Source organism: Poecilia reticulata, chromosome 21 (assembly GCF_904066995.2).
Source record: "Poecilia reticulata chromosome 21, P_reticulata-male-v2, whole genome shotgun sequence".
Taxonomy (NCBI): Eukaryota; Metazoa; Chordata; class Actinopteri; order Cyprinodontiformes; family Poeciliidae; genus Poecilia; species Poecilia reticulata.
The window spans coordinates 12659201-12773834 of record NC_088850.1 but is presented as its reverse complement, the minus strand read 5'-3'; the positions used below and the strand labels follow the sequence as shown (position 1 = coordinate 12773834).

The following is a 114634-nucleotide window of genomic DNA, read 5'->3' as shown; positions in this document are numbered from 1 at the left end:
TACGGTGGACCATGACTGTTTCGTGAAGCATGCATGGGAACGTCACAAAAGGGAACGTCACAAAAAATCTAGTATCATGAATTATTATAAAATATCAATAACACCTTCTTAAAGAGGCTACTCGGGTACTGACTGATTATAACATTTGATTTATTTTTGAACATTATATAACCATTCTATTAAAGAGTTTTTTTAAAAAAAAGACGAAATATGAATATTTTGCACTGATGTTGTTTAGTAACTATTATTATTTAGAAAGGTATCTTTTCACAACATAAAGGATGGTAACCAATACTAATAGAAGATAATGTATGTTAGAACAGTGTAAATTACTTCCAGTGATAATATGCAATGTTAACTGCATATTCAGTTTACCTACAAATGGCCGAACAGTCACAGCAGATAAAAAGTAACAGAACAAGAAACAGGTGTATCAACAAGTCTCACGATTACATTAACTGTAGATGTCCAGCTTGGTTTGTCACTAGACTAAATGCATTATACACTTCTCCCACTAGGTGGAGACATTTACATGGATATTCAAAAGACTATTTTGATAACGCTCACACCAGTATTACACAGGAGGATTATAATTACTGCCGGCGAATTAAACACTAAATAAACACTAAATCTATATAATACAAGTAATTTAAACCCAAATATCTAATTGCTGGTAACTGAGCTGATTTCCTAAAATTATTAAATGCTTGCTAAAAGTATTTCTTTCTCATAATTGGTCCAAGAAATAAAATATACAAAGAGTGCTGTTTTTGAAGTTGTGTCTGTTGTCAATACAAATTTCTTTCTCTGCCTAATTACCAATGTTTTGGGTAGTTCAGCCAGTGACCTTAATGGTCATAATTTGTGGTTGTTGTGTGGATTATAAGCTTAAAAGTTTGGGATCTGCACTGATGTGAAATAACATGCAACTGCTCTGTAAAACTGTAAAACTAAATCACATATGAATAACCTAAAACATACAACCAGGGTAGTCAATGCAAACGTATAAACTGTGGAGTACTATGGTGTACTAATACCTCTTGCCCCAATAAAAAAAAATTTAAAAAAACTACTGTTAAAGTACATGAAAAAAAGGCAATAAGGAATACCAATTTCAAACTGCCATACTGTCTGGGGTAAAGTTTAGTCAAATACCTAAAGATCGGCTTAAAAAGTTCACATAGCCTACAAAGTCGTTTTGTTTATCAAAAGAGTCAGAGTGGTGGGAGGTAAAAGACCACTGACTTTTGGTTGCCCTTGAGGCCTGATACACATAAAATAATTTTCCTTAACATCACCAGTAAATCTGTTTTAATTTTGACCAGAACCACTTTAAAAGAACCGTTAAAGCGGATTAATCAAGCCGGTCCTGTTTAATGTCTCCCGTTAATTAGTTTGTCAGCAGTGTTTTAATATTGCCTAATGACTTCATATTTCACCAATGACATTCAAGGGGTGTTAAAAGAGGAGAAATGGTCCATTCAGGCCTCAGTTCTTTCACTTAAGGCGCCCTCAGTGAATAAGACAAGGTCAGGGAGGCCTAGCCTTTAGGGAGAGATAGATTATCAGGGGAAGGGGGAAGGAGAAATCCCATAGAGGAAGCTTTCTCCTCTCTAAAACAGCATGACGGGCACAATGTGATACAGTTAGAACAATACACTGCTCAAGGGATTCATGATACAGCTTAAGGCAGCCACACTGTATAGGATAACTTCACAGTACACAAAAATACTAAGACCAGGGATTCATGCTTCCTTGCTTCGACAGTTTTCATTTACTCTCCTGTAATCTGTTGTAGCAACAATTATAAAACAAAAATCAGGCTGGTTATTGTACTTTAAACGCAATGGAAGTTGGGTCCTTTTGATCACAATCAGCACTTTCTAAAGGTTTCTGAGCAAGAGCAAAGAAATCAGCAATCGCAAAGTTGCGGCTCACAATATTGAGGACACGGCGTTTCCTCTGTGATGAAAATCCTATGTTAAACAAAATGCTCAATGGAGGCTAATAGATCCCCCAACAACTCCATGCACTGCTTCTAAAATGCTTTGTTTGGCAAATCAATTTTCCCATAACCCGGTGAGGAGAAAAGTGATGCGGATTGATCGCACCCCCCTCGACTTTGTTTCCAGAAAATTGTTTGATGGCTGGATAGATTAATTGGTATGACATTTCAAAGCCCTCTCTTGGCTGTCAGCATCTAAGCCTCAGCGTGGCAATCGAACCACGGTCTAATTGTCTCCTATGTAATACCTCAATTCTTAAATTAGAGATGGTTCCTCTATGAACTATTCCTTGTATAAAAGCTAATGCAATCACTGTGCTCAATCAGAAATGGGTTAGCAGAGTGGGGGGATGAAGGGCTGATAAGGCAGGGTGCATAAAAGGACATCACCCAAACTGCTGCGCCAGCACTCTCTTCACTTTAGATGTGGAATATACAAATCAGATAAAGGCAGTCAACAGGCATCCATTGTGGCTCAAATGTGAATCAGCGTTAGGAGGCTTGTTTACATCACTAAAGCTGGTGAGAAAGTAAAGGGGAAAAACGTTCCACTCAAGTCAGTGCTTAATAACGGCTGGTTGAGTATACATGAACTACTGGACTCTGACTCTGACTTGATACCACAATGTCAAACTTTAGCAGTGCATCCAACCAGAACAGACGAGTAAATCAAAGGTTTCAAATTAATATTTTTTGGTATTGCACTTAAAAAAGAAATGCTGTCAGATTTTACGTTGAGCCACACATGACTCAACAATTAAAGTGCAAAAACGTTGATGAGGTTTGATATTAGTTTTCTCTGCTATTAGAAGGCATAAAGTAAAAAACACATAATAGACAATTTTGGTTTCTTTGAACTGAAGTAACAGAAAGATTATTTTCTTATTGCTGTTATTTTAATGGTGTTATGGCCTTCATAACACCACATTTCTACCATTTTTTTCTCTGAATAATCGATCTAGAAGTGTAAATTTCAGAAGGCCAGATGTTTGAGTTAACACAGAAAACTGATTCTAAAATACCAGAGGGAAAAGTTATTTAATAAAATAAGCTAATGATAATGTGTTTCTTTACTTTGGGTCAGTGTTCTTTCAAACAATGACCCAAAATGGTTACAAAAGTAGGTTGTATTCAATTTTTATCCATTGAATAATTATTCAGAAGTGCTAATAAACTTATTTTTACTGTTTTAAATACAGTGCAGGGATATTGGATTTTGAGGCTGTTAATAAAGCGGAGCACTTATTTCATTTCTCGAATTAGACCTGATTATTTTTGTTGCGAAAAAACAACAACTGACATTTGGTTTCTATGGCTAAAAATTTTGATATTCCATTATTTTTTTCTTCATAAAGCAATACAACATTTTTTGTTTCCAAACAAGTCAGAGTAACGGTGCAGCTTTCGCCCTCCACATTTCATCGTTTGTTTACCATTCAAAATGACTAATTGCCCTCTCTTGATTTCCACATTGTGGGCCGGTCTCCTCACGGAGAAAGCTGCTCAGAAGCCATCCTCCCTTCATTTGCCGCGCCTCCCTATCACCCCAACACACCCACTTGCCTTTGAAAACTGTAATTGAATGGGTTTGTATGTCGTCAAATTGATTAATCATATTAATTTGGACTTGTTAGTGGGACGGTTGAGAGCGATGACAATTAGATTAATGAAATTAGTTAATTCTTCTTCTCATGCCATACTCACATTTTTTTTAAAATGAATAAAAAAAAAGGAGTCTGTTATGACAAAATCAGCAATCAAGATTTCGCTGCTAATTGAATGTCTTCCTTTATTAATGATAGGTTTATAAAAAAGACCTTGAGGACGGACTATTAATTGATTAATCAAAATTCTTCAAATTATGCAGAGTATACAAATAAGGAGTTGGAAAACTTGGTTATGAAGAATACACTGCCAAATTTTTTGTTATTTGCTTTATATGAAAGACAAGTCTTGCGCTGGAAAAATATGACCATAATCTCAAGAAACTGCATATTTTTAGTACTTATATATATATATATATATATATATATATATATATATATATATATATATATATATATATATATATAAATTTATTTAATCTTGCATTTTGTATATTGCAGTGCATAACAAAAACAGCAGTGATGTCAGTTAGTGAACACTGCAGAAGACAAAGACATTAAAAGGACTGTTGATTGTGTTGCAATACTGAGACTCACCAAAGTTGGAGAAGTCCTGATTACAGATCAGCTCTGTGTAGAGTAGCATGTCCCAGCAGAACCTCAACCACACATTCATCATGCCTGTTACCGCAGCGAAACAACAAAGGCCCACATAAATATATGTAAATACAGGTAAACGGAATGTGAGATCCTTCAAAACGATAGAGCTTTGAATTCCATTATGCAACAAGCTGTCTGTTTATTATTAACGATCCCCACGAAAAAGGAGTGATTGTTTGATACGATAAAGATGAAATGCTATAGTTTATGCCACCGTGAATCTGATTGGAACGTCCCCACTATTAGAAAGGCCGATAAGAGCATTTATGACTATTTGCTTTATGTCATAAAAGGAAGTGGGCTGTAAGATTAATATGAGCAGCTGCCTGGGTCCGGGTGGATTGGTTTGCTCCCTATAGCTTACAGGTGTGGTAATAGGTTGGTTTATCCTCTCAAATGTGCTCTGTCACACAAATAAGATAAGTAGAGTTATGACTAGCACGTTCTGCATTCACAAAGTGTTATATTCGATATGCACGCTGTGTAAATGTGGGTGAATAATGCTTTTGTTTTCTCTATAAATTTACCTAGACGACAAGATGCTATCTGGTAATGTGCCCTATAGAAAAGTGCTAAAAACGGTGGGTTTCCACATTTAAAAAAACATATAAATCTTGATCATACTGATGCTGCAGGAATGAATTACACCAAGACTTCACCTATTCAGTCGATGTATTGGGTCAGCATTTTTATGTAGCTCAGTTTATTCCTTCTGGGAATTGTTGCAAGTGAAACACACCCATAAAAAGGCAACACCATAGATTCTTCTGTGAATAGTCTGTCTTGGGGATTCTTGCTGTATATGTAAAAAAATGTTCGATATAGAAAAAAAAATTCAAGATGACTGATTAATTCTTAATATTTTTGTGATTCAGTTGAGGAAATTCTTGATTTAGTGGGAGAAGAACAAACTCCATGAATGTTTACAAGTGTTAAACTTTAGGGTCAAGATTTCTTACATACTGTATCCTATCTTGTATCTATCAAATGCCTTACATCCCTTATTCTTTTTTAAACCTTTTGGATGTTTCTGTTTCAAGATGAAACCTGGTAAGTTTTTCAGTTTTTCTGTCATCAGCAAAATCTCCCCAGTCATTTTGTGAAGCCTGAGTCTGTTTCTTAATTGACAGATGTATTGAAACAACTTCATCCCTCAGATGAAGTCCATTACATTTTTTTAAGCAGTGCATCTTGATAATTGTGTTTATTGTTTAAGGTTATTTTTAATTAATGTTTTCTACCTGAGGTTTAAGAAAACATTCCAGTTTCAAATTGGAATGAAAGCTCTAACCAAATCTAAATCTGGTTCAAAATAATATAGACCTGTAACTATTTGAATAACCTTCAAGGTTGGAGTTGGGAAACTAAATATAGCTCATTCTGAACTGTAAACCATTGTATTCTTGAGTCTAATAAGATGAAAAGACATGTCTTACAATGTTTTAAGTCTTTTTTACACAAGGGATAAGAGACAAAATAAATAGATGTTATTTGGCTGTAATCTGGAGTTCCTCAAGGGTCCTTTCTAAACCCTGTTATTTATTTCACATGTATGCAGATGCCCTTAGCAATAAAAGTAAAAAATCAACCAAAAAAAACAAAAAACGTTTGCTTTTGTTAAATTGGTGAATTAAAAATTATTTTAAACTGATTTTAAATAAATATGATCTGAATCTGTGACTTTGCCCCGTTAAAACTTGCCCCCCGAGTTTTGTGTGTCTTTATGGAGACATACAAAACTCCATAAAGAGTTTTGTATGTCTTTTAACAGTTTTAACAAAGTTTAAAAAAAAACATCACTATATTAAACGAGTTTCAGACTAAAAATACAGTGAAATAATTATTTCGATTAAGTGGTCGTTTTAACATTATCAACAGAAATATGTATTTGTGCAATTATTGAACAGTTTTTGTCTGAAAAAATGGAGGCCCAAAGTCGCCACCTTCGTTAACACTACAAAGAAAATGTTGAGTATTTGTCACAGTTTTGTTGCCCCATATTTAGGTCCTCCTGAGTAGCCACTTGATTTTAGACTTGATCAAATGCTGCTGCTGCTGCTGCAGCTGCAGCTGGAGGCTGGCTGTGGTCAAGCCATCCTCATCTGCAGGATCCATCGTCTCTATTTACACAGTCTATCCTTTTTAAACTGCGTTATTGATCTTGACCCAGGTCACGCAGGTTTGGCATCAATGCGGGGGACAGGGATTGAGGTTTTGCAAATGTGAGAGAAAGGGCAGAGAAACTAAACCCAGAGGAAGAGGAAGCAGCGTAGAGTCATGTTTTTCTTACTCAGCATTTCCCTCAGATTCATCAGTTTTATATCAGCAAGAAAGCTCATATTTGAGATTTAAAACTAAAAAAAAACTTTGAAGAAGTCATTATTATTTTTCTTAGAATTAGAAACTTTTTTTTTTGCTACGTTTCACATCTAACAAGTCAAACTTCCATGTTTTGTTTTAGTAGCCTGTTGCCGTAGCTATTTCAATCTCCACATACTGTGTAACTACTTCAGCCGAAACAGTAAACCAAATGAAATGAAAAAAAAAAAAAAGTAAAAGCAATTGATGCAAAATTAGCACATCAAATCCAGGAATTTTTAATACGTCTTAGTTGAATAAATGAGTAAGAGTTATACCACATGAGCTACACACAACTCTTCCTGTTGCTCTGTGTTTCACACATTGTTGCCATGACCTCCCCTCACTCTCTTGTCTTTGAGCTGTAATTCAAACTTCCCACTGAAGCAGCAGCAGCAGCAGCAGCAGCATCTCTAGAGCATTCGGAAAACAAAACATGTCCTTTCTGGCTTAAATGAGATTGAGGGGGACTTTAAGATTGGGCTTAATTGTTGTCTTTTCCACTGTTTAATTATAAAAACACCAAAGCGCTGCCATTGTGGCTCTCTAATTCCTCCGCGTTACGCTAATTATGTGGCGCTAATGGAGGTTTTACTGTTGCAGCGTCACACTCATTAACTTAGCGGTGACACTGCCCTTAATTGGGTAAGAGGCCAATGAGACAAACTTCTGAGATTAAAATTTTCACTTGTTTATGTAAAGACTAGCGGAAAAGAGTATTACATTTTTTTTTCTTCGCACAATCCATAGTGTGCCTTTCTCAATGGTAAATTTTCACAACAGTGCTTTCTTCTATAAACAAGAAGTCTCAACAGCAACTTCAAGAAGCCGGGTACCTGAAGATCACTGCGAGACCATTATAAGGGCCCAGTGTCCAATTGGTGTTGTTCGAATGGCATGTTCTCTTGTGATTCCCATTTTAAAGACCAGCAAAGAAGGTACAGGGTACAGTCCCGATTAGTTGCCAGTCCATCACAGAGAACTCAAAGTAGAGCTAAAAACAGAGCTAGATTTATTGGCGACAGACATGCACACAGACTGGATCGGAAAAGAGCATCTGATACCAGCTTTGTTGTTCAGATGCAAAGAAGCAGAGAGGAGCATCACTTGAATCAATGCTTAAAGTATACAAAACCAATTAAAACTGAAATCTGCTGTACTTTCTTGAATTTGTTTACATTTTATTTTGCAACAACAACCATTTTGTTTTAGTCTATGCTTCAGACGATGGGAGGAACAGAGCTCTGTGAGATGTTAAGTGTTGGGGATTGCTTTAAACTTTACACATACATGCCACAATTTTCTATTTTTGTCTGTGAAGAAATTTCAAAAGCACATAACCTTTTCATTCCACTTCACATTATTTATTATTTTGCATCAGCATGTTACAAAAATCCCCTGACGTTTGATATTGTGTGAAAAGTAAAACTTCAACGGTTATACAGATATTTCTTCAAGGCACTGTAAGTATATGTAAGTATTCTGGCAACAGAAATTTTTTTTTGTCACACACAAAAAACAAAGCTCTAAATCAAATTCATTTTAGGCTCGAACAAACTAGAATTATGTCTTTTGCAGTTCCTGCATTGAATGTGTATTGTGAAGAAAATAAAAAATAATTAATATTTTGGAAAATCCAGCAGTCTTTTTTCAGGTTTAACGATATTAACATTAAATCAACCTCCACTTAGCATAAGCAAAGAGAGAAAACAGACCACCACTGTTTTCCAATCTCCAGTATTCCCGCTCCCATATACCCACACATGCCCTCAATTACCCTACGAGCACCGCATGTGCAACATCATTAATAAGATCCACTAATAATGGTGGCGAGCTCCATTGGCCGTGAGTGAGATTTGACTAATTACTGTAATTGTATTGGAGTCATGCTCATTAAATATGAAAATTGTGTTCTGTGAAATGAAAGTAGCTTCATGATCACTCTTGTACAGGCGAGAAATAAATTAGAGAACAGTTTCTTGCTGTGCAATTAACCACAGCTACCTGCCACGCCCGCCAATCTGCTAACGCAGTGTTTGTGTGTGTGTGCGTGTGTGTGTGTCATGTTTTAGGATACATTTTCCGTGGATATTTGCCCTTACTTGTTGATTGTATTTGCTCACGCCGAATGCATAATCTGCTCACCCATAAAATGTGAAAATATTTTTTTGTAGAGCACATAATTGCAGTTGAAATGATTTCCCCCCAGCTTGCTTCTGCTTCACAACCAGCACAACAAATTATTTACAATATAATTATTTTGTATCACGTCCGAGAACGTGGAAGTGCTTTCATTTCGGTTTGCTCAAGTGTGCAATTAGTGAACCCACAATTTCTTCCTTTCGCATAATAAGATGAATAACCTTTGTTCATTTTTCTCTTTATCATCCCAGGGGATTTTTTTTGAGTAGCTGAAGGGACTGCAGTGTGCCGATGACAGTATCCAGAAAGAGATAAGTCCCGCTACATGACTGAGCTCCTATGGCCTTGGCTTGCTTCTGTTCACTAAAGTAAAAAAAAACAAAAAATCTTGCAATGCAAATGTGGTGTTTAGCTTTGGCGCACAATAACAAAACTGTGTCACAGTTGAGATGCTTCAGTGAAAAAGCCCTGATTTTGTCTGAGGAGATATAGAGGTGAGCAAAGGCAGGTAAACAAAGCATAATGTGGAGGTCAAATGCTAATGAGCGCTCCATTTGCGGCGTCCGCTCACTCTGAAGGCAGAGGAAGACTATCGGAGGTGCCCAGATGCAATAAATCATACAAATAAATAATATATTTTAAGTTTAAGGGAAGACTTTGTTGTGTTTATTGGCCTTCTGAAATGAATTCATGGCTAAGTGCTAATTTCTCCTCGTGTGGCCTTATTAAAATGTCCCATTTTCAACCTATTTACATATTTTGCATGTAAAAGCTGCAGACTTTAACTTCTGAAATCTCAATCTTCTAAGATAGTTTTAAATAACAAAGCAACGCACAAGTTTGACAATTATTATAATGAAATGAATAAGCAGATAAATAAATGAATATGGAATCTGAAAACAAAGCAAAAACAAAAAAAAAGAACCTGAACCTAAGTGAAGTAAGGACACAAGGAAAGAAAGATGAAATAAAGTAATATAGGAAGAAATGACAACGAAGTAAAGTCAGAAAATAAGGAATAACGCATAAAACAAAAGAATGAAAGACAGAAAAGTAGGAAGAAAATAAGGCAAAAAGGGAGGAAAGGCTGTGAGGAAAAAAAAAAGTGAATTCATATTCCACATAACTGTATGCTATTACAGATTGCATACGAACCCTGCAAGGAGGAAAGTCCGTTCTTTTCAGTCCTGTAACATCGTACCGTAACTCACCATCTGCTCAACGGTCAATAGACCATTCAGAACCCTGTTAAGTACTGTAACTTGCTGTAGCAGAGATACAGGCTGTGTGATTTGAACAGATGCGATGCCTTTGGGGGGTTTGCAGCTGTTCAAGGGTCTTAGATACCCACAGCTGCCTCCTCTATGTCTGAGACCCCAGCGACAGAAGAGAATGACTGATGAGGTGAGGAAAAATAGGGGGAAAAAAAAAAGGTTGAACACACTGCTATCTGATCATCTACGCTTCCCCCTCAGTTATTATTGCCGCCTATAGATGGTGCTCAACTCCTTTAAGAAAAAGCAGCAGCTGTTCGCAGGGACGTTCATCAGCAAGTGCCACAGGCTGCGCAGCGGTGGGGTTAGGGATGAGCTGTGGAAAAAGGGAACGCTTACCTGTCCTTGAGCCGGACTAGAGCAGGGAGAAAAAAAAAAAAAAAAAGAGTAGATTCAGCATGTATGCACCCTGCAGCCAGGAGCCATAAATCATGACCTTCTTCAATTTACACAGTGAGCATATTGATGGTTTCCTATCTCCTTCAGTCACTTTCACCTGGTTACATCGTCTAAGACAACACCACTCCGAATAACCATGACTGACACTTTAAGGCCTATTCTCAGGGGACTCACACCTCGGCCGATGAATAATCCTCGTGTGAGCCAAAGGATGAAATGTGAGTATACGGAAAGAGTGTCTGAAGCCGGTTGGCCCGGCACAAGGTTGCATTTAGGAGTGCGATAATAGATTTACTGTGTGTGGCATCAGGAATGGGTGATTAACAGACCAGAGCTTGCCAACGGGCCTGACAGTAAGCTGCATTTTAAAGAGAATGAAACTGGGTTTTATGAGATGGAAAGTCAGTAGGAGGACAGTGGGCCATGCCCTAATTCCCCTCTGTGTGACAGAAGAAAAGAGGAAAATCATCTTGTCTCACAAGTTAAAGAGCCTTTTTTTTATCAAGTGCTTTTGATTTAGTAGTTTTGGGCTTTTTGTGCCAAATGTTGTTTTTTGAAGGGTAGGGAGGATGAAATAATGCTATCTACTGCACTTTAACAACTAATGATTTTAATTTAGTTTCAAGATCCTGTGACATCGAAGAGATGAAATCTTCCATATTGTTGTAATTAAGGCAATGCACATAAAAAGACACCGGCAATTTTAGTGGAGCACTTTATTCTTTAATTTTATTTGCTATGGCAGCAATCATTACAATTGTCATTATTAATATGGAGTCCCATTCTACCACGATTGTCTCTAAAAGATAAAAAATTGGCAAAGTTTTTGTTTATGTCAATTTTCTATTGAGTGTTTTTTTTTTTTTCAATCCGGACATCGTGACTGATTTTGTTTAGGGGAATGCTTTGTGGCAGGCTGATTAAACACAGACTTGCTCACCCAGCCACCCCCTCTCCCGCTCACCCCTTATATTGGCTGGAGTTGAAAGGCCAGTAAATGAAATGACTTCCACAGGATTGCACCACAAAGGACGGGAGTGTGTCAGATGTGCATTCAGCCAGCGTTGTAGCCAACGGAAGGTCAATCGGGACACGGAGTAGACAGCCACCCAACCGTCGGTCTGGGGCAGGAGGATGCCGTTACACCCTGAGGCACCATCTTGCCAACCGCACAGGCGAACACAGATGCCTGTTCATGAATGTGAAAATAATTGGTCACCTTTCAGAATGTTTGAGATGACAACAAAGTGTGAAATCCACAAATTTGTTCACACTGGTGGGTACTTCCTTTAAAATCCACTGACTGCATTATTAAGAGCAATTTTCCTCATATGAAAGCTGCTGTCACAGAGGTGTGTGTCTTACTGTAATTTATTACACCTGCTGCAGTTTATTTAAAATGTTTATTGTAAAAGTACACTCTTTTCACTTCACTATTTTGGTCCCAACAGTATTTAAAAGACCTGTATACACAGCAGAAAACACTGACCTGTGACAGATCATGTTCACTTCTAACATGTTCGGACACATGGACATTACAATTTGTAATTTATGGAAAGGAATAAATTAGGATCCTCCCAGATTGCGCAACAATTGAGCACACGGTGACATCAATCAGCCTTTCTGGGAAAGTTTGAAATACTTAAATCTCAGAAATTCAGTTGGTGTGGTTCTGCGTGTTGAAGTGAAAAGCTGTGGTAAGAACTCTGAGAGTGTCAAAATGAACACCAGAGCACAAAATGTAAAAAAAAAAAAAAAGTACAAAAAAATCTAACATATCACAAACGTAAATAAGTTTTTTGCTACAATTGATATGAAAGGTGTGTAAGGACAATTTTCATTCAGTGGGAGATGTGCAAAAAATAAATCATTGCTGTGTAAGAAAAACATTGAAGCCAGACGGAAGATTAAGAGAGACAGCGTAGACGAAGACCATGACTTCTGGAGTATCATTCTTTTTAACAGATGAGTCTAAAGCTTTGCTATTTGGAAACCAGAACAGAGAAGATGAGCAGAGCTAGAAATGTCCGAGTTCAGGAATGTCTTCCTCCAGCAGAACCTGGCTAGCTAACCATCATATACCCTCCATTAATGCCTGGATTAATCCCAGGGTGCTTGAGGGAAATGTGAGACACTTTGAAAAACAAAACAAAACATGATAGCTGATAGTAATTATTTCTGTGCAATTTCTCTTGAGTACGTATAACTTGATTTCTGGACCAATTTGAGTGGACTACTTTGTGGTTACAGACGTATATGTCCGATCCATTTCTTTTCTCATGTTGTTCTCAGTGGCTTTGTTGCTTATAAAAAATGTAAGCAATCAACAACCAGTTTGATAAAAACATGCGTCTGTGGAGGATCCTCAATTTTATAAAATGAAATTCTTCCTGTACAGGTGAATTCATGTTTATCCCTATTCTTTAAATGAAAAGATCACATTGCCAAGATTTCATAAATTGTGTTTTTTATTGTCACTGTACATTCAGTGCATTGTTAGATCTGGCTGCCCTACTCCCCCACAAAAGCATTTATTTACACATGGATACAGTAGGCATAAATACAACAAACAAAACATGAAAATGCCACACAGTCCTGTCCAGTGAATCCCAGCTGTGTTTTGGCTTATTTCCATTTCCCCCCCCCATTTTCTTTTCTTCACAGAACAGTGCACATAGTTAGCCTGCCCCCCCCTTCAAGCATGAAGAAAGTTTGTAATTACAATGAACCAAAGCTCCCTTTTAACTTGATTCATATATCACAAATGCAAACATATTGCTTTTGAAGAGGGAGAGAAACCTCTTGGGTAATCACTAGTCTGTGGTGCGCACACCTAGCAGGTTCCTCTTTACACCGTGGAACAGATCGGCCGGGGAGGTTCCTCCATGTTTTATGTAAATCTCGTCATCTCGGAGTGCATGGAGATGAGGTAAGTCCGCAAATGGAGCAACGAATAAGTAGCTTTCCTCCGAGGAATGTGCGCCTCCTCCCCCCACCACCAATTGCGGTAACTTCATCTACATTTTTTTTAATACCCAGCCGGTGATGTCACTTTATTTCTGTGCCACTGACTCCCAGGAGAATCCCATGGCCCGCTTCCAAGCCCAGTGTAATTTTCAAAATATGAATTGAGGTATAGGGTCTAGACGACTTTAGTCGCCGCTCGTCCTGCTTTGCTGATAACCAAAAACACACGGAGAAACCGAGAGACAAAAAAAAAAACATACAGAAAAAAACAAAATCGTCTTAAAACAAACACAATGAACTCGTCCATTATTCACTTGAAACAGAGACTTGTATAATACACTGGGCTGTAAATATGTTCCTAATCCTCATGAGAATACATTAAAGTGGCAAACCGAACACGTGATCTTAGTCACATCAATGCACAGCAGATACAGTATAATACAGTGAATTGCACGTAGCAGTTATACAGTATGTTCAAGTTGTAAACAAAGCACAACTACAAGTCAGTCTGATGCTCCAAACATAAGGAGCACAGGTGGCCGTACTGCCTTGCATAGCCCAGTGATCGCTGCTGCTCTGTTAGGAAACTACTGTAGACACCCATGAAATCGCCTTTTGGAGAGACTTAGACGAAAAAGCCTCGCCACCATCAGCTAAAATCAAACGCCTCTCGTCCCCAGAGTAGAGCCAAAGCAGAAATTTAATTGCTCCGTTTCTTTTGAGAATTTCAAGCTTAGGACACAATTAGAATTAATTGGATATTGTAGAACCGTTTTAGATGTCTGAACATAAATTAGGCATTTAAAAAAAAAAAAAAAAAAAAATTATCACATTAATTTGTGAGTGGGGAAAATTTAAAATGACCTTTTTTTCTGTCACAACAGGTTTAAAGGTTCTCCTTACAACAAAAACAACAGGAACTGGGGAGGGAGGGGGGTGTAATTTATGCCGTTAGCATTAAAAAGAAAAATAATTATACTCTCATGTCCCAATTACACTTCAGTTTTCTCTTATGTTAACCAAGATGTGCGCCTTCTTCGCTATCACAAACTTAAGAGTAAATGAACACAACAGAATTGAACTATTACCCATGATTATTATGTTGTGAATAAAATATTTACATGAAAACAGCTCATCATTTCATAAACGCAGTTGTGTGAGTTGTGTTTCTGCTTTGGTTTGATACTAATCAGAGGTAATAAATCCCTTGTTTCACTTGGGGATGGATTAGCTGGCTAACAATTGGGGAGATGCACCATGGAAACAATTCTCATCAGCGCACGGTTAAAATTATCTATGCATTATATTCTAGTTAATTAATATGGTCTCTCTGGTAGAGCCTCTGAGTTTCTAGTTGCTTATGCTTCCATCGCTTTTGGGCGAAGCTAATGGCACTTGACTTTTTAAAAGACACCACTTGTATAGCCTTTGTGTGGAATTTATATTTTTCTCACTAAATCCCTAAAAGCTACTGAGTAACCTGTCCTCTTATTATTGACACATGTTGGTTAAATGTTCCTTCTTACCTGCTTAGATCAACAAACCTGTAAGAAATATGTCATCATCTGAGACAATATTATGATATGCTTGGTACTGTCTTTAAATAATTTAGAGTCAACTCATGTCAGTTTGCCCCTTCACCAGTTCATATTTCCATTTAACAACCTCTTACCATTTCCTTTCACCCTACCGATACTCTCTACCTGTGGTCTTATGTATGTAACCAGTGCATATCATTTCATTTCTCTTTGTAGATAAGTAGCTGAATGTTAAGTAGACGAATTTGGGACATAAATAAAGTTGAAATAAAAATAGACATATCATAAATCAGCAAGAACAATAGTTAAATGCATTTTATTTATTTTATGCTGACTTAAAATGATTTTTTTTTTTCATTTTAATCTCTTCCAATTCAATTTAACTTTATCTAATGATTAAAGTCTAATAACTATGATCCCCATTTTAGTTTATTGGAGTCACTCCAAATTTATTTAGAGTATATGCAAAATTACTTTGAATCCTTTATTTTCTACGTTTATCCAAAGCATCCACTAGTCGGTTGTTACAAGATATTTTCTCTTCAGATCCAAAAAAGTCATATATTCAAATAACAAAACTGTAAAACTGGTGAAGACGCAAAATGAACAGTATCCTTTGGTAACTAGTTTGCATCTGGCAGATCCTACGTTCTTAAAACCTATGATTAATTGTGGATTATACTCATGTTTCACTTTAAGTGTTGGTTCTGAATGTTTAGCACCGCCATTAAAAAACAAATATGCTAAATGTCAGTGAGCTGTAATGACGCACACTACATTGTTACAGTTGTAATGAGGTACCATATCTTGTGTTATCCAAAATGATGAAAAATATTCAAACTTAGATGTGACTTAAAAAATTACAAGAAAGTGTAAGTCTCTTCAAAGTTTAAGCTGAGCTTCAACATTTTACCCTGTGACCCACATTTGGAGAGAAAATAAGTTTTATATTGTAACAATAGTCAAAAAATTACTTCGGTTGTTAAAAATCCCTTCAACCAAAAAGTAGAGTATCAAGTATTAATGCTGCTGATAATTTATTCTTATTTAGTTATGAATCTGCAAGAATTTCATGAGCAGTCTGATTTCCGTTGGGATTCAAGGAGCACATTATAAGCTAAATAAAATCCCCAAGACCACTGGTTATGGTAAAATTGAAAAAACAAAAACAAAAAACAAAACAAGAACAAAAAAAACAACAAAACAAACCAAAAAAACTGTTAAACCACGCTCCCAGAAAAGTCAAGAAGTCTAGCCGCTGAATGTTTTACTTGGATGCTAATTGCAGGATTTAATAAACAAAATGTGACTTTCCTTGAATTCGCCATATTATCTAAGCTAAAAAACAATTCAGATTAATAGGTGTTCGCATGAGAACGCACTTTCACCTCAAAGAATCAAAAAGTGTTGAAGTAAAACAATTACTTGCACAGAAGACCAAATGTCATAAGTTTGCCATCTTGATGTTTGGTAGCTTCTCTGATAGCTTCTGCAAAATATTAGCCTCATTAGATGATGGCTAAAGAGCTTCAAGGCAAAATCAATATCAGTGAGACCAAGTTTCAGAGTTAAACAAATACAGATGGAACTTTAAATACAAAACTTCTATAAATAAATGGGACCAATTACAATGCTGTCTAAAATTAAAAACCTTAAAAACTAGCATAGCGTCAAACAAGCACCTAAAAACCTAAAATCCTCACAAAGTTGGTATCTATAGCATGACCTTCCTGTTGTATCGGTTGATAATTACATGATTTAAAAAAAAACAAAAAAAAAAAACACTTTCATCAGTACAAGATATAGCTTATCATTGTTGAGTTGGTTTCACAGCATGTTTAGTTTCCAGTGTCAGCACAGAAAGAACGGGGAAGAAGTGCAGTTTCCTAAAAATAACTAAACAATAGCCAGTACCCATTTTGTGTCACATAAGTGCAAACATTTCTGCTGTGAATGAAATGTTCACTCGTTCTGTCACTAATTTTGTGGTGTCAACTAGTGATTATGAGAATACAGTGTGCATTTTGGAATATTTCCACAACACTGACAGGTTGCTCAAACATAGACTATTAACAGTTAACAGTAGCTTCAGTACACAAGTTATATTATTCATTAAAAGCTATGTGGTTATCATTGGTTTTCACGTACACTTATGCAACTTTTTTCAGATTTGTAAGAAATATACAGTTTGGAAACTTTCCATTGGAAAGTTATGCTTGGATGAAATGCAGCTGGGTTTTATGAGTTTTAAATAATAATAAGTCTTTTGTGTAGATTTTGCAAGAAAAGTTTCACATTTACCTTACAAAAATGACTTCACAAACCTCCAAGCATTTTGGGCATATGTTGATATTTTTTCGATATATAAAAAAACACAAAACTAATGAGGATTTAGAGTATATGAGCTTGAAGTTTTCAAAAAACTCGGGAATTCAGGACAATTTACAAAAGAGGAGCACGGAATGCCTTTGTGTTGTCTTTCCACTGCAGCGAACTTCAAAAATAGTACGTAGTCTCCTACTAGAGCGGTCTGCTTGCTGACCAATTCCACTGTCTGCTCTCCAAACTCATAATAAAAAGCAAATTATTGATTCAAGTTCATGGCTATTTTTAATCTCTCATATCCACAAACTTGTGTGCAATAACTACATTTGGAAAATCTAGTTATTGCAGTTATTAGGTGTGGATGTTAGCATTAGAATGCTAGTATTGCCATTTGGACGAGTAATAAGCATGCTCTGTCAACTCAGGGCACAGTACACTAACATCAGCTTAGTGAAGAGTTTAGTGTTGAACTACATAATAAGCCTGTTGCATGTTCCTAATTCCCACTGCAATACAAAGTGGACGAAATTCCAGTTTGAACATTTAAAATTTATTGCTAAATGTTGAACTCTCACTCTGAAGTTGATAGGAATTTGAACGAGTGAACAATTCAGACACACGTTTAGTTGAAATGATAGCTGACTGACCTCTGTCATTTGACCAACCGATTGGATTAAAATACCAAGACAATGAAGCAACTATGAGGTAATTACGTGGAAGTGACCGTCTTTGATGATAAGTTCAGAAAGGATCTTAAACAATTCTCCCTTCCACCCAGTGAGGCTTCACAAAATGTACAGTACGTGTAAATAACGACCAGTTCGAGTCTATTGCTGGAACAAGTGAGATAAGAAAAGAGGAGAAACTGGAACACAAAGTATGGCTACGCTGCTGTACAGTTCTTTATATTATCACTTTCTCATTTTGAGATTAAAACAAAAATAAGAAACAAATTCACAGAAGACTCAAGTGATATAGAGCAATGGGTCTCTGGTTATAACAAGACCGCAGTTGCCTGATTTCTGTACACCTCTATATACATTATCATCATCCTGCTTGTGTCAAATTTAAAGTCACCCTCTTTAAAACTATTCCAAGTCTTTTTTTATTTTTTTTTTATTTTTCAAGTTTTGCTATTATTTTAATAGGTAAAATGACTTCAGAGCCCAAGTGTCATCCTTTGGCTGTTAATTGGCACTTCACCTTTATTTCTCATGGGCCGTTGCTCGTCTCTGACTGAATGATGCAGCTGCTCCAGGTGTCAAGCTTTGGCCTCCAACATCTCGAGGAATAGTTTGTGCATGGGAACTTTGCCCTGCATTTTAATGCTGTAGAAGTGCTGAACAGCCTTTGTGGCGGTTTGACGGAGCAGAGGCAGGGTCATCAGCAGCTTGCCTGCCCGTCGGGGGTCCTCTGGGTGCTGGGATCCCTCGTAGTCCTGCAGAGCCTCATGCAGAGAGTCTTGGAGCCTTTGGACGGCTTCGACGCTCTCTATGTGCATGGAGTCTGGAGCAAGAGGAGGGGCGTGGAGAGAAAAGATGAAGAAAGAGGTACATGTGATGTGAGGAAGAGACTAAACTTCATTAGAACATTTAGAGCAGCAGAATATTTGGGGGTTTAATTTGCTGAAATGTGCAACATTAAAGTTTCATTACAGTTCTGTAACTAAAGAAATCGTAAGTGTAATTTTATAATATAGCGCTCCTCGTGTTTTGTCATATTTTCAAGCTGTCATGTACACAAACACACCAACTTTAACCTTTCACACGTTTAGCTACTTGATCACACTTTTTAAAAATGCCAGTCATTACAAAATCTGATTTTTGTAATGACTTCAAATCAGGTCAAAATAACGTCTTCTTTATAAATTGCATCATATACTCTTCCAGATATAGATGATTTTAAGACCTTACTATGCTGCTCAGATTAAAAGCTCTTTGGATGACTAAAAATATTTCAAAGTCTCCTTCAAATGGCTGTTTGATTACCCTTTAACTAAAGAGTCAGAAGTCAGCTTAGCCAGTTAATTTGCATTTGATATTCTTTTGGTTTCAGATCCAAAGTGAGGAATAATAATCAAATCATACAACAACCCAGGGCAAACCCCCAGCCCCCCAAAAAACAAAAAACAAAACAGTAAATCTCTTTGCAGCCTTGGGAGAGAGAGTTAGGGGCCAGTAGGAAGCAGAAACACTTGTTGTTTCAGGGGAAGTAAACAGCCTCTTCCTACCCAAAGTTATTCACTTTTCCTATAGTGCTAACTCTTGTGATCTCTCGTGTTCTGGTTCTGGCAAAAGAAATCCCGGCATTCTTTGAATTCCTCAGAAAAATACTTCTAGGTGTAAAAGCAAAGTTACACTGTAAAAATACTCTTCATACACAGAGGGAACAGTATACTTTTGCAATACAATTTAGACTTTTAATTAGCTTTGACAATAATTTGAATTTGTATTTCCTATTCCAATTTCTTTCCTCTTTACCCTGTAACAGTCTGTAAAATTACTTAGTGTCTGTCGAACCTTGTTTCTTTTTACTTAATCAAATCATTAGGAAATACACCTTGCGCGAATACTAATAATATATAGTTCTAAGTTGAATAAAATTGCAATAAATATACAAAACCTATTCCTTTCTTCTTCAAAGCATATGACAAACCTACTCCCTAATTAGGAAAGAGATTGAGACTGATCAGATTTTGATACATTGATATAAATTAGCGTAGCCCCTCATTGCTACAAAGCTATTTAAAAATGGATTCAGTAACAATAAAGTATCCTTTTGTCGTGTGCAACGCAACACAAATATGCAGCTGCGCCTACCTGTTTTGCAGCTGGTTTTACATTCCACAGCTTGTAAATGCAGACATGCAATTTTGGAGAGAGCTTTTCTCTTGTTAGTAGTTAATGATGCTCCTTAAATAAATGCCTGTGCGTGGCCGAGGCTCAGGGGAGAGAGACGTGCACCGCAGGTCGGAATAAATATACAGTGGTAAAGGAGAAAGATTCATTTCTTTTTGGTAGCACGGAGTACGGTGTGCATCCCCCCATTTTGCTAATGAATTCAGATGGCTGCATTACAAGGATATCGTTCATCTGAATGATGGTGGCAGATGGCCTTCATTTCCATAAGAAAGAGCAGTTGGCCCCCTTATGTATAGGCTCTAAAATAAAACCAGTTGAGACTTTTTTTTTAAATTCCTCTCTATGTATAACTCTAGACGATGGAATTAAAAAAAAAGCATAGTCGTCCTTAAAAAGGACGAGCTGACGCAGGGTTTTAGTAGACAAGCGTAGTATGTCGGGTCTAGCCTGTTTGCCTATCCATAGACAGAAAAAGCAGTTTTCCTCAGTGTTATATCATCCCAAAAGCGAAGCCGAACATGTCGGCTAGATGACGAGTGAGGGAATTGGATCAGCTATGTGTCATGAATTTAGGGAGTGAAGTTAAGACCGTGTATAAACATGTAAATGAGGAAGAAAAAAGGGAAAGTACAAGGCTAATTATGTTCCTAACTGACTGATTAAGTCTCTTTTACCAGTCGCCTTCTGTGTAAATTGCATTTCTATCTTGGGAAATTAACTAGGCTATGTGGACCGCACATGTGTTCCAGCAGTCTTTGTTTGAAACCTTCATGTTAATACTGATCTGATCCTGATTTGGCGGCATGGTAAGACGTTTGCGTGTGAAGCAATTGAAAATGTGTTCAAATGTGTTTATATGTGGAGTTATTTAAGGCGGTACGGGCTGGCATGCAAAACTAACTTTGAAGAAACAATTTCCGTGTAATCCGTCAGCAGCCTGGCGTCAATCTCGTCGATACTTTGCTAATTACAAAATCAATGGCCATGAATTTCCACAGCTGTCACACCCTCCGGACCAGCGAAGCCGAAGCTCTGCGGGACTTTGTTCAAACGAGCCAAAGTTGCCCTATTGCCCTCGCTGAGCCTCCCGCTCAACCCCAGGCCTTTCCTCTCCCACACTTCTCCCTTACGTTTCCAATCCCTGCCTTTCCAGCCACCCCCCCCCACCCCCTCTTTTGCTCCCGTGGAGTGTTTGCAATCAGATGAGCAAAGCTCTGGGCTCAGCATCTTTTTTCATTTTTCAGTCAGGCAGGAGAAAAGACTCCTAACAGTCATTGATTAGCGGGGGACAGGCCCAGCCTCATGAAAAGCAAACTGTCGATACGGGCGCAGCATCTTCACATTGGAACAAACGAGGCCCGTCGCTCCCCGACGCTCATTCCACTCCACTTAACACATTTTATTGACAGCCCCTGTTTTTCTAATGAAATGCTAAATATATCTCCCTCGGCTGAGCCGCGCTGGCAGCCACTGTGATGGAGATGGAGGGAATGAGAGCGCAGCGACAGTCACACACACATGTATCTGTGCACAAAATGAACATGAAGCTGCACATGCACACTTGCGATAAATGGGGAAAAAAAAACTCTGACCTTTACTCTTATCAGGGAGCCGTTATCTTGAAACTGATGGATTCACAAGACATACATCAGCTCTTGACATTTTTTTTATTTTTGCTGAAATTCTTTGTTTAATTAAATGTCAACTTTCTTAATTTGTTTTAGATCTCGTGTGTGGATTCAAGACCTCTAATGTAAAGATGAACGAAGAATCTTATGAACTTAAATAGTTTAAGATCCAGAGTTTCTACAATTTTATTTTATTTGAATTAAATTCTTTTCCAGGCTTAGATTTTTGTGGCCATCATTTGTCATGGACAGACCCTTGTAAAATGAATAATACCAATTAAACTTTTTAACATTTTTAAATGTTGTAGCCACAAATCTGAATGTATATCTGAATGCAACTAAATCAGTGTCTTAATAAGCTTATGTGGCAAAAAATCTTCTTAGAAGTCAATCCATTTCCAGTTTAGAGCAAAATCTAGCGCCCCTGACACGAAGAGGTTCGGCAAGACAAACAAAAGATTTAGCAAAATATTATGAAACACTTTAAATTACTGATAAAAAAATCTCCATAAAAGCTGGTTTTAAAATTAAAATAAACTTTTTTAAGTCTACTTTTCCACCAGTGGCAAACAATTAGCATTGGTACCAATAGATGAGCAGAGTGCAAGACTTTTTGTTTGATTGTTTTGCTATTTTATTTTGTCTGTCTTATAAAATGCACTTATATGTTTTTTCTTTGGTTGCATTGCAGTTTTGTGTGATTTCATACTCCTTAAAAAAAAACCTAATCGCCTTTCTCCATAATTAATTTTGCAATAATAAGTTCCTTTAGGGCTAGAAAGATTGAACCTTACCAGAGTTGGCAAGCGCGATAGCTTTGAGCGTGACAAACTCCTCCTTCTCCATGCGCAGCTTCTTGTAGCGTCGCACCAGCGGCAGGATGGCGACGTGAAGATCCAGCAGGCCCGAGATCCTCGCCTGCTCCTCGTCTACCACATAGTCCTCTGCGTATACAATCTCGTCCTCGCAGGGCAGCGAGCGAAACACAATGCTCAGCACCAGGATCTCCATCCAGGCGCTCTGCAGGAGACTCATCTGATCTGCCAGGGACAGTGTAGAAAAACCTATTGGAAAAAAAAAGAAAAAGATTTGTAACACTTAGGTTTTCTTTCCAGGCTTGTTAACTTCAGGTTTCAGCCAAACTTGAGACCTCTGTACGTTTTATGGACTATAATCACTGTACAATCCCCAGAGGAGAACAACTTGAAACAGGCCGATTGCTATATGTGTTGGCTTAAGGCTGGAATATAAATCTGTCAAATGTAAAGGCCTTTGAAACATGAGCCAGAGCTATTCAGCCATCATCAGCCAGACCTTTAGTGCATAAGGACGGGAGAGCCGATAAGTCAGAGCAAACTCTCCTGCAAAGAACCGTAAAGAAGAGAGGAGGTTATAGTTTCCAATAACGACCAAATCACTGGTCCAAAAGAGAAGGAGTTTTGTGGTTTGTGTCTCCACCGCTACATACAGGGGGATCTTAATAAATTAAGAGTATCACCAAAAAGTACATTTGTTTCAATAATTCCAGTAAAAAGTGAGAATTATTAAAGTAATTATTATTGTGTACACTGAATCAAAATCTTGAATGATGTTTCTCAGAAAGTTTAAATAACATAAAACAAAGTAATAATAATAATAAAAAAAAAGGTTATTAAAAAAATTCCAGCCAGTAGCTCTGCTGAGGTGTTAAAGTCTCCCTCGAAAAAGAGATTTTATATATTTTATATCAAGTGAATTATTGGTAAAAATAATGGTTAAAATTTAAATGTAAAACATATAAAACTGCTAGTAAAGGAAATGTTAAAAAGAGTGTGACAATGAAAATATTCAGGGATATTAATAATTATTATGGAGGAAATATAAATATGCCAACATGGAATAGAAAAGTTTTCCCCATTGCATCTGTTGGTGTTATCCTAGTTGCCATAACAACGCAATAAGCGAGATGCACTAAATTGTGGACACACAAAATGCATTCAAGTGAATTTGTTGAACTTGAATTAACTGCCTTAGAAACAAATTTAGTCATTAACTTCATAATTTATACAGAGTTTATAACAATCAAAATGTTATTAGGGCCGGGTTAGTCCTCGCAGTAAACCACAATAAAACAATCCTTTGTTCACCAAGTGTTCGACCTTCTGAACTCAAAGCGGCGATTCAGGTCGACGTCGAGGTCAACCCGTCAACTCTCTCCTCCGGCTTTCACGCTCACCTCGTCACAAGGGCAGACAGACAGACGGACAGACAGCTGAAAAGGCTCCCGGAGTCACAATGCCATTCACCATACTTGAAGGAAAATAGGGAAGTGATTACAGGCCATTGAAGCAACAACGCTGCTTACCTAAATCTGAACTGGTATGGATCAGAGTCCGTCAGGCTGACTAAAAAGAGGCCCTCCCAACGGCTCTTATCAAGCAAATAGAGGGACGATGGAAAGAGGCAGAATGAGGTGGAGAGAAAAGAGTGCTGGGGGTGCCATTGATTAGTAGATTGTAATCAGTCCACCAAATGCGAAAGGGCCATCGATCCAAGCCTCAGATCTGACAAACAGACAGCTGATGGAGGACATCCGGTACATGTTTTAGTGGGGGGAGGGGAGAACTACAGTGCCTTGCAAAAGTACTGCTTAACTACTTTACATTTTGCCGTGTTACAACCACAAACTTTGAGGTATTTTGTTAAGATTTCTCGTGCTACGTATGGAATTGTGAAAAACATGAAAAGGAAGGAAAATTGTACATTAATGTCACATTTTTTCCTAAAAGAAAAGGTGAAAAGGTTCACCTCGATCCCCGAAGATCTAGCTTCGTGCAACTACATTTTGCTGCAGTTACAGCTTCATGTCATCTGAGGGAGACGGATTCTTCTTTGTTAACTTGACACAGAACATCTCTGGATATCAAGTTTCCAACCCAGGCCTTTGACTAGGCCACTCAAACACATTATACACTATTTATCTAAAACATTCCACTGTATCTGTGGATGGGCATCTGATTTTAGTCCTGACCCTTCGTCTCAGCCTCAAGCCTTATCCAGCTTTTGACATTCCTGGACTGCCATCTATCTTTTCTTTAAATCTGAGCAGCTTCTTCGACCCTGCTGAGGAAAAACATCCCCCCAGATGGATGCTGCCGCCACCGTGCTTTTAACTGGACATGTAGTGCTTTTGGGGTGAGGTGAAGTGCTTAGCATGTAGGCCACAAAACGTTAGATTTGCACTTAACTGATCATAGCAACCTCTTCCTCTACATGGTTTCTGTGATTAGTATTCTCTTTTCATGTTTTGTCAGTTTAGGTGCTTGGGCCTCTTAGTAGGATTGTAGATGGGACTTACAAGTCTCAGTTAATGGATTTTATTCAGCAATCTCAGGGTAAAATGGAGCGGAACAAAGATCCAGGTGAAAACAAAAGAGAAATTATGTTTTTTTTTTTTTACAAGTAAAGATTCTTTTGTATAAATATGTACGTATTAATTTAGAGTTTTAAGTTGATGGTTTGCTTTGAAAAATTAATTCCACCGATTTCTAGTTTATTTAAGCAAGGTAGGGTAAAACTCAGCACATACAAAATGTAAAAAAAAACAAAAAAAAAAACAAAACAAGCAACTTATATGACTGAGAAAGTAATGACTTAAAAATGCACATGTGAATCTTTTAGTGTCTAGAGATTCGATTTGATTCTGATTTCTAGGGTCACAATACGATTCAGAAACAATTTTTGAGTCAAAATTGATTTTTGATTCAGAAGCCAATTTTTCTATTCATACTGCTTAAAGATTCTGTTTAAATTATGTGACTGAAAAAAGGAAAATACAGTGTAAAGAAATTTAAAACAATTCTATAAGGTTCTGTATGAGATTGCATCAGTTTATATCAAAGCATCAAATTTTGTAACTTACATTACCAGTTTAAGGATAGCTTAGTTGCCTAGCTTTTTCATAATTAAAAAAAACATATCAAAGAATTATTCACAATATAAAATTACAAAAAATTAAGCAGAGTAAAATCAATTTTTGAGTGTTTTAAATTGATCCAGAGTTCCCAGGACTGGAATTTTCTTCTCCTGCACCTCTACTTAAAAATGGTCAACAATCTCTGCCATCACCCATTCCTTCTGAAGAAAGCCGACTCTCTTTTCAGCAATCTTTTCATCTTCTCCATCATTCCTCGCCGTTCATTGTATCCAGTCAATTTACCAAAGACACGGAAAGACTTCCTGACTCTGTCTGGGTCACCCTGGAGCTTCAGGTGTGGGCAGAGTTAAGTGTTGCTGTGGTGGGTGAATCCCCTGATGAAATATCAATATTCCAAGCTACTGATTTACTGCCGTTTGACTAAACATGACACAATATTGAGCAAACAGGGAAATGTCAATGTCCCTGCATGTGTCTGCACTCTCGCTGTGTGATGGCAGAGGCAAGAAGGAAATTGTTTTTTTTTTATGTTTGACAACGCAGCAGAGGGAGGGGAAAGGCTTGGTTTTATATGTTTTTGGGTTAATTGTTGTCAGTTTCTTTATCAAAAATAAAAACAAACTCTGCATTGATAAAAAGTTGCTCAGTGTACACTCAGCAAAATAAATAAATAAAAGATTAGACTGAATTTATTAGGGAAAAGAAACATGTAAATGGGCATGTTTACTCTGGAGTTACCAGATACTTCCTAAAAAAAATGATGCATTCTGCGGCTATAAATGCACCTCAAAATGAAATCTTTCTCAAATGACAGAGAACCACAGAGAGATCGATGGTTTGGTCTGCTTCAGGCTGGGATTGGGAGACCTAGACAGGCTGCGCTGCAGACACTTTCTGCTGCGCAACGCTCCAGGAAAAACTACAGAGGTATCCTGGTTCAGTCAGCAAGCATTTCTCAGGATCCACAAAATCATTTTGAGCTTACCATGCACCATAAAAGGCCCCTACAAGATTTCGTACAACCGTGCCAGGCATTTATTTTGAAATAGTACAATAAATTTTTTTCACGTCAACCAAAAGATATTTTGATATGTTCTCACTGAATAGGTGTGATTCTCAAACCTATGAGTTTTGTTTTTTACACTTTAGGGAACAATACTGCAGGACACATTCAGAGCTTTGATCAAGGACTCAATGACGTCTGAGCGTCTGAGAAAACATTTTGTTTAAGCGAACTTGTACATTTGAAGAAGCGTGTTTTCCATGTGCAACAAAAGCTGCAGCCTACAGAAAAATACTTGGCATCAAAGCCGAGCAGCAGATTTACAGTTCAAAACGAAAAGGAAACTTCAAAAAGCCCACAGATCTCTCCCTGAGTAATCAGAGCAGAGCTGAATCAGCTCTTATCCCTCTCTTTGTGGGAAATGTTTTAGTCGAGCAAAAAAATAGTTTCAGGACTTCCAGACTATTTTTAAGTCAGAATTTCAGACTCTCTTCGACTCTAATTTATCTACTCCTCCTTAAATTCAGTTTTCAAGTATTAGCATTCAATTTTACGGTTAAGTCATGGTGTTTAACTTCAAAGTGGTTGGCTTTAATTTTGGAACCAGGAAAAATCTGAAACTGAAAAGACGGATTGATAGGTCACTGATTATAATTATTCAAAAAAGCAAAAAAACAATTGCTACTTGTTAATACACTATATACTGGTTATTTTCACAGTTTTACGGCTTATCGGTTTGCAAATTGCATACTTTTGATTAACAGTCAACTCAATTGGTGACAGCAGGCATTTGGCCTCAAACCTGAAGTTGTGTTCAACATATTCACTCCAACATAAATCTCCATAAAACCACAGCATTGTGAAATCTGCCGGCTGCAAAGTGCCACAAATAGCGTACTACTTTCTAAAGTACTACAAGAATCCTCAACGTGCCAGAAGCAAGTGTTTGTAGAAAAGAAAAGGGCTCTGATGAGGTGGCAGCACAGTCCAAGTACAGATCAGATAAGAAATTGAAACCCTATTCAGCACGGTGAAGAGAGTGAGTGGTTGGCAGCGAAGCTTGAAGCTGTCATTGAGAGCTGGGTCTAAAACAGACAGCAGTTCACTCTCTATTCATTTAGCATCATTACAGGCCTCCTAAGAGCCCTAATGGGCCTAATAAAAAGACAGAGGTAATAATGAGACTAGAGGGCTCTATATGAGCGAAGAAGAGTGGGAGGAGGGGGAAGAGTCAGGGGAACTGGAGAACAAGGAAGTCTGGCTGCATGCGTGTGTGTGTGTGTGTGTGTGTGTGCGTGTGCGTGTGTGTGTGTGGGCTAACATAGGGGGGAAAGGGTTTGGAGGAAGACCAACCAGAGAAAAAAAACAAGAGGACTAGGAAAGTGATGGTTTGCATTGAGTGAGGTCTTATAGCATCAGGCTTTAGCATACATTTAGAATTGTTTTGCACATGTACACAGCAATGTCTGGCAAATTAGCAGTCCTCTCCAGATCGTAACAACTCTATTATCATTAATCTGGGGGCATGTCTAGAGGCGACCGAGCAACAACAGTGAGCCGTTGTGTTAAAAAAATCAAAACCTTCACACATAAAATCATTTCAATATAATCTGTAAACTAAGTTGTTAGCTGCAAAATATGCATAAAATAAAATCAGAGTTGCGTGTTTCTCTCTCAGTTCTGTGCATCTGAATGTTGAAGGACTTCCACATTAATGGAGCAATCTGCACTAATGACTCTTATTACCTCATCGTTAGGGCCATTTGCTCAGTGAGCTATGAGTGTAATGGTAGGCGTGGACTGTTAAACTGTAGGGACCCCTTTTTGTCTTAATTATTACTTGGTGACACTCTGACCTGGTGGCCCGGGGTAAAGTGTCCCAAGAGGGCCACGTGCCCCTTTAATATCACTGTCAGTTCTGGATTTAGATGGTCGCAGCATAAAAGATCAATAACTCTACACAGGTAACGTAACACAGAGCATCTCTCAAAAGCTTTATACCAAACCCATGAATAAACCTGGAAATGTATTTTTAGATTTGGTGGTGGTGGTGATTATTCACAGAAAACAGCAAACTGGCTGAGAGAAGGGGGGAGAGAATATGTATCGAAGGTCCCAAGTGGTATCCAAGTATCCTCCATAGGCTCTGATGCTGCTCCACGTGCCACCAATAAATCTGAAATTTAAACTAATACCAGCAATGTCAGCGATACGTTGTTGTTGATCTGTTAAGAGAGGTCGTAAGAGAAACAAAGTTTTTTTCAGGGTTGCTTCATAATTTTCTTTCTTTTTCTTTCCTACTTTCCTATGCTTGTGCCACATCTGCATGGGAAACAATATTTTGAAGGTGCCATTGTTCTTTTCTGGCAATCTGTAAATGCAAAACAGAGGTGCCTCAATGCAGCATGAGTGTGTATTTATGCCAAAGCAGCGAGCGTTACGAAATCAGCTATGTGGCAAAACTATGAGTGACAACTAGGTACAACCCAAAGTTCCTGGGATAACAAACACTGAACTGCAGAATTATTTATACCAATTGAACTTTTCTCACATTTTGTCATGCTACAACCAACAAAATGTATTTATGGTTTACGAATAAACACCTGAAAAGTGTGACATGCTTTTATATTTAGTCTGGAAGTGAAAATAAGTACAACCGCTTTCCTTCACTCAACTTATTAATATTACAACCACAAAAGTTGTTGTGATAGTGAATTATAGTATTAACGAGTGGAGCATGAACGCGCTTTTATTTTGAAAACCCCAATCACCTGGTTGCTTCTGTCAGCATCAGTCAAAGCGAAGAATGGAGTATCTGACGGAAAGTGGCTTCTGTTGTGGTCTAATTGTATGTTTTAAATTTACTTTGCTTCCTTGCAGAAATTAGATTCAAGATTCCAAAAAGTAAATTGAATTAAAATTTAGACAAGTAAAGATTGATGTTGCATTTTATTTTTGCTGTTTTGGCAAATTTTAGGTCTTACTTGATACTTTTCTTATTTTAAAAACCCAATACAAAGAGTAACTTTTTTTTAACAGAACAGGTATTTTATATATTTTTTGGATTTGCCATGAAAACTTTTAAAACAATGCTCCAATCAGAAGTTTATAATCATTTTAGTCCAAGTCATTTCTGTCAGGTGAGCATCGGCCAACGATGTAAAATGTTGTTTGAAATGCGGTGAAGACTTTGCACCCAGGCACCGGCATCTCATAATTACTGTGGCAGCAGTGAAAACTTGTACCACCACTTAGCTAAAAATTTATGTTCTTGCTTAAAGTGTCAAACATAAATCTAATGACAAAACGGCGATTAGGGAAAACCCCTGAACAGAAAGAGCAGCTGTTCAACATTTTATTTATTACATCACCCCCAAGAGGCATGTCTCTATCACCTTTACACAAATAAAGAGTTTTGCCTTTTTTATGTTAAAGGGGCAGTGTTATGTAAAATTTATTTATTTTTTTAGCTTTGTTATCATGCTATAATGTTCTTCCCTCGTGAAAAATATACCCGGAGTGTTGCCTTGATTCTTTCCTGCCTACTGCCATCGTCATCTGCAATAACTCTTCAATTAAATGAGTTACAACAACATTTAATTTCCCTTTGGGATCAGTAAAGTGTTTTTGAATTCGAATAGTTCTGAAAAGCATTGTAACATTCAGACAGAAACAATGGGGAAGTGTCTTGGTATTTTACAACAAGATCAGTTATGTGTACAAAATGCATTTTCATTGGGATTTCAGTTTCATCTTTTGTGGTTTCAAGTTATCACATCAGACAGTTTTGTTTATTAGGAGTCATTTGCTTGGGGTTTTAATAATGTACACATTTTGCGATGTAAGCCTGTAATATTATAATAATTGTTTAGTATCGCAGATCGATACACATCTTTTCAATTTAAACAAAAAACATGAAAGTATCACTTGCTTTTATAAAATGATGAGCAAATTAAAAGCAAAGCTTAATTATTCATTTCTAACCTGCTCTTAAAAAAACTCTTGTTCAAATTGTCGGTTTTAAATGACAAAAAAAAGGGGAAAAACAGAAAATCCCAAATTTGCATAACATGTCTTATTTAAGAATTAGTCAGCAAGCGGAAAGAGGGCCCATCCGTTTTTCCTCCAAATAAATCAATTCCTCCACAGGCTCTGTGTGGTGTCCTTAAGTAAGTAAGAGGATTGCTTTCTTTAAGTGTGGGATTGAAATGGAATACATTGACATGGGGCGGATCCCGGCCCCCAGACTTCCCCACCCCACCCAGTCAAAATCAAAGGTTTCAGCTGCTCTTTATTGATTAGATTTTAGAATATGGGACTGGCTTCTCCCTGAGGTGCAGATGAGTAGCAGATGTTAATTATCCTGTGTCTGTGCGTGTCTGTGAGTGGGTAGGTGGTGGGGGGGTAAACTACCTTAGTGATCTCACACCCAAAGGTTGCAACAGAAACCTACACTACTCCTCTTCTTTCATCCTCTAGATTTGAATATAGATTTTTTTTTCAATTGGTTTGCAGCAAATCTATGCCACGTCTTGTGGTACGCTCTATTTGAAATCGGGAAGAGTACGATCCAAACAACGTCGCTGCTCACCTGGGATATGTTTGGCCCAGCCGATGATGACCACAAGCTCGCGGTCAGCCAGGTCGCACAGGGTGGTCAAGGCCTTGATGTCGCCGTCGGGCATGGTCGGGTCCGGCATGGCGTAGATCTTCTCCGGCTCCACCACCAAGAGATGCGAAACAATCTTTGTCACTGAGAGAGGAAAAAAACAGGGATTTGAACTAATTCGGGCTGGATTCTAAATCGAAACAAGAATTAGATTGGTGGTTGAAAAGTAAGAAGAAATACTTCAGAATCTTAATACTTACAGGGCTTTTTGGCTGGGGGAGGGAGGGTGAGGCCGAGGTAGGATCCATTCTCAGCATCCAACCTCCGTTTATACTTCTGTCTCCCGCCTCTCACCCGGTCCAGACGAACGCCTGCATGACAGAAAGTAAAAATCCCATTTCAGTAAGCCGAAGCCAAGCAAAACAAGGTACAAATTTTGAGTCTTACACCTGTTGGTATGATAAAGTGCTACATTTTACTGATTTATGCCTGCTCCAATTTAGCTCGATTCAAAATTTTCAAACTATGAACTATAAATAGAATAGAATAGAATAGAAATAGCCTTTATTAATCCATAGAGGGGGAAAATCAGGCGTAACAATAGCATCAGAAATATAGGATCACACAAAAATGTCCAGAAGTGTTAAAAACATCAAATGATAACATTTTGTTCCAAGTCCAGAAATGACTTTTAAATTTCTGCCGTTAAGTTCCTTTGGTTTAAAGTTTTCAAAATGGGAGAACGTGTCGAGTGATTCAAGTTTCCTTATAGCACAAAGAGATAACCAGCACCAGATTGTTTGAAAATCCAGTTCTTTTGAGGTCTGAAGAAGACTTGTCCTTCGGAGGTTTCAGCATACACATGTGACACGTCAAGGATTATCTCCAAAGCCGTCACAAAGGACAAAAGGCTCAATGCACCTTACGTGCTGAATTTACAATCTCGCATTAAAACTTGTTTGAGCACTGAGGGAGAGCAAACAGATTTTACATGGTCAAGCAGAATTGAGTCGTGTGAGATTTCCCAGCGTCGCACATAAATTCCTTTGATTCCCCTGGAAACAAAAGAATCCGATTAGGATGGTCTTTCAATTTCCTGACACCGACTATCCACTAACCTAATTACCCGGTGTGCCCGAAGGGAGCTCATTCTTCCCAGCAAACACAGTGAGATCATTTTATGCCTGGCAGATTGAAGCTAAATCGAGAGCCCCTCTCCTAACACAGCTTTCCATTTGTACGCCTTAAAGTAATCAATAAGGCTTGCAAATAGACTTCTTGTTCTTTGAACACATGTGGATGTGGTTTTAATTAGTCAGTTAGGCAGCCAGGAGCATGGTTTGCAGTAGATGGAGCTTTTCTGCTGTTTTTAACATTTGCGTTAGGGATGATTAACGACGCACAATGTTTAACATTATTTAAACAGTTCTTCATCCCTTTTTGGGGATAGATGGAGAATATAGATATTTCAAATCAAATTCCTTATTAACTCCACATATTTGCATGTGTAAGAAATGTTTAGCTCTTCCATCCATCCATGAACTGTCAATACCAGCTTCTCCTTCTGGGGGTCATAGAGTGGCTGGTACCCATTTTATTTAGGCAGGTTATATGCACATCAGGTCGTAGTCAGTCATAAAGGCATACAGACATCTTCTTCAATCACGACATAAATGTAAAACCTGAATAGTTTTTATACACATACACTTTTTTTTTCTAGCTGTGTTCCTGTACAATTTTTAGTAGCCTGATCACCCTATTAGAATTTTCTGGGGGCTCCAATGATGTACATGTCCCTTTTAACTAAATAAACCTCAACTTTTACAGACTGTGTAGGATCAGCGTGATATTTAGCAGGTATAAGCTATAAATGTATGACACAGAGGCAGGCTGCTGCTTAGTTTGAGTTGCGTCAACCACTTTAAATACACACGTGCATGCATGCACGCACACACACACGCACACTGGTTTCCCCACTGCGAGCTGCAACAAACGACAAGTGACCAAGCAGCCAGGGTTTGAATTCCAGGATCCACAGGGTCTGTTTGAACTGGAGCGTCCAACTGGCCCATAATTAATAGATGCTGACAAGAATTAAGAGCTTAGTGCCATCAATGTTCCAGTTTACAGCTCTGCTGAAAACTGCAGAGACATGAGGCTGCAGGACACAGAGAAAGAAATGCAAAATAAAAAAATAAAAAGGTATGGACAATGCAGAAGAGTGTGTGTGGGGAGAGAATGAAACAGAGCAGGTTGCTGTTTTTAGCTGAACGTATCAACTTTCTGCAAGATCTTTATTTTTTTCATTCTCTCACTTCCCCTCCCCCCCGTCTGGCTCTACCTCTCAGCATCAGGTGTACATCACCACCCTGATAAGGCTGCCAGTGTCTGAACCGCCCTGTATTGGTTATCCCCTCCTACGATGTGATAAGGAGCAGTACTGGGAATCTAACTACAAGACAGCCGGAAGCAGAAGGCTTGAGGGGGATTATTGTCAGCACCCCATTCTACACTTCACAACCTACTTCAATACCAGCTTTATTGCTGCAGGACAATACATGTCCAGATTTTTTTAAATAATATAAAATGTGTGATTGTGTGTAGCCTCTGAACGATTAGGCCGAGAAACAGCAACAACGGTGGACAGTATGTCCTGATTGTGATTATTTTTACATGTGTGCAGAAAGATGAAGTGTTTTTATATCTCAGCAGTCATTACAGTTACCTGACCCCAGTTTCCCTTTCCCATTCACAATCTTTATTGACTCACAGAAGCTGCAAGGAAGTCACAATTTAAATATTTGTGGAGTTTTGGATGTATCCCACAGCTTCTCTGTCTTCACTTAATTCTTGATTTTAGTTTTTACCAACATATTTAACATTTTTGTTTGTTTTTAGGTTATGAAAAGTTGCAAAATTAGAACTTTAAATTGCTGTAATTATTGAATTTGTCCTTTCAGTGTGGCAGGGGCAGTTATTGGGTGAGAGGTGGGGTACATCCCAGACAGTTAGGGATCCATCAGGGGGAAACACACACATGCAGGAAAAACAATCATGCACACACACACACCTAAGGGAAATTTATAATAATCAATTAGACTAAAAGTCATATTTTTGGACTGTGGGGGCATTCAAAGAGAAACGTATGTGGTGAAAGACCCCTGACTTTCAAACCTCAGGATCTTCTTGCTACATGGCAACAGTGCTACCAACCATGCCACCATGAGGCCAAATTAGATAACATTTTTTCTAAAAATTACAATGACAAGAGAAAGTTGCTCTATTTTTCCCCAAGGTAAAGCCTAATGCCTGCACCGGTCATCTGCGCACCTACTTCTAAAATTTATTCAGAAAAATTCTCCAACATTACATTAAAACTGAAAACCAATATATTTAAACCAGTGCCGACATTAATTTTGTTTTTATGCAAACAGGACTCTGCGGAGAGCAGATCCCGTCACACACATGTGCATGTGGCCCATTTAGCGAAGAGTGTGCGCATCCACGCTGCTAAACCAACATGTGTGCATATGTGTGTGAATGAGTGTGTGGGTCTCACGCGACTATTTTCAGCTCCTCACCTGTCAGGAGCGCTTCTTTCTGGAGAATGTGTCAGAACTGGCTGACTGGCTAGCGCTGCCAAAGGGAGATTAGGGGCTCCCTATTTTAGCTGGGAAAAAAATCAGACTGATGCACCGCGACACCCCCCGCCCTCTCCTCCTCCTGAACACACACTCGCCCCCAGCTAAGCACACAGGCCTTGCCCTTTCAGCACAACTGCTGAAGGGTGGGTGTGCTAGCCTGGGAAGAGTTACAGTACGAGCATTGGATGGATTGTGTTTGATTGCTGGGTGGGCTGAAGAACTGCAGTGGAATTTAAGGGGATGGTTGGCGCCCCCACCTGCTCCAGTCCCTTACAGGCCGGAGTTGTTCTCCCACAACTGTGAACACTGGCATCATGTTCAATACTTCCACCAGAACCACAAATCCGCCTGTAATCGACAACATGTGAGAAGCTGGGTTGATTCGGGACCCTCGGTGTGCTGAGTTTGAGGTGACGACACGGACTGTTGTGTGGGCAGCAGAGGAGCAGAAAGCAAGGCGGGGTGCCGGCAGGAAGCGTGTAACTCAGGGTCTGGTTCCGTGTCGCCTGTCAGGGGTGATATACATTTGACATGTGTGTAAATGAATGCATGTTTGGAGTGTGAGAGGGTTGTAAAGAGGTCAGCGTTACACTAAATCCCACCCCCCCTCTCTCTTCAGAAGAACACGTGTTAGCATCCGTGTCTGATCTATCACCTGCCAGACAGTGAGGACAGGCCAGCGGAGAGTCTCTGGGTGGCCGCTGACTCTCAGCTGGGTTATACCAGAGACCCTGACAGCCCAAAAGCAAAAACGGGGCTCAGAACGTGTGAAAATCAGGCTAGCAGAGGGTCAAAGGGTTGTTCAGTCCCTAAACCTTGAATAATGAAAGGAAATACTAAGCCTGTAAAGACAGACTTTGGGTATATCTTTATTTTGATGATGTAACCTTAGTGTATAGATTGGTTTCCGATCTAAGCCCATTGATTGGGAAGGGACCTGACAGTCTGTGATATTGGATATGGCTTCACTAATCTTTTGTGTATGTGGCTGGAGGAAAATAAGGCTGTAACATTACTCCGGTAGCCACGTTCGGTCAGGAAAAGACGGCTGATCCCTATCTGTGGTCGGAGCGAGAGCAAGACAGCGGTGTGGGTTGCCAAAATAGTCTGGCAGCTTGTGTTCATCCACCGCATTACAGCAGTGTCAGAAAATCTCTACAAAAACACCCAACTATGACTGAAACATCCGACTCTAATTTCAAAAGAGCAGCGGCTTAAGTGTCCTTTATTCACGCTGTTAAAGATTTTCATTCACACCAGAAATTCAGCAGGGCTGCAGCCTTGTTTTCTTCTGTTTCAACATGTTAATGTGTCAACATTATCAGATGACGGCTAAAGACACAGCTAGATGTTGCCACAGCATAAAAAAAAAAAAAGAAAATACAAAAAATTATTTCCACAATCTGCAGAAATAACAATGGAAGTAAAATCACACAAATTCAAAACAGCAATAGTAAGCTATGACTTTACCTTTACGCTACACAGTAACACTAAAGAGTATTAGCGCTTCTATTAGCAGCACGCGCTCCTGGCGCTGGGTACTGACACCATACCTTCTGCAAGCTGTAATTACGTTAAGGTTTTTCCATTGAACTTGTGACCTTTTTATCAGCCGCAGCTCCTAAAAAGGCACCTGCAGCTACCACTCAGCCAGCAGGGATTTTATGACACAGACCAATACAAAGTCTCTAATTAGAAGTTTAAGGAAAATAATGCATGGTGAAAACTGTGGCATGTTTAACATATTCAGCTTATTTGGTAACTCTGGAGGAGCTGCTGCTAGCCACAGCTCATGAACAACAGGACAACTCTACAAATCCAGCCTTCATAGAAGATGCAGATGAAAGAGAAGAAACAAAATATTCTACTTAAAGTTTACCAAAACAAATAAAGCAAACTTTTGAAATAAGGGACAAAAATGCTACTTTTTGTTCTACATTCCAAAAATAATATGTAGAAAAACTAATATTGCACATTCCTCTGATCACACAGTCCTCATCCAATTGTGTGGCAGTATGATCGTAGGGGAAGGCTTTCTGTTTCAGAGACAGGGAAGCTTTTCAGAGTTTATTACTGGAGCTAAATACAAGGCGATCCTGGAAGAAAACCTGTTGAAACTGAGGAGGAAGCAGGACTGGAACTCTAGACATGCAGCCAGAGCTTTAATGTTATTCTAAAACATATTCATGTGTCAGAATGGCTCAATTTAAAATCTTGACCTAAATCCAACGAGAAATCTGAAGCAACAGATTTTCACAGATGCTCTCTGTCAAACCTAGCTGAGCTTGGACTAAATGAGCAAAAGTTTTAGTTTTTAGCTGTGAATGACTGTGACATGTGAACGAACGAACAAACAAACAAACAAACAAACAAATATTTATCATCAATCCCCAAGGGACTAAAACATTCCAGGGGGTTCTACAAAATATTAACTTAGTTGGTTAAATAAAAATGCATGCCACACTTTTCAGATTTTTATTTGTAAGAAATATTTGAAACGGTCTATAATTTTCTTTTCACTTCCAAATAGAAAAATAGTTCAGTTACTTTTGCAAGACACTCTATGTCCTTTTACCCTGGACTGATTTATGACTGACCAATATTTACCAATCCTGTACAGACGTTTTTACAGTAATCCTGAAGTAACACTGAACACCAAACTCATCTGAAACCAGCAAACAGTGTTAAGACTTAGTCCACTGGTTTGTGGCAGGTGTCAAAATGAAGAGGGCTTTTTTTTTTTTTTTTTCAACCTGCAAATGCTGAAGCGCCCAAGCAGCTGGTGCTTTGTGATGAAGGTTGGCAGGGGGCGCATTATCAAGAAATATCGGACACTTTTAAAACAACTGACCACACTGCGCCCCAAAGGGACCTTCATGTTTGGCGCTACAGCGCTCTAGCTACTAAAGAGACAACCGAGTGGTAATTAGTTGAAGTTTGCAAGAAATCATAATTTCGGCATAATTCTTATTTGTTCACTGTTTGTTTGAATATTGCTTACATTCATACATATTGATATATTTTTACACACATTTATCTTAGCAGTACCAAAAAGACATAGGGCATGACCAACAACTGAAACCCTTAATGTGTTTTTCAACTCCTCACATATTAACTTATGAAAACCAAACTTCTCGATCTTAAAGAAAATCTGAGTCCAACATCCAAAAGCTCTCTCAAGTCTGCAAGGAGTCAAAACCACAATAAAATTAAAGTCTATTTGTCATCTAATTAAACACATGTAAATCTGAAAAGTGTGGCATATACCAGCTCTACAAGTCCTGTACAATCGCCTCCTTCGTGAGTCGCCGAGTGAATAGAGCATGCCTGTGTTTAAAATAATCTCATAATAAAAGCAGCTGCTCTGAAGACATCATGAAGGCCAGAATTCATCTGAAAATCTGCCAGGAGCTCCATGCTAACTCTGGAAGAGAAGCAAAGTTCATCAACCCAGGTGGGAGAATCTGTTGACAGGACTCTAATGCTCGTTCACTCTACAAATCTAGGAGAGGGTTGATGCTTACCATCCAGTACAACAATGATCCTGAAAATACAAAGCTACAATGAAATGGTTAAGAATATAACGTCTAAAAATCTGCTGTTAAACAAAATCACTCTAACTCAGATATAATGAGCTGAGCAAATGTGTTCAAATGTGCAAGGTTGGAGGTATAATTGCACAAAATATTGACCTATCAGGGTTAACTGCTACTTTATGTTAGTCGCTTCAATAAACTCCCTTTAAAATGAAGTTTGTGAAAACCTGTTACTTGTTATGAACACTTTTTGCAAAATGCTGCTCCCTGAGCCACACTGTGGCGCTCGGGGTTTTTTTCTCAGACTTTAATATAGTATGTTCATCAGGCCATAAAAAATATGGCCTGATGATGAAAACCTCAGATATAAAACTCAGGTAAAAATGCAGTTTAAAGCTGCAGCACAATGAATGCTACAGATGCAGCAGCAGCAAGACGCCTTCATGGAAATGAATCAAGAGTCAGACATGAGTACAGTCTTGCATTATAATGGCAGCTACTGGCCTCAAACATGAGACATGCCTTGTGTGCCCACAACGTAGCAAAACTGGGAGAGTGAGCGTATAATTTTAGGAAATACATAGCTGTTAGTGAGGCTTTAAATCCAATTCTTAAAATGCAGTTTTTTGATTATTACGTATTGTGTATCATTCAATTAATTGTGATAATAATTAAACTGAATTGAAAAGTTAGGCATTTTTTAACACTGTTGTATAAATCTGTTTACTGGTATTATATTTAAAAATATGTATTAGTTTATGTTATTCTGTAAAAAGAGAGCACAAACAATATTATGTATTCTTACTTCACATATGAAAATATCCTATTTTCATGCTGGAATTTTAACATATAGCAGTTTATTCAGAAATGAAAAAGGAAGCCAACGCTAAACCTTTTATATTTAAATTCCGCCATATAAAACATATTTTTTTAGCGTAAATGTATAAATACTTATGTAGCTGAGTTTTTTTTCCAGGTTAACACAGAAATAAAGAAAAAAAAGAAAAGAAAAGAAAATCTATCGGCTAGATTTTCCTCCAGTACTCCCAGAGGTCTCTCACCGGAGGAAAAACAACACGTGCAGGAAGTGAGGCGGCATGTTCGGAAAGCATTTAGCGGATCAATACGGCAGAAGCAGGAGAGGGGAAGCAAGGCAGACTCAGACGGAGCGGGAGAGGGAGAGACACCCAGAGCCCAGGGGAGAGGAGAAGTCCCCCGGGGGAACGCTCTGTGCGCTTTTCAAGAGTACTGTTACACATTTCACTCAGGTTCGGTAAGAACATCCAACTCAGCAGCATTTCCAAACTGTCTGTGTTAAGCACACAGAGGCTCATCGGTGCGGGGAGAGCTAAGTAAGTAAGTGGTGGGGGAACTCCACACTGTCTTCTAAAGGCCAAAAAATCTGTGCATAAAAGAGTCGTCTTCCATCTGTTCCGTTTGGTCCGTGCACCTAAGCTAAATTTATTTAAGAAGAACAAAATAATACATGTTCAGTTCTTCTGATGAAACTTTAAATGGGGACAAAAAAATGTTTGTTTTTGCTTGATTTCCAAAGTGCCTCGAAAAAGCATTCAAAACTTTTTTTTTTCAGTATCAGTCGCAATTTATCAAGCAAGTACTCCAACGTGTATTATTTCATATTACTTATTGAGAAATGAAATAAGTATACCATCTTGCAGAATTACTTTGTAGAAGCAGCTTGACAGAATTTTCTTTTTAATTATTTTCTGCAAAATAGCTCATGACAATCAGCTGGAGAGTAAATGTGAGCATGTCACAAATTATTGATGAATTTTTGATCTGGCCTTTGACTTGGCCATTTTAACTCATGACAATATGCAGCAATCAAAGCGACCCAATTGCAGTCCTATTGGAAGTTCCCTAGTCTTTCCCAGCCTCTCAGAGATTTTCTTCCAGGATTGCTCTACATTTACCTTTGTCTGTCTTCACCATTGTTCTCTAACAAACCTCTGAGGCCTTCTTTGAACAGCTGAGAGTAAATTTCAAACAAATTGGATTAAGAATTAGAATTCTTTAGAACCATTTGAGTAAGTGGTACTGACAACTCTTACAATTCATACTTTTCATGTTTTTATTTGTAAAAAAAATAAAAATTCAATTTCTCAATTTATCCCCTTTTTTGTGGATGAAGACTAGAATTTTTTCCCATAAAATTCTAGTAAAATAAATCAATTATTATAAGACAAGTTTTGAAATATTGAGCAATTATGATGCCTTTTGCAAAGCACAACATCAAAAGAAAACTTATATTTCAATCAGAAGCAAAAAATGTAAATAACATTATCATGATGTTGCTGAAAGGAATGTTTGCACCAGTAGAAAACAGATGTTGAAATTGTCTTCCTGATAATTGTTGTCTACAGAGTATTCAGTGATTAAACTAGGCAAACAAAACCGCACCAGTGAAGAGAATATGGTTAAAAAGTGAGTAATCAGACTCACCTTCCTTCAACATGCCAACTTTAAGACATTTCATGAAACGGCAGGCCTGGCAGGACTTTCGTCTCCTCTTGGTAATCTCACACTCATTGGTTGCCGGACAGCTGTACTCGATGTTTCCTGTTGAAGAAAAGGTAGATCAGTTCACACAAACCTTAGAAATAAAAAAAAACTAAACAACGTACTTTAAAACAACATATAGAATATATGAAAGAAAACAACAAACCCAAACTGACCCCATGTGGCATCTTTGTAGAAGAAGAGGGTTTTGGAGGCATTTGCTTACAAAGCAGTTCCACTTCAGCATGATTCAAAAACACAATTAGCTTCTATAATGCAGGAGTTCTTTTCTAAAATATTTCCCCCCTTATATAGAGCCTGAATGGACCAAGCAGCTGGACTAGCTAAGAATCCTGTATCATATAACAAGGCTAAATCTATTATTCAAGTCTGTCTTGATGGGTCTTGGCTCACTATGAATATATCTTCTGTGCAATTTAATCAGTCTGATCCAAAACAGTCATTATTGAATTTGCTGCAGTCAATTTTCCTTTTCTTTTTTTTCTGAATTAATATGCACCTAAAAGCTGATATAACTCCCTAGAATCCTACGACTCCAGAGTCCATGATTGGAAGCCCAGAGATGTAGCAATGCTACCTAAACACAGCAAACCAGGTGTTGTGGGTTGCAGATCTGCCAGAACCACATACAACCAGCTATACAGCCCCCCGGTCTAAAAAACACCCACAACCCCCCATCGGTCAAGGAGAAGGTGCCAACATTTGTCAGAATCCTTGGCATAGATGGTGCCGGCGGGGTCACAAGCACAGCTAGGGGTCCAGGGAGCCATGCCAGGATGTTGGCAGGGACTACTGCTGGATTTAGGCTAGGTGAAGTCTAATAAACCGAGAGGCTTTAGCAAAATGGGGAAAATCCTCTTCACTCCAGCACTCATGTGAACAAACACATGCTGCTCAGCGTCTCTATAGTGGCATCTATTCTCTGTATCTGTTCGAAAACTGATTCGGAAACATATTTCTAGAGTTGCTTTTATCAGATGTGAAAGCTGAAAGCGGATTTTTCCAGCATTGTATATTAGTCATTAACCATAAAACAGCAGGATTTAGTTCAGTCAACCAACAATGTAAACTGCCTAGGTAATGTAATTTCCCAGGATAGTGTGAGACACCATCAAAACAACTTAAATATGCCACTGAAGACCCAGAATAAATGGTCAGTCTATCACAAACATACAATTAACATTCCTTAAAACAACTATAAAAACATCCCAGACACACTTACGTATCTATACAGGTAAAATAGTTTGAAGGTTTTGCAGTGGAAGTGTAAAGATGTCGGTGCCATCATAAGATAATAGCAGAGACACAATCTTTTCAGGACAGAAACTAGGAGCTGCACAAGCTGCACAAGCCTACTGACAATCACAGTTAGTTCTAGATTAATGCAAGGTAATAAAGGATTGACAAGTTCTAATAAAGTTTGGTTAAAATTAATTTAAAACCTGATAATCATCACTCACTTCACTATACCATCACTCAAAATGTGATCTTTGACAACCGATTCTTCTGATCTATGGATGCATTTCATCAGATAATGAATATTTGTATTTAGAGCAAGTTAACGGTAGTAAAAGCATGGTAAAAGCAGACTCCAAGCAAGAGCTTTTTAATACATGTTTTCCTCATTCTGTTTGGCAAAGTGTTTTGCAAGGAAATGTATTTAATCACAAATGAAACAAAAAAGTTTAAAGCACAAATAATTCCAGATTTTTGTTTAAAAATTGCTGTTAATCATTGAGATAGCTAAAAAAGCACTTTTTTCCAAAATTACTTAGACTGCTTTCTGCTGCAGGTAAGATACTGGGAAGTAATAGATGCCTCACAGAACCCCATTAAAAAAAAACCTGATAGCTGATATTTACATTTTGTGTGTAAACTAATGTATTTTATGACAGACATCTTTTCATATGTTAATCTATTTTTTTTTACATTAAACTAAAATATAGTCTTGTTTTTATTATCATTATCATTTAAAACACATAATTCCTGAAAATGAGAGCATGTCAATAAGCGAGTTTTACTTCAATGAATTAAGATAAGGCAAAAAGAGAAAACACTCCTCTGTTATTTTTTCCTTCATATACTGTAGTATTAAAATAACCTTGTTTGCGCCTGTATGTGTGTGTTTGTGTGTGGTGAAGGTGGGTTGTTGGACGTCTAAAAGCTCAGTCGGCATACCCTCTTAGTTAATCAGGTCTTGTGTCCACCTTTATTTCTCAAAGGACATTTCAACCACTCTAATATCCTTCCTTAACCTCTCTTATTTTCCCCCTAAATGTTGATATATTATTATGCCATGCTATTATCCACGCGCCAATCTCCACTCAAGCTGGACCTCTCCTTGTTCTCCTCCTTTACTGGGGCCGGGACCCCCCTCCCTGATTACCATTCCATTAAAGTGGCTTCTCCTTTCTGTGAATGACCACGTCCCCACCGTCCCTTGTCCCTTAGCATTTATTTAGAGGACTCCTCGATGCAGACCCTCCACTGTCTCCCATCTCTGTTATTGCCACTGCAACACGTGCTTGAGCTTCTAATTGACCCCCGTCTCCTTTTCCCCTTGCTTATGGGCTACGGGGGTGGGGGGGGGGTCCGAGGACAAAGAAGAGACGTGCACCTCTGTTCTCCTTTCTTGACTTTTCTTCCAATGAAATGCCTGGTTCTTAATTACAGTCACCCAACACTGATTGTTATTGACTGAAACTCCCGTGGCTCAGGACGAATGACGGACAGATTAAGCTCGGTACTAGCCTGTCCTCCGCGAAGGAGAACAAGCGGAAAGAAAAAGGAGAGAAAGGACAGTAGAAAGACGGTCCTTACTATACTGATTAAGACTTGTTCCACCTAAATCATGTTCAGAAATGTTCTTTTTACAGTATACTTAAAATGATTGGAATTGAATGTTGAAGTAAACAATGTAAAAGGTGAGGGATTCCTTAGTCTACATCTACAATTTCTTGAGTTTCAGTGCATACACAAATTAGTCTCATAACTTAAAGTAAGGTTTAAGAAACGTGCACAGTTGAAAATGCATGTATTTTGACCTGAATGTCAGCTTTTCTCTTCATAAGAAGACTCCTAAACCTTGTTCAAGTTTTAAAATAATTTTAGTTTCTGCCAGCCTGTCTTAAAAATCAATAAACTTTAATTTTGTTTGTACAAAGACCCCAAAAGAGCATTTTCAAATGTGTCTTAGCAGTGAGACTACATGAGATTTAGACAGCATGGAAAACCAAATGTAAACTGGGCAAATATGGAATGAATTATTCTATACTATGACCACATATATCTTTTCTGGAAAAAATTAAGAGCCCACTGCACTGAGCCCCATTGATAACCTCATGGTTATTCCACCAAATATTGTTTTCTGAACTCTTCCTGAGTTAACACATTGCTGTTTCTATATAAATATGAACTTGTTTTCTTTGCATTATTTTAATTCTGAAAGCACTGCATCTTTTTTTGTGATTTTGACCATTTCTCATTTTCTGCAAATAAATACAAAATTTTTCCTTGGGTTTTCAGAGACATGTTGTCAGTAGTTCAAAGAATAAAAGAGCAAGGTTCATTTTACTCAAACATATACCTACAAAAAGTAAAATCAGAGAAAATGAGAAACAGGTTTCTTCCTGTTAAAGGGAAGTTTTCCTTTCCACTTTCCCAACACGCAACAGGATTAGTGCTGCAACAAATTGTCCACTGTCGCTATCTTTTTTACCAACTTCACTTATAAAACTAATCCAAGATGATTTTTTTTATAACACCTTTATTTTGAAATGATGTCTTCAGAGCAGCTGCTTTCATTTAAAGAAGGGGAAGTAAGTAATTTGATTTATTTTTCCTTTTCAATTAATCAGGTTACATACAGCTATTTACTGAAGTTGACCTATAGCCAGGAATTGTGCTGTGCTTTTAAGAGGAGCTGTTTCCTTCTTCTTCGTTGTTTTTTTTAGGAGGGCCCGAGACGGGTTCTGTTCGGTTAACATGAAGGTTGAATAAATGTGTGGACAGCTATGCTATTCCCTATCAGCGTTCTCCACCCACGACTTCCTATTTTATGGTAACACAGATTCACCCCACATCGTAGTGTAATACTAAGATCGATTGGGAATGTATGTAATTAAATAAAATTGACTACATCTCTTGGACTGCATTTGAAAAATACCTCGAGACAGCATCTGTCACGCATATCTTTCCCATTTTCAAGGTTTGCCAGTTGCTTATGCTTTGCTTGAAAATGTGTTACTGCCTAGCGAGGCGTCAATAGGAGAAAAATATTTTTTCACTCTAAAGCTGCAACTCACAGGAGTCTGTAAAACCACAAAGAGACTTTGAAAAATACCTTGTATCGTCCTTTTAAAAAAGGCTTTGCAGGCCTCACAAGAGGCGACGCCGTAGTGGTACCCTGAGGCAATGTCGCCACACACCAGGCAAAGCCTCTTGGGAATGGCATTGAGCATGTACTCGCACTTAATTGGCGAGTCGTCCGCCATGCTGCCGGAGCACTCCTCATAACGGCGTAAGCACGCACTGCCGCCACCGAGCATTCCCGGGTTGAACATTGGAGGTGAGTCTAAGATGTGGGAGCGCCCGCCACTGCCGTTAATGTAGCCGCTACTGGCGTCTGAGTTGCCGCTGGGACTGTGATGGCTGCCGGTGTCCACGAGTGAGGAGGACGGACTGGAGGGCTCAGTTTTGACGTAAGAACCACAGCTGGAGGGTAGATGTCGGTCGTCAGTGGGCATTCTGGTCAGCAACCTGGAGAAACATACAGGGTGACACTTGTATGGGTACAGAAAAAACAGTTTGATTTAACAGGTAATTTTCTGCTCAAATAGTCTTAGAATAAAACAACTTTTTAAGCTTATGTATTAATACCAATATGATCTTTTCTGAAGAGATATGTGCATCACTAAACTGCAGTAGAAAAAAAAAAATCTCTCCCTGGCTTTTAACCATCATCAGTCCATCATTCTGTGAGAAATTCATCAGCTGGTTCATCTGAGTTTGATAGATTACGTTACACAACCATTAATGTGCTGGAATGCCAAGCAGAACACCGACAGAGCCCATTCCTCTCAGGCAAAATAGTAACTAACGACCATGTCAACAGATGCTCCATACATCTTGAAAACAATGCCTACAACTGGCCGTCTGCCAGAAGCAAATGAATGAATGAACTAATGAATGAAAGCTTAGAAGGCTGTTAATGGACAGAGAGAGGTGTTACACTCAGCATTTGGGGGATTGTGGGTAATAGATGACCAAATCGATAGTCCTGGTTATTTTGCCAGCGGATGGTGCCAGATTACTGCTGCCTCGGTTGGAAGCACTGACCTGGGAAAACGTTTTTGTTTTTCATCTTATTTAGGGGCCCTGAAAGTCTTAATTTACAATGTTAAATGATATATTTAAGCCTTAAAAGCCCTTAAATATGTCAAGATGTTTCAAACTATGTCCTAAATTACGTAGCTACGTCCTAAATTTATTTGACAGCTCATTTATGGCTTTTTACTTTTCTTAATTTTTTGGCAGGCATTTATATATCCAATCCGTTGTTATTCTACTCAAGGATTTTGTCTGTTATTGTTTTGACAAAACAAGGCTCAGGACATAAAACAACTCTTTGGGGACAGCTATATTGTCCTTTATACTATTTTCCCTGTGAAAGAAAATATATTATTTTACTTTATTTAGGAACTTAAAACTCAAACATTTGAGTTATTTTTATCCATTACCAGCGTTTTCTCCGCAGGAAAATATAGAATAAATGAGGTTTGGCTTAAAAACAATGATTTCAATACTTGAATTAGATCTGACATCAATAACATATTGAGATAACCACTCCAGAGCCAAAATCACCAGCTTAAGATAAAAAAGTTTAATTTTCTGTGCGTTTTAACCTATTTAGTAAGGTAAAGGTGCGTGTTCACTGCAGGAACCTTTACGAGGAGACCCTTTAGTTACGTCATTTCCTCTGCGGGAACCAGAGGTATTTTGGTCACCAGAGCTGACCATAGTACCTGCATATACCCGCTAAACTCCCCTGGCAGGAAGGGAGACTTACCCTGAGTTACAGATGACGTTTTGTAGTGGAAGGATGCTAAACATTTCATACGAGTGAAATGTTCTCAACATTTTGTTTCCATTCTCTCTCTCAGTTTACACTCCACTACAATGTGCGTTTTTTTAACCATACAACAAAAATGATTGACATTAATTCGCAACTCACATGTAAAGTCGAGATCTGAACTTAATTGCCATTGCGTTAGATTCAAATGCATTTAGAAATAAATTCGACCTTTTGGAAGGATTAATTAAATTGATATAATGAAGTGCAGACTTTCTCTTTCTCTGAGAGAGGGTGGTCAAAGCTCTGTCAAACTAGTTATGTTAGAATATTTTACAGCATTTACGTTCCAAGACTAAAAACAGTAATAACAGCAGATGATCATGAGTTATGAACTGATTGTAAGCAGAAGCGGACATGCTGCGGTATCTGCATTTCTGCTTATTACGGCTGATGCTCCTTTGGGACATGTAACACAGGTTTTGAGCCATAAAAATCAATGGATTGTTTTAAACTGCAACCGGCTGAAACAAAAACAAATCTGTGAACCAACCCAGTTTGCTGTGACTGGATATTTCTAACATGCATCTCCTGTCATTGGTTACTCGTTATAGTTACTCTGAATTTGAGAGTGTGTATGTGTGGAATTATGTACTTCTATTTTGTTGTAAATTGCATAAAACAGATGCATTGTTTTACCATGTAACATTGTTTCATGTGCTATTCTTGATTGAACATAGGTAACTGATTAACCTTGGAATCAAAAGCAATTTTAATTCTGTTTGAGCATATAACTGCAGTGAAGCATTCACACCATTTCCTGCAATCACAGCTTCAGGTCACCTCAAAGGTGAATAAACATGAACTTAATTTGCATCAGCGAAATTAATTTACAGTTTGTTACAATGACATATTTTTTTAACAAGGTAAGAAGAAACTATGGAAGATTTGAATGCGACTGTGGCAGAACAACTAGTTACAGTTGAACTGCCTAAATAATTTTATTTACTAGAACTTCAGGAGTCAGTGCAGTTTATGTAAGCTGTTATAGTCATACTTATCAAAATGTTGAGTGTTTTGTATTTAGCAATCTAAAGTTAATGCTATTTTGGACTGATTTCTTTTTTTCAACCACATTATGGACTCAGTTATAAAAAAAAAAACCTCAAAGAGATGAAAATAAATTGTGCAAAAATAATAAACATAACTATGACTAATACTTAAAGTTTACATAAATAAAAAAATTTAAAAGAAATTTTAATTTAAAATGGCAAAGTCTGTCAGTGTATGTGTACAGAATATTCAGTAATAAAATCAGGCCTGAGCTGGAGCTCGATTCTGTCCATGTTTTTATTGCCACATTAAAAATGTCAGCTGGACAGTATACCAAATCACAGTGATCACTTCAATATAGTTGAGTCCCAGAATTGTGATGGCAAAATGTTTCCTGGATGCAATACTTAACAGATTGTTATAGGGTTTTTGAATTATATTGTATATTTGGACATTTGAGTAAACTTTCCCTGTCCTTGGTCTTAACACCGGACAAAGATTTTAGTGACAAGACTGATGAAAACCTGGCTCAGACTTCAAGAATATCAGGAGCCCCACTAATGCAAAGAGGCTTTAGGGGACCCCACATTTTATGTTATGATTACAAATTTTCCAAACATTAGATTTTATAAACGCCCCCCCTCCCCCCCAAAAAAATAGACCTACCTCTAACCAAACCCCAGTATGTGAGATGTAACCACGCAATTCAAGCTGGACAACATTTTGGGTCCTTCTTTAAAGAGTAATGCACTTTTACAAATGTTGCTGTTTCTAAAAAGCTGCTTAGAAAGGACCATTGCATAAATCATTTTGGTCATTTTAATGTGGACAAGTCTTAAAAATCTTGAAGCCGATGTCTGGCCGCCTTCTGCAATTTACATGTAATAAACTTTAGAGGGATCAAACAGACTCTAGGCAATGCTCCCACATCCTGCTTAACCAAGGACTGATCGCCACCAATATCATAACTGCAACATTCAGCAGTTGCGTATTTTCCTTCTTCCTTACAAAAACTCTCATTTGGCAAAGGCAAGGTATATTCTTTTTATTACTTTTGTTTTATTTTTCCTAAGTGCTCTTGAGGGTTGCCCCCTGTTTTAGATCTGGTGCTAATGGTAAGGGATGTCCTTTTCCTCTTTGCATTAAGTCACTAAGTCTTCGGGCTCTTGACAGCATAGAACTTCTCTTAAGTGCTAACGCACAGAGGATGGAAAGAGGGATGAAGATAGCCTCCTTCCCCTCAAGCCCGGATCGGATCTATCGATTCCTCAGCTTCCTTCCTGTTTAAGATGAGGCATGAGAAAATAACCCCCCCTCTTACGGATCCCAGACGTTCCTTATGCATTTTTAATTAGTCAGGACTGTTAACATAGTGCGAGATGGAGCGATACAACATTACGTCTTCAACATGAGGCCATTGTGGTTTATAAAAGATTCACAGCGCTCGTGTTAAATCTTGTTGAAAATCAGCATGTGCTTACAGTCAGTTTGGAGGGCAGATTTTTTTCCCGTCACAGGGAGGTGCAGAAAGCGGCGTGGTAACAGTTAATACATCATCACAGCTAGATATGGGGGGGAATCCCTATGGAATAGTACATTGTGGCGTTGGTAAAAAGTAGTTCATTCCACACTTAGCACACAGCAACGCTGGGGAGATGTTTTTTGTTACGTTTAATGGAAATTTCTAATGGGTCCTTTCAGATCTGTCCAAATGAAATAATGGCACGAACCACCGATTCGCACAGACAGAAATAGGTACGTAGTTTCATAATTTGGTTTTCTTCCTCTTATTATAAAGAGACATGGAGTTCTTAAAGTGTAGCCTGACCCTCCTCGATGTGTCCCTTGGCAAAACACACACACACACACGCACACACACGATCTCAAACGCATTGCACCTAATATCTAATAGGTTAGCGTGTGCTCCGCTGCGCAGAAAAATGGTACAAACAGAGCAGACAAGCAGGACTCATCAGACAGACGTGAAGGTCACCTGCCTTCTCTGTTCTGCTGCTGTGAGACGGTCCCACTGTGGACGCAGCAGACAAGGGTTTCCGTCTGTCCATCACACAGCAAGAATGAGACTTCAGTACTTACGGAAAACCACTGAGCCATCCAGACGGCTTAAAGTTAGCAACACGGGTCAGCTGTGATTTCTTTTTCCAGCCCGAAAATGCGTCAGCGGAGCACTTTACAAAAAACTCTAATGTTTTTGCATATGTCATTTATAACCCAATCTAATTCTGCAACTTTCAATAATAAATCTACATCCAGAACCAAAACATGCATGTTCGAAAGAATCCTCAGCATGCGTTTATTGAAGGTATCCTAATCTTACATTTCCTCACCAAGGAAACGAATGAGTGTTAAACTTGGGGTTAAGCTTGTTGCAAGCAGTGCAGCGTAAATCTCTGTGCAGAACATACAGCCAAACATGGAAGAACACAGAAGGACAGAAGCAAGGAGCCATGCATGAAATTAGTTCATTAATCTTTCCATGATAGGCCGTCCTTGTTTGGGGCAAACTCTATCAGCTTTAAACTGAGTGGCCCGAACCACAAAACACATAGATTACGCCGTTAGTCCATGGTATCAGTGTGTCCGGGAAATGAATGGTCACGCGTGGCGAAAGGCGGGAAGGGTGGCTGTGCATGTCGTCCGGGGAGTTAAGCAGGAGCAACAACACACAAGGGATGATGCGGGTATTCGCATCATAAATCAAGGTCATCAAAAAATATATATAGGCGCTCACACTTAAAAGTAAAAAGGTCATGAATGGGAGAGAAAAGATTTTCTTGTCTTTACCAAACAGTCTAAATCTCCTTTAACAGAGGAAAAATGTATTTATAATATAAATTACATAGGTATGAACTTGAGCTATTACAGAATAAAGCATTTAGTTGAACTGAAAGGATCAAATTTATAGCTATTGATAAGAAGCACAGAATTATATCCATAAGAAGCCAAGATCAGTCAGAAAAACGGAACCAGAATTACAATTTAGCTCAAAGTATTCACACCCCTTGCAGTTTTAGATTTACAATTATGTTCATCTAATCAAGAAGAAAATGAGATAGACCTTTCTCTAAATATAATAAAGTAATGTAAAAGAAATATTTAAAAAAATCTGTTTCATTCATCTTATATGTAAAAAGATAGTTGAATTTTATTTTGATGAGACATCAAACCTTTTATATAATTGCTGACCTGCTTATTGCATGTTTTGACCGGGCATACATTTTTGTGACATTTATGGTTGAATTTTTAGCTTCGTCCACAGATGACTGGGCCACACCAAAAAGTTAACATTATTTTCAGTTAGAAAAAAACATGTTGGTAAATAAAGCAGAAACTTCCAACCTAAATCTCCCAGAGGTAAGATTTTTTATTTATTTATTTTTATTTTTGGGGGGGTTTAACCATACACCTAATAATTGAAAAACCTAAAAAGAAATGTTTTTAGCAAGTATGGAGACTCTGTGGGTCTCCATATTTGAACTTGAGAGTGAGAGCTTGCATCGCATCAAATCAGAGACAGTAAGCCAGTGAAGGAAGCGACGAAATGGTCTGATATTTTTGTGTTTTCACTCTCATCAGGATTCTTGCTGCAGAGTTTCGCTTGTATTGGAGTTTCACAACGAGTGTGTTGCAGCAGCCGGGAGGCAAAGCTATGGACGGATGTGGTTTCCTAAACTTAGGTTATACACACTACAGTTAATTGTATTTAAATTTAACATTACTATAAAAAGAAAGTGTAACTTCATAAGACTTTTGAAAATTTTGGGATATTTTTCTGAATTTTTAATTTTCGTTTAACACAGGAGATCTTCGTGGAGTCTGTTGTTTATGGTTTTCATACTTTGAGCTGTTGAGAAGTTATTATTTTTTCAACCTAAACCCTGTACTATTTATTTATAGTGACTGTGTTAAAAGCTGTACTGAATGAGCACCTTTCTTTATTTAAGCTCTGCTCCTCAGTGTCTATTTTATGATTTCAGAGGGAAAATATTTGCTTGCTACTTTGACGCGAGTCTTTTTTTCCCAGCACAACTTTACGCCAAGAAAAGTTTTCCTTTCAGGGAAATGAAGGTGCTGAATCTCTCATTCTGACATTTTTGGGGAGCTAAAATTGTTTCATGGAAAACCATCTAGCATGAAAGAAACGTTTTTGCACTTTTCAACAAAACAAAAGGAAAATATTTATTTATAAGGAAAATACATCCCTGGATCTTCGTAGTGTATATGCATTGTATTTACACCAGCAAGTACATGGAGAATTGGTAAATTTGAAGGTGTAATTTATTATTTTTCTGTTCACTAATTAAGTATTTACACTTCTATTTGTTGGAAAATTTCTGAATATGTCCATCAAGTCTTCATATATCAGAAGGAAAACTACAGATTTATTTAAACCACATTTATTTGTACCAATTTTACAAGAACTACTTTTCTTACTTTTTCACTCTGATTTTTTTCCCCTAATTAACAATAACATTCTCACTCTGTTCTTTACCAGACAGCAATGGAAACCTAATTTAAGCTATAAAAAAACGTATTTTAGACATTTACTTTGAATATCACCCTAAAATTGAATTTCAATAACATTAAATAGGGGTGTTAAAGATCCGTTAAGGAAAGGAATAAAAGGAATAATGTTTGCACCTGTTTGGCATAAATTGATACATATATGCATCCTGTGATGATTCTTCCATTAAAAGCCCACCTGGGCAAACTTTTTTTTTTTCCTGTCGCTCTACAAACAATCAAACGCAACACTCACCCTGACAGCAAGAAAAGCACAAAACAGCAAAGGTGTTTTATTAGAAACATTAGGGACTGAAATCAGATATTTTTCTGCTAATAGAGAATTTCAGTCTTCTTTTCTTAAGGGCTAATAAAAATAACAGGAAAGAGTTTTAAATTCAGCAGAAAATAAGAGAATTACAAAATGACTCCTAAATTATGCATCAATCTAATCTAATCCTCATGAAATTTTGTTGAAGTCTAAAGAAGTGTTGTGAAGTGCATGTTTGATGCATTTATAGGGTAAAAATAGTGGAAGTTTTTAGTTTTCATGCAGGGAATGAGTAGGAATTTTATTTTCACGATTTGACCTGGAGATTAAAGGAAAAGTGATCTTGGAGCAATTAATTACAAATACTATTAAGATATACATTTGAAATAGTTAATTTGATCTAGATAAATACTTAAACACTTCAAAATTCATTAAAACATTAGTTACCTGCTGAGTGTATTTCCATACATTTCTTATATACGACCTGGGAACGGGCTATTCTTATTGTCTGGACTTGTAACTAAGCTGTTGAATATTTGTTTGAGGCACAGTTGCCACATTGTATCCATTTGTTTTACCATGTGCACCTTCACGCCCCCAGGGCTATGCTGCCCTGGGTAGAAACCTGTCACAACATGTAGCTGCACAGATTGACTTGCTAGAATAAAAAAAAAGGACCTTTAAGTTTCGGTCTAATTCTCTCACTTTCAAAGTTAGTATTTTCCCTCCAAGTTCCTAAGTCCCAGCGGTAGGTTTATACCGCATTAGTGTACTTTGTTTAATTTTCTGCGTCCCCAACGCAAACACTCACATGCACGAACACGTAGTACACAGAACTTCCAGCATATGGCCTCCTCAATGTCACAGCCACGAGGAGAGATTGCATAGATTTCCCACATGGATGATGTCTCCTTACCTGGAGTATCAACCCCCCATCTACATACACATCCAACCACCTCGAGGAAATTGCTCTCTCTGCAAAGTCAAACACACCCCTAACTGCCTTTTAAAAAGAGACAGAAGACGGAGGTTGCAGGGGTGGCAGTGGCGGTGGAGGGAGAGGGGGGGAATAAACGACCAGAGACTTAAGCCGTCATTGGGAATCAGAGGAGGACTCATGTGGGACAGTTACGATATTGATTTCATAAATAAACAGAGATGGCCATCGATCCTAATGTTATTTTGCATTTCAATTACTGCCCAGAAACATAACCTTCAAACGTCTGCTTCTCCACAGTAATAACATCCACTGATAATCACAGCCGAGTCTTGTTCGGCACAAATTGGCTTTTCTCTCACCCCTCCTTCCCCTCCAGCTTTCCCCTTTTTTTTTCCTTCTTCTTCTTCTTCTTCCTCCTCTTCTCAAATGTGTAAATGACACAACTTTGCATTTGCCTAATGGTATTAGGGCATGGGCTGAATTTTAAGCGTGACTCGAGCTCATACAGTAAGCGCTCCGGTCAATTGACACAATGCAAATGAAGGTGGTGAAGAGGAATTAAGTTCACAATGTGAGACCTCGCAAAGCTACAATGAGGCCCATTAAATTAAACATCTTGCCTGAGTTGCGCTTCATGATTAGACAAACTGCTTCATCTCTTCTCTGTTTGTGTGCTAATTTCATTTGATCAATAAAACAAACTCCTTCTAAGAAGTCCTCACTGAGCAATATTGTTCAGGTTTGCACTGGGGAGTCGCTGCAAAAAAAAAAATTGAAAATGCGTAAAAAAAAAAAAAAAAGAGGTGGCGGCATCCATCTACATCCTCATGAATTCAGAGTCCTTGACAAGCTGCCTAAAGGATATATCTATATCAAGGGGGGTCATGACATGTAATGAAGTTATTTCGCCTCTTATACCATCACTGTGAACCAATAGAGCTTGGCTGTAGCCGCATGTTGAGCCATTAATAAACAAGCTGGCCGTGAAGAAAATACAGCACTAAGATTAAAAGTTTTTTTTAATTATTATTTAAATTAGATTGATGGCAGCAGGAAGCGTTCAGATCATTTTTGTCCACACACGGTAAGCGCAGAAGAGTCACCATGTCCTCCATCCTAATTAGTTTTACTTTGAAATTAACTTTAGTTTCCTTTTTTTTTTTTCATGGTATACCTACATTTTCAGTAGTTGTTATAAGCTTTATAAAAAATGCAGAAATACAATTTGGCTTTAGTTATTTATTTATTTATTTTTTTGCATTTCTTTCAAGGTTATTATTTCTATGTTAAAAGAGACTCCACCGTGTTTCTGCATTAGGGCTCAAAACTGCACTGTAAAGCATTTGGTTATACAGAAGAGAGTTAAGACCTTAACCATTCTCTGAAGAGATGAATCACATTCAAAGACACTGCATCGCATAGTTTCCTCTTTACATTTACTTTTAATTGAAGAAAAAAAATAACAGAAAAATCACTTATTGTGTACCTGTCTTTATTTTTGCCTAATTTTAAGTCCAAGCATGTTCATAAAGGTAAATTCATATATTTTCATTTTAATGATATCAGTGGCGCAAAAAGTGGGTATGCAGCGCATGCAACGCATAGGGACGCTGCACCAGAGGGGGCGTCAAAACCCCGTCTGGAGGGGGCGGCGCGCCGATGATGTTTTCCCATACACTTCAGCGCACCTTACGCTCCTTCACCTCGCACACATAATAAAGTAAATGCCGAGCGTATGTTTTTTATGCTCCTTCACCCTGACGTACCTTCCTTCCGGGGGGGGGGGGAGTATTTATGTTTTCGCATCCACCTGAAAAATGTGTAGTTGCGCCCCTGAATGACATGTATGTTCTGACTTAAAGTGATATTCTGAGTAGCTCAGTCAAACTCCTGACTTGATTCTGAGAAAAAAAAAAAAAGTATCTGGGGAGGGAACTAAAGTTTAGGGTGATGGTTAAGAGGCCTTCTGGCCACAGAAACTTGAAGATAAATTACCAAAGTCTCAGTAGAAACTTGCAAAAACGGTGGCCAGTGTTTATTAGAATAGTTTGATTGCCAATAAATCTTGACTTCTTGGTTGAATGAAAATTATTTTACTCTTTAAACTGCCAACAGTATGAATATTTTTGGGCTCAACTTTTTGGGTAACATTAAAGCAAAGCCGCTAAGCTGTTACACAGCTTCCTGCATCAAGAGGTTAAAATGCAGACGTGTTGTTTAGATTGTTCTAACATTGCTGCTAGGGATTTTTCAATTATTTCATTACATATATATATCTTTTACTGTTTCATAAGTACTTTCTCTCTGCAATAATTATATATATATATATATATATATATATAATATATATATATATATATAAGTACTTTCTCTCTGCAATAATTATATATATATATATATATAATTATTGCAGAGAGAAAGTACTTATGAAACGGTAAAAGATGCTCTAATATCCATAATGATCATTTGATCATTTGCCATGAATTGTACCAATAAGACTAATTTCTCCATCTCCTTCATATTGGCAACCCAGTGAATTCACCGTTTTCCCTCATAGCAACAATAGGAAATATTTGGCTGCAGTTTTTCATGTCAGAAAAGCAAAAAGTGACGTGTCCTGCTAATTGGGCAAGAAGAATGTGATAAAGTTGACTGAAATCCACTGTCTTAGCTTTCTTATATTGCACTACAAGTTTACATGAATTAAAATGTTTTTTTTTTCTATTCATTCTACTTTCAGCGGGAAGAAAGAACATTATAAATGCTCGTCTTAACAGACACTGTCAGGTGTCTCCACAGCCAAATTTAGATCAGGTCGGAGCGCGACGTTTTGGTCCATTATGTATTTGCATGCACATATTCATGTGTGTAATTGTGATCGTGTAAAGATGTTTGAACACTTAAACATTCCAGTTTGTGAACAGAAACTGAGGTGAGACAGCTGGACTAAAAGTAAATAATGTGAGCAAGGAGAGCGGTAAAAACTGGAAGGACTGCTCTTTAGTTGAAATGGAGCTCACAAATGTTTGTTTATTTTAAACAATTGAAAGTTAAAAGTTTCACATAAAATAAGCAGAAGTGCTCAGCACTGAAGGAACATACTGATTTTGGGCTGAAACGTCAAGGGAGTTACTTCAGTTATTCCCATCAAGCTCTGATGCACTTTTTATTTGCTGTTCCACTGTTTCTGCAGAATATTTTATTTTTATCAATAAAAAAAAAAACAAGTTAATATAAGTTCAGTTAAGGAGCAGTGGAGGAACATGCTTGTTTAATTAGTAGAGTCTACAGTAAGTATGAGAGCTGGACCGCCATCAGAGCTCTCACCTCCAGCTACCAGGCAGGTCGTCTTACCAAAAGTTCTCGGCTGGGATTAATGGCACTCTGCAGCGCCAAACCGATCCCAGCAGAGCTCTGTGTGTGTGTGTGCGTGGGTGTGTGTGTTGCCGGTCATGCAGACTTTTTGTTTGCAAAAAAGTCGAGTAGCTACACCACATTCATGTCCCGGTGGTGAAAAATGTGGAACAGCATAAATGTCATGCCAAAAGTTTAATTTACTGCTTTAGAAAAGCATAAGAAGAATACATGTTGCGGAAGTGAGTAATGCCAAACACACACACGGGTACACGCACAGATTAAACAGTAGAACATGGTCAGAGCAAATTATAAAGTATTTATAGTGTTTTTTTTTTCTCATTTATATATTTTTTCACTTGGAACACATGTGCAGCAATTCATATGAACTTACATTTTGTTTAAACTATCAAATAAATCACAAAACAAAACTATAAAAGTCTAAAAAAAAAATGTTGCAACTGAGCAGTTTTATTAATATTGTGAGTGTAAAAGTTTATCTTCCCTTCATTGGGTAAACTACACCTTAGTGACTTTGCTGACTGAATTAAGTCCAACAGCACAGCAGAAAATGTATGTTTTGCTAATGCTGTCAACAGTTTATTGCTTTTAATGCCTAAAAACAATTTTAAATCCTAGATTCAAAAATCACAGGTGTGTTTAGATGTATGCTGATCATACAAAGTAAATCAGCAAAAGCACCAAATATTCAACATTTTAAAAATGAATCCATAGAACTTTATCCAAAACAAGCAGCTCTTTGTGAATAAAATAACACTTGGTCATTTTTATGTGTCATGTTCCAGCTTAGTATGATTAGAATAATTGAAACAATTGCAAGTCAAATTTAGAGCCGATATATATATATATATTTTTTTTTTTTTTTTTTTTTTGCTGAAAAAGCTTGTCTCTGTGTGTAACAGCATTAAATACTTAAGACAGCTTCAAATAGAAAACATGCTGTCTGATGTGGTCAGTTTTAAACTGAATGCAGAAGTGAGCAGCAATTTTAATCTAACATTATCGCTCTCTATTTTTTTTTTTAAGGTAATATTATCCAGGATGTTCTATAAATCCTAAACAACTTAAAACCTTCAATCCTGGCTTTTTTTATCAGTGCAGCAAAAAAAAAAAAAAAAATAGAAGATTAGGTCCTGCAGAAACTTTTCTAGGTTTTCCAAACTTATAGTTAGTTTTAACTGTCTGTCCTCCGAGCTTATGTACAGCCACCAGACTAGATGTTTACACCGTAAAATAACATTCAATAAATGCTCTGAAATGTTGCATCCTGAAGCCGAGCTGGACCGTTCCGGTGCAGCCGTGCATCCTGGACTCCCTGCAGGTTTTGCTGCTGCAGCTGGGATTTCTGACATCACATGTCCCATGCAGAGACGTCCTCCTCTGTCAGGATGCTTACTTTAGGTGCCAAGTTTCTTTTTTTTTTTTTTTTCCTTTCTGTCTTGTAAGTGACAGTTTTGATGCTTACATTGTTGCAAAGTACTGACACAAAGCAAAGGACAGAAAGATGAGTAAAGAGAAACACTCACTGGTTGTGGTAGCAGAGGGGATCTGGGATGCACAGTTCAGAAACATCCATCAGTCCACATTAAGCATTCCAGGTGTTGCAGTAAAAAAACAAAAACAATGAACGAAGAACAACAGGACGAACAGCTGGAGAAAAGCTGGAAGAGGAGATCAACTCCTCATATTGTCACAGATTAGGGTCTGGCCTCGCTCCTTTCTCCAACTCTCTCAAAGTAGCAAATAAAAAGGAAATAAACCTTCCTTGGGTCACACAAAACTCCAGTCTAAACAAGTGCTGAGCGTTCAAGATCGCTGGAGAGGAGGAAAAAAGTGAAGAAAAACAGGAAAAAAGCAAATGCAAAGAAAGGAGAGGGAACAGGGAATTAAGGAGGAGAGATGGATGGAGAGACAGAGAGAATAAAAAAATAAAGAGAGATGGATGGAGAGCAGCAGCAGAGAGAGAAGAAAGCGTGCTCTCTGGCTGAGTAAAGTGAGTGAAGCGACTGGGTCTCCATTGAAGACGATGGGGCTCTTTAAGACGAGGAAGGAGTGGTTGGGGTGTGCAGAGCTGAGGGTTATTGGTCGGTTTGGGGAAGGATGTCCTGGAAGCGGCCAATGGGAGGGAACGATTACAGGACTGAGATGGGCTAGTGGGCAACCAGTCTGTGTCCATTCACAAGGGAGCAAAACATGGGCAGACCCCCTTAAAATAGATAGATAGATAGATAGATAGATAGATAGATAGATAGATAGATAGATAGATAGGCATGTTCACTGAGGCTGACTTACAGGTCTGTTTACTCGGCTTTCGAGGGCTCAGAGTCAGCTTATAGAGTTAAACTGTTCCCTTTAGTCTTTTATCCTCTCCACCACAGGTCTGGCTTTTCCACCGCCTGCCCTTGTTTGAAGCAACAACAGCTGCTTCCCACGGCACTTCTGCGATCTGTGCAGGGGTGAAAGATCCACCAAGCCTGCAAGAGGCAGGATTCCCAAATAAATAGTGATAACAGCCTCTGAGAAGCTGACAGCACAGAAGTTTGAGTGGATGTTTATGGCGGCTGTGTGGCGCGGCAGCCATCAGAGGGAAGCCAAAGCTCCGCGGCCCAATCCTCCCAACCCACTTCATCAACCCACATTTTCCTGATCGATGCAAAACCCATCACACGCTCTTATTGATTACGGTGTGCCTGTGTCACCAGAAGCCTGAGGACAGACTCTGTTCCCCTTCAGTCTTTTTTTTTTTTTTTTTTTTAAAGGGAATTATGAATTTGAATGTTTTCTTTTCATGTCACTCCGTATCAGAGTCACTGGACCAAAGGGTGATTGCTTTAATGACAGAACCGCGCAGTCTGACATAAAACATGATCAATATTTTGGCATTCAGTGTACTTTCCTGCAGTAGAAAACGCAAAATATTCCTGCTGATCTGATTAAGACATCCAGACGTAATCAATACAGGAGATGTGTTTATGTTTTTAATGAGGCAGAGGGAACAGGACTGATGTTCAGCGGACATGTATGGCTTCAGATCAGGACTGGACAAAGGAGCAGATCTCGTTCAAATGAATTTGTATGCCGTTTCCTAGATTAAACGATATACACACTTATCTTCAGCCTGAAAAGCTGAACTCCTCTTTATCTGAACTACAATTTATTGATGGGAATCGACTTGGAAGATTGATAAATTCACTGACCAAAAAAAGAAGTGAATAAAAAGTTAAATAAAAATAAATGAGTAAAAGAAAGAAATGCATTGGCCTGACCAAATAAAAGACATTTGCTTACAGTATGAAAATAAGCAACAACTACTAATAAATTTAACAGCCTTCCTTTTGCACATTTGTGTATGTTTTTCTTATTTTTATATGCTCCCCTCTCCTTCCGCATCACCACATGCATGTCTGTGAGATGTTGTTTAATATTTTACAGTAAATTCACTGAGCCTAAAATGCACCTATCATTTGAAGAAACAGTCAAATCTACATGTAAGCATGTTTTGCTGCGTTGGACAGCAACCGGTGTGTGCATGTGGAGTTTGTAGTTTGCTCTCATTTCTCTTGTTTTTCATTGTCAGCTAAGTATTCCCTCGATCTCCGGTGTCTCCCAGTGCCTAGAACGTAGTCTTAATTTAGCAGAAAACAGCTGAACAAAGGAATTTAATAAATGTAAAGTACAATGGGAACCTTTGAAAAACTAAACTAGGTCAGACGGCGATGAGATTTTACAGCCTGTTGAATCAAAAGCTTGGTGTAAAGTGCAACAATCAATAAGTAGTAAATACATAAAATGTTGGAGTGAGGATTATGCTCTTCTGCTGCGTTGCTTTTATGTAATTGAGTTTCTCAAACAAGAAAAAGCTGATTTTTTTTCTTCCTTGTGACTGCAGAAATGTATAAAACAGATGCACCTTCTTTGTTTTCCTGCATATTATTTAAAAAGTTAATTTAAACTAATGCAAATCTATAGCTCAACAGTAAATATCAGGGTCATAAAACAATTTCTTACATCTTTATTACTTAGTTGTGACAAATGATCAAGATAAACAAATAGATAAAATATGCCACTTGGAGCACAAACCAGACAAAATATACTACAGAGAATAAGCGGCCAAAAAGTGATTTTAAAAGTCCAGCTCCACCTCTGCAACCCGTTAAATCAACAAACTCTCGCCAAGTCTTTATCAAGGTAACACAAGTGGCACAGAAACATGATTTACACACTTTGCTCTCGCTGCCACACACTTGTTTGGCTCGTCTGCCGGAGGAGTGTGGAGAGGGATAATTGCTATAGCCACAGGGCTCCATTAATCAGCTGGGTGCATTTGTTGGGGTTTTGTTACATTCCACCCCACCCCTCTGTCTCTCCCTCTCTCTCTCTCTCTGCTGGGCTATTCCGTATAGCAAAGCCACCAGAAACTGGAGCAGCCTGTGTGGAGGACCGCTGCAAGCTCACGCTGGGTTAATAAATGCTATTAGCCTCTATCTCTTGCCTCTTAATTTCTCATTTCACAAAGGAGCGTTAAAACACAGCTACAAGAGCAGCAGAGTTAATCAGAGGACGGTGGCAAGGCTGCGATGTCTTGATTGAGAGAGCTGGACTCACACAAAGAGGCAGAGGAAGTGGTGCTCGTACCTCTGGTCATATTTGTAGATGTTTTTTTTGTGCAACACTGCATCACTGGGGTCAAATATCACTCCATATTTTATCAATAAGTGCAGCAAAATATATTGTGTTGCATCTTTTACAGTTTTAAAACCTGGACTCAGATTTTCAGACATTTATTTTAGTCTTAGGTACTTTTGATAATATGATTTAAAATATATCGTGTCTGGTCTCCACATTGTCCGCTTTTCGGTTCTGTTAAATGTAGTCACCAAATGCTGCGTATACTGCATACTTTTATTATTTTGAAGGCATTTCTCTAACCTTATACCTCTGAAAGTCATAACGCTGATTCGGACATAAACGGCAAGCAATCTCCACTGTGCTTAATCGCGTCCAGAATAAACAAAATCAATTGCAGCTCACGGCTCGAGCTTCCAATGGCTCACTGATACCGGTTGAATCTTTTCCCGGCTCGTTGATGTGGAAGGTCTGAACGGAGTCACCTTTATGGCAAAAGCCAGGTTGTGTCACTTCCATCTGGGAACAGGATCAATACATTCACCTCAAATTCATTCTAATATGGCAGCTAGTAAAATAAAATAAAATAAATAAATGATGGGTGTTTTGGTGTCAGTTGTTTACAGCTTTGTGATGCTTCTGCGTATGTAGCACGGGTTGCTGCTGCTTTGAGCGCCGCAGAGAAAACAGGTTGTCCACGGTGAAAGGTGCAGCTTTCTCCAGATGTGTTTAGCATCAGGCACAACTCAGCCAAAAATTAAGTAGATATTGATGACGGGGCGGTGTAGTGCTCATGAAACGTTAATAAAGAATACTTTGTCATACTTCTATGGATGCTGAAAGTAAGAAAAACATACTAATGTGATATTTTTAAGGTTTTTAAAGACTTAATTTTTGCATAAAAGTGTTCAAAACTGCCATTTGGCTTGCTTGTGTAACTCACAATCAATTGGACTTTGAGCTTGGTTTGCTTATGTTGCTTATTTTGTTCCATCTCATGTTTCATTTATTTCTGTCTCCTGATGTTACTTTTCCCTCAGTGCCTGTTTTCAACCCCCTACACCTGTTTTCCAGCTGCTCATTTACTCACCTGTATTGCATCATGTAATCAGTATACAGAAGCATAACTGCTTGCCAGGTTCAGTCACGAAACGTCAGAGTCTCCTGTTGTTCTGATTCTGGTTTCATGGCTGTTCTTATACTTTTCTTATCAAGTATAAGAAAAGAAAAAATACAAAATTTGCAAATATAAAGATGTTTGAAATATTTTAATGTGTACCTCTGGAAATAAGAATTGGGCACTCCGCCATCACAAGCAGGTACTGCTAATGGATTCAAAAAATGTTAGCTTTTTTTTTTTTATCTAAAAATGTTGCAATAATATTTAGCTTGCTTTTAAAAGCATACAACTCAAAAAGGGGAGAATTGTTTTCCATAAGAAATGGGCAATAAATGAGTTTAACTTCACATTTCAAACAATCAAAAGTCTCATTTCCTTTGCTACTAATTCAGATTAAATAAAAACTTCAACATGGGTCTCTTTTGTATGTAGTTGGCAGGTTTTATCCAACTTCTTTTACATGTGACAATGCAAACTGTCAGGTGTATCACTCGTCTTTCCCCATCAACTGTCAGAAAAGTTGCCATAGAAAATGTTCTGTAGATTTTTATGTTAATAATCCCAGTGACTCCAAACGTAAAGGTGGGAGTCACTTTTGTCGTCAATTAGAGAGAGTAAAGTTAAAAAAAAAATTCCTGATATTTTTCTTTATATTTTATAGGTTTGCTTACTTTAAGTCAAACCATCAGTTTAAGACAAGATTAAATTCCCTGCTTGTTGTTTTTTGCTGGTTTACCCTGCACAAAAAAAAAATCAGCTGAATATTAATTACAATGCTTTAAAAAATGTGCTTAAAAAAAATTCCCAAACATGCACAGATGCAAAGCATCACTAAAATCTGATCTTCCGGAGCGAGCTGTTGTTTTCCAGACTTGGCTCCCACAAGATCTGGGGATGACTTTCATTTAGCCTCACCTCTTCATCCAGCCGGGGTCACCCCTGTTGGTATAGCAAGCACAGCAGTCACATTGCTCCACCATGCGCACAGATTGCTTACTAGAGCCGCCTGGAACCTTTCATATTTCCCAGTCAGCATTTTTTGCAGGATAATTTTGGCAGCCTTTAAGGATATCGCTGCCTTAATAGAGGATAAAAATAAACGGGTGGTGGAAGGGCTATATCAGGCTTTATAATCTTGTATTCTACACTGTGAGGAGCTAAACGTCTGGCTTTGGCTCCCTTCAATGGGATTAAACTTTCCCCCAGCTGATTCTGAATCAGGACCACTTGTCCTATTTTTGAAACAAGAGTGTTTGAGTTGAGAATATTTAAAAAGTGATATTGATTAAAATAGGAATATATGTCTAAGAATTATTTTGGATATCAGCAAATTTGACTTTCAAATGTTTGTTAGATCCAGCTTGCATTTATGCAGGTGAAAACGTTCTGTTGTATTTTTGTCGTCATTAAGAGAGGATAAAGTTAAAAAAAACTTCCTGATATTTTTCTTTCTATTTCATAGGTTTGCTTACTTTAAGGCAGCATCTGTCAACTATATTGATTACGGGGAAAATAAAAGTGTAGCCCAATTTATTATTAGCCACCTATTTTATATTTAATCAGGGAAGGAGGAAAAATGCTCTTCACAGTTTACTTCAACTTTGTGCAATTAATAAAATCAGGAAATCTATAAACAGATATGGAAAAGGTGAACTACACGGTGAAAACCTTATCCAAGAGACTATCTTTTTCAGTAACTTTTTTTAGAGCCATAAAATACATAATTGACAGTATGAAACAAAAACAAGTTATGATCAGCCTTTCAATTTTTTTTAAATTTTTTTAAATCAAATCAGACAAGTAATTTTATATGCACTTTTGTAGCACTCTAAAGTTGGCTACAGTAACCAAAGGTCAAGAGTTGGCACAGTGTGCTTTAGGGGCATCTTAATACCTAAAATAAGATTCTCTCAACAACAACATAAATGCATCATGTCCCCCAGCCAGGTATTTTTTACCTTGTTTAGATGGGTTTAACCCTTAATTAGGGAGATCAACTCCTCTTTTTTTAACTTCTAATTTGCAGCGGTGATCTACGCATACATTCATGATTCCTCTTGGTATTAGAAAACCGTGAGGACTTCATTGACTCAACTGACTTGCTCTCATAAACGCTTGAATCCAAACCAAACCGCTTAATTCAATTAGCGGCAAGGCTTTCAAAAATCACCAGGGAGCCGGCTAATGGTGTTAGAAACTTGAAAAGTTCGAGAAAATAAGCTTGAGGAAGTTCTCGCTACCTGGGAAAGAAGTCTGCTCCTTGAGGCTTTCGCATACCGTATGATAGTAAAAGCTCCACTCTTCTGGGCCTTGTTGCGCCTTTGTGAGCTCAAATGCTGGATTTTAGTTTGTGCTCCTCCCAGGAGGGCCTGAGCTTTGCAGAAGTTAGAGGAGGGTTATGTGAAGTTCAGTGGAAGTGTTTTCACTCTGCCAACTTTTTAATAAAAGACAGGAATATGGATCGAGATATTCCACGGAAGCAATGTTCGTAAGGGAGAGGATAGGGAGTTGTTGAAGAATACAGAGGTTTTGTCAAAAGTAAAAAAAAAGCATCCTGTGGGCTTTACCTTACAGAATTAAGAGAGAGGCAAATTTTATGCCAGAAGCTGAAGAAAAAAAAATGTCTGTGTGTAAGGCTGTGCAGTTAAACCTCTGGTCTGTAAAGGCCTCCGCCTCGAATTTGTTTCCTGCACCCTTCCCCCTTTCGCCGACATTCACCCACATTAATTCTGTAATTGTGCCTTCCTCTCATTTTCCCCCTCGTTATGCATTTAATGTTTCCAATTTGCCATCATCACAGAAAAACGCCACAAGAAGCTATAAATTCTTTTCTAATTCAAAATAATTAGGATTACACGGATCAGTGGTTTTCAATCAGCGAGATCATCGCAATGATAGATGGTAGGATAACTGGTCATTGGCGAGACATAAATATTGTGTCGTTCAATTAATCTGGTCTAATGAGGTGTCAAAGCTGCCACTCATCCATCAAATACAATTAGGAATAAACACATATGCATGGAGGTGGGTAATTAATAATTAGCAAAGCAAAGAAATCAGTATTGGTTTCAGCAGCCACATCCAGAGAGCAAATTACCACAACCCTTTCTTCGTCTGAGACAATGCCACATCAGAGGAATTTGAATCAGGTTTTTATTCCTCTTTTATTTCTCATTATTTTGCGTGTATGCTATGAGAAGTGTTAGAAAACTGTTAAACATTTAACAGGAAGGTCCAAGACAACTAATAGTAGTAATTATAATAATTTGAAAGCTTTATGATTCTCAAAAATGATTTAATTACAAATATAATGGAAAACTATATGGACAACATGCTTATTCATAGGTAGTAAAAAATATTTTCTTACACAGAAACATGTGCAGTTTACAAGTTACCAATCACAGGATTTAAAAAAAATAAATGAAATCATATGTAAAATATGCAAAGTCCAAACAACAACGATCATGATGAGTTGAAAAAACACCTTGTGGTTTTGCCAAGACGTCTACACAAAGCTTGTGAATTTTATATGATTAAATGACATTTACACCTGTGGTAAAGTGCATTCTTTTTATAGATGTGCTATTATTGTTATTATTAATAGACAAAGACCTTCTCTCAACCAGAAACAAGGAAAGCATTTATTCTGGGTCGAGGGGATTAGGAATTGTCACCAACACTTTGTCTTCATATCTCTCTAAAGCCCACAAGACTCATTGTCCTAAAAAACACATTTTATACAGGTTGGGTTTTTGCCTTACATTTTCAGAGGCCAGTCAAGCCTCTTCACAGACCTAGAGGATTGAGCTGCTGGAACAAGACCATTTAGGATTAGAGTAAGACATCTAAAGTTTTACTTGTATCTTTGACACAAACATAGAAACATCTTTGACCCAAAGTTGTTAACTTTGTGAAAAAGATCCGTCTTTCTTTACGCTTCAGGAGCTCCAAAGTTGACACCTGCCAAACTCGAGTAGGGAGGCATTTTGACATTTGATTGTTAAATGTCAAAATGAGCTGGACTGGTGCTAGAGCCTAGTTTGAACTTGTTCTATAAAATAGCTTGTTTGCTTTCCAACAAGCCAGAACCATTTCAGAACCACGGTACTTCAAATGTGCAAATTGTAGCGTGATCAAACTCCTCCTGCTTTTTTTTTCTCTTTTTGAGAAGGATCAGAGACAGTTTAACCAAACAAAAAATTATTTATCCCAGCATACATGTTGATGTTATCATATGCTTTCCTTAGCTTGTTTACTCACAAGCCTCATCAGCTGTCTGGTCATCGGTATCAACAGCTGCAAAGTGATGGTTAAATACACCTTTCATAGCAAGAGTTGTTAAAATTACCTGAATATATTAAAAGACTAAAGTAATAATAACTTCTGGTGTCAGTACCAGGGTGGAGACACAAAGAAATGATTTTTACAAAGCACCAGGACCAGTTAAACCCATGAACATCTGTGGTGGAAAGACTAAGATTAAAATCTTGTGCAAAGAACATAAAATAGAATAAAAGACGACCTCAGACTTGCAGAAAGATGATGAAAGTGACCACAAAGTTAAAGAATCTGAAAATGACAAATTGTTTCTGCTTGACTATCTTAAACCATGACAAACTGAACCGATGAGGTCGGCCAAGGGTTGTGTTGATTATAAAAATCTATAGCGACATTTAAACCGAGTATTGAGGAGCTGAAACTTGGCATGTACCCTCTTTTGTTCTAAAAACAGTTAATATACTATTCATGTCTGCCGTGCACAAGCTAACTTTTGTGGAGACTCATAAATGCAACGTGAAGTCAGCGAGGATGTCTTCTGGGAATGTGCGTAACAGGCCAGAGTCACTGAGATACCCTGACGGTTCAGTTCAGACGACGCAGCAGCAAAGAGGCAATTACCCGGAGGCATCGGGGCGCAAGACAGGAGGAAAATCAATACATAATTTCAGCATTTCAGAGGGTGTTTCCTTCAACTGAATCAATGTCTCAATTCACCACTGTGGGTTAGTTGTGTGTGTGTGTGTTTTTTTTAGCTTAATCTGCCTTTGTCTTTCACATAATGCAACCAAAATGCAAATAAATAATGATTTACCTGTAACTCCGGCTGAGGGGTTATATAACAGAGTGTCGGAGGATGTATGCAAATGCAGTTTGAAATTGAAACTCTTCTACATGAGCCGATAGCACCGTCATGAATTTTGACTCTTAAAAAAAAAACTCATTCTAAATTCCCACACAGACACAAACAAGGTTATACAGACACCTCTGAGTCCTTTGCATGAAACATTTGTGTAAATCCACTTTACCTGACCCTGGCTTAGGCAGCTGACGAATTTACTCAACTCCTGTTGGCATGGGAGTGAGGTGTAAGTTCATACAGAGTTTACATCTTCCCCACAATGCCACCCTGTTACACATGGGTTATGGAGGTGTTCAGAAAAACGACCTCAACTTGCTCTGTACCAGGATACCATGGCTGAGTGACAGGCGCCAGACACAAAAAATGGAACAAATCAATAGCGTCGTCTCTTATCTCGAAGACTAAACCACAGCACAACATGATAATGACCACAAACCCACTCAAGTATGGAAGCAACCCCCCCACCACCCCTTTAGAGGCAATGTAAATGAATGTAGTTGAATATGATTGACTAACCACCTACTAAATTAGAAAAGACAGTATCACACAGATTCCTGTCTGCTTCTGAGAGCAAATCATGATCTGCAGTGATTGTTAATCATAACCATACACCTTTTTCCATAACCTGGAAATTATTCTGCCTGCAAAAACTTTATGCATTGTCTCTTTGTAAAACAGTAAAAGACCAATTTTTGGGATTAGATATGGCTAACTTTTATGTCGAGGATTTGAATATGAAAGAACAGTGGCAGGGAGCTGAGGGCGCCCATGGGAGTCAAACACAGACTTCCTCTAAAATGTTAATCGTTTGGCTAATTGAAGGTATGTTCTTTGTCGGCTCCGCGTTTTGGAGGGTCCCTTCAATGGACCGGTTGAGCACAAGGTAACAGGGCTCTCAGATGTTATTGGATTTGACTGCTTCTGCACAGCGGTGCCGGAGGATTTAGGCTCTTTCAAGATAAGTTACGCAGAAAACACACTCGTACCCACAGGTGTGCGTGAAGTAATACACAAACCTGTAAACTCATCTATTCACACACTCTCGTACACACTCTCGAGCATGTACATGCCGCCATTTGCATTTCAAAGGGCCATAATTGCCCAGGGCGGTGGCAGGGGGAGCGTGGCCTCAGGATTCCCCGAGAGTGCCTGTGAAGTTAACGAATCATGAGCGGAGACTCAACCGAAGCTCCTCTTTCATACGAGCACATTCACAACAGCATCCTCCTGAGTATGAGGCAGGTAGAGCAGCCAGAGACTGCTACACAGACAACCAATTTACTGCGCTTTGCAAAGAAAAAAGAAATAATTTTATCTGACTAAAATGTCGAGCTCACACATTAGTTGGCATTTGAGATCTTTACTTGAAAAGTTTGACAGGTCTACATATACCGCGCTAGCGGGAATAAAGTGGCATACGATTTTGGGGGTAGTTTTAACTTTAACTAGATGATAATATATTGATCTGAACGTGTCAACTCTGCCGAATATTGAATTTATGGCTGTTGGGTTAATTGGTCTTTCTGAATGGGCCTTAGTTACAAGCATCTGCTTGCTATGTTGATAGATGTGCATGTTTCTTTTGCCCTGTGATGGACTGGCGACCTCTGCAGAGAATTTGGATGGATGGATGGATGGATGGATGGATGAATGGAGGCCATTTAAGATTAATGAACACACTTAAAATTTTAAGAAACCAGTTTGAGATAATCTGAGCTCAGTGACATGTTGCATTATCCTGTTGGAAGTGGCCATGAGACGACAGATGTGCCTGGCTGTGATAATTCAGTAATTCTTGGTGCTAAAGTGTAGAAAGTAAACCAATAAAATAATCTGTATACCTGGACACCATTACCACCTGCCTGAACCTTCGATACAAGGCAGGGTAGATCCATGCTTGCAGGTTGCTTGAGCCAAATTTTGAACCTAGAAACTAAATGTCTCAGCTGAAATCAAGACTCGTTGTATGTTTTCCAGTCAAATGTTGTCCAGTGTGATCTTCTGGCGCTGCTTTAAGGTTTGACATGTTGTGCTAACAGACAAAATATATTCGGATAGATAAAGCTACTGTTTTTATACTGATCACATTCATATTTCTTCCTTTCATAATGATGCAAATAATAGAAATCTCTGCAATATAAAAAACTGTCTTCTGATTAGGAGATAAGATGGTCACACGTATAGTTCAAACTTAGTGTATATATATTTTTTTAAACTTCGGAGAACCATCCTCTTTGCAAACAGTGTTGCCTCGTCTCCAGGAAGGCATTGGGGAAATGCTAATGAAGAAAAGAGAGCAAGTCCAATACCACACACTGGCTTTGTAAAGTGAAAGGTGAGCAGTTGTGTTTCTGGATAGACTGATGTTACGGCAGAAGTGTTATTTGTCTTGTGTTGCTGACGGAGTCTTCAACTCCACTCAGGAAGACACGAACAAGAGACTGGCGGTGCGCTGGGGAGAAGGGTTGTAGATGTGGTGGAGGACAATCTGTCATCAGCAGTCATCACTTAACTAAGCCCAGTGCTGCACCACTCACCCAATGACAACCTCACCAGATTTAAATGGGAACACTGGGCAACGCCAGAAAGGGATATGATTAAAAATATGCATGAGATGAAATGCAAATTTTTCAGTTTAATGCTGGCATTTCACACATACACAGACACACACAGCTGCATTTAGCTGTAGGAAAATAAAGCAAGTGCAACATCTGATTTAACAAAGCACATCTTACTCTAAAGCACTCAAGTTTCCCACTTGTTTTGACACCTGCATGTTTCAGAAAATTTTACCTAAACACAATTTAGTACCTAATAAGAGCCGACATTGTGCGCTGGAGGTGAAGGACACACAGAGGGGGCTGCCCTGTCTTACGACGCAATAAATGGCTGGGCTTCCAGTTACAGCAAAAACAAGGACTGCTTTTCAATTCCTCCTTTTTTAGCTGGATGAATGATGAACCTTGGGTAAGAGGTTTAGTGTTGTGGTATTAATATACATCGGGAGCCAGAGTGCTACTCTAAATCAGGAGGACCCGGAGCATTTGTTAGTTTGCTGACAATTAAGCAGCTATAAAGACTTGAAAACAAGCAAACTAAACGACAACCACAAGACGATGCGGTTCTGTGTAAACATATTTTGATGTGAAAATGTACGTCTATTTTCAGCACTTTTGAGGTAACACTTTGTCGCCAGGTGTGTTTAAGGGAATGTCTCCGCAGGTTATAATACATAAAGAACTTCTGAAATTAAATTATAAAGTCTGTACAATTATTCTAAGTTGAGTTTAGGCCTGGATATTACTTATTCCATTCTAACACATAATTGTTTGGCCTAAACTCGTCTTTTGTATATGTTTAGGGTTGTTGTGAAGGTGAACTTTCTTTCAAACTAGCCTCTCTTCTACAACCCAGATTTATGGAAAGCTAAACATTAAATTATAGATCTAAAAATCATAATAAAACACTTTACCTCATTTTCCTTTATTTATGTCCAATTTTCTTTACATGACAGCTGAGCAAAAGTTAATTAATCTGCTCTCAGAAGTAGGTTGAATGAAAAGAGGAAGGGAAGACTGATGATTCTGCCGAACACTCTGAACTGAATAATCAATAATGACATAAATTAAGGGCTTATCTATTAATGAAAGTCTGTGATCCACAATATAGCATCATTGCTTCAATGTGTATTTCATACACTTGGAAATTCAGTTACTACCTGCTTTGTGGTTTGTAAATCACTTGTACATTGACTTTCACTTCACATGGTTATATCTGCTACTTTTGCACATTTGGAGCGGAGGCGAAGAAATCAAAGCTGAACCGTTCAATACTATAAAAAGCTTTATTATGCTTTATTGCGTAAAATTACTGCACAATATTGACAACAGCACTAAAACAAACAATTTGAGAAACAAATTATGATTATACATTATTCTGAAGCATTGCAACCTGACAAAAGCTATAATTAGGATAATAACTTACAAATTACCAATGCAGAGCTTTTACTTATTTATTGTCTGACCTGTCTCGGTAGAAAGGTGTTGGTAAAACGACATCCCTGTAAATCCTAACAGATTAAACACAAAGAAAGCAGCAGGGTGGGAGGGAAATATGTTTGGATCAATGGCGCCAGATTAATGATCAATAGGTCGCTCACACCGGCACACACTTCCTGCTAAAACCTCCAGTTGCACAGATGAAAATGGTTGGGCAGATCCTCGGTGTGATGATGATTTATGCCAGTGAGGCAGATGTGTCTAATAGAGTTACCTGAATGTCACCACCTGGATCTCTGAGAGCATTTCTAAAACATTTAGACATCAATCAAATCTTGTGCTTTGTTTTTTTTTTTACTTTTATGGCAGGAAGTAAGGACTCCAGCAGCACTTGAAGAAAACAGTCGCCTCAGCCTATGAAGTCATGAGAGAAACTCCTGGATTTTTTTTTAATTGGGAAATTGTATGAACTATACATGAAAAAGCTGATTTTTTATTTTTTTTTTGTATGTGTGTGTTTGGCAATGAACATCAGCTGTATGAAACGAGCAACCATTTTAAGTTTTCAATGTATTTTTTCCGAATGCTAAAATATGTGATGGAGAAAGGAGCCCAGTGCAATTGATCCAAAGAAAGTGCATGCAATAAGTAAAAAAAAAAAACAAAAAAACAGATGTAATAGGGCCAGTATTCCTACTTTTTTTCCAAGTGTTTTCAAATCTCTTTAAATTCTGAGTGGTAACGCTTGGTTTGTTCAATTCAGATCTATAATCATATGACAGAGATGCTGCATTAAAAATGCACAATTTTCTTATGCGAATAACCTTATTTATGTAGCACCAATTCAAATCAAATGGCAGGTCAAGGCACTTTATTGGACAAAAATGGTCCAGTTATTTCTATATAAACAGAAATCCTTAACATAAATAAAAATAATCTCAATGCAATTAAATCATACTGATATACTAGATTCAATGACAAATTGTTTGAATGTTTTCTATGTAAAGAAGCCAATTGCATTGAGTCATTGACTTACAACAATCCCTCTTCCTGAGTGGCTAATTAAAAAACATTAAAAAAAAGAGCAACTGGGCTCCAACAATCATATTTAAACTGAAACCATCAGGCCATTGTTTCTAATCTAATGAAAAAATATAAAGCTGATCACAAAACGTTCAACAAAATTATTCAGAACATGTGACTGCAACCTACAGGTGAGCTCAAAGCCCGTGCTCACACACCCAGATATTCAAATGCAACCTCCGTTTCGACCTGTCAGTCACCCATGCCACTCACAGCCAAAGTCTAGTGACAACTGTTAAATCGGGGCAAGCTTTAATCGCTGCTGTGACTAATGGTGTTAACTGCAGAGCAGCATCTCGGCCAACACCTCCTGGGCAGCTCTAATTACCCCCCAGATGAGCCCAGTTCCACCGTACACCCACAGGGTACCTAACAAGCAATCACATCAGGGTGAAAAGCACAGGGATGGTCACTATTTTCTTGTTTTTCAAGCTGAACCCTCTTGCTCCCTGGCTAAAATCACATATTTTCATTAACAAAGATGTGAATGCTCCGTCTCCATGCCCCACCTTAAGTTACCCCATTGCAGCTGTATCCACCTGTCTGTCAGCTGTGGTTAAATTGGGTTAACGCACACTAAGTGTCCCATCATTAGGTCTGTTAATTGACTACTGCGTTTGATAATTAACAGGGAGCGGCCTGCCTACCTTGCTAATCTTATTTAGGTCATTTGCATTTAAAATGGTTTTAGTTTCTGTGGCGACTTGGAAAGAGAAACTGATGGGGGGAGCTCGACTGCAAGAAGTTTACATGAAGAAATGTGAAACTAAATGCTTACAAAACTATGACATTTTCTTGTTTCTCTCTTCCTCTTATTTTTCTTATTACCCATAAAACAAATTAAAATGAGGCGGCGTGAGGGGAAGTGCATATTTCCATCTACTGTTGTGTAGATAGAAATATGCAGCCTCATGCGTGAAACATAGGGAGCTATTAAGGATGATGCTCAGACTCCCAAACTGGTATGAGGAAGAGATTTTAGAGCCATCGTTGGAGAGACAAACACTGTGTATGTTGGGTAATAGTAATAGTTTCTACAGGAAGGAGTTCAGAACAACAAGCAGCGCTCAACAAAGAGTTGTTCAGTTTTGTGGTCTTCTACATATTTGAGGTATTTCCCTGCTGTCTCACACCTGAATTATTTAACTGGGAGACTAACAGGCCCATTCTGTTGCACTCGATGATGGCATTCACAGAAGATAATGCAAACCTTTCAATCAGGTGTGCTTTGGACACATCCAAAACACATCGACTGATCCTAAACCCTGAGTTGTGGTTTTCTGTAGTTCTTCCAGAATTACGCCATAGGCGTCTTGGCTCCTTCTCTCCATAATGCTCTCCTCGCTCTGTCTCTGAGTCTAGGTGAAAGCATGTTTCTTACTGGGTGTGCAGTTGTATCATATTTATCTTAAATATGAATTGCTTGATGGGAGATGAAAGCTTAAAATATAATTCAACCCTGCATCAAGAGTCTGGATAAGAGCTCACAGCAGAAGAGTTGAATTTATACCCAGATTAAATCAGACACAGGGGATTTTTTATTTTTTTCCACTAATTTGAAGGTAGTTGGTTGCACTCAATTTTATTTCAGGCCAGCAGAGTAAAATGGGCTGAATGTATGCCACACTTTTCATTAGTAGAAAACTGTAAATGGTAGCAATTTCCACTTCATAAGAATGTGCTACTTTGTGTTAGTCTATCCACTGAAACCCTAATAAATAGCATTGAACTTGGTGGTTGTTCAGAGGATGTGAGTACTTTAGCAATTAAGTAAATAACTGTTTTCCAAAGACATACTGTACTAGATCATGCTTTTCCCTCTGACTGCAGAGGGGAACTCACGAGGCTAATTTTGTTGCTCTGCTGCGATACCTCCAGATAAATGTTTCCTTTGTTAAAGCACCGTCTGCCCTATTTTGGCAATGACATGAGCACTCAGTAGCTACAGGGGAGACACACGACTGAGCACTCTTCCTGATTCACACAGGCATTAACACAGCACATTAGCTTAGCAGAGTTGTGGGAATGAAAGATGGGCCGAGACCGGGGCCCCAGGCAAAGTGAAGACGTACACTAAAGCCAGCTGCCATCTATTATGGATAGCCACTGCCGACCCCCGCCGTTCATGTTGCAGGGTGACAGTGCTGTCCTTGCCGAGGCACTGACCTTCCTTGGCGGGGAGAGGGAGCTGGGCAGATTAAAAGTGGACTGGCTCACCGTGCGGTCCAGGCGTACCCCTGATGTTCTGCCCAGATGGTAGCCGCACACACTCGTGAACACACACATTCTGCTGCATCCAGGGAAGGCAGATGTGAGGCATGAACGCTGCGGCTCCCAGGCATTGGACTCTATATCTGCTATGTCTTTACTTTTCTCCCTCAACATTGTGACTCTGAAAACACACACACACACACCATGTAGTCCTAAGAGGTTGAAAGACCCTCACTTCCTCCACTTTCCTTCTGAGTGTTTCTCCATCACTTAATTCTGGGTCTTTGTATGTGAATCATCCATCACTCACTCAATCAGTCCATTGAATTTCATTTAGCGCTGTGTTACACAGGGCATGTGATTGATTCACTGGTACCTTTTCACTGAAGCTTGAATGACACACAATGCTGGTTTGTGAACACACACACACACGCCCTAACATATCACTTGCTTATGCGATGATGCGCTGGGCCTCCTTTGCCAGGGGGAGAGTAGGTGCCCACGCTGCCAAATAGGACCCCTTCGAGATTTAGTCAAGGTCGCCATGTCCAGCTGGCTGTGCCAACATCTGTTCAGAATCGCCTCAAGACTGGCATGAGAGACCCGTCTAAAAGGCTTGACCTTGGATCTAAGGCTACATTTAGAGAAATTACAGTTGAAGTCATACAAAGCCACAATAGTATGCAAAACACACCCACACACGCACACACACACATATATATATGTATATACATATGGTAATTTTTTGCATTTATCTGAATATATAGTAACTCAGTTTTATTATTTTTTTGTACATGGCACCAAATCGCAACAAGTCATCGCAGGGCACTTTGCATAAACAGATGCAACTCAAATTCAATCCAATTCAGCACTCTTCATTTTGAGCCCATGAATATAGAGTAAAGTTTGATCTACTTAATCACCAATTCCAGACAATTAGATTAATTATATTTGTAAAACGTTATCTATTATTACTAAATCTGCACTTTGTTGCTATCCCAGATTCTGAAAAAGCATGTGGCGATAGTGGAGAGGAGAGACTTCCTCTCAAACAGCAAGAAAGATCCAAATGAGAAACAATCTTCCTCAACTACCTGATGGATAAGAGGACAAAAAGGAGACACAGACATACAATAAATCATGCGTCTGCACACAGAGAAAACGCATCTGTGCACCAACATGCAAATACCTCTGCATGAGGGAACAATCAGCTTTTTCAGAAACTAGACGTCCATCATGTTTTTCAATAAATGTAAAGCTATACAATAGCGTACCCTTTAGGCAGAGCAAATGTTAAAATGTATTAAAATATTTTGGTTCTGCTGTCAGTAGGTGAGTCCTGCCATAAAGGTTTAAAACAGATATTTCATCAGCTTGGTAACATCGGTTGACTGAATTTTTCACATTAAATGTTTTGTTGTGGACGAAGTAATGATGAGGTATGCTTAACGCTTTTCTTGCTTTAGTTCCCCACAGAGGTTGTTCTCTGCCAGTAAACTCATTGATTTTTCTATCAAATACAAAAACAGGCTTTGTGGAGGGGCCACAGAGGTCACTGTGAATAACGACAGAGCGCCGGTTATGTGTGTGTGTTAGAGGGCGTTCCCTCCTGTTCCCCAACATCCTCACTGTCACTCCCTGATGGCGTCTCTGTTAAATTGGCTGACACAAAATAAGATCATACAGCAGAGTACAGATACGGAGACTTCTGTCCAAAGGTTCAAAAGACTTCTGGTCTCAGTCAGAAACAACACAACAGCACTAAAGTATATGTCTTATATACAAATTTATGATTTAAAAAAATATATACATTTAGGTATAGGTATCAGAAAATACCTTTAAGTGTACAAAAACCAAGAAACAACAGCACACTGTCATTTTGAAATAAACAAAGAGCAGTCCACAAAGCAAAGGTGTTGGAAGATTATATGCAGGTGATTGTTAACATAATGCCTGGAGGGACATATATCAAACAATTATCTTAAATAAGCAATTACTGTTGTTCATCAATCAAGGGAAGGTTATAAAACCATTCCCAAGCAATTTGAAGTCCATCATTCTAAAATAAGGGAGATTATTCACAAGTTAAAACAGGAGTTAATGTTCCAGTAAATTCAATGACAAGGTGAGTTCACAAAAAACTTTGAGAATCTGCAAAAGAAAAATGCCGCAACTTGGATTCTACAGAAAGCCAGCATTGTTTAGCTGAAAGGGTTGCCAGAAGAATAACTTTGTAGCAGTCTGATTTACAAACTTAATGTCGTTGTTGAAATGTAGGTCTGGACCCATAAGGATAGGTTTCTCGCATGCTCTCTGGTCTTCAAGGCCGATCCATTCTATGCAATGAACGGTGTAATTTGTTCTCTCTCCCAGAGCTGCACAGGAACAGGAACAAAGTTCTTTCTGGTCACGACATTAAATATTTCACAGACCTAAAGAGCAGAACTTTTGGAAAGTTTAATAGGTCCCTTGTATGTAATAACTGTCAGATACAATGCAAGAAAAAAAGTTGAGCTGATGTGTCAAGAGCAAAGTTGAAGAACTCCCAAACCAGGGCTGCAAGAACAACCCTGGTTGTTCTTCTGGGGACAAATTTGAAAGCCTGTATAGCTTTAGCCTCATTGAATCTCTCTCAGTGAAGGTCTCTTAAGTTGTTCACAGCTATATTAAAGTTTAAAATTCTTGTTCTTTAACCTTTCTTATGTGACGCATACATTAAACACATAATGTTAAATTAAAAAAGTCAGACTTTGCATTTGCTTGTGGTCTTAGGATTTAAACTGCAGTAACCACACCTGTGTTTTTACATCATTTCTGAATAAAACCCCAAATGGGGCAATTTTATTCAATCATTATCTGCTTTACATGTATCTATAGTTTATTATTTTGAGATATGCCACTCTCTTTTTCTGCAAAACACCCCTCGGTACATCCCCCTGGCGTGTCCTCGGGCCTTCTGCCCTGGGGCTCATGGGATACGTCTACTCCCTGGGGCTGGTGTTTTCACAGCCTGTGAGAGAAGCACTCGAGAGAGAACAGTGGAAAAGCAGCAGCACTGTTTCTCTGTTTGCTTGATGTCACTATAATGGAAATATGCATAAGTGAGAAAAGGCATAGTGGGCCTTTGGGGCCCAAAAAGTACAAATATTTTAATAACAAACACGCTCAGTGTTTGCCTCCTGTGATGGCACCTGGGTATTGTTTCGTTCTGAATGCAGTCAGTCAACTGCAGATTTTGTATGCATAAAGATAGAGATGTTTTCTTCTTTTACTGGAAGTGAATTTCATGCTGTGGAAAGTTTTCCTGGCGATATGTCCTTTGGAGAACTGTCATTAATCAAAAGTCAAAGTCACCTCAGATCTCACATTAGAAAAGACCAGTTTAGCTACGGCTGAAATTGCAGCTGACCCTCTCGCCCTGAGCACTTATTCAAAATCAGCAACACAGCCATAGGGGGCTAAAACAACTAAAATGAGTGAGGTTGCAAGAAGCTAGTAGGACTACTAGGGTAAAATGCCCAATAAAGTGCTGCCAAGTGGAAATCTCAAGGGTTTCTTTGAGCTTTCCAAATTTATGCTGGGTGACTTATAGCTTTGCATGGGCTTTAAATGTAAATGACATGGGGGTTACATAGCTAATAATAAAAAAATGTTAAAAAGTTGTAGTGTTCATGGAACTGCAGAAACTTCTGTGCAGTCAAAGCTGATCAAAAGAGAAGTTCACGAGTCATTCCACAAAGTGAAACTGTTTCTGATGTTCGGACAACCAGGAGAATAAGAGAACGTTCTCTACTGAATCATCCGTACTTAAGATAACTATATTCAGCCTTTGGTTTTGTGCATTCAAAAAAAAAGATTATTACTTAATGTCAGTGTGGTTCCTTGAATTTATGTTAGTTTTACTCTTACCTCTTGGTCCAGGACCTAAAATTATCTCAAACACAACTACCCACTGTCCTATAGTGTGTCCTATAATGGTAACCTTGCAAATATTCGAATTATGTCAATTTATGCTGTGTTGAAAAAGACGCATATCTAAAAGTTGCAGGATAATCCTCAAGGACTGGTGTTTGTGAACCCTGACTTAAACCAAAGCCATGAGAAAGCAATTTAAAAATTTTCCTACTACGTCATAAAAGAAAGATATTGCATCATAAATTGTAATTTACTATGTTTTACATGGATAAACACAATATATATTTCCCTTTCCCACATAAAGAACATTGTTGGTATCTATCCATCCATTAATTATGTAAATTTGCTTCTTCTTTCAGGAAGACTGGTGTCTATCTCCAGCCGTCATTGGATGAGAGATGAGGTACACCATGTATTTGATTTTAATTCATTTCTTCTCTTTACCAATAAAGATTACTGCAATGATGGAAAATGTAATATATCGGAACACATGAAGTATTATAATGGCTGTTGTGAGGACAATGTCTCACAATAAAAAAAAACAAACAAAAAAAACATGGAGAGTGTAGTTTGAAGGGCCCGTATTGTTCTGTTCTCTCTCTTTTGGGCAAATAAATGGTGCAAATGAAGGAACTAGGAAACAGAAACAACATTAATGGTCATATTAACGTTCAAATTGATCAGAAGGGCAACCCCTTCCGATCTAGCAGAACGAAGTGCTGGAGATGGCCATGACAGCAAGAGCAAGCATAGAAATAAAATCGTATCAACTTCTGGTTACCGTGACAACCGAATTTGTAAAAAATTAAGAGGCAGAAGTTCTCACAGCACCCAAAGATTATTATAGCGTTCGTGAAAAGAGGTTTGACTTCAGAGACTCTTTCCAGAATTAGAAAAACAAATCAAAGTATACATCAGATTTTGTTAAATGCCTACTATAGAAAAGCAGATGCAAACATCAATGATTGAGCCTCTGCACAGCTTCTAGCTGTGACAGAATAGAAACGTGTCCAAAACTGAGAATTTCTTATTGTGGCGGCAAAACGTCTGTGTGTGGACAGATAAAAGAAAATGCATCGAAGTGAGAGCTTGAACATGTCTGACTGTCTTTGTTGATTTTCATAATGAGCTGTCAGTCATTTCTCACTGCCCAACAACTTTCATCTGCCCTGATTCCTCCCGACCTCCTCCATTTATCACTCCTTTCTCTCTGCTGTGACGCACTCCTCTGACGCCTCATATCGTTTATCACGTCAGGTGGAATAGAGTTTCTCTAGCTGTCAATTTAGGAAATGGAGTGATGAGTGGGACCCCCGGGACCCCTCGCTAATCTCAAACTGCTGTGTTACAAAAAAAAAAAGAAAAAGATGTATATCTCTGGAAGCCAGTTGCACTCACGTTCTGGGGAGCCGACGAAGACATCGGTTGCCGCCGGTGCATAAATGTAACGCGCCAAGAACCAATATGTTGGGGTTTACCTCTTGCATTGTTATGAAGTCACAAACAGGCTTACAACTACTCAAATAGTTCTTCTCCTTTGTGTTTTATGATAAGCTCCAGCGAGCTCAAAGGTGTAAAACAGAAGAATGTCTGGGCCACGCAGTCTTGTTTCCAACAGGGAAAAGAAATCATTTTCTATTCCATGACAGATGAGGCAGAAGAGCAGTCTGAGACCTCTGCTCAGTTCTCTACTATCTACTGACCGGTGTCGAGAGTAGGGACCAATGCTCACACGTTACAGCAGGGGTGGATTTTCCCAAAGAACCATATGAGCAACTGAGTCTTGACAGTCTATTTCCCAAAAGCAATTTGCTTAAAAGTGTTAATTTAATAATAAGCTGTAAGTAGAGATTTTATGGTATTCTTGATAGACTTTAGAACAGAATAAATGAGAAGCGCCATACCGAAATAAAAACACAATCTATGGAGCCCTCTAATTTTTTCCCTGCCTGTCTCAATTAGACACGAAAGATGCTTTTTTAAAAGAGCCACATTTTATCTTAACTGGTCAGAGTTCATGACCCACAGTCACTCCAGTATTGACAAGTTATAAACCTATTCAAGTACATTTTTCAGTCATTTTTCTTTTAATTCAGTCACTTATTTTTGCATTATCAGGTATTACAATCAGAGCAATACAAAACTACTGTTGTCATGAAAATACAGAATTAAAAAGTGAAACGGTTGAATATTTAAATATTGGAATTATGTAGCTTTAATTTCCAAGCTTATCACTGAAGTCATGAGCTAATCAGCTTTCTCAGTCGCAGTGTGCAAAAGCTGAAAATGAAAAGGAACAGCCATGAAGAGCCCTGAAAATGTAAATTGAAATAATTTTCACTCCACAATACACAACCAGGAAAATCTTAGACCATTTGTGTCAAAACGGTCAAAATTATGCAAATGTGAAATTTGAAAAATGGAAAACAGTACACAAGAGGCATAAATAGCTTTTGTAAAAAAGTGTTTGATCTGATCAATTCAGTTTAAACTATTACCAATGATAACGAGCCGACAACAGGTGAGACTAAATACACTCGGGGTAATCAAGGGAACGAGACACACCTGGGAGACAATCAACGGGGAAGACGCAGAGATGGAGACATAGGAAGCAAACTGAACACAAAAAAACTCTGAAAATAAACACACAGAAACACGATTATGACACGAGTCTGTTTTTTTTTTTTGTTTTTGTTTTTTTGGAATATGAGTTTGGCATCTTAACATTTGTCAATAAATTATCAGGCCCATGTCTTGTTAGAAACTTGACATTTAGCACCGATCTTTCTTTTAAGCATGAGCTGAAATATCCTAGTGGACATCCGCTCACATTCTCCAGTCTGCTGACCATTGAAGAAATGAGAAAACAATGAGAGTCGCATGCTGCTATGCATCTTGACACATCTCAGAAACTGCACGGTTGAGAATCTATCTTCTTGTGGCAATAGGCGTTCTATTGACCGGCCACTTGTAATCACCTTTGTGGCTTACAGGGTCGAGGGGTCAGAGGTTGCAGGAGATAAGGACACCGGGGACTGTCGCAAAACATGCGGCACACTTTTGCTCTCATTTTTCATGCCAGGGCTCGATAACAACACATTCATCTTAGTTAGCGTGCCATCAATGGACGTCTCGTGCTGCGATGCTTCCTTGTGACTGAATTCTCTGAAACTTGTTAGAAATTATTATTTTTGCTTCTTTTTAGAGTGGAGTAAATGTGGATTACACGACATGCTGCCATATGGTAAAAATGTCAGTTATTAGATGAAGTAGGTTAATTTTTTTCCTCCCTTCTTCGAGAATAAATTGCCTTTAGGTAGAAGTCAAAGTCAAAGCAAACTTCCTCAGACTGGGTGGTAACAGTGACTGCTCACCCTCATCCACTTCAGCGCTGGGATTTTTCTAACTCTCCGGTGTAGAAAGGCGCAGTCAAATGGCCAACAAAACAAATGAGATTTCCCTACATTAGAGAAAACATGTAATCACATTTCCCCATGCTGGTTCCCTATGTGCTGCGTCCTGTTGAAACTGGAGCCGGAGAGAAACCATTGGGTCACAGTGCAGCCCGGTGCAGACCTCCGTGCCGTTAGCTCTGCATACAGAGACGTTTGCTCTCGCTGATACATCTCATTTAGTGCGTCTGCAAACAACATTACAAGTGGAAAAGCTTTTGGAGATCTCTCGCAAATATTAATCCAATTTGTGTTAAAGTCCAATCTCCGTGTGTTTTCCACAGCACTCATGAAATGAGATGCAACACAAACATTTCCAAGGACTTCCGCGGACATGCAACGAATATGTCATCACCAGATCTACATTCAGTAAGAAGGAGGAGACTAAAGACTCTAAAAATGGGGAATTTAAGAAACTAAGCATTGATTTAACTTTAATTGTTTAATATCTGTAGCAGAAACCTTGACTGGCAATAATTTGAGGCAACCAGTTGTCACCACATTTCTCCTAAATAATGCTCATATCGGAGAGTTTAGAAATTATATGGACATGGTGTTTCGTAATAACTGGATTTTAAATTTAAAAAGTAATCCATGGAAATAGGCCTTTATTAACCCTGTGATATGACTAAAAATAATCTTACAAATAAATGGCTAACACTTCTGAGAACTTACATTAAATCATGAACAGACACAGGCAATGGACCCTACATATGTTTTTTTTATTTTTTTTATCATATTTATTTAATATTTGCATGTAGTTAAATACTACCCTCTAGTGGGCTTGACAGCACTGTCAGATGTTTGTTACAACCTGAGAGAAGGGGATTACACTTGATGGATGAAGGATATTCAGTAAAGTAATAAGTAATATAATCATTGTTAAGGTTATTAAGTTAGTCTGTTGAATCGCTGAGTCCAAGTCTCTAGCAGGGGACAAAAAATTGGTGGTGTTTTAAAATGGATTACACGTCAAAGTCTCATATCTTTGAATAAGATATACTGGAAATGTTTAGCATGCCTTTTTGGGATTCACTGCTTTGGTTTCATGTCCTGTAGGTCTGATAACTCGCCTGTTTGCTTTAGATTTCCCCTGGTTTGATTGTTTGCTGTGTGTCAATCCACCAAGAACCCTGCAACCTCAAGAGGCAACCGTAACATTGAAGTAAGCCCTCAAAATTCAAAATATAAACATCTTTAGGAAGACCATAGTAACATAGATATAAATGATACTGGATACTGGATATAAATCCAGTTTCTTCCTGGAGGACAAACAAAGCTTTGCAGGAGCCTCAAACAGCAACAAGTTTAATGCAAATAGACCTGACAAGCCTGATTGTTGGCTGATAGTTGGTTTAGCTGATAATAAACCTGTAACCTTATTAGTTGAGGAATGAGACATAGACCTCAATAATCTAACCACCAATTCTGCAGTCCCAGCTACATGAGCATGAGCTAAAACCTCTCCACATTCTCCACAGATTGTCTTGTATGATGAGCCTTCAATTTAATGTGAATGTCGGACCTCTGGAATCTTCCAGAGAAGGAGGCGTCGTGAGGGTCTGATCAGCCAATCAGAAACGTTTTGAAAGTAAGAAAGAATGTATGTATTTTTTCCCCTCTCACTATATTCCTAAAATTTAAAAAGAGGACCACTGTGTGAAAACTGTCACCAGGTGAAATGAAACCTAACCTGTTTACAATTCAGTGTTGTCATGCTGTTGAAGAAACCTCTTCTCGTTCAGAAATATTGCAACATTAGCCTATATATCCTCAAAAATTACATTAGACTCACTTTACTGTGCAACTGGCTGAGTTAAAAACTCAAGTTAAATTAATATTTTTCTTCTTTTCCACTGTCTTCTATGGGGTTTCTTCAGTGCCAGTATAATCATCAAATTATTTACACCATCCAGTCGCCATCTCTGTCTGCTCTCTGCATTCTCCTCCTTGGTCACATTCAATTAGCCATCCCATAAACACTTTTTCTCATCAGACTACCCATAATCTACCCATCACATCTTGATTTAGTGAATAAATCACACTCTGCGTGTTTCTCTTTTTTTCCCCAGACTCTTCCTGTCCTGCCGTCCACTCTCCCTCAGTCTCCTTAACTCTGTCCAGAGTTTCTACGGTGACAGTCTCCGCCAGGGCTCCTCATTGGACGTGGCAGCCGGCAATTTGCATGCCAGACTATTTCTCTTCATCATTGGGCCTCTTTCTCGCGCTCTCGATCAGCGTGCCTTGCTCTCTCCTTCCCTATGCTGGAAGAATAGAGAATAACTCAGCAACTGACGGCAGACAGCATGCACGTCCTTGTCCTACAAGGTTACGAATCCATTTCATCTGTGCAAGAGGGGAGTGAATTAAAATAAATGATGGCCGGACATTTATTGCATTCTGGGGGTGAAGGAGGGATTGGGGTGGAGAGAGGCACAAGTTGTGGAGTAATACTTGTGCCTCATACTGAGGCAGGCTGGCTGGAAGTTTGATATTCGAGTGGGACACAACGATGGAATGAAGACAAAATGAAGACAGGACAATTAATCGCCTGAGATAAGTTTTAATTTGCAGTTTTTAACAATCAATAATCCTGTTCAAACCTGATTTTAACATAAACTCTAGGCGTCAAAATAGTTGATCACATCTCAGTTAGCCCACATTTTTCTTAAAATATGTCAAATTAAATTCCAATTATTCAGACATTTGCTCTTTGTTTTTTTGAAAAACCTTCTTTTTATATCCCAATTGTTATTTATGTTTCACTTTAATTTATGTTACTTTCCCAGTAATCTGAAAGCAGCACAGTGAAGGTTTTAAAGTTTTTATCTACCTTCTCACACTGGTAGATAAATGTACTCAACACTCATTCACATTGCTATGTGAATATACTTTATACACATACCTGTTCTACTTTAGTTATTATTTTGTTCATAATCTGTAAAATGTATAACACAAATAGAGATTAGAGTCACATGCCAGAGAAATAGGGTGTAATATGAAATTTTCTGAAATATTATCCAATGAAATTAAATTCCAGGAAAGACCTGAGGAGTTTTATGATTTATCTCGATATACAACAGAAATAAACTGATAAGCATAGGCAAAGTGCACAGGAATGAAATCTTGAAAGGGTAAAATTCTCTGCAATGCTTGTTTAGTTTCTATGTGAGATTCAATCAGCAGGAACCCGAGATCAACAGGAAAACGTTATATTAAAAAACGTCATAGTGATTGCTTATCGTCACTCTATAGATTCAGTTTCTAAATGTTCAATGTGATCTTTTTTTTCCTGAAACTAGAAATGTACGAAGACGAGTTTGTCTCCTGTTTAATTTTTCTACTAAGGTTCACAATAAGATCATGACTCATTTTACTGTGAAATATTTAACTAAAGTGATGCAGACAAAACCCATCCAATCTCCATTCAATATTCACACTAAATTTTCCTGTCTTGGTTTTCACACGATGAAATCTGTACTTTTTTTTCCATTTGCACACATTTCTTTTTCTACCAAAATATCTTTGTTTTGCAAGAAAACATATTTTGAAATCTATGATAAATGATAACCGATAAAAATAGTGTTTGGAGAGAAATGCTTGCACAGCTCTGAGCTACACCAAGGTTTACTCTCCATGTTCCAAAAATACCTCTCCAGACCAAAAAGATCCCTTGCAATGTGACTTTTTTTCCCCCCTCCTCTGGACCAAAAAGCTATTGATATGTCTGCCTCTCGACACCGCCGCGTCTCTCTCCGGACACCAAGGCTAAATGCTGACTGCTGCTCCCTGCACAACTTTCCTGGACCTCCTCCAGGACACTCTATTGTAATACAGTTATTTTTAGACAAGCCGACACAAATAAATATTTATAGCTGTTTGCAGGTCAGAGGTCTCAGTGTACCGCTTACTGGCCGGCAGTGAATAAACTGCAGTATTTAACTATGTAAGCATAAATATGGGGGTCGATAAACCGCTGGAAGAATAAACTGCTCTGACCTGAGGTATTTCAAGCTTGGCAGGTGCCCAAAAAACAGACAAAAAAAACAACACATTAAACATAATTTCGGAAACAAATTAATATGTCGAGCAGTGTGAAAAAGTATTTGCCCCTTTGAAGATAGCATTGGTCATTGCTTTTGGTCTCACTTGAAAACTACAGATCGCCTAGCAAATTTTGACACCAGACACAGAAAGGCATGGAAAGCCCTGAGGGTCACACTCGTCTCAACTCGGATCAGTTTTTGTGATTAAACCATACGGATACTAGCCTTTCAACCACCAGCCATCATGAGGAACAAAAAGAGAGAAAGTGTGGTGAAAAACTGTCTGGACAGCTGAGTTTGTCTCGTGTATGGAAGGAAAAATGTCGTAGCCTATACCGCCATCATATGACAAGCAATGTGCAGCAACAAATATGGGAGGGTTGGTGCTGTGCTACTGTGTGCTCAGTACAATTCCTTGCAAAACAAACACACACACGCATGCACGCACACACACACACACACGCACACACACACACACACACACACACACACACACACACGCACACACACACACACACACACACACACACATTTATAAATATAAATCTAAATATGTTTATATGTTATGTTTATTGCTTTTTCTAGGCGTCCAGGTTCAAATTGGTCAGAAGGAGGCTGGGATTTTTACGTCAAAATACAAAAAATAAATCGTTCTCTTTCTCTGTCTCTGCTGTGAGAACATGATGTGTAAAAATCAAACCTGAGACTCGCATCATCTGCAAAATACCCAAACCTGCTGCAGCTGCTCTGTTTGTGTCTCTGTTATTCATCATACGAGAGACGGGCGTCAGAGTCCACAAGCAGACGGACAGTACGGAGAATACAAAGGAGTGGATTTTAATTTCTGAAAGTAATGGTGTAAACCTCAGTGTCTAGGACTACATGGAGCCATAATGGATCAAGTTGTACAGGAACATTTTGTCCTTTGCCTTTCTTAGTTTTTCCACTGCGTCTCGGTAAAGAGACGAAGCAATCTGAGGTGGTGATCCAGTCAATTCTTCAAAGCTACGTCCACATCTGCTGTCCCAGTAAATCGTCTGAGGACATTAAGCAGTCCTACTTGCTTCAACTTTGGGGCATTTCGACCTTCCCACCCAACGTCCCACTCTGCCAGCAGAGGCCGAGCAAATACCCGAGCAACTCAAACGCTTGTCACCATCCCTCATCGGCGACTTGGTGGCTGAGGACGACAGATCAGCGGCAGCGCCGACATGCATCCAGCGGTCTCTGATGTGTCAGCGAGTGTTTATGGGACATGCAGCCCAGCTTGCTTCACCTTGACCCCCGCAGACTCATCTCTAGCGCCGGCGCTCTTCTTCGTTTTGAGCTCTCTAATCTGACCTCGTCATCCCGGGGTCCTTCTGGCCTCGCCTCTGACGGCTGAGTTATTACCATAATTACCCAGGAGGCATTGCAGGGACCAGCCACACGGCAGAGGCCGCCCATGTTTAACAGAATATTTGGGTGTTTTATCGGCTTTAACTCAGCCCCCGGGGCAGGCGAGAGGGGGTCCGGATGATAAGAAAACCGCTCATGTGGGAAATGAAGGGGACCGTTTTACAGACAGAACCAAGAACAGGATGAATTATACTGTTAATGCAGCAGTGGGCAGTTTGTCATAGATCCTCTAAGACACGGTGTAAATATGCTCATATATTCACCGAAGAACACAGACTTTGATCTAAAGGAACAATATACTCTACATTTGAAAAGAAAATTGAGGTTTTTGGCTTTGCAAACTGTCCTGTTTCACAATAAAGCAGCAGGTGAACACATCAGTTGTATCTGAAAATTACATTTCTGTAAAATGAATTATTATTTTTTTAATACTGTACAACACAACGGGTTTATCAACAGCAATGTATTAAAAAATAGCATTTAAAAAGAAGCTCAATGGTGTAAAAAAAAGTATTGCATGTTGTTCTATTTTGCCATGAAGGTATACAAAACTAAAATAAAGAAATTCCCCCTCCCCAAAAAACCACAACAATTTGTATGGCATCAGCATGGCTAGTCTTTTTAATAACACAAATATTAGAGTAGCCTGGAGAGTCAAAGGTTCACTGGGTTTTTTTTGCATATTTTTGTACGAAATTATGCAGCAAAACAAAAGATTTATTTTAAAGTCTTTCCACATTTCAAGCAGGTGGCAATTTATTTATAATGTGTCTTCATCATAAATAAAGAAAATAAAAACATCATTGCATGTCTTGACAACGATCTTTCATAAGTCTGAATATCCTGTTAAACTAGAACACAAACCAGCTGCCTTTCCTTTGAAAATCTTAAATCCCAAAGCAGAACTTTATCACCACTTACAGGTCGTCTAGAGTGATCAAATTAAACCTTCCTTATAATTCATGTGGTAAACATTTCTGATTATCTTTAACACAGTTTCTAAAAATATGTCCTGCAGCAAATTTTGCTTATTGTTTTAGTCAATTTAGCAACAGTAAAATAATACCACAAAACATGAGGTTGGCAGCATCATGCTGTGGGGATACTAGTCTTCAGTAGGGACAGAGAATCTGATCACAGCTCATGGGAAATTGATGTAAATAAATAAATTCTGAAGGAAGAGAGTCACCTTCCAACCAATAAGAATGATGATTACTTTCAAAAGCTACTATAAAGCCAATAATATTGATGTGTGTTAAACAGATAAACTCATCTCTGTTTTTAACAGAGAAAGTAACAGTGAACAACCCCAGTTTACCTTAAACTGAGTAGATTGAATATTCAACTAATAGTTTTTCTTCAAAAGCTCTCTCTGTACCACGTCTATGTTGCAAGGTCTATGGAGCCAGGAGGCCATGCATATTCATACAGTTAGAATAAAAAGCTCAGCTCATCCTGCCATACAGAGAGCACAGAGGTCACTGGCCTCAGGCCAACAATGCACAGGGAGCCAGAGATTATGTACAGTAAGCACACTCCTGCCTGTGTGTTTGTGGCTAGAAGCTGCGGTTAAATTCGCAGTCTGGCGAAAGAAAAACACACAAATTCACACAAGCCTTCGCCCAGTCACAAAGGTCAGGAAATTAGCATTAAAACATACAGCATTTAAACTTTCTACGTCCATTATAGCTCCCCGTCAAATGTGTCCAAGGTGGCACTTAGCCGTGTGTGTCCGTGTCTTATTATGCAGACCCATCTGTGTGGGGTCAAAGGTCATGGCCGGGCCTGGCAGGAGCTACAGGTGAGCAGATGAGAACAGTAGGGGCTCGGTTTAATTTAGCTAAGCGCTACAGGACGCAGTGCGACGCTGTACCTGGGAAGGACATGTTGAACTTTTCACACTGCGCCTCCGACTCGACACTTCAAATCAGACATAAAGTGAGTAATGGAAACCAAAAACAAGCTCCTGACATTAAATCTGCATTTTTCTTTTTTGTTTTCTTTTTTTTTTAGCTACAGTGGAAGAAAGGAGAACCGATATGAAACAGGAATCTTCATATATTCAGAGATACTGTAATGTTATCTTCCCGATGCATATCCAAGGACACAATAGTCACAGGACACACTGAGAGACAATGGCTGTCAGTTGTGTAACCCATATGTGGATCTGATCTGGGTGTGTACTGGTATGAGGGACAAAATCCCTAATCTGGCATGGACCTGCTTCCTGTCTAGACTCGGTATGAACGCGAACGTGGATTGTGCTGCGGGAAACAGCATGTGTGTGTCTGTGAATTCATACAGGACTAATGCCACAATATTGTGTTTTCTTAGTCATGCCACGCACCTGCACAAGCCATGTGTTCTGGAAATCTGAGCCAAACGACACACAATTCACTTTACATATAATTAGCATTTTTCTTAAATTTTATTTTGAAGATTCTTTCTTCCGTCGATCTGTTTTAGGGCCAGAGAGTCGTCTCATTACCTAAATGTCAGCACTTGTAATGCTAAATAGAAATATATTAAGGAAAGTGAAGAGAGTTCAGATCTCTTTTTTTTTCACTTTTTCCATCTCTCAACATCCAATCTCTTACATGTGCTTTCCTCCTTATTCCTTGGCATTTTGATAAATCTGAACGGTCTTGCGGATAAATCCGCTCATAAAAAGCTGCAAATCTTTGTCCAGGAAGCATATAAAGCGTAGCTGAAACCGAAGTTACATCATAGAAGAGGATTTCAAAATGAGCTGAATCATTCCTGGAACACTGAAAGTCTGCGTCATCAATCATTCATATAAGACCTGCAATTAGTTATTACAACAAGCAGCACATAGCAAGGCAAACGCCTCGCACGGAGCACCAATCTGAAAACGCCAAGTGTGTAAAGGTTTTGACAGAAGTTTTCTGGAGTATGAATGAACACGCTGGCCGTCTACTGTTTCATATTCATGCAGAGGCCCAATGACGCCTTGTCCTTTGTTTTCCAAAAGCCCTTAACTCAGCATTTGCCACCTCCTTTAGACCTAGATGTAAAGTGAACAGTCTTCACCTCCCTGACATCAAATTGGCGCAATATGCCATCTTATGGAAGCAAGCCATCCACACAATTCTTTTTTTCGCATAAGCAACGAAGCAGCTGCTGTGAAAACCAAATTGAAACCACTCAAAAGTAATAACGAAAAAATATTTCTAGAAGAAACAAGACGTGTGAAGTTTTGTACAAGTATTATTTCAGCACTTTTAAAAACTGATCTAATTAAATCAGAATAAAAGTGTATGCATGTATCTCCGGGTGCAGGGAAATAAGAACTGTAATGTAGCCTTGTTTTATTTTCAATCATCATTTTTGATATTTTGCAAAGTTTCTGTTACTAATAAGTCTTTTTACTTCCTTTAACACACACTCATTCAGTGTCACAAGCTGACATGTTTATAAATCCTGCATGAAATGGCATGTGTAATTCTTGTTTGCAACACTGTTTTTATAGATTCAGCTTTAAATAACATTATGTAGCTGTGTTTATGAATCCCGCTTGAAATGGGATGTGTAACTCCTGTTTGTCATCATGTCACAGTGGTGTTCTTTGTTTCTAGCTTTGTCTTGGAATTTGTTTCAAAAATTGGTTTGAAAATTAGTTTAAAATTTGTGATCACTTATAAAAATACAAATACGCAAAAAGAAAAGTATGACCATATGCTTCTGACCACTTAGTAAGAGTTCGCAAGTTTTTCCTCAACAAAAGTGACCAAAAATATTTTGGAAAACATTAATTTCCTTTTTAAAGATTATGCAGTTTTAACTGTGCCAAGGGATTTTTACTTTTTTTCTTTGAATCATAGATCTATTGGTCTATTGGTCCTCTGTTGTAAAGCTATTAATTAATTCATTATTTACTTTTTCAAAATTCAAACACACTTGAAAAAGAAAACGCCAACTGAAAAATAGCCACACAGTGAGTTAATTTAAAAATTCAAAGATCTTTAAATAAATAGGAAATAACGCCGGAGGCCGAGTTTTTGGACGTCACTGTGTTCAAGAACGCTTCTATAAACTGAAAGTGGTCTGCCCACTAGTGGACAAAATTAAAATAGCAAATCAATCAACCAAAACAGAAAGCTATATTATTTTTAACTCAACTTTGAGAAAATAAATGTATAAGTAGCCCCCCAATTATTTTTACCCTGGAAAATGTACATACAATTGCTTGAATTAAACCGAGGCTTTTGTTTCTGCTAGGAAATGAGACAGGCATGTCTCAGAAAGAAAAATAAAAAACCCTACAAAAAGAGAAGAATTTTTAAGGATGATTTTATCTGTTTTTAATAATACAATACAAAATAATTGCATTCAAATATTGTATACCTTTCCCAATAAGCACTATAAAATTATTTGTTGGCATTACAATCAAACTTTTATAAATGCTGACCAGTTATTTTGTGTGTTTCATTTGGTGTTTTGATGATTTATCTTTGTTGATGTGCTCTCAGTCTTTGAGTCTGAAAGACCTTCCTGCCATCACCCTAATCTTCAGCGCTGTTCTCTATTAGAGTCAAGACGGCACGCCAGCTGGGTTGCTCCCAAGACGATGATAGTACTTCCAGTCAGAAGAAACACATTGGTTAAATTAGACAAGGGGCAAAATATATGTGTGCTTAGCTGTACCTTTCAAACAGTTATTAAAATTGTAAAATGGCTAATACATGCAACCATGTTCTTTAAAATAGTCACTTCAAATTATAAATAAATTCTTAATTTCTGACAAAACAATTCCCCAAACAAAACTCAAAACTTAAAAAAAACATTTTGTATCTTTGTAAAAATATAAGTAGCTTTTTTTTTTTTTACTGTTATTTTACTTATTGAATGACTAAATAGTTTTGAGATGTCTAAGACTAGCAGAATGTCTTGGATGACAGCATGAGTTCAAGGTCCAAAGATATATAAAAATTAAGACACAACAAGAGAGAGTCACAAACCTGCGCTGAATTTAAATGACCTCACTTTAAGTCATCGTCTAGCCGGCGTGGTATTCCTATCCTTGTTTTCATGTATCAGGACAACTGATGACTAACACAGATGTTGGACCAATCAAACGCTTCACTGAAGTTATGTGCCTATGACATATACACATCACTGCCTCCTCTGGTGTGGGTTTTAGGGGTCTCCTGTTAGCATTCTTACTCAGATACGTCCCCTCGTATGACTCATTGATTTGTTTCCCCCAGACAAGGCGGGCTTACTGCGCCGGCCTGTCAGGGTGCTGCGGAAAAGGGAAATCTGGCAGGAAGCTGCTTAGTATTTGGGGTTTGTCTGACCCTGTCTAGCCAGTCTTCAGTCATTTTAGTGTGTGTTTTCTTTTTGACTTCTTTAAACTTTACTCTTCACCATAATTTGAACTCCTCCTTTAACTATATTGGTTTTTTGTATGGGGACTTACAAGGTGTTAGAAAAAACCCCCCAAAATGAGTATGGTTTGAATCAAATTGAGGAACTGGTGTTAAACATGAAGTTTTGACGGCCAAGATTAGAAGCATTTGGCAGACGTTTTTTGTTGAGGTCAACTTCTACATCTGCCGTTAACATCTCTGACAAACATAATCAGCAGAAAACTGACCTACATTTCCCTCTGTGCGGCTACCAGCATGTGTTTTTTGTTTTCAGCCCTCGGTCTAAAGTAGCATTCCTTTTCCGTGTGTATTGCCAGACAGAGAGAGATTGCTGGAGAGTGACTCACTAAAACCTGACCCAGCAGTGAGGTAATCACTGGTCGACGCTTGGAGTAAAAGTGAACTTTAGCTGGTGATGTCTGGGATCGCGTCTAGGAATCCCCACAGGGACGGGAATGTTGGACTGATGGAAGATGTTGCTTGGAACCTTGGCTCCTGCTGAACGGAGAGGTTTTCCTCTTCCATTCATTCGGTTGTAATTCTCGTGATGATGTGTGCGCGGGGGCCTCCCTGCTCAGATCCATGACAGAATCTCTCCACATGTCCAGAATGGTTTATCTGAATCGATAAGATCGGACAAGAACACCGACAGGTGGAAGAATTTAGAAGAACAGGGATGCTGATTGTTACGTTAAAATTGCTCAAATGTTAACTGACCTATATATTTCTATAAATTTTTCACATTACATCCAATCCATAGCTTTGGTTACAATGAGGACAATATATGCTGGTTTTAGTATATTTAATGTAAGTCCTGGGAGTGTTTATGAAGTAGGCTTTCTTCAATGATCGCAGATGTTATGAACTGGTATGCAGCATCACCTGGTGGCTTAATGGAGAACTGCCAAAAAACACAGAAAGCTTTCAGGTCAAGCCACCCAGAGAGCTTTTGCCGCCATCATATAATGTTACAAATCTTAATTCAGCTGCTCCGTTTTATGGGTTTACCATACAGGAACAACTACGTCATCTTCCTCTAGCGTTCACATGCTTCTGCGTTACACCAGCCTTCATCCTACTTCCATGAGCTGCACAAGCCATGTAAGAGACACAGAAAACATGTGGGAAAAGATGTTCTAAAAACTGAACTCTTTGGGCGACATGCAAAAGGCGATACATTTTGGGAAACGAACACACTCACCATGTTCACTATGAAACATGGTGGCAGCACCATGGTGTGGGGGTAATCCAAACCACCGCTCCTTGATCATCACTTCTCTAATGCTTTCCCATTTCTTAATGGTGTTTTTACATTAAATGAAAAATGTATTACCTTCTCTTCTACACATCTCTACATCTACATCTGTCACTTCTTCCCATCTACATATCATTTCTGCCTTAATGACCTTCTGCACTTCCAGATTCACTAACAGTATTCTTTTCTCTCATTTTCTCAATTTAACAGCTTCTCAAAGTCCCCCTTGCATCTTCACAATATGCTCTCCTCATTTGTTGACAAATTTCTATATCTTTAATCACTCAACCCTGTTGCACAACTGTTAACCTCCATCCTTACCTATTTGATAGAATATTTTTTCTTCTTCTCTAAAAAACCTTTTCTTTGTCTTGTGTGTCTTTACGATAATCCTAAACTCATACTACTCATTTCAAATGTGTCTTCATATATTAATTTAAATTAAATCACACATTTGAATATTACAGATGCGTCTTAAAAACACAAACAAAAGCATCCTCTGGAACAATAATCTCAATGTATAATGTACGTAGCATATTGCAAGTTTAGGAAGGAAGCAATTAAAACAGAATGTTCCAAATGTCCGGAATAAAAGTCATTTGAAACTTTTCCAAATATCCAGGGCATCGCAGCGTGCATGGACGGCTGTGGGAGAGTGGCTGACAGAAACCAGAGGCCTTGGTGCCGCTCCTAAAATAGCTTCACAATGGCCATGAAGACATCTCCTTCCCTCTTCTTTTTCTGGATCGTACAAACACTCATTTCAGTCCATTTTAGGTTTTGGATCGCAGGCGCCACAATTAACAGATCGAGTCATGAATGAAGACATCTCAGCCAGAACTGTAAGTGGTAAAGTGAGAAACCAGTGTTCATGGACAACTGCGACAAATGTGTCCAAGCTAAATGATATGTACGAGTTTTATTACTGACTAAAAGCTGCCACGTGTGTTTACCTGCTCGAGTGCCACAAGGGAGTTCTGTCACTCTATAATTACAGCAGCTCAATGAACTTCTCTCCCAAGTTTGTTTGCAGTGACTCAAAATACGAAACAAATTATGACTATATTGCACATTTTCGAAAAGATAAAGGGGGATCAGGCTGTGAGACTTAGAGAGCCTTGATCAACTCTTTCACGTTTCGTCTCTCTAAAACCACAATATTTATTTGGTTTTATCAGAGGTTAATATGATGGGCTAGAGAAAGTAGAGCAAAGTTGTTAAAATAGAAAGGAAATGATACACCGTTTATAAAAAAAAAAAAACATCTTAAAAGTGGGGATCAGAATTTGTATTTATTTTTCTTTAATCAATTCTTTCCAGAACCACATATTACAAGCCTTTTGCCACCTCTTTTTCCAATAACTTTCCAAGTGTGCATTTGTGCCCATTCTTCTTCTAAAAAAACATCCACAAACAATTCAAGCTCAGTCAAATGGGATCGAAAACATCTGTGAACAGCTGTTTTGACATCTTGCCACAGATTCTCAATTGGATTATTTGGGTTTGGGCTTTGACTAAACCCAAAGTAGACTTTGATTTAAACCATCATGCTCTGGCTGTATGATTAAGGTTTTTGTTGTAAGTCTATTCCTGCCCCTAACAGGTTTTCTTCCAGGATTGCCCTTTATTTAGTTCCATCCTTAGTCCCATAAACTTTGCTTCTCTTTCCCAACAGAATAAAAACACCCAACCCAGCATGATGCTACTATGATCGTCTTTCACCATGGGAATGTTGTGCTCTTTCCTCCACACAGAACCTACATGTACTATTTAATATTGGTTTAATCTGACCAGAGTACCTTGACTCACATGTTAGCTGTGTTGCCTACATGTTTTGAGGCATAATTCGAACTTCTCATAATAATGTTTTCCCTTCATCTCGCCTCCTCCACAATGGGCATCTTGGCTGCTTCTTTGGTCAAATCTCTTCTTGACCAGCCAAACAATTTAGGCAGATTGTTTTTTTCAACTGAATTGAGATGATAGATTGAATATTGCTCTGTGAAATTTTAATAACCTGAGATATTGCTTTCTAGTCCAACTCTGCTTTAAACTTCTGAGATCTTCACAGAACTCCTGATTATATTAAGTCTAAAAGTAAAGAGGGCTAGACACAAATGCAAGCCACACTTTTCAGATTTTATTTGTAAAAAAATAAAAATAACAAAAAACATACTAAAACCATGTATCATATTCCTACACCCTTGTATTGCTCACTTATAGATTAAGGTTTGTGGTTATAATGTGGAAAAGGGGATATGAATGCTTTTTAAAGCACTGGCTGTATGAAGAAGTTTGAATTTCCTTATTTCTTATCAACTCAAGTTGAGAAAAGATATATTTGTTCTAAAAACATTGTAAACAGACATTAATAGCTTTGGAAAACCAGCCAAATAAAACACAGAGCTTTGTATACCATGCACCTATGTAGCATGAAAATTAAAACCAAATGTTTGCCATATAAAGATTGAACATCGTATGAAGTCATTCCTGGTATGCAAACTGCCAAGCAAAAGCAACATAGTAAAATGTTAGATCCCATGTCTGGGTACGGGGCCTCCAGAGCCTGCGACAGTCTGACCTTAAATAAGTTTGAAAAATGCGGATATGCCTTAAGAAGAGAGATAAAGCTGATGAAGGAGGAAAAAGATAAAATAACTCAGACGGCTGCAAACAAACCGTCAAACATTAGGACAGAAGAAAAAAAAAGACATTTATGTGGAAGGAGGCTGCAGAGGGCATGGGAAAAATCTGTGCTCGCAGCAAGAAATCATTGATTCCATTGAGTGAGAATACAAATGTGTTGGCATGGCGTCTGTAATATAAGATCTCCATCAAACGACTAGATTTTGTTTAGTAGTGCTTGGCACCATAGAACTGCAGAAGAAGTAGACGAGGAATGCAGCAAGCTGTCTTAGTGAGATTTTATGAACTTCATGACTTATTTACCAATGGAAATAGGCTGAAAAGCTTAATTGTAAAGACAATTGGAATATCTTAATCCCACTACTCTGCATATTTCAGGTAATTTTTTTATGTACTTCTCTCAAAAACTTTCAGTTTTGAATCATATTCTTATCTTCTGCCTACAGGTAGATATACAACAAGAGACAAGGGACTGTTTTTAATCAGGAAGAATGAATCAAGATGGTTCTTTAAGAGTTCCACAACTCATCCTATGTAACATATAAGTTATATAGGACAACTGTGGTCAAACTGCAAGTGGGATTCTTTATTTAAGTCCAATTCTGATATAACGAGTGAAACTAGCAGCAGAAATCAAAACTCATCAGACAAGACTTGCTTTAAGGGTGGAAAATTATAATGGTAAGATTTCTTATTTAAAAATACTAATAAGAAAACGTTTTAACAGCTGTGAAACCTTGGAGACCTACTGAGTAAAAAATACATTTAATACATAATGTACACAGAAATGTTCTGAAATGTCGACATCAAATGTAAAATCTTGTCAAGACCAAAGAAAAGAAAAGAAGAATCTGAGAAACGTGGCTATGTTTTAAAAAAAATGTTTGCCTCAAATAAGTAACTCAATATCTTTTCAAAAAATACTTTTTCCTTTCCTCTTTTACTTTTGCCAAGTTGAATGAAGTAATCAAACGCGGATATATTTTTTGCTCAGTAGAGGGCGCACTACCAGGGAGATTAAAACCACACAATATCACAAGAAGACAATTAGAATACATATTGACACAATCCTCCGTATCATGTACTATCATCATATCGTCACATAAGACGCACCAAAGTGATCCCAAGACCAGATCTGGGTTGCCATGTTAAGCTAAATCTTCAAGCAAGCATTCCTTCCAAAGGAGTCTGTTTTACAGCACTAGGTCACAAAAGAGCAATTTATGTTTACCACTCTCTCTATTTGTTTTTAAAACAAACTTATTTAGTATTTCAGGCTCAGTGAGTGTGGCAGTGGGCCCCTGTTGTGATTTGTGCGCTCCCGGGTGTCTGCGGTCCCTCCTCCACCAAACGTCAGAAAGCAGCGGCAGCCTATAAAGCTCATATGAAGCCATATCAGCAGCTCGAAAATCGCATATACCTCGTTAACGTGACAGCCTGCGGTCACCCTGCACGGAGAATAAAACTTGATGCTCCGAAATAAACGACGCGAGACAAACCGCTCTAGGAGGACCGGGAGGACTGATGGACTGAACAGAAGAATACAGAAAGAAAGTCTTGGTAGAAATTTGAATCGGATGAATAAATAATGGGCGAACTTAAATTCGGATTTGCACAAAGCGGAGGTAGTCCACACGTTAGTTTCTAAGCTGGAAAATAAAAGGAGCTGATTTAAAAGGTAGAGGCAGTCCTCTCTGTGAACCGTCACATTTCAGCTGCCAGAGCGAAACAAATGCGGACAGAAAGATGCATCTGGGCAAAGCTCTACTGTTCGTCGTCCTCCTCAACTGCGCGACCCTGAGCTCGCCCCTGTCCACTTGTGCCACCGTGGACATCGACCATGTGAAGAGGAAGAGGGTCGAGGCGATCCGGGGTCAGATCCTGAGCAAACTTCGCCTGTCGAGCCCCCCGCACTCCCTGGGACCGAGCAAGGTACCCTATCAGATCCAGGCGTTATATAACAGCACGAAGGAGCTTCTGGAGCAGCTGGGCAGGGATCGGAAGCAGAGCTGCGGCCAGGACAACACAGAGACGGAGTACATCGCCAAAGAGATATACAAAATCAACATGGTGCACGGAACGCCAGACAACAGTGAGTTCTTCCCTTTTCAAAACTTTGTCATTGTCTCCGTAGTGCGTAATTACGCACCGCATGGAGGCCAATTTGTACTTCCTTCAAAAATATGTCGATTGTACTGCGTTGTATCGATAAAATTGTCACACTTTGTGAGATATTTAAAGCGTTTGTTTTCTGCTGATAACTAAAGATCACAGCTAACGAAAACTCTGCATTCAGGTTCTTAAAATTTGACGAGAGCATCGGAGATCTTGTAGATAAATGATGCTGTGGCCTGTATAATCATGGCTAACAGCGTTGACTTTACAAGTGTTCAAAAGGACATTGCTGAAGAAGCAGGCTGTTCACAGAATGTAGGAGCTAAGCAAAAAGGTTGAGTGGAAGGAAAAAGTGTGCAAGTGCAATAAGAATAAAAGATAAAGTAAAGTAGATTTGATAGTTGGCTGGACTCAGTCTTCTAAGATCCACCAACACAGAAACATGTGCAAGATGTTGGCTAAGTGCCCTGCATTAGTTGTGTTAAGCCACCCCTGATCCAGAGACAGCAACCTCAGACTAGGACCAAAAAAAAACAAAAAAACTGAATTGTTGTTCAGTAGTATGAAGTCAATTTTGCATTTGACTGGAAACCAAAGGTCCCAGAGTCTGGAGAGCGAGCAAAGAGGCACGGAATTGAAGTTGCTTGCATCAGAGCTCAGCATGGCGTTTCCACAGTCAGGAACAATTTAGGGAGCTTTGTCATCTGCTGGTGTTGGTTTACTGAGTTTTAACGAGTCCAAAGTCAGAGAAGCCACAAAGTTTTAGAGTGCTTCATCATTCCCTCTGCTGACAAACTGTGTGAAGATGATTTCATTTTCTAAAGCAGGATTTGACACTCTGCCCGGAGAACCAAAAGAAAAACTGGTTAAATGAGACTGAGCAGCCAGTAAACACAAATGATCTAACGTAGATTCTTTAAGGGACATTGCTAAGAGAAAGATGAGGCACTACAGAGGTGCAGATGAGCTGCAGAGCCACAGAATGGTCCCCTCCATCGATGCTGCATGGATGTAGTAACTGAAGTCGAAGGAGGGAGCATTGAGTGCATCTGCTGTCTAGTACGCAGACATCTTTTAAAATAGGGTGACATTAATGAGGTAAAAATGTAATAAAAACTCATTTTTAAGGGTTTTGTTTGACATTCTTATTATTTCCTTTAGCATTTAGTCATAATCACATCTTGAAAAGAAATACACACTCGACTGTGTGTCATAAATCTACAAGATAAATGAGGTTCATTCTTCAAATTAGATAGTCTTTCCAAGTCAAGGCTGCACAATGTTAGAAATTATCGTGGTGGAGAAAACATTGGTAAATACTGAAAGTATATCGGTAGCGATATAAACTGTTTTCTGCTTTTACATTTTTGGTTCGGTTATCTGCCTCTGGTGAGATCATCCTGTGTTCAACTGGTTGAACACAACATGGGCAAATAAATCGGAAGTTCAAAATACTTATTAGTCGACAGTTATTGCACTCCAAACTGTTCTTTTGTGAAGTAAATCTTGCACACACTGATATGATGATGATGATGATGATGATGATGATGATGATGATGATGATGATGATGATGATATTTTGGATGACATTTTAACCTATAGAGAGATACCGTAATATATATTTTTACAAATTGTATACAAAAATAAATCAAATAAAATATTAAATATTTAAGAACTAGTTCATTAGAAACTGTTTTAGTCCTAAAGTTTTACAGTGCCTTCATAATAACCTTCATAAAGCTAAAACTAATCAGAAATTTAAGACGACCAAATAGAAAAGAACAATTTCTATTTGAGATCACTTCATGCTTTCACACAGCAAAGAAACATATTTCTACATTATGAAGCTCTTAAGGCTGCTTTCCAAATTCTCTGTAGATTCATCTCAGTTCAGTCATCGTGAGTTTTTCAAATTGTCTTGTGATTTAGTTGTAAAATGGTGGTAGTTGAAGATTAAATCTACCCAAATCAATCTGTGATACCTGATTACTTCTGTATGCAAAGATATGTCATGAAGAAACTTATCAGCTTGTACACTTGTTTTTATCTTGTTTTTCTTACTTATTTTGATGGGGGGTTTTTTAAAAAATATTTTTAAATGGAAATCAAATGTCAAAATTTATGTCAAAATCCCTCAGTCGCCATAATATTTACTGAAGCCAGATAATTGGCTTAGTTCTTGTGCCTCTTTTGACGTCATCAAGCAGAATTGTCACATTTTTCCTTCAGCGTTCTAAAAAAAAAAAACAAAAAAAAAAACATGTTTTGTGAAATCCTGAAGTAGAAATCCACACTCAACTGTTTTTTTTTGTTTTTGTTTTTTTTTTCTGCCAGCACTCATTTATTGGTGGGAAAAATGCACCACTGTACATTATATTTAAAAAACTGCAGTGGGAGCTTGCAAAGGAGAGGAAATGTGTTTTACTCCTGTGCTGTCCCACCTGTTTTAACTCTGAACCAGGAAGGTCAATCCCCTCCTTTACTCTCTTTTCCCTCTTGTTTTTTCCCCCCTCAGTGGATCATGTTCCACCTCCCAGATGTTACCATTTCCTTTCCAGTCGGGGCCAAATGAGAGGGACATCTGCCTCGGCGGATGGGGGATGCCTTTAGGGGAAGGGAAAGTGAACAGAGGTGGACAGGAAGGGTTGGAGGACGGAGGGGACCCTCCTGGTTAGCTTTGAGAGAGGGATCCCGCTCTCGGCGAAGTCCTCGTGTTCACAGACGCGATGGTGTTGAGGCGGTGCTCCGAACGAACCCGCTGTGTCTTGGCCTGATAATTACACACACAGGTGGTCTGTGAGGGGTGAGATCGCCTCACTGTTGAGGTTTAGCTTTGCTCAACCGAGAGTGAAACAGAGCCTTCAACATGAATTCCTCCATTATGCCTCCAATTTGTTGCCAATTTGCCACTAAGTATGGTTTTTGGTGCTCTGTTTATAATGAGCTTTACTTTGGATGGGGCCAATTTGTTAAAATAATCAGAAAAGGCTGTTTAGGCTCATTTTCTTCTTACTCCACATATTTCATGCCAAACTTATATAGTTACCAGCATTTTTTTTTTTTTTATAGAATAAACGGCATGGAAATGGAAAACTTGTGGAGAGAGGGGGACACGTGTCTGTGGTCAGACTGAGAGAGTAGAATAGGATAATAAATGCTGAAGAGAGCCTCACGGTCCAGGGCAAAGCCAAGCTTATTGCATCACTGCGCCTTTGAAATCAACAGGTTTCCTGAAGTTTAATTTCCCCTCTGTAATGTTCTGGTTCGAATCTTTCGAAAGCGATTTGGACCAAAGACACCAAACAGTTGAGTCCTGCTCTCAGAACCTTAGATTAGATTCAGGTGAATTTATGTTAATGTTAACGGGCGACAACTGGAGTTTATTTTATTACAGTCGCTTGTGAACAGCTGGGGAAAAATAAAAAGAGACAAAAAGAAGATTTAATTTAAGTTTCAGCAGTATTTATATTTGAACTTCTCTTTTGTCACTTATGCATCGGCTTCTTACTATCTACTGTACCAGATAGTAACAAGGTGTAGTTGCCACTTCTGGTACAGATGGCATTAGTTAGACTCATTAGTTTGCCTCTCTTTGGTATTTAAAATGTAATTTTCTATGTTTTCATCCTCCTGCATGGGAGCAATATAAACTTCTTTCTTTTGAACTTTTTAATCACTTCTCTGACTGGACGAGTAGCTAATTTCTTGTAGCCGTTTCCTGACTTGCAGTGGTCGACACACGTCTGCTTTACTTGCTTGTCCTCTTGTCCTACAGAAATAACTGTCTGCGTCAGATCACGTCAAAGAGAAACAACATGCTTATAGATCACAAACTGAAAGCTTTCCAAGTTTCAGACAGATATTGTTCTTGTTTTTATTTACTAAGAAATTATTCATTTGAACAATAAGGAGCCAGTAAGTGCCATTTTTGATGTAGGCCACAGGGTAGAAGGCCAGAACGGCATTAGAAACTTTCGAAAGCATGTTGCACAAGAACCATGTGGAAAAAAAAAACCCTGTCAGTTCTGCCTTGAACAAGTTTTTAAAATAATTTTAAGGTCATGGGGAGGTAGCAACGCCTTATGTTGGGTGAACACTCTGTGTATTTGCTGTTGTGAATATGGAAATCAGGCCTCGTTTGCTGTCAATCACACTGTGTCCACATGGTGTGAGGCTCAAGTTATCATGTGATGTCTTGAGTTCTGTTTTTTTCAGTTTTTACAAATCGGGAAAGTCTGTGTGGATGTTTATATCATGGATGCGAACGAAAAAAGGGTTAAAAAATATATGGCTAATGTAGAAACACAGCATGGGTGATGTGGAGATGCGGGGCACCACAAGTAAGGCCTCGATCCCTCACGGTGCTATTTTTCAGCCTAAATTTGCGCTCTTTGATAAATTTTCAGATTTCTGGAATACGGTGATAAGATGCATAATGAGCGATTTAAATAAATACATGAGTGATAATTAAATAACCTATCACGTTAGTGAAATCAGGCTTTGTTTAAAAGAAGAATAAAACGAAGCACGTGCATTTGTTGTTTAAATACGACTAATGCATGCTGTAGCATTATTTACTGCCACTCTTTCTGTTTTTGTTTACAGGCATGAACATATCTTTGTTTTGAAGTCAAACCATTGTGATTTTGTGGCTTTACATTGGGTAGAGGCAGATCGTCCGCCCCATTTACAGGCTGCAGTCCTCGATGCAGTCGTACTGGGTTCTATTCCCAACCCCTGTGACTGTCAATAAAAGTTTCTGATGGGGGAAAAAAGTATTTTAGAAAACCCTATTTGCAGATGCATGGAAAATAGTTTTTTTTTTTTTTTTTTTTAAGATTTTCCCCATTACATGCACGCGAATGGCGTCAGTTCCAACAGTAAGCTTTCAAATGTACCTGTCCTAGCTTATTTCCATCTTTGTCATTTAAATCACTAATCAAATTATTTTCAAGACATCAAGATACTCAAATAATATTAAAGCAGTTCCCCAAAATTAAATTGAACAATTTCTTTTACCTTAATTAAAACATAAAAAAAAAAAAACACCGAAACTACACGGCAGGTGCAAACAAAGCAGGAAGTTGGTACAAAAGGGCTCATTTCATCACTGGTCAGCAAACGACAGGAAAGATTTCCATCTTGGGGGTTTATGTGCGCGACAGACCTGGTGTGTGTCAGTGCCTGGCTTTAGGGAAGTCATCGCGATAACAAAAGCTTCAGCTCCAACATCTTATCAACAGAACTGAGTATAGCAAGGCCTTTGATACACAGATACCACTGAGATGAAGTCATATGACATTTAAAAAATCTTGGCGTTTTACTATCAATGTTATCACTTTCTCCAAATATAGACAGAATCTGTTGGAGAACCAGTGAGGAATTTTGATAAGAGAGGCCACAGCCAACCCCATTCACTGTGGGCTGGAAAATAAAGTGCCAGCCTATTGTATACTGCAATGTGAGGACTGAGATTTGGTCATATGTTAATATGGGACTCTATGCAAAAGGACAGCTTTGATCACATTTATTCCCATTCTGATAAAGGTGTGAAAGAAAAGCCTTTAAATAAATAGTTTTCATTGCAGTAGCTTAATTTCATGTGAAATATTTTAGCGTGACTGCTTTTATTCAGTTTGAAAAATAAAAAAAATTACTCAATAGGAATAATTCCTTTTGACAAAATCGAAGTGGTGCATTTATTGATCATTTGGAAGTACAGCCCAATTTTTGGCAGATGGACAGCACACAGAGGAAAGAATCTATAAACATTGCTACCGGCACAATCTCACCACATTGTCCATTGTTGTGATCCTCTGCTGACTTTTTCATTAGCTCACCCTGGTGGTTCTCTAAAATCATAGCAGCGTCTCGTCAGCGGAAATCACTCAAATGTCTTATTGCTGAGGCTGAAATAGTAGAGTGATGTTGCATTGTTTTTGGGAAAATTAAATATTTGAATGTTAAGAAACTAGAAATGTTGTTTTTCTTAGAATTACTTTATGACTTTTGCTTTTATTTGCAATGTTTGAAGTTAATAATGTCTTTTTGTAGCCCCTATCTTCATATTTTAGCATTAAGTTACACCCACCACATCCCCTCACTATTCAGTTAGAAACTCCTCACAATATTCACAAAAAACTATAGTTTTCTGTGAATACCTCACTGAGTTCCAGCATGTTTTCTTTTGCTTAAAAGCCATGTTTTATCTGTTTTCCCTCACCAGATAATCTCCCCTGCCCTAAAAGCCTGACTTCTAAAGTTTTCCGCTTCAATGTCTCTGAAATGGAAAGGAACTCAACCAACCTGTTCAGAGCAGAGCTTCGAGCCCTGAGGGTACCAAACCCCAAAGCCATGAGGAGTGAACAGCGGATTGAGCTCTACCAGGTGCGTAAAGGTAGCGTTTCTTTGTCCTTCTACCAAAGTCAAACGCAGAACCTTAAGTCATAGATCTTTTATAAATATATATATATATATATATATATATATATATATATATATATATATATATATATATATATATGTCTTTTTTTTTTTTTTATATATATATATATATATATATATATATATATATATATATATATATATATATATTGATATATATGTCTGCTTTTTATTTTACAAAAAAGTTACAAGTTTTCAGTCTGTCATGAACATTTATTAAAACCCCTTAAGCCCTGAGATATTTATTTCTTCAGCTGGAATAACATCCCTAAGTTCTGCTCCGTAACGGAGTGGCTGAAATTAACAACCTTCTGCTGCGTTTTCACTAGATACTCTGGGGAGTTTGAAATGATATAAATCTCCCTGTCCCATGACCAAAGCTGGATTCAATAATAATAATTAAAAAAAAAAAAAAAAAAAAAAACAGCAAACCTCAACTCTTTACAGAGCCTTGCAACATTATACCAACAACCTTAACTTTTACCTATTTTGTCACGTTACAACCACATCCTTTACTTTATGTGATGAATTTTGGATTTGATACGAAAAAACGAACGCAAAATAGTGCAAAATTGCAAAGTTAATTGAAAAGTCATTGCAAATTGTGGCGTGCATTTGTTGACAACCTCCGAGTAACAAGCAAGCTTATAATTGTACCTTTGTGTCACTGTTTTGCAGATTATGAGACCAAACGAGCACATTAGGAAGCAGCGTTTCATTGCCGCTAAAAACGTGCAGACCAGAGGCTCTCCTGAGTGGATCACCTTCGACGTGACAGAAACCGTACGAGAGTGGCTGATAAACAAAGGTGGGGTTAACATTATCCGAAAGAGTTCAAAATAAGACATCATTAATCGCTCCTGCTGATATTAAAATTATTTCTACTGCTCTCCCTTTCATGATCGTTTGGCACCAGGATCTAATCTAGGTTTGGAAATCAACGTGCATTGTCCCTGCCACACCTTCAGTTCAAACGGTGACATCATCGACAACGAAAAGGAAGTTCTGGAGGTGAAGTTTAGAGGTGGGTTTCCTCGGTTAAGTTGCCACTTGCTTAAGTGATTTCGTTGAGTGCCTGGTCAAAACTTCCTGCGTCTCCGTTGTGTGAAAGACTAGCGGGAGAAACGTTCGCGCACTTTTCAAAGCGGATGCGACGATTTATGAAAATCATGACAGGAGATGTTGTGGTGGTTAATAGCTGGTGATAGAGAAGCTGGATCCTGTCCTGTGGTTTAGGTGTCGACGGAGACGAGGAGCAGAGTCGCTTGGACCTGGACAACCTGAAAAAACATAAGCAGCAACACCCTCCTCACCTCATCCTCATGATGATCCCACCCCACCGCATGGACACCCACTCCTCTCGCCGACGCAAGAGAGCACTGGACACAAACTACTGCTTCTCGTAAGCTTTCGTTCAGCGACAGGAGCGGATCGCCTGTGAGATTAAACTTGACGCAGCCGCATTAGATGTTCTCGTGCTCCGCAGGAACACGGAGGAGAGCTGCTGCGTTCGCCGGCTCCACATAGATTTCCGCCGCGATCTGGACTGGAAGTGGATCCACGAGCCCAGCGGCTACGACGCCAACTACTGCTCCGGGCCGTGCCCTTACCTGAGGAGCTCCGACACAACACACAGCTCGGTGAGAAAGAAGGTCTATGAAGCAAAAAATGATTAACTCTAACCTCACCAAGAGCCTGTTCTAGTTTAACTCTGAAGAAAAGTAACTGCTCCCATTTACATATGTTGATCATTTAGTTGTCGAAGAGTAAAATGTGTGCAAGGTTTTGATAGAAACTTTGTCCAATAAGACGACATATTTAGTTTCAGCCACTGTTAAAGCATTTGGAGGGCTCTACACTCTGTCTGGGAAAGAAATAGCTCCTCAAACCAATACTAGAGCATTTTCTAAAATATTTTCCTTGTATGGAAAGTGTGGAAAAGGTACACAAGTGAATGGAAATATTTAAAAATATATCCTTCCATAGTCTGGTAATTGGATTGACAAAGGTACATGATACGCTAAAATTAGATGTGCTGTGATACATCATTTTGTTCTTGGGCAGAAATGCACAAGAAAGTTATGCAATTACTTAGTGTTATAGCATAAGAATGAATATGCAAATATTTTGGCCATTGCAAGTACTTGCAGACATTCCTGTCACATTGTCCGAGTGTTTCTCTGCGGTGAATTAACCCAAATCTTTCCCAGATTTCTTCAATTATACACAAGCGTAACAGACTAAACAGAAGGCATTGGAAATGTGTGTGAACAAGAGTTTTTACTTCCACACTTTGCTTCCCGACAGCTGCTGAGCCTGTACAACACTCTGAATCCAGAGGCCTCCGCCGCCCCCTGCTGCGTTCCTCAGGACCTGGAGCCCCTCACTATTCTCTACTACTCTGGACGGACCCCTAAGGTGGAGCAGCTCTCCAACATGATCGTCAAGTCTTGCAAATGTAGCTGAGAGGACACGAAAAGACTGATTGAGGGGAAAGGATTTCACTAGGTACAGAAGAAGAAAACCTCGTAGACTCTGAGCTGTGATGAATACTTAAAACTGATCCCGTGGCTTTTCTCTGTTCTGAACTAAAACTGTTTTTTTTTTCTTCTTCTTTTTGCTCCGTGTTAATTTTGCTGTTACAGAGACACTTCCGAGAGGCGAGTTATTTTTAAAACCTGACCCGAATTTAGCCCCAGCTGAATCTAATTTATTTTATGGTCTACTTTCAACTTCAAAAGTCAGATAGTCCGCAGAGTTACAATCTCTACATTGTCAGCAGTGCAGCTTTTTTATTTCGGTCCTAAATTTTAAATCCGCTCCCGTGAATGGTCGGATTTCTTTCTGGCTGGGGATTTTGTTTAAACTTTCCTTAAGTTCCCTTCTCTGTAGACAGTGGGCATTATCTTCAAACACAAAAGGAGAAAGGACAGACTCACTGCTGTATCCAAAGCCATAGCTGTGGTCTGGGGAAAGGAGAGCTGAGTGAGAATGCCTGTTGGATTTGCAATGGAAAGGCAATGAACAAAGAAATTGAGCCAAGGTTTTCTCTTTTGGCCAGCCAGCAGCGGTGGCCCTTTTATTTTCTGTGCATCTATTAGAGCGGATGGACAGGAAAGAAGAAAAGGGGACCTGAATTGCAGGGATGGATTGTGTTGGAAACTAGCCACGGGTGCGCTGCCATTCACTGGATGTTTTCATTCCTAACAGGTTCAAATTATTATTATTTTTTTTTTCTCCTCGAACATCAAAGAATTTACTGGAAGAGAGCAAGTGTTATGCAACGAGCTTTTATGAGATTTCTTTTACATTAATAGCAGATTTTGTCTGTTACGTAACTTGTCATATAGTGATTGTTTCACTAACAGAAGGGAATTGACGCGTATCGTCATTATCCACAATGAAAGCCATTTTATACTGTACTATACCTAGGATACTGTTACATTGTAATTTAGAAATAATGTCCAACTTTTGTATCTGTATGTATTAGACTAGCTTAACCTGTTGTTTGTGCCCCAGTGTGTGTCTGGCTGATGTTGTTTAAAGGCTGGAGTTCACAGAGAGTTAAATCCTCACACTTTTGTTTTGCGGCAACGCAAGAAAGTGTAAGTATGCAGCTCAGAAAGTGCAAGGTGTAGAAATAAAAACAGAGGCCACAAAAATTTTGTCCTCAGTTTAACTTTTTCTCCGGGATGGTTGACAATGTCGTTGGCGCTCATGTGAGGCAGATGTCGCGTTCAGCTTTCGAAACAGGGAATCGGAAACAAATTGAAACGACAGAAGCAAAACCAGGGTTTAAAATGTTTCTACAAACCATAACATTCAACTACAATAATCAATAAAGATAATTCAGAAGCATGAACACATGTCTAGAGATGCACCAATTTATGATCTCTAAACTAGGACTGAGACTATAAAATATTTCTGAGAGATTTGAACATTTTTCTGTCCCTTCAATAAAATGCTTACAGCAAAATAAATTTAAAAAACTGTCTCTCCCTCTATAAACTCTACTAATACTGTTTCCTTTTGTAAAGGAGGTATCAAAAACATGAAACACAACAATGATGCATCATCCTTCAAGCTGAAATTATTGCCTCTAAAATCTTTTTGTTTACTTAAAAACCTAAATGTGCAGTAAATTCTAAAAAATGTATTTATTATAAATGTACTTTGTAGTAGGGGGAAACAAATACTGCGTCAATCTTAATAATTGAGAGGAAAAATCATTTTATTGTAGTCATTCATCAGTTTATTGTAGCTTCACAGAAGAGTTTGTTTTGCAATCAATTATTCACACTAGGAAAAGAAATGACACACTGCTCCACAGCTCACCTGTTAAGCAGTGTTATTCTATGTCAAACACAAAATAGAGAAATTAGAAATTAGATTTTTTTTTAGCATCTAATGTTTGTAATTACCACAGTTAACATTGGTAGGTGTATTTATTGTAAGTATTTCCGATAGGGATGTTAGAACTTTGACCTTTACTCTGAGATTCTCAAAAAATTGCAGCCAACAATAGATGTGTGTAGAAGAAAAAAGTATCCAGACACTTTGTGCTACATCGGATGTCCAAACTCCAGTTTATTTGTAAAGCACATTTAAAAAAGAAACGAACGTTTGCACAAAGTGCTACACATACAAAGGCAAGGTAAATAAAACAATTTTTGAACTCCCCACTATAAATGAAATTAACTTTTACTTGTGTCATTATTATTGCGACCTGTTAATGTTAATGTTTAGGTATGGTGCATTCACTGACAAAAAAACACATTTTCATTTCCAAATGTTTTTCTGGTTACTTTGTAAATGGTCTAAGCAATTGTTAAACGGTTAAAAAAAATTATTTGAAACGTTGTTTGCTTTTCTCACTTTACAGGAAGGTGAAATTTAGAATTCAACAAATGGTTTGTTTAACAGTTTAAGTTTAATAACCTTTCCAACTTGATGTCCTTTAACTAGATTTCCATTCACAAACAAAAGAAGCACAGTTCACATCAACATGTGCCATTCAAATGGTTATAAAAGCTCATTTCTATTTTTATTTCTGCAGCTGGCGCTTGCTGAGCTAGCATGTGATTTGAAACCTTGCTGCTTTCAGTTTCCTTTTTTTTCTTCTTTTCTACTGATTTATATATATAAACTCACCTGTCACATTTCACACCAGTCTCGGGACAATGAGGACTGTTGTGAAAACATTTCCGTCTCTGTTTGTTTTAGAGCAGCAGTGGAAGATTATGGCACAGGAAGGGAAAAAGTCTTAATCTGATGGCAGCAATATGTAAAGTTAGACCTCATTTTCCTCTCAGAGTCAGGCGGACGTGTCTGAATCCGTGTCCTGTTTGACGCTTTCCCCGTCAGCGCCATCTGTCCTTTATGGTGTTTTTCAACCGTAATGCTGTTTGATGAAGTCTGTTATTAAAAATACAACACGCTAAACCATGCGAGCCCTTTCAAAGCTGCGACATTAAACTGTTCACTAAGCGCTTTGCCTTTTCTGCAGCAAACCTGTGAAAACACTTAACTCCAGATGAGGAAAAGATGAATTTATCCGCTGGTTCAGTCTGCCACATTGAAATGCCATTTAAAATGCCATTTTCTCAAAAGCAAGAAAAACATGAATTTTGCTTGAATCTCACCAGCCTCACCTGTTTCCTGCAAGCACATGCTCAGTTTTTTTTTTTTTCTGCTTCATGCTGGAGTAATAAATTCAAGAGCCCTTTTTCAGAGATTTATGCCTAACAGCTTTCCCAGGCGACACGCTATTACTCTTATTTCCAGGGCATATTAACACGCAGACATGTCATTATTTTCTTATTTTTCTCTGTAATAGTCGTATAAATCACACAGCAACCTGTATTTCCCAATTAATATTGTATATTAATGCACAGCTATCAGTTTGGGTCTTGTAAGCCCTTTGTTCATCAAAGCAATTTGTTTCTGATGCACAAAGTCCTAAACTATGTGATTTAGTTATTGTTTGTTAAATATGCTTGATTAAAAAAAAAGGTACTTGCAATGCATCTAGAAACTGATAAGTATGAAAATTGATGTCTTAAACATGCTTCATAAATTACGTTGAAAATGTAGAGAAATTTATTCAATAGCAGCCTTTTTATTTACCACTTAAATTGATTTAGCCTCTCTAAACATTTTTATATGTTATAAAAAAGCAAAATTGGTATTTAGAAGTTTTGACCAAACACTAAGAAGTGAAGTTTTTGTTTCGACTTCTAGAAACAGAGTCTCAATACCTGACAGTTACAGTCACGCATTGCTCTCTTTCCATTCAGTGTTGTTTTTACACCAAGCATACCTTTAAGAATTATGGCTTTAAGTCAAGTTTGGCTTCATCAGAGAATAAGTTATTTCATCACATTCATTTGGAAAAATTCACATTTGCTTTTTTCTTTTTTCAAACTATAGCCAGACTTGGTTAAATTCTTAGCCTTCTCTTGCTCTTTTATCAATCTTGAAGGGACACCCAGTTCTCAGTAATTTCGCTCTGTTCTCCACTGGATTATTACCGTTGTTATATATTCCCCGGTATATCTGATGCACTGGAAAACCTTGTGGACCTTTGTGCTGACTGATATGTGTAGAAATCAAATTCCAACCTGTGAAACCTATGAGGACTTTTCAAGAAGAGCACAGAAAAACAGCTGAAGCTTATTTGGAGGTTTATCAGGGGCACTTTAAATGCTGGTGGGTGTGAACCGGCTCTTTTTTTAACAGGAAATGTAATGTGGTTAATTTTGAACACAGCCGCATCCTCAGTTAGAAGAGGGTGTGCACACTTAAGCAACCAGATCTCTCTGGTTTTTCTATTTTTATTTTCCACCTAAACATTTCAGTTTGTTTTTCAGTCGAGTTGCACAGGTCACATTGAAGGCGAAATTAATTTTGTTCAAATGGTTTTTAAATCACAAGAACTTGGCATTTTAACGGTGTTGTGTAAACCCTTTATGTGGGAATAATAAAAAAAAGTACAGATATAAACTTTTGTTAATATTTAACAGTGTTACATTTTATGCTGTCCTCACTGAAGGTCTGCAGTCACTCACAGAGACTTGCGGCTAATGGGTTGAGCTAATATGGACTGACAAATAGCCAGAGAGAATTCCCTCTGTCTGCATGTCCATTATATTTCCCTGTCAGAATCAATCAGAGATGGACCATGATGGGAACACAAAGACCAGAGGGCAACCTCAGGTCTAAACAGGAGCTGAGGCTTTAACGGCTTTGCAGAGAGCCATGCACTAACAATACACACATTTGTGGTACAGAGGAGATGGGCCCCATGCATGATTGACTTTTAGATGTCCAGCAGGCCACCGTATGTCATGTCGCTGCTTGCAGCATTGTGTAAAAGTTTTAAATGGGTATTCGCATCCACACAAACGTTCCTGTAAATTTTTTTAATTCTCCTGTTGTTTTGACTCATGTCTGTCGTTGCTTTTAGCTGTGAAAGCAGCAATGGCTCATTCTTAGTAAAAATTAATCTATGTGGTAGCCAAATTAAAGGATTTAGTCAAAACTCAGCCTTAGATTTTTGAGGAAATGATTGAAGCCATTTTGTACCTTTTAGGAATCGGGACAAACAGTTCAAGAAAGACCTCATCCACAAACTCAGCAAGTCGTTAAGCTGCAGTTGACAATTTGTGGCAACTGTTTAGCTAATAAATCATTGGGAACCACCTTGTTGGTTTAAGCACGTCATAATTTGCCATCTTTAGTATTTGTCAAAGATAAAAAGAAATGCATCAGAACACTGTTTAGGTTGGTCATGGCCACTCAGTGGAGCAGGTGTTTGCTCAGCTGTTGTCCAGCAAGAAGGTTCTGGGTTTAAATCAAAGCCTTTTACGACTTTGAACTCAGTTGCCACACTAGCGTTATGTAAGGTTATGTTTTAGTTTATTCTTATTTCTTATTTTAGTGTTATTGTTATTTGTCTCTCTAGCAGGTAGAAGTCAGCCATCTTACCTCGTTGTTCACCCAAAGACGTCTTCTGAGTCGTGTAGAGACGAGCAACGTTATTCAGTCAGGCATCCAGTGGCGATATCTTCAATTACTCAAGTGATGAGTTTATAAACTGTGCAATGGGAGGCTGTTATTGTAAATGTTAGCTTCCGTCACTTATTCAACAGGTTTTACAGACGAAGTGGATCCAAAAACACCCCTGGAGGTCTGTTCTGTCTGTTTTTTGTTTTTTTTACAGAGATGTATAAAAGATGTATAAATCTAATCCGACCACCTTTACCCCAAACCTCCAATAAACCAACTTCCAGCTCTGGGCTACTGTTGCGCAACCCATAATCTGATTTAAGTTCAGGCCCCATTTCTCAGTCAAAGTATGACTTTCTCAGAACTTAGGACTCAACCAGTGATGAATTGCATGACACGTAAATGCACAGAGGTTTGGAAAACTCTGTCTTCTGCTATTCCCTGAGCAGATTAACAGATGTGGAGGGAAGAAAAAAGAGAGATGGAAGTGAGAGACGGAGACACAAGGGGAAACAGTTCATATATATATATATATATATATATAT

The 114634-nt window shown here is 38.4% G+C and overlaps 2 protein-coding genes across 2 annotated transcripts; one reads left to right on the top strand and one right to left on the bottom strand.

Annotated features, from left to right (window-relative positions):
- Positions 1-12892: 12892 nt before the first annotated feature.
- On the bottom strand, positions 12893-62929 carry esrrgb (estrogen-related receptor gamma b). The gene is made up of 7 exons (XM_008397869.3): positions 58770-62929; positions 45353-45768; positions 40933-41049; positions 31550-31660; positions 31272-31433; positions 22556-22825; positions 12893-18778 (listed from the first exon to the last, which is right to left on the bottom strand). The coding sequence occupies exons 1-7, from the start codon at positions 58817-58819 to the stop codon at positions 18534-18536; spliced, it is 1371 nt and encodes a 456-aa protein (XP_008396091.1). The 5' UTR covers positions 58820-62929; the 3' UTR covers positions 12893-18533.
- A 35897-nt stretch (positions 62930-98826) lies between these two features.
- On the top strand, positions 98827-114380 carry LOC103457593 (transforming growth factor beta-3 proprotein-like). The gene is made up of 7 exons (XM_008397868.3): positions 98827-99615; positions 105865-106025; positions 106761-106890; positions 106999-107106; positions 107319-107484; positions 107569-107722; positions 108390-114380. The coding sequence occupies exons 1-7, from the start codon at positions 99270-99272 to the stop codon at positions 108546-108548; spliced, it is 1224 nt and encodes a 407-aa protein (XP_008396090.1). The 5' UTR covers positions 98827-99269; the 3' UTR covers positions 108549-114380.
- The last annotated feature ends 254 nt before the right edge of the window (positions 114381-114634 follow it).

Coding starts and splice junctions, on each gene's coding strand:
- esrrgb (XM_008397869.3), bottom strand. CDS start 58,819: ATGGATGTTTCTGAACTGTGCATCCCAGATCCCCTCTGCTACCACAAC. Junction 45,769..58,769: donor CCCCTCTGCTACCACAACCA/GTGAGTGTTTCT, acceptor ATGTTTCTCCAG/GTTGCTGACCAGAATGCCCA. Junction 31,661..40,932: donor AGTTGGCATGTTGAAGGAAG/GTGAGTCTGATT, acceptor TCTGTCATGCAG/GCGTTCGTCTGGACCGGGTG.
- LOC103457593 (XM_008397868.3), top strand. CDS start 99,270: ATGCATCTGGGCAAAGCTCTACTGTTCGTCGTCCTCCTCAACTGCGCG. Junction 106,891..106,998: donor AGAGTGGCTGATAAACAAAG/GTGGGGTTAACA, acceptor GTTTGGCACCAG/GATCTAATCTAGGTTTGGAA. Junction 107,107..107,318: donor TCTGGAGGTGAAGTTTAGAG/GTGGGTTTCCTC, acceptor CCTGTGGTTTAG/GTGTCGACGGAGACGAGGAG.